The sequence below is a fragment of the Lissotriton vulgaris genome, chromosome 6 (assembly GCF_964263255.1).
Source record: "Lissotriton vulgaris chromosome 6, aLisVul1.2, whole genome shotgun sequence".
NCBI classification, from domain to species: Eukaryota; Metazoa; Chordata; class Amphibia; order Caudata; family Salamandridae; genus Lissotriton; species Lissotriton vulgaris.
This window is the reverse complement of record NC_141694.1, coordinates 1209310185-1209454363: the sequence shown is the minus strand read 5'-3', so window position 1 is coordinate 1209454363 and position 144179 is coordinate 1209310185.

Below are 144179 nucleotides of genomic sequence, written 5' to 3'. Positions count from 1 at the left end.
ATAGATGTTTAAAAAGCCCTCCAGTGGGCGGTGGGCGGGACAACAGGGAGAGCGGACCGGAAGCTGCCACTCGGTCACGCAGGGACTCCTGGGCAATGGAGTCCCCGCTACGCTCGCAGCCCCGCTGTTTGCCTCGACTCTCTCCCGCCGTCAATCTTCTCCCTCCAGGTCCGAAGTGCAGCCCCTCACGAAAGCTGGCGATGCGGCACCCGCGAAGCTGGTGCGGCGAGGTCCGGTGACAAGAAAACAGGCAAGTTCTCCTGTAGGCGATTGCTCCTGGTAGTCACAGTCTTGAAATAATATCAAAAGTAACTTCAAAAAGAATACACTGCTAGTGAAACTGCCTAGGTGAATTTGTAATTGTTTGTTAGAGGCAGATTCGCAACACCATTGTTCCTCTTTTACACCGCCGTTGCATCACTTCTCTGATGAAGCAGTGGTGCAAAAGATGCACCATGGTATGTGGTATTTAGAATGTGACGTATCTGGAAGGTGCGTCACATTGTAAATCCCGGTACCAGAAAGAGACATTCCTACATAGGGGGGGGGGGGGTGTTCCGGCACAGGAAGACCTCCTAAAAGTGGCTGACTGAATTCTACAAGATTTCACTTTGTCACTTTTGGGCTCTTGCTGTGTCAAAGCCCTACACTACCTTGAAGCAGGTGTAAGGAATAACAAAGCAGATTGAGAACAGGGCCCCACAGCATTGCTGGAGATGCTTTGCACTTGCAACATAACTCAAACAATGCACCACCTTTACAGCACAGATACATCACATATATGTGCCATTTTTGTCCCATGGTACACCACATTGTATATACGGTGCATCCATGGTGGTGGTGTCACGTAGCACAATAACTGACATATTCCTGGGGATATGCCAGTTATTGTATATCTACCCATTAGTGTTTTACTGTAGTGATAGGATTACTACATACGGATGAATGAGTCACTACAAAACTAAAACAACAGTGACAGAGTGTTTGCTGGAAGTGTAACGATACAAACTAGTAAATTGAACGTATAAAATACAAATTTGCAAGTACATAGAAGACTGCATACATCGTCTATAAGGGTTTTGAAGCAGTCTATGCCCTAAGACCTATTTTAATGCATGAGTACTTAGATAGTGAGTTGATGATTACAAGACTGCAAGGAAAGAACCTGATTGAATTTATAACAGCCTCAGTTGAACCACAGTATATAGATAAACAAATACTGCTAAAAAGCTCACTACAATATTGAAACAGTAGTGTGAGAATGTTTGCTAGAAGTATTAGGATATACATTGAGGAATTGAATGTATAAAACATAAGTTTGCTGGTGCATAGAACAGTGTATGCACAGTCTATAAAGATTTGAAACAGTCTATGCACTAAGACCTCTTTTAATCCACGAGTATCTAAATACTGACTAGATCATTACACTTCTGCAAAAAAAGTTTCTCACTAAATTCATTACAGCTTCAGTTTTACCACGGTACAATGAAAAAGAACATACTGCTGACTGGCTCACTACAATACTAAAACAGCAGTGTCACAGTATTTGCAGGAAGTCTAAGGTTACAGACTGGGCAATTGAAAGCATAGAACACAAGTTTGCAGCTGCATACAAGACTGCATGTATACTCCATACGGATTTTAAGCAATCGATACCCTCAAACCCACTTTGCATATTTTAAATCAATACAAACATTTTAAGAATATATAACTGAATCTATAACTGATTCACTTTTAGTACAATAAATACATTAGTAGAAAGTGCTCCAACTTTTATTATTTTTCAACAATAAATTCTTTCTTGTAACATCTCATAATTTAACAAACATTCCAATGCAAGTTCATCAGATATGTCATTTAGATCATTTTCCTCATCAGCAGGTTCTGATTTAATTTGTACTAAAATGTCAACATAATTTAAAACTTCCAGAAATTCTCCATCAAAGCTTTCATCTTCAAAATCACAATTCATGTCTGCAGCACTAATTTCTCCTTCTTCACTCTTATTGTCTGTGACAGATACAATTAGTTCTTCAATTATACTCAAAGTATGAGGCTGTTCACTTTCCATAATTTTTCCTTTATGTTCTTGCTCCTTGTATAAAAATATAAACAGTTAATTTTAACACTTTTTGTAATATATGATACAAAACTACTGTTTTCACTTATTTTGGCCTTAAAAAAAATACTGTATAAATACTATTATCTAATAACATTCTAATAGCAGAGTTTTAGCCCTTTGCAACATTATACAACTATAATTACGTAACATTCATTAACCTAAGCCTCTCAGTTTATTGTCTCATTTTTATGTTATTAATTTGCTTGTGTTCTTCTACTAACTTTTCTTTATGCAGTTGCTCATTATCTATTCTCTCAATCCTTCAATATCTTATGTTTTTCATTAATGTTCCTTCTTAATTCAAAAGTCTTCCTACTATTCCTAACACAATGTGTTCTTTTCCCTTAAGACCTTCCTTACACAAATTTTATTGTTGCTTGTTTTAAGTTAGAGAAAATACATCGACTGAGTACATTCAATATTGTCTATAATGTCAGGTAAGTTTACTTACTCATAACTTGTCAAACAACATTCTTTAACTCTCATAGAAATATTTCCAATTTCTCTTCAGGAATGTCTAAGGACCAATTGAAAACGGGTCTGAACTCTGGAACGTCTTAGGTGAAATGCGCACTGGTTAGTGAGCGCGCGCCTCACCAACGATTCCCCACAACTCTGTGGTAAATGACTAGATCACATCTGCGTCTTACAGCCGCAGCCTGTGCAGGGACTTGCGATGGGGCAGGCAGGACGGGGGTGCGAGGGGCAGGGTGAGGCGTGATAAACAACGGAATCTGCATGATTGCAGGCAACTAAACAATTACATTAATAAAACTAATTTTGGGCCATATTGTCAACAAAGCGCAATATCAACAAAAGGGGACACATTATCCCCGCTGTTATCAGCAGGAAAGTGCCGATAAAGGTGCGATAATCCATCTTGTTTTGTTGATAATATGACCCGAAATGCATGCTAATGGCTTTGTAGTGACGATCACTAGTGGTTAGGTGGTCGTACATGCATGTTTAGGCTCATTTTTTTTTTTTTTTTAAAAGAAAAATCGCAGCGTACGCGTAGAGAAATATGTACAATCACGAGCAGGAGCTGCATGCTGATTGGCTGTCAATACTCCAAAGCAGGAAGTGTTGCAAGCCATCTTATTTGTCACGGAAGCAGAGTCACAAGGAAACAGTAAAACAAAGTTGACAAATAAGGAAAGGGGGCACGATAAAAACATTCTGAACCTATAGTGTTGCTCAGGGGGTGGTAGATTTATTGTACGCGAACAGACAACGTACAGCTGTAATTTTGAAAGTCGTCACGTAAGCGTACGAAAGCAAGAAAACTAAATATAATTTTAGATATTTAAGAAGTGCATTTGTTTATGTGTTGTGTGGCTCTAAAAAGAGCTGTTGTGTTTATTGCGAGATTTTAGTACCTAAAAGTAAGTACTGATGCAGAGTCTTAAGTTTATGAGGAACACTCTGTTCCCCTCATCTGTAAAATGTGCACCATCTCTCATATAGATGCCATGCATATTGAAACGCAGATTATTGTTGTAAATGGACCCCATTCGGAAGTCTCGGAGAAAGGCAGAAACAGATTTATTCACATGTTTCCTAGCTTTTTCAAACTGTGGACAATAGTGGTTAGACCACTTCCATCTCTGCCTTTGGCCTTATTTTTATTGGTTAAGAAAAAGTGATAAAAAAGAACGTTACATAAGATACACTGGTGTGTTCTCCAGTCAAGCACACTTGCTGTTTTAATTTGCAACAATGTATGATGAACTTTTCACCTGTGTGCTGAGTTAGGTGTTCCCTGAAGTGTTTCTATGGTAACTGGCAGATTCTGGAACGGGGGAAGTGTTGAAAGTTCTATTAGTCTGAAAGCTTTGGAATGTTAAACGAATAGAAATCTTTGTTTTCTTTTGAATTAATGTGAACAGGATTTTAATTGGTTATTTATTTGCATGTATGCATAAAATGAGAGGGAAAATTTTCAATTTGACGGTTGTGCTGCAAACACTGTACTCTAGAGATTTTGTAGAAGAATATCCACTGTGTGAGTGGTATTCTTGTTCATCTAGAATTCAATTTGAAAGGTAAGTTGAAAAGTTGCATGAGAGTGCGTCTGTGCGGTGTATCTTTGTACATTAATGAATTATGGAGTATATTATCAAGACTCGGCGATGCAATTATCGCCACTTTATCGGCAGGAAACTGCTGATAAAGTGTTGAAAATGTTATCGCCTGTATTGATAATATGCTCCTATATTCATCCGTTGTTAAACGTTTTATAGTAGTAAATGTGTTTTGCTATAATGCATGCTGTTATGTTTTTTTCTTTAATATAATTTTGTGCCTCTCTACATTAAGGGATTATGGGCCATATTATCAATAAAGGACGATACATTAGCGCCGCTTTTATCAACAGGAAACTGCTGGTAAACGAGTGATAATGCTCTTGATGATATATCCTTATGAATTCCCATAGAAACTCAGGTTATGGTGTTAACCTGGGCTTCTATGAAAATGCACAAGGATATATTATCGAGACCATTATCGCCACTTTAGTGGCAGTTTCCTGCCGGTAAAAGCGGCGATAATGTATCGCTCTTTACTGATAATATGGCACTGACGGGCATTTTATTAAGGACTAGTGTTAAAATTATCAACGTTTTATTGACAGGAAACTGCCGATAAAATGACGAAAATGGGCTTAATAATAGCTTCTTGTGAATTGCTATAGAAGCCCAAGTTCTAGTGTTAACCTGGGCTGGTATGGGAATTCTCAAGAGCATATTATCAAGCTCATTATCGTCACTTTATCTGCATTTTCCTGCCGATAAAAACGACAATAATCTTTCGACTTTTGTTCATAATATGTCCCGAAATTCATTTTATTAATTTAATTGTTTACTTACCTGCAATGATCCAAGGGGCATATTACCAAGGGGGGCGATAGCCAATTATCACTGATTTAGCATCCGTTTTCAGCCTCTAAGCGGTGATAATTCTATCGCCCTATTATCAACCTGATGCTAACTGATGTTAGCGACAGCTTTTAGACGATAGCGAGCAGTTTGGGACCCACTTTGCATGTCAGCGATGTTTATCGCTAATGACGTGCAAAGTGGGCGTACCCAACCAGTTAGCGACTGAAAGCAGCCGCTAATGTTGTAATCGCCTATTAGCAAGGCAGGCGTGGCGTTGGAAATATTCACGCTAAGTGCAAATATCTCCAAATACTAACAACTGCCCAGGCCAGTTCTTAGACATTTTATCCAATGGGAGGTGGATAACATGGCGAAGACCATTTTGTCTCTAATGCATGAATATTGCTGCATTCTCAACAATATTCACGCATTTCACCACTATCTCTAGATATTTTAGCATGTTTTCTCCGCTAACATATCCAGCGATAGGCAGCAATAAAAAAATCGTCGCTATCCCTATTTAGCGATAAATATCGCTACTTGTTAGTAATATGCCCCCAGATTCCGTTCTTTATCACTCCTCACCCTGCCCCTCCTCCGCCCCACCTGCCTGCCCCTTCGCAACTCCCTCCATGGGCCACGGCTGTTTCTATATTCCGTTATATTGTACTGTCTATTCATACTCTAATTTTTTATTAAATTTTCCTTGCTTCATACTCCTTGTTCTTTTGCTGTAAGTCCTCTTATTGTTATACTCCGAGGTTTGTCCTCATACTCCTCCCTCTGTTCTTGTAAGTAATATAATAGAATATTTGATATATTTTTTTTGTAATGTTATATAAAAATTTTTATTATAGGTTGTGTTTATCTATACTAAAATACTGCATCATGCCAACAAAGGACCAAAAGAGAAAGCAACAAAAGAAAAGTATTTATTTGAACAGAACTCACCAAGAAGATTTACATGAAGAGAGGTGTCTTAACAAACAGAAAGAAAGTCCTGGTAAGAGCAGGAGCACTTTTTTGAGGAAAATACTAAAGACTAAAAGTAGTGTTCAGAAACAGAAAAATGTCTTTAGTGTATCAGCAACAAAAAAAAACTACTAATAAAGAAAAGAATAATGCAAAATCAAGTGCAGACAAAACCGTGTATAGTACAAGGAGAAAAAAACAATTCATGGAAATTAGGAAAACAATGTTTTATAATAGATTGGTATCAAATTTAATTAAAGAAATTAAGGTATATAAGAAAAAAACTGTAGTTTATAAGAAGAAGAAAGCTATAAAAAATGTAGTTGAGAAAGCTTTGGAATTAAAAAGAAAACTCTTTATTTTAGTAATCAATGGAGTTAGATCACTAGATAAGCGAATCCATTTAATGAAGTCCAAAAGTAAGTGGGAAAGACTAATTAACAAAAGTAATTTTTGTGAGGTTTTTTTGGGTGAATGGAAACATAGTTCAAGTTCTGAGCCTTTTTTTAATGAAGAGAGTTATCTTCAGAGTAATGATTTGTTGCATGCAGTTGACACCAGTGGTCGTGCTTATGAGGTTAGAAATGGTTGTCCTATTGAGAAAGAATTTTTTTTCCTAGAAATGCAGAAGAGGTGTTAGCTCATAAAGTTTTAGGAAGACGTCCTAAAGCTCCAGTGTACACTTGGAATTGTAGGTGTATTTGAAGTGTGCGGCAAGAATCTATTGATTTTTACGCAATTTCTTACGTAATTATACCAAGAAAAGTGTTAAACAAAAGATTAAGATGTTACAAGAACTAGACCCTTGCAGAGTGAGAGAAAATACTGGTTTGCAAGGTCATTCTCTGCCTTGTGTTTCTAAAAAAGTATGTCGAAGTGTTTTCCACCATTTCAGGATGTTAGCAGGTCATCATACTCAGATGAGGAAATTAGTCAGAGCATTGAGACTTTGATTATAGCCCAAACATTGAAGCAGAAGTATTGGGGACTATGGCCTGGAGGTGAACCACGCACCCCCACAGAGCAAAACTCACCACTTCTCGTGTTTCCCGCTTTGCGGGAAACACTTTCCTTTCATTTCAAAGTTCTTTATTTCGGCATAGTTGCCATAAAAGAGTCACAACACATACATTACATTAAGAACATTATTACATAAAAACCATAGGCTAAAATACATTTCATGGTAAGCTTAAATCAAAGCACAAACGTCAATGTGGTACTAAAAAAGGAAAAAGAAGCCCCCACTAATTACTAGATTATTCGTGTTTTCATGGATGAGCTTTGTTTACAACTGTTGTCCCTTTTTTTCCTAAGGAAAAATATTGAATGTAAGAATCTACTGACACTGAATATTATTGTTTGGCTTGTGTTGGTTGTAAGAATTCTCAAAGCCTGTGTACATGATCTCACACCCAACAATAGACATAGTGGTTTTATCCATCTTTTCCTGGCCAATACATAAGCAGGACAAAAGAAGAAAATATGAGACAGATTTTCAATCTGGTGGCATTCGCACATAGAGCAGATTTCATCGGTCACTAAGGATGGGTCATTAGGCCTCGTAGCCCAACGTGCCAAAGTTGTTTTTAGTAAAAGGTTCCCATACCTTAATTTTAGGAATAGAGTTTTGGCAAGAGGGGGCTTTATCTCATCCATAAAGGTCTCAAAGAATGGCTCATCCTTAAAGCTAAGAAAATGTGTTACTAGGGTCCCGGCAGTTGAGGAACTTGATGTCATATTAACAATAAAGCTCCAGAAAGCCCTTTTTAGAATTAGTTTCGAGTTGGGCGGCAATTGCTCTGGACTCTCCCAAAAGTGTTTTAGGCCTATTTTACTAAGCCAGTTTTTAACGTGCTTTAGCCATGGGATAGTTTTTGAATTATCTAACTCCATGATTTCTTTTAGCCCGTCCCTCTAGTCGTGTAATTCGGGCACCCGCCATAGTCTTACACATAACATCAGTGGCCGAATTATAGTGTGGTGGTCGGTTCTTTTGATGTTTAGGTCTAATTGAAGGGGCACTAGAGGAGTGCCTCTTGGGACCCTTACGAGGCTTCTCATAAAATTATTGTCCAGGACACTAAAGGTATCCTTAGACCCTGGTCCCCATATTTCTGCGACATATAGCACTGCTGGTTGTACCTTAAATTTGAAGAGTTAAATCGCCGGAGACACAGCTTTGCTGGTGCTCAGACTTTGCTCCCTAAGGATTGGCTTTGCATTCTGAGCGAATGCCACTTTGCTTTTTTCCATTTGTGCTCTCCATGAAAATTTGGAATCTAATGTAACCCCTAAATATGAGAATTGGGGGACCAAATCTAGTTTTACTCCTTCCAATAATAAACAGCCTTTGTCGGTTTTTGTTGGATTTAGGGCCATACATTTAGTCTTTTTCCCATTTATCTCCAGTCCTTTCTTACTACAGTATTCGCTAAAAGAATTCAGTAGTGCCTGGAGACCTTTCTTAGTTTGGGAAATCAAAATAGTGTCATCAGCGAATAGTAAAGATGTTACCCTTTCTCCGTTCAGTTTTGGAGAGTCATTTTTGCATCCCTCTAGGTGTGATGGGATGTCATTCACGAAAAGGGAAAAGAGCGTGGGGGCCAGTACACAGCCTTGGCGAACGCCACCCTCGATAGGGATTTTTTGAGTTAGTTCCCCACTTGGACCCCATCGAATTTTCGCAAAATTCCCTTCGTGTAGCTCTTTTATCTGAACTAGTAAACTGATTGGTAACCCTACTGAACTCAACGTTTTCCATAAAAGATTATGTGGCACTAAATCAAATGCTGCCCTCAAATCAACAAAAGCAACATATAAATGACCCTTTTTAATTAATACGTATTTCCAATAAAGGCAACAAAATCTAAATATCTGATCAATTGTGCTTACTTTACTTCGGAAACCAGCTTGGAATTTGGTTAAAATTGCATTTCCATCCATCCATTTACTGACGCGAAGCAAAATGTGACGTGAATACATTTTCTGGAGGATGTCCATCAGGCTGATTGGCCGATAATTAGAGGGATCCATCCTATCCCCTTTTTTAAAGATTAAAACAATTTCAGCTCCCCTCCAGCTTTCGGGGAAATCTAAAGTGAGGGATAACTTATTACACAAAAGGTTTATGTATGGTACCCATACTTTTAGGTCGTGCTTATATAAATCCCCTGGGATCTTGTCTAAACCTGGTGCTTTGCCAGACTTTATTTGGCTAATTGCCAGCTCAGTTTCGCCTAATGTAAAATCCAGACAATCTGTGGGGTGTTCGTAGCGTGGGACTTCTAAATCCATGTAAGCATCGTCACATTTTTTATAAAGACTAGTAAAATGATTAGTCCATGTTAGCTCATCCAGGTAGATGTCCTTAGCCACTCTCCCTACATGGTTTCCGTTGGCAACTAGCCTCCAGAAACCTGCGTTATCACCTGTTTTAGCAGCCAGCAACATATCAGCCCATTTTTCTTTCTCCCAGGCTATTTTAGAAGCCTTTTGTGCTAACTTACAGTTATTCCTTGCTGTTTGTATGTCCGAAGGAGACTTAGATTTAATTGCTGATAAAAGAGCCCTTTTGGATTCTCTACAGGTTCTGCCATACCAAGGTTTACTATGGGACAGATTCTGTATCTTTTGTTGATTCTTCTTGGGCATTTTAGTAACTAAAATTTTTAATTCATTAAAAATAAATTTTGTGTAGTGACAGAAAGTGGATTGGGTTAACCTCCTCTACCGTAGGACCTATGTATGGGCCAAAAGTCTCTGCAAGGAGAGTGTATATTTCTGCGAGAATCTCACCATGGTCTAATATAAATGGCCATTTGAGTGCTCGTCTGTTGTTACTAATGTTGATCTCAATATTATCACCATTACTACCATCTACTGGGTGAAGGGAAGTTGCTCCTTTAAGCAAGGAGGCTTCCATCAAAAGACTTACTGGAAAGTGGTCGCTTTCTAGCCTGTCCTTTACCTCAAAGTCTAGAATGTTCGGCCAGATGGATATAGAAGCGATCACAAAATCCAAATTACTTCTGCAATTATTCCTACTAAAAGTTGGTCTTTTCAAGCTGTCGGACGGAAACCGTCCGTTGCAAGCCCTGAGGCAATACTCTGTGCATAATTTTGTTATTTGGAGTGCCAAAACTGAACATTTTACAGGTTTCGCATTCTCCAGGGCAGGAATTTTGTTGGCTTGATCTTCCTCTTCAAAAATATCACAAAGACTCAATCAAAAATATCACAAAGACCCAAACGCTTGCATCTTTGGAAATTGGGTGACTGCGAGTGCAGAAGCAAAGGGCGGATCACATAGCCCAGAAGGCAACGGGGCACAGCTACACCCTCCCGCAACGCCCAGCCCAGCACAGGTGCATATAATCAGCACCAGAACCGCGCATCGCGGGACGAGCCGGGCAAAGCCCGGGCCAAGGGCGGGCCCGTTTTAGCCCGTTCGAGACCGTTGGAGACCGGACCGGGCCACCCCTCTTTCACACGGCGCCCCGTACATTTACGACATTAAGTTAAACGTAAGTATCAGCTTGGTTGTTCACCTGTACAGCAAGATGTCAGCACGCGAAAGCAGAAGTAATGGGGTGCATCCAAATGTGAACTTAACAGGGACATTGGACAATTTTATAGCTCGGGCAAATTCAGGTATTGATCAGGGGATTATTTTAATGGAGCAACGGGTTTCCCAAGATCTTGCTCTAGCGAAAAGATCCTCCATGGGACACCTTGCTAATGCCCGTACCCCTGAGCCACTACCCCGAGTAAACACCATAGACGCCCCTGTGACTCTACATAACCCCCCTCCTCCGCAAGTTCATGAATTTACCTCACTACCTGATCAGCTTCAAATATCCTTGGCTGCAGAAACGTCTATAGTGTCTAACTATAGTTCACCTGAAAGACCAAACACCAGGCAGTTGCGAGGGAGGTGTGAGGGTGCGATACCGAAGAGGAAGCAGGGGCAAATGATGCTGCTGGAGGTAGTAAACCCAAACTTGCCAAACAAGCTTGTAACAGCAATTCTTCTTCGTCAGGTCCGGGCACCGTGACTGTGAATCATTCAGAGACAACTGGGCCTTTAATGCCACCGGTATCCACTCCTTGTGTGTTTATTCCTGACGGAACAGTGTTGCCATTGGAGGATTTTGATCTCGACAAACTTGGTTCTTTATTAAAGTCCTCTTTTAAATCATTTGAAGACAGTCTTCAACAAATTGAGCTTCGGTTAGCCAAGATCGAGGACACAACACTCAATATTGCAGACAATATAAAGCTACCTGGGTTGTCTTTGGGTATTGACCAACAGAATTTTGGACAGGGGGGGTGTCGCATGTTACTGTCCCAACTTCAGTACCACCTACATCAAATGTATCTATAGCTAACTCGCATGCTCCTGCGATATTATCTGTCTCTTCAACTTAATTGGTGGAGGCTGAAAAGCCTATTGAAACCCCCCCGGGTCGTATCTGATCCAGTACCCTCTAGGAAGCTAAGACTTGATTTACCACCAGAATCAAGCCCTTACACAGTAGTTTTAACTGGGGTACCCGAGTTAAGCAATCCGAACAATGAGTCTTTCATGTCACTGAAAAAAAAGGCAGCGGATTGGCTCAATAGAAACAGACCACTTCCCCTTAATGTTTCCTGTGAAATCCTGATGGTGCGTAGGGTGCTCTGGGTTGGGCAAAGGCCAAAAGATATACAAGGCGATTGTGTGCTCGTGAACTTCACTGTGGGACAGATTTGTAACTGGATATACCACAGTAAAGGGTCAAAGATTCAACCTCTCCCTCTGACATATTTTTATCCCGTGCCCCACTATTCAGATATGGAGGGGGACTGGACTCTAGTAAGCCACCGAGGCAAAGGGAGGGGGGTCAGGGGCTGGCAAATGCAACCATACACATCCAGTCAAATACCCACACAAAACAGGTATAGCGGACTAGAGATGGTCGACTGACTCTATAATCCTGGTGAAAACTCTCCCGGAGTATCTGACACTGGGAGAACTGTACATTATGATGGAGCGACCAAGGCATGAAGTAGCCAAATACCCTGTGCCCATCTATCACCTGTGAGGGTCAGTATTGCAGTTAATAATGTTGACACCTTAGAGAGTATGTCGGGAGTCCAAACTCCGCTTCCAGACGAAAATAAGGTCTCGGCATACAATGTTGTTTTCTGGAATATTGCTGGATTGGCACGAAAGGTGGAAGATCCAACTTGGTTATCCTTTATAAAATCCTTTTCGGCGATCTGTTTGCAAGAGACCTGGCTAGTAGAGAGTGACATATTTATAGAAGGTTACAAAAGTTTTTTTGTACCGGCAGAGCCGTCATGAAGTGGTAGAGCTAAAGGGGGATTGGCTGTGTAGCCTTGTTCTGTACCGTCAAAACAATACCTACCCACAATACTGACATTCAAGTAGTGATGGTTAAAAGAGGGAAGGAAAAGGTATCCCTGATTAACTTTTATAATGCCGTAAACCCAAGAGGGGAGAGTAAACGTGATGATCTGGGCAACTTTGTTAGGCACCACTGCGAGAGCTTCTCCCATTGGATGCTTATCTTGGGGGATTTTAATGTACATCTTTGTGGGAATCCTAAGAACACTGTAACCGGATCGTTGGGCTGTCACAGGATGGGAGGCTTCCACTTCGAACATTCTAGCCGGGGGGATGGGTTGAATGAACACATGAACGAATTTGACCTAATCTCTGCCATGTCATTGGTGGATGATTGTAGCTATCAATTAGTTCCTACATTCAAGGGCTGCTCAGGGGGTCTTATATTGAACATATCTTACTCTCCAGTGGCCTTTATACAACTATATTAGGTTTTAAAATTCAGGAGAACGCACACAGTGACCATAATCCAGTCTGTATCTTACTGGGTTGCAACCTTCTAAAACTACGGGAAAAGACGCCAAATTGTGGTGTTCTTAAGTGTACTGATGGAAGGCGCCGCCTTAAATGGGCCAAGGTGAACTCGGACCAACTTTACAATAAGTTTCACAAATCTTGTGCTACTGAGTTATCACTGTGCGTGTCCTCTGTATCTATCCCCCCAGACATCCTCCTTGCATTTGATGGTATTGTATTAAAAGTAGGCGAAATGCTAACTGTACCATCATCGGGCCCAAATGGTTTGATCACTCCTGCTTAAAAACAAGTCGTGACTTAAAGGCGGCTCTGAAACTAAAACCTAGGGACCCCATACTGATCAGGGCAATCCAACTGTCTTATAAAAAGGCCTTTGCCTAGCGCAAGGGAGAAGTGAGAGACAACATCTGGCAAGATTTGTTAGACCCCATTACCCTTGGTAACAGTGAAAAATGATGGGGTATTATTAACAAACCTCTATTTGATACGGTAGGTGATACCTCAGTTGGCACGAATATCACTGAAGAAGAGTGGGTATCCCATTTCAGCCTTATTTTTGACAGTAATAATTCACAGTCAGAATATGATAGAGGTGAACAAAGAGTAAGTTCACCACTCTTTACTAATAGTGAAGTCGAAAAAGGCATTATGGGGTTATCAAGAAATAAAGCGCCAGGCCCGATGGCATGCCCCCTGACTTATTTAAATAAAGGGTATCTCTTTGGGCGCCAGTCCTTACTGCTGTGCTTAACTCAGCTGCAGAACATGGTTGTCCCAGATCTTGGGGGACATCGACGATAGTACCAGTATTCAAGAAAGGGGATCGAAACAGCACTTCCTGTTATAGACCAATATCTTTAATTGACTCTGTGGTCAAAGTAGTGGGTGGAGTGATTTTGAAAAGATTAACAGCCTGGGCGGAACAACATGGGGTAATCTCTAAAATTCAATATGGCTTTCGGCCCGGTCACTCCACAATAGCGCAGTGTCTCAACCTATACATGGTCCTAGGTAAATACACCCTAGCGCGGCAGGGCACCATCCATATGGCGTTCATGGACCTCTCTTCTGCTTTCGATTGCATCAACCGGGGAAAGCTCTGGGAGGCCATGGGCGCCATGGGGGTGGAGCCTAATCTGGTTAACCTCCTGGTGGATTTGCATCAGGATACTGGGGACAACGTGAGGTATTGACAGCACCTTAGGGTGCCCAGGGATTTTAAAGTCCACAGGGGTGTTAGACAGGGCTGTATTTTGGCCCCCTTTCTTTTTAATTTATATATTAATGACCTGGAGGAGTTTTTATTAAATACTGGTGCTGATTACCCCTACGTCGGTCATAAGGGTCTGCCTGTCCTATTATATGTGGACGATGGCGTTTTGTTGGCTAGGACCGCAAGAGGACTTCAAACCCTATTAGATGCTTTTCACAGCTTTATGAAAGCCCGCGACATATCCATTAAAAACACCAAATCCTTTGTAATGCAGGTAGGGCAGCGTAACAAGAAGCCGTTTTCATTTCGGGTTAACGATGAGAAGGTCCCCACAACAAGAACCTTCTCATATCTGGATATCCTGTTCGACGACCAGTTAAAATGGGACCAATCACTTCAGAGGAAAAGGGGGGAGATACCCTGGGCTAACGCTGCTATTTTTAATTTTGCCAGGAAAATGCCCCATTGCTGCACTGTTAAAGATCTATCAGGCAAAGAGTGTAGCAATAGGCTACCATAGTTTCCTAGAAGTTTCAAGAAGTTATTCTCTGCCACCACAATGTCGTTATCTGCCACATACCCCTAGAGTCTGCTATGGTAGCAAACTCTGGGGGTATGTGGCAGATAACGACATTGTGGTGGCAGAGAATAACTTCTTGAAACAATTGCTGGGGGTCCCGAGGGGGACTTCCAACTTGATAGTGCATGAAGAAACTGGCACTCCATTTATAAGTGATACTTTAGCACTACGGCCACTAATTTGCTGGTTAAAATGCTGGCTAAATAAAGACTTGATTTTAAACCACCTACTCCTGAGAGAGGCTTTATCCCTCGATAATATGCTCAAAATACCATGGCTAAAATATTTGAAAGATTGTTTCTTTGGTATGGGGCGTTCAGAAATCTTTTTAAATCCTGATTCTATTAGGATCGCTGATGTAGAGTTTGTGAGGAAAACTTTTTCCCTTTCGAAACGCATTCATCGCGAAGAAGTAGAACTAAACAAACCTAGTGTCCGGAAACATGCTATCTTGAAGACTACACCTTCCATGGAGCCTTATCTATCTTGGCCGATGTCGGGTTTCGATCGACACCTGATAACTAGGTTCCGACTGGACTATTTTCACCTCATGTTAACCGTTCCAAAGGGTTCTCACCGAGGCCAAGTGCTACCCCCCTGCGGGTGCGACAATGAGTCTCCGCAGGACCTGGTGCACTTTTAATTTATCTGCCCCTTTTACGATTTACCTCGAAGGTTTTACCTAAAGCCCCTTCTAAAAATATTGAACTTCACTCAGGTTAGACCAGCACTGTGTTATCTGCAATTGGTAAACCCCGAAAGTACCTTATTTGTAATCGACTTTCTAAAATCTGCCCTAAAATTCAGAAATAGTATGGAGGGTTAATCACTTAGTACTGTCATTATTACATTAGCCTAACTGTGATTGCTGATTTTACCATGTGTTTTTGTACGTGGTTTGATCTTTTATTATCTCTACAACAAGTTTTATTGTGTTATTTATTAACTATCTTGTGCTTTTATTCTTGTTTCTGCTTGAATAACCGAATAAATATTTTGATACTAGTCAGAACATTGTATTACGCGAAAAGTCCAGCACTAATGTTAAAAAAGTTGAACAGTGCTCTTTTGCGTGGATCTGTATCCGATGTAACAAATGTTTGTGATGAAATTGAGATTAGTTACTTTGGTCCTCAGGTAGACAGTGCAGAAAGTGAGAAATTAATAGAAGAAAATGTGAAAGAGAATGTAGGACAGTGCAGTGTAGAAAATGTTGAGCGAGAAATTATACAGTTTAAGGTGATTTCAGGTGAAAGGCCAAATTATTCTTGTATCTGTTGTCGACAAATTCATTATATATATCAAACCAGGACTATTGATCCGTACTTAAAAAGTGAAAAGGAAAATATTAATTAGTGGAAGGATTTTGCAACTTATTTGTTGGTAGAGAATTGTTTTGATTTGGGTTCTGATCAGCATATTTGTAAATATTGTTATAACAAATTATAAGAGAACAAAATGCCTGCTAGAGCTCTGCATAATATTCTTGAGTTGGTAAATATTCCTTCTGAACTTATGGATTTAAATACCTATGAGTCTTATTCAATGTGTGCATCCATTTCAGGCTATTGTTTGTATGGAGCCTAAGACAGGGAAATTGCCTCCTTCTGATTTACAAAGAGGATTAAAGGGAAGAGTTGCATATTTTCCTCTAGATTTAAAGAAAAATATTGAAACTATTGGTGTAGAAAATGCAGAGGATGAACCTTTAGTTATTCTTGTTAATGGCGTTCCTACTAAGAGTAAGAAAATCTGGCAAGAATTAGTGGATGTTAGGAAAGTGAAAAAGGCAACATTGTATCTGGTAAAAAATAATCAATATTACAAAAATGTGTATATGGGAGAAGAAGAAATAACTGTACAAGAAGATACTGACTTGCCATCTGGACAAATTGAAAAAGTGGATGTGTCCAGAACTGAAGTAATTTACTAACATTACAGTGTTCATCCATTGCATTCCAAAGAAATGATGGGGAATGCTATAGAGTTATTTCAAATGAAATAAGCAAAAGGAAGTCCCATTAGTGTATGGGAAAAAGTCTTGGAAGCTCGTTGTTTCCCTCAGTTGTTTCCAACAGGAAAAGGAGGACAATATGATGAACGACCTGTGCAGATTCCTGCATCTGAATACCGGACATCAAGATTATATGCAGAAGATGCAATATTTCAACAATGTATTACAAATTTGTTTCATCTTTTGTTGGAGAGTGATTTATATGGACTTTCTTATGCAGTAAACCACATATTGAAAACAGGTGTACATCTGCAAAATGTTTCAGCAAAGGAATTTATGGAGAAAGTACAGCAGAAAGATAATGTTTTGGAAACTCAGCTGATTAATCTGATGGCATGTCAGCGTGGTACTAATGAGTACTGGTACCATCGTCATGGAGAATTTAAATGTATGCTAAGGAACGTAGGAACTCCTACATGGTTCCTTACTCTAAGCTGTGCTGAAAATGCTTGGGATGTTTTACTTCGAGAGGCAAATCCAAATATACCAAATATCGAATACAAGACACCTGGAGAATTGTGCTCTTTGGATTCTGTTAATGTATGCTGGTATTTCAATCATAGATTCGAAGCTATGATGTCTTTTATCACCAATAAAAAAATCCTCTTCTTGTGAGGTTCTGGATTTCTTTTGGAGAAAGGAGTATCAAGCGAGAGGTACTCCTCACATACATATGCTAAGATGGATCAAAGATGCTCCTAAATTTGGAACAGACTCAGATGATTCTGTGTTGTCTTTTATTGAAGAAAATGCTACATGTTAAGTACCCAAAAGTACACAAGATAAGGACTTAAGACAACAAGTCTTACGATTCCAAAGCCATTGTTGTGGCAAATACTGTCGCCGAAAGTACAAATCTAAGGACAAATTCTACAGCAAATGCCGTTTTGCATTTCCTCGACCTGTAATATCGAAAGGAAGAGTGAACAGTTTTATGTCATCTTTGCGACATAATATCACAAGAAAGTTTCCAAAAAATACCTACAACTTAAGATGAAATGAAGAGTCAAAATACATAAATGACTACAACCCAGTCATTTTGTCCATGTGGAATGCTAATATGGATATTCAATATGTTGCAGACAATTCCATTGCTGTTGCTCGATATGTGACATCGTACATAAAAAAGTCAGAAAAGACAGAATTGAAGGAAATGTGGGAAGAGATTTCCCATGAGAATAGTCTAAGTGAGAAATTATAAAGTTACAGTTTGAAGATGTTATCTCATCGAGAAATTGGAGCGTATGAATGCTCGGATCGCTTATCATCTGCAAGTCTATACTCCAAATCTAGAAGAATCATTTGGGTGAGTCTAGGTCTTGCTGCAACACGAAACCGAGTTCTTAAATCTGAACAAGAAATTGAATATTTAGCTGAAAAAGAGCCAGAAAGTACTGATATTGTGAAAACAAATATGTTTGATACATATTATCCAAATAGAAGTCATCATCTTGAGAACATTTGTCTCTATGAAGTGTTGCAAAACTATTTTTTACCAGAATATTACCGAAAACATTAATAATGGTATATATGCTGTTATTGGTTCTGAAGGATGTCTGGTGAAACAAAGAAAAAGATATTTGATTAATCACCTTTAACTGAGTTGCGAAACACCTGACAAAAGGGAATTTTACTATTTAGCTCTTTTTCAACTGTTCAAGCCATGGCATTCAGAATTGGAATTACTTGGAGATTTTGACAGCTGTGAAGATTCCTTCAATGCAACTAAAGGTACTATATAATGTCCTGTTTTTGCTAATTATGTCAAAATGTTGAATGACGAAATTGAGCAAGAAGCTACAATTGCAGCTGAGATTGCTAGAGACAGTTCTCAAGACAGTCAAACTTCTGCTCCGTTGAGTCAGGACCCACTGGGAGAACCAATTGTTCTAAATGTAGCAGCAACTGCTATGGAAGAGGTGGAAACAGTAATGCATCAAGGTCAAGAACATCTAACAAACTTAGGAAACTTGGAACAACAACTAAATCTTGAGCAGAAAGAAATATATGAGCAAGTGAGAGAACAGATTAACCATGGATTTCTTCATGAGAAGAAAGAGTGCTCTTGCTCATCATTTGACCCTATCCGTATATATGTGAAAGGACAAGCTGGAACAGGAAAAAGTTTTTTAATTAAAGTAATCACAAGTTTTCTACAGAAAAGAACTCACTCGCATTTGTCTTGTGTTGTCACTGCTCCAACTGGGTTGGCGGCACACAATAATAAAGGAATTACTTTACATTGTTTATTAATGCTACTAGTAGAGCATGACAACAAATTACAATACCACAAGCAATCTGGAGAAGCTTCTTATGAAGTTTCAAGAGAGTTGAAGAAAATGAAGCTTCTCATAATTGATGAGGTAAGCATGGTCTCAAACTTAATGCTTACCTTTGTGCATTTAAGAATGCAGCAAATTCTTAAAACAGAGTATGACGTATTATTCGGAGGAAAACACGTCATAATTTTTGGAGATCTTCTACAACTTACTCCTGTAAAAGGACAGCCAGTCTTTAAAACACTGGTACATGAAGATACTAGAAAGACTTTGGGGAGTATTGGCAATGTAAACATTTGGTCATATTTTCAGTATAAGGAACTTACTACAAATATGCGACAAGCAAATGATGTTGATTACGGAACTATTCTTCAAAATAAAAGAATTGGAAAATTGACCGAACATGGCAAACAAGCTTTACAGACACGATTACTTTCCAATTTGTTTCCAATACAAATATTGTCCCAGAGAAAATATACATGAGAATTGCAGAAAACAAATCTGTAATCTGCTTAATGCCAACACTGCGTGAATGTTCTATCTTCAATGAAGAAATGTTAAAGTTGGAAAATAAAGAAATTATAAAATTAGAAGCAATTGATAAAATAGAACATGAAGGAATCAGTATTATTTTGAATGAAAAATTGAAGGGGAAATTGGATTCTTTAGGGAAATCGATAAGTAAAACTGCTGGTTTAGAAAAGAATTTGTATGCATGTGTAAATTGTAGGGTAATTTTGCGACGTAATTTGAATTTGCAAAAAGGTTTAGTAAATGGAGCAATGGGTAAAATTGTTGATTTTGTTAATTATGTAAACAGAGCTGGCATTGAATTTTTGAAAATCAAATTTGATGAAATTGCTGAAGTACAACAAGTTAGTCATTGTGCAGCTCGTTTTTTGCTTGTAAAAGATGTTTATGTCTGCAGAAAACAGTTTCCTGTTAGTTTGGCATATGCGCTTGACCATTCATAAATCTCAAGGTTTAAGTGTAGATTGTGCTTTAGTAAATATTGGAAGTACTGTGTTTAAAGAAGTTATGTCATATGTTGCTTTGTCTTGAGTCAAAACTTTATCTGGATTGTACTTGATTGATTTTGATGAGACAAAAGTTTCTGCAGATACAAACTCTGTGAAAGAGTGTAATAGGTTAAGAAGAGAATATGCACCCAATTTTGGTCAATATCCAGTGATTGAAAAGCGTGTGGTAGGTAGAAAAAGAAGACTTGACAATATCTGTTCTGAAACTGTAGAGAAAGAAAAAAACAAGATGAAGTTTCGCCTCCAAGCAAAAAGACAAAGGACAGTGTTGAAGAGAATGTTGGTTATCGGTTTGAAAATACTTCTGGTGTCAACTGCTATGCTAATGTAGTTGTTAATGTTTTTTTTCTTCAAAGTTTCCAACAGCAAATTGTAGAAAATCGGGACAAAAGATTCTGTTCATTGTTGAATTCTATTTATGAGAAATGTACTAGTTATAAAAGTAAAATACAAAGTGTTTCCAAAGTTCGAAATGTTTTGGACATCTGTTCTGGTTCTAGTCAATTTACACAGAATATTCAGCAAGATTTCCAGGAATTTTTAATGTTTATGCTTGGTGTACTGGAAGATGAAGGTATAGATGTTGAAAACCTTTTTGGCCTTTCTTATAAATCGCATCATGACTGTCGAAATTGTTTGTTTACATGTAGCACTGACAAAGACTCTGAGAGATTCATATATTTGACTTTACCTGACTGTGAATCAGTGTCTTTCAACAATCTAGTTAGAGGGGGAAACTGTGGGAAATTCTGAAAAACTTGGGAATCGACCCTTGCTTAGTGAATTTTTTAGATACTCTCCATCAAGGATTGAAGGCCAATATTCGTGTAAACAGGGAAGGAGGATGCACTCGCTATTTTGACTCTAAGCGGGGTGTAAGGCAAGGGTGTATCTTGGCCCCTCTGCTTTTCACACTTTATATAAACTCCATTGACAAACATTTGGTAAAAGCCACTCAGGACATTCCGTTTGTGGGAAACTCTGCAGTCCCGGTCCTGCTTTATGCCGATGATGCGGTATTGTTGGCACGCACAGGACTGGGGCTGCAGAGACTCTTAGATTCCTTTGGTGGCTTTATGGAATCGCTATATCTGAGTGTGAACAGTAAAAAGTCCCACGTCATGGTGGTAAGGAAGCGCCCAAAAACATACAGAATACAGCCTTTCTCCTGTAATGGTGTTGTCTTGTCAATTGTTCCTGTATTTACGTACCTTGGCGTAATCTTTGATCTAAAGGGAAGCTGGGCCCCCCAAATTAATGCAAAATGCCTTGCGGTTGCCAGATCGTCATCTGCTTTAATGGACTTTGTTAAGCGGTTAGGATCCAGGCCTATGGAGGCACTTTTAACCATTTATAAATCGAAATGTATATCTATTGCACTGTATGGGGCCTCATTATGGAGATATTTGCAACAGGAAAAACTGCAAAAAATAGAGAATACGTTTTTAAGGAATCTCTTAGCGGTTCCCCAATCAACGCCTGTGTATACTATTCACACCGAGTTGGGACTGAGCTTTATCTCCGACCTTATTCACTTAGCCCCTATAACGTGCTGGGTTAAAACTTGGACCAACAAGGAGATTTCATTGAACCATGCCATCCTAAAAGACGTAATGGCACTTGATAAATTAAATAAAATACCCTGGCTATGCTACATAAGAGATGTCTTTGCCAAACTGGGACGACCAGAGCTCTTTCATTCCCCGCACTTGCTGCATAAAAATGATCTGAAGTGGGTTAAGACGAACTTTATGAGGATGGTAGAGCAAGAACGAGAACAGGTGGAAATGTATAAACCCCTTGTGAGAGCTAATTATGTTCTGAAAACTACTCCACAAATAGAACCATACCTCAGAATTGTATCTATCCCACAGCATAGACATCTCCTGATCAGATTTAGATTGAGCATTGTTCAATATACTTTGGGTATCTCATGTGTGTGGGGGAAACCAGATCTTACACCTCTTTGTAGCTGTGATAGTGTCTCCCCCCAAAGCCTTTTGCACTTTATCATGTTCTGCCAGCACTTTTCGGATATCAGGAAGCGACATCTATTGCCTATACTTAGAGAAGCGGGATTCACCCAGGTTAAACCAGCACTGGTGTTTTTACAAATGTTAAGTACACCGAGGGTGATGTTTGGGGTTGCCAGTTTCCTGGTGGCTGCTGTTCGTAATAAGAATAGAAGGGTTGCCCTTATGCAATTGGAGATCTGATTATATCCCTTTTTCAATGTACAGATTATAGCCCTCTGTTAATGAATTGTGAGATTTTTTTACCTGTGGATGACCGCATCACCAATACTTGATTTTATGTTTTTTATCATGTATAATATTGTACACTATGTATGATTACATTTTTTATTGTATTTTTTAACATTGCTGTGTGTAATATAATTGTGTGATCGCTTTTATGATTTTTATTAATCGAAATAAAGTGCTATTGACTTGACTTAGTTAGAGGAGCAAGTCAAAACATGGAGTGTAGCCAATGTAAATCAGATATGTCATCAACATTATTTATACTTAGATATAGACAGTATGTTATTTTAATACTGCAATGTTGTAGAACTGATGGAACAAAATTGAAAACTTTAATTAAAATTTTTGTAGCTGGTCAATGTTCAATATCAGGAAGAATTTTTAAAGCTGTTGCTATAATTTTTCATGATGGACCTTCTCCCACATCTGTACATTACATTGTTTATCTGACATGTCTGAAAGGTTCAATACAGTGTAATGATACTCAATTCGTTTTTAAGCAACGTTTGCCCAAAGAGTTACCAAATTCTTACCTAATATTTTTAAAGACAAAATTTTAAGATCAAAATTTGCCCTTTAGGATTACTGCTGTTAAGGTACATTAGTCTGGTGTTGTAGAGTATTTTGTAAGTGACGGTGAGGAGCTTGAAGGTGATCCTTTTGTTGATATTGAGGCAGTGTAGGTGTATCTGGTGGTGGGTGATGTGAGTTCAGCCAGGGACATTGATTATCAGTCACATAGTGGTCTTTTGGATTTGTTGTAGTTGTTGTAGGTGTTTGGATAGAATTCATGTGTAAAGTGTTTTACCACAATGTAGTCTGCTGCTGATGAAGGCCTGTGTCACTGTTCTTCTTCTTTTGGTTACAATCCACTTGTAAATGTGGCGGAGCATGTGGAGGGTGTTATAGCAGTACAAGGACACTGTGTAGACTTGCTTACACACAGAGAAAGAGCAGTTGAGGTTGAATCTTATGATGTGCACATGGTTGGTAGGTGTTGGTACTCTTCACACTGTAGTCAGGTAGCAGGAGTTATCTGATGCTGATGGAGTGGGTCTGAGGATGAGTACCTTCATCTTCTGCCAGTTTGTGTTCACAGTGCTGCTCCTTTATGTACTTAGTGACGTCCTTCATTGTGTCTAGGAGGTTGCTTTTGGTGGTATGTGGCTTCTTGGTGAGGAAGAGAATAAGCTGGGTATTCTTTGTGTAGGAGATGTTGTTGAAGTTGTGATGGTGGCTACATGTGTTAGGGTTGCCATGTAGATGTTGAACAGCGTCGGACTGATGGATGAATCCTGGGGGACCCCGTAGATGATGTCGGAGGTTTTGGATCAGAAGGCTGGGAGGCGGACGTTCAGGATTACTATGGAACAACTTCCAAACAAAGGACTTGATGCATACTATTTGGCCATAAGGAAAAGTGTGCAAACCATTAAGGACTTTTTGCTGTGTATTTTGTCAGCATCTATTTGTAAGTAACATTATTTACAGTGTAAGAACATTAATCAGAATGTATTGTTATTTCATGATTGTAGTGAAAAACTACTAAAATTGCGGTAGACGGATTACCTCATCAACGTTTGGCACCTCGACACTACGTTCCAAATAAATGTAGATAAAATACAATTATTAATATATTGCAAAAGTACAACAGAGGATGACACACACGACCCGGGAAAACAAAGCGCCAAATTTAATACCTGAAATAAAGAAAGCTTTGTTTGTTGAACTTGAAGAAAAACAAAAAAAACGTCAGCTTTGAAACGAGGCTGCGCATGCGTAGAGAGTACAACTGCTACACAAAAAAAAGAAAAGTTTTACATACTATCATAGAAATGAAGGGGCATATTATCAACAAAAGGCGATCCATTACCGCCACTTTTATCGCCAGTAACTTCCAATAAAGGGATGATAATGGGCTTCATAATAGGCCCTTGTAAATTCCCATAGCAGCCCAGGTTCTACTATTACCATGGGCTGCTATGGTAATTCACAACGGCATATTATAAAGACCATTATCACCGCTTTATCGGCAGTCTACTGCCGATAAAAGCGGCAATAATGTTTCGCCTTATGTTGTTGATAATATAGCCAGAAATTTGTTTTATTAATTTAATTGTTTACTTGCCTACAATCATCCAGATTCTGTTCTTTATCACCCCCACCCTGTCCCTCCCCCACCCCACCTGTCCCACCGCAACTCCCTCCAGGGACTGCGTCTGGGCTTGATAATACGCCCTTGTTAATTCCCATAGAAGCCCATGTTAACACCAGAACATGGGCTTCTATGGGAATTAACAAGGGTGTATTATCAAGACCATTTTCACCGTTTTATTGGCACTTTGCTGCCCATAAAACAACAATAATTTTAACACTGGTCCTTGATAATATGCCCGTCAATGCCATATCATCGGTAAAGGGTGATACATTATCGCCGCTTTTATCGGCAGAAAACTGCAGCTAAAGCGCCGATAATGGGCTTGATAATAGGCCCTTGTAAATTCCCATAGCAGCCCAAGTTCTAGTGTCAACATGAGCTTCTATGGCAATTCACAAGGATATATTATCAAGGCCATTATCGCCGCTTTATCGACAGCTTCCTACCGATAAAAACAGCAATAATGTATCGCCTTTTCTTGATAATATGACCATTGCTCTCTTTTTTTGACCAGTAAACTTAGGTGCATATTATCAAGGGCCGGTGTTAAAATGATCACTGTTTTATTGACAGGAAACTGCTGATAAAACAGTGATAATGAGCTTGATAATACGACCTTGCTATTTCCCATAGAAACCCATGTTAACACCAGAACATAGGCTTCTATAGCACTTTAAAAGGACGTATTATGAAGCCACCCTCCCAACAGTAATAAAAAACCTCCAGACAATGCAGGTACCCGGAGCTGGAAGTTAATTTTACATATCACTGCCCCAGAAATTTATCGTTCAAAACATATTTTCCTTTTTTAAAAAGACCTGAGGGGTTGTTGAGAATGCACCCTTATCTTCTGGCTCCCTGTGAGCCCTTGTTACATTCATAATAAATATATCTTTAATCTATTCTGGTGTCATCGATTAATTCCCACAATAGGGATGCAGCTCACAGAGACTGATGGGAGTAGGACCATAACCCCCCACCGCATACTTCAAAATAAAACCAGAGGAGTACCGTTCCCCAGTGCTCAGGGCACCTTACAAGCCCCCATTATGCAGAAAAATTTACCCCGTAATTTGCCCCCCCGGACCTAATGAATAAAATGAACTTCTACTCTTTGTTTCACCTTTTCCACGGCGTACAAGTACTGCATGAGTACCCCGCCATTTTTTATTTTAAAAAAAAAGAAATTGAGCCTAAAGATCCATGTACCACCCCTTCACCAAGACTATAGGGTCAAAATGTTTCTGCTCTGCACCCCTTTCCTTATTTCTCAACTTTCTTTTACTGTTTTCTTGTGACTCTGCTCTCCCAACAAACAAGATGGCTGCCAACATTTCCTGGTTTGGAGTATTGACAGCCAATCAGCATCCAGCTCCTAATTCTACGTACTATACGCCGCGATTTTTCTTTAAAAAATAAAAAATAGAGCCTAAGCATCGTTATACGACCCCCTGAGCAAGCCTAGAGGATCAGAATGTCTCTAGCCTACCCCCTTCCCTTATTTCTCAACTTTGTTTTACTGTTTTCTTGTGACTTGATTCTAGCGAACCACAATATGGCCACCAACTCTTCCTGGTTTCGAGTGTTGACAGACAGTTCACAACCAATCAGCATGCAGCTCGGGCTCGTAATTGAACGGATTTCCGCAGGCGTGCTGAACTCCGTCTCTAGATATCGCCATGATTTTACTTGAAATTTTCTCAGACACTACTGAACGGATTTGCACCATTCAACAAAAAAGCACAATCTGCGAACAGCACTCTACCTCTCTGCCAAATTTCGTGTACTTCCCTTCAGCCGTTCAGGCTGTAGCCCTGGCTGAAGGTCCGTATGGAAAATTGCATGGGGAAAATACGTTTTGGGATCCCCTTTTTTCTTGGCCCCCGTTTGACGAATCCCCCCCAAACTTTCAGGGAAAGAACGGAACCAAGCAGGCTATTTTCTTGGACAAATTCACGGAGATTCGTCCACCGGCGCCAAAGTTATTCCAAATAGAATGGTGTGGATTTCCTATGGAAACTAGCTCCTAACTATAACTACATACTGGTGACCGCCAGTAGGTAATATATATATATATATATATATATATATATATATATATATATATATATATATATATATATATATATATATATATATATATATATATATATATATATATATATATATAGCGCTTGAACGTTCAACAAATTCGTATATATATATATATATAAAACGGCAACTCCTTTCCGAGACACCAAAAGGACACAACAGGGATTTGGACAGGAAGCTCGTTTATTGCTGGATGATGTGGCATAATGCATTTCGACATGGGCCTCCTCAGATGCCTTCGCAAACAGGAAAAAGGAAACACCTCGATTTAAACCTGCTTGGCTCCTCCTATGTCAATGGAGTGCAGCTGGCCCCTATTAGTACAACAAAGTCTCTGTTGCGTGATCTGGTATAGGAGTCTACCACTCCCAGAAGCCATCAGGTTGGAAACTGTCTTCTGTGGGGCTCTTAGACATATTTTGCTGTTAGTGCCATTTTCGAGGTAAGTTGTGCCGCCTCATTATTGTCCTTGTGAAAAACGATCTTCCTTGGGTCCCCTGACACTTGCCTTGAATACTTTTCCAAGCAGGGTCACGGAACAAACAGTTCAGTGTCTGTGTTCCCCCGTCAGATCCGGGCCGCTTCCTGGCAAAAACCACATGCTGGGGCCGTCTGTAAGGTGGTCTGAGGTAACAACCAACTTCGTTGGGAAACACAAAAAACACCAGAGTTTCCTCGGACTCTTCAAAGCGGGTCCTTCTGCATGCGACTGGTTTACGTGCTAAAATCAAACCACAACGGCAACTCCTTTCCGAGACACAAAAAGGACAAAACGGGGATTTGGACAGGAAGCTCGTTTATTGCTGGATGATGTGGCATAATGCCTTTTGACTTGAGTCTTCCTCAGATACCTTCGCAAACAGGAAAAAGGAAACACCTCGATTTAAACCTGCTTGGCTCCTCCTATGTCAATGGAGTGCAGCTGGCCCCCATTAGTACTATAAAGTCTCTGTTACGTGATCTGGTATAGGAGACTACCACTCCCAGAAGCCATCAGGTTGGAAATTGTCTTCTGTGGGGCTCTTAGACATATTTTGCTGTTCGTGCCATTTTCGAGGTAAGTTGTGTTGCCTCTGTATTGTCCTTGTAAAAAACGATCTTCCTTGGTCCCCTGACGCTTGCCTTAAATACTTTTACCAGCAGGGTCACGGAACAAACAGTTCAGTGTCTATGTTCCTCCATCAGATCCGGGCTGCTTCCTTCCAAAAACCACATGCTGGGGTTGTCTGTAAGGCGGTCCGAGGTAACAACCAACTTCGTTGGGAAACACAAAAAATACCAGACTTTCCTCGGACTCTTCAAAGCGGGCCCTTCTGCATGCAACTGGTTTAAGTGCTAAAATCAAACCTCAACGGCAACTCCTTTCCGAGACACAAAAAGGACAAAACGGGGATTTGGACAGTAAGCTCATTTATTGCTGGATGAGGTGGCATAACGCATTTCGACATGAGTCTTACTCAGATGCCGCGCAAACAGGAAAAAGGAAACACCTCGATTTAAACCTGCTTGGCTCCTCCTATGTCAATGGAGTGCAGCTGGCCCCTATTAGTAAATTAAAGTCTCTGTTATGTGATCTGGTATAGGAGACTACCACTCCCAGAAGCCATCAGCTTTGAAATTGTCTTCTGTGGGGCTCTTAGACATATTTTGCTGTTCGTGCCATTTTTGAGGTAAGTTGTGTCGCCTCGGTATTGTCCTTGTAAAAAACGATCTTCCTTGGGTCCCTCTACGCTTGCCTTAAATACTTTTACCAGCAGGGTCAGGGAACAAACAGTTCAGTGTCAGTGTTCCCCGTCAGATCCGGGCTGCTTCCTGGCAAAAACCACATGCTGAGGTCGTCTGTATATATATTTACCTAATTTTGCATTGCAGTAAAGCAGCTCACTGGAGTGATAATGACGGCACTACAAAGACCATCAGGCTCGGGGGGAGCCAAATCCCACTGAGGCAGGTGGTGGGAGTTACAAGTAATGCTGGTGCTTTGTGCCTTGCTGGACTAAAAGCCTCTGAGGAAATGCTAAAGGGAGCATGAAACGCGCCAGGCTGGTTGATTTATGGACAGTTTTCCATCCACTGCGCTGTCACTTGCACTGAATAAACGGATATTTACCTTCCTGATTTGTGGCTCTTCTAAATGGGGTAACTTGAGATGGAATATATATATATATATATATATATATATATATATATATATATATATATATATATATATATATATATATATATATATATATATATATAGATATAGATATAGATATAGATAGATATAGATATATATATATATATATATATATATATTACCTACTGGCGGTCGCCAGTAGGTATATATAGTTAGGATTTTTTCCCTATGGGATTTCTGAAAATTCTATGTCTAATAACTTTGGCGTTTGTGGACGGAATCGGCTGAAATTCTCAGGAAAATGGCACATTTTGTTTCTGAGCAGCCCCTGAAAATTTGGTGGGGTTTCGTCAAGGGGGGGCCGAGAAAAAAGGGGGGTCCCAAAACGCGTTTTCCCATTCATTTTTCCATAGGGCCTTTGGCCTCACTTTTAGCTCGAACGGCTGAATGGATTTGCACGAAACTTGGCAAAATTGTAGGGACTGGTAGCCCGATGTGCCTTTGCTAGGTCTCAATATATGTGCTTCAGTGGATTTTGAGAAATTAACGTTTAAATCAAGATATATATCTGTAACAGCGCTCCGGGCAGCGATCCGGTCCGCTTACTTTTCGCTTATCGGAACTTTGCGCGCAGAAAGCTGATTGGCTCTCCGGTGTCTGTCAACATTCTAAACAGTCCGGAGCGGCCGCCATCTTGTCTCTCGGTAGGATCGAGAGAGAAGAAGAGGTGAAAAACGAAGGGGGAATTTAATGAAAGGGGGCAAGGTATCCCTCTCTTGACCCCCTAGGAATGTTGTTGGGGTTATTAAAGGGTCCCGTGGGGAAAAGGAAAAAAAAATGATTTTTCACGGTAGAAGCGCTTCACGGGCCGCGAACTGGGCCGCAAACTGGTAGCGAAACGGGAATTCGCCATTTTGTGCTTCGTTAATTAAATTACTAGGTATAAGGGGGTGCGGGAGACGTATCCTAATCCCCTATGTTTCCTGAGGGTGGCTGAGGAGGCTGATATATGTTGATACATCTCTTCCAGCGGCTGTGCGTGAGCTTTTTTTTTTTTTGCTGCGTGACAGTCCGGAGCGGCCGCCATCTTGTCTCTCGGTAGGATCGAGAGAGAAGAAGAGGTGAAAAACGAAAGGGGACTTTAATGAAAGGGGGCAAGGTATCCCCCTTTTGACCCCCTAGGAATGTTGTTGGGGTTATTAAAGGGTCCCGTGGGGAAAAGGAAAAAAAAATGATTTTTCACGGTAGAAGCGCTTCACGGGCCGCAAACTGGGCCGCAAACTGGTAGCGAAACGGGAATTCGCCATTTTGTGCTTCGTTAATTAAATTACTAGGTATAAGGGGGTGCGGGAGACGTATCCTAATCCCCTATGTTTCCTGAGGGTGGCTGAGGAGGCTGATATATGTTGATACATCTCTTCCAGCGGCTGTGCGTGAGCTTTTTTTTATTTTGCTGCGTGACAGTCCGGAGCGGCCGCCATCTTGTCTCTCGGTAGGATCGAGAGAGAAGAAGAGGTGAAAAACTAAGGGGGAATTTAATGAAAGGGGGCAAGGTATCCCCCTCTTGACCCCCTAGGAATGTTGTTGGGGTTATTAAAGGGTCCCGTGGTGAAAAGAAAAAAAAAATGATTTTTCACGGTAGAAGCGCTTCACGGGCCGCAAACTGGTAGCGAAACGGGAATTCGCCATTTTGTGCTTCGTTAATTAAATTACTAGGTATAAGGGGGTGCGGGAGACGTATCCTAATCCCCTATGTTTCCTGAGGGTGGCTGAGGAGGCTCATATATGTTGATACATGTCTTCCAGCGGCTGCGCCATCTTGCCTTTTTTCCAATGCCACAATTTTGTCGTGCACGGCATCCATTTTAGATGCCAGGCTGGTCCCAGGCTATCACCTACCCCTGCGGATGTAGTTTATGGCCCCAGCTGTAGAGAATTCAGACATGCCAACCCTCCCGATTCAGGCGTGTGACTACTGATTTCAGTGCTAGTCTCCCGCCTCCCGATTTCTGCAAGCAAAAACCCGGGGGCATATTACGAACAACTAGCGATAATTTTTGTCTCTAACTTGTTTAGAGACAAAAATTATCGCCGCACATCGGCGATTTTTATCGCAGATAAACCTTGCTATTATCGCAACAAAGTCAGCGATATTCATGTATTATCGAGCAAATGCTCTTAGCCATGTTATCCACCTCCCATTGGATAACATGGCTAAGAACTGCTCAGGGCAGGTGTTAGATTTTGGAGATATTCGCGCTTAGCGCGAATATCTCCAAAAGTTGGTAATAGAAGATAGCGATGTTAGGGACTGTTTCCAGTCGCTAACATCTTGGTACGCCACTTTGCATGTCATTAGTGATAAGTATCACTGACATGCAAAGCGGGGCCCAAGATGGTCGCTATCTCCTTTTAGCTGTTACTAACTGGTGTTAGCGACAGCTTGGAAATAGGGAGATAATTTTATCTCCGCTTTCATGGCTTTTAAAGCCAAAAAAGCGGAGATAAACCCCTTTGATAATATGCCTCACGATTCCTTGGGGGTTTCAGCTGACAGGGCTTGGTATTGTGTTACATGGTAATTTTTCCAGGAAACGTCAGAGGGTCGATGCAGGGGTTCTAGAAGAGGTGATAAACCATTTAAGCCTCATGAACAAGCGCATGGTCTTTTAAAGATTTGTGAAGTACTCGGGGCGGCGGTGTGTGTGTGCCCTCTTTTAGGAGCGGGCGGGGAGGCACTGCCAGCAACTTGCCAGGTCAGGTAGTGTTCAACACGTGCATCACCCTTTCTCTGCCTGCTATTGCGCTCCATGCTTCGGAAAGGTAAGAAAAAGAACGTGCATTTGAGTTTGAAATGTCCGATCCTGCAACAGCACACTTCCAAAGCCCACACATGACAATACCCGATTCAAGGCCCCATTCACCCGTTTTTAAAAAAATAGATAACACTCCAACAAAGTAAGATTATAAAACTTTATTAACTATTAACTATAACGAACGGAACAAAAACTAAAAACATTTAAACATTTTTCAACACAAAAAGCAACAATGGTTAGAAGCTGTCTTTTGTGCGAATAGTCCCAAGGCAGCACAACGTGCAGAGTTCTGGACGGCACCCAGGTGATGTCGCCTGGGTGCCGCACTGGTTTTGGGATCCTACAATGCAGCACAGAAAAACAGCGTGGGGCGTCCCGGGTGGTGCGGGGGGAGGCCTCGTCAGTAGCGGTCTGTTGTGCGAATAGTCCCAAGGCAGCAGAACGCGTTGAGATATTGATGGGACTGTGTCCAGTGTCACATGGCTGACACAACATGTACGACAGGCACCCAGGTGATGTCCAGTAAACTGCCGCACTGGTTTTGGTATCCTACAATGCTGCTCCGAAAATTGGCGTGCGGCGGCCCGGGGGTGGGGGAGGCGGCGTGAACGGGCCTCCCCAGGTGGCGGCCATCTAGCTGAGTTGCGCCCGCTCTTGCGGCTACAGCGTCTCGCTCACCATGTTGTTGAGTTGCTCCCACTCTTGCAGTGCAGCGATAGGCGGCTGCTACATTGTTCTTAAAATGGCGGACGGCTCCTCGGTTTTGGGCCTGGTCCACTGAAATGGCCCTGGGACACCTTGGAACTCGGACGCTTGCCTGCTAGGGCTTGGGCTCCATTCTCGAAAAGCGTCCCCTCAGCCGTGAAGATTCTACAAAAGTATTGGGGGCCCCCAACTCCCGCAGGCTTCCGGTGGGGAGCGGCTGCCATGATTGCTCGCGGAATGACCATGACGGAGCCACGAGATGGTGGTGCTCTCATGGTGACGCCAGCTTCAGTCTGAAACATCCAGAAACAAGGTGGGGCTTTCATCGTTTGGGAAAAAAAAATGTTCTAAACCAATGAAAAGTGTTATTTTTAGGTCATATGACCAAGCCTTCCATCTTTAGGAAACCAAAAGTAAAATGAACCAATGAAAAGTTTTATAAACAAGTCACATGACCTGTTATGCGGCATAGGGCTACAAAAAGCGTAGAAAATCCGTTGGCACGTGAGGCGGCGTCAGTAGCGGACCGATGTGCGAATAGGCCGAAGGCAGCACAACGCGCTGAGATCCGGATGGCACCGAGGTGGTGTTCAGCAAATTGCCGCACTGGTGTGGCCATCCTACAATGCTGCGCCGAAAGACGGCGTGTCCAGATGAGTTGCGGTCACTGTTGCGGTACAGTGACTCGAACGCGCAGAGATTCGGATGGCACCGAGGTGGTGTCCAGCAAATTGCCGCACTGGTGTGGCCATCCTACAATGCTGCGCCGAAAGACGGCGTGTCCAGCTGAGTTGCGGTCACTGTTGCGGTACAGTGACTCGAACGCGCCGAGATCCGGATGGCACCGAGGTGGTGTCCAGCAAATTGCCGCACTGGTGTGGCCATCCTTAAATGCTGCGCCAAAAGATGGCGTGTCCAGCTGAGTTGCGGTCACTCTTGCGGTACAGTGACTCGAACGCGCTGAGATCCGGATGGCACCGAGGTGGTGTCCAGCAAATTGCCGTACTGGTGTGGCCATCCTACAATGCTGCGCCGAAAGACGGCGTGTTCAGCTGAGTTCCGGTCACTCTTCCGGCACAGTGACTCGAACGCGCCGAGATCCGGATGGCACCGAGGTGGTGTCCAGCAAGTGGCCGCACTGGTGTGGCCATCCTACAATGCTGCGCCGAAAGTCGGCGTGGGGAGCCCCGTTGGCTTATGAGGTGATGTCAGTAGTGGACTGATGTGTGAATAGGTCGGAACCAGCACAAGGCGCCAAGATCCGAATGGCAAGTCCTGGATGTTGAGTGCCTCAGTTGAGAGTTCTGAGCAGTGCTTGTAAGACTGTCTGAAGCTTATTTGCACCTGCTGCAGCTTCACTATTGCCCTGGTGTGTCCAAAGGTGGCACATGACATAGGCGGCCGGCTCCCGAGGTGCGGCGGAACTTTTTTCCTTTTCCTTTCTGCTTCTTTTCCTACAATCCGTTTCATCTGAAGACACGACCAGGTCCCTGAATGTGTGCAGCGGGACGCTATTGATTGAATGAAAATGGCGGCTTGACACAAAGCTGACTCAAGCGTTACTGTTGATGCTATACAGACAAAAATTGGTTTTCAGTTTGTACATTCTTCAGGTTTTTTTTTTCCATCCAAGTCTGATTGAGAGTTTGTAGAAAAATGGCTTCAGATTTTCCACATACTACTCTTCAACATTCTTCCTAAATGTAACAATGTGAAACTCACTAGGAGAACGGCTGTTTCTGTTTCCTTTCAAAATGCTGCCAACAATATTTTCTGAATGGAAGACACCATCTTGTAGCATAAAGGGCCGAAAGGGGTTCTGGTCTGGCCGATGGTTGGTGGAGACATTTTGACTATATCTTGGACCTGCCCGGCCTCGCCCAAAATGGCGCCGGTATAAATGGGACTCGTAACTCCTTGCCCGCAAATGTATATCTAGAAAATGTTATTGTAAGTGGCTGTGTCGTATTTTAATTACAAAATGTACGTCCACCGATTCCGCAACTGTTAGACACCTTTGTTCTTGCAACCTAATGGCCCGCTCGTTACGTTCTTCTACAGTGTAAATGTCTCCTCATCATATACGATTTCAGTTTGCTCCGTGGCCGGCCCACGTGGTTATAGGCCCGTATTTGTATACTGACATTTTCACAATAAAGGTTTTTAAAACAAAACACGGTAGTAGTATTTACATTGGTAAAGTTTTTACTTTTAGTCACTGTTTTCGAATCAGTAAAGGCAAGTGAAATAAAGCAATCCAATTACATGACGGATAAAAGGTATAATATGTAGGAACGCAGTAAAGATAAATGCTTAATAGCAGTTGTGTTTTTCATGTCTGCAATATAAAGTGATCGATAAGAATCTGATAATCAGGCGTATCGGCGACTAAGATAGCAGGCCGAATCTCTTTTACTCAACGGCTCCGTTATGGAAGGAAGAAACGCCCTTTTTCTCGAAAAAGGAATATATTTTACTTACAAGACAGTTGTAAATTTTCCGGGAAAGTACATTAGCCTGGAATATTATAACATATGTTTGAAAAAAAAATATTGTTCGAAAACAATAAAAAGCGTAATTTTTAGGTCATATGACCAAGCTTTTCATCATTAAATTAACAAAAGTAAAATGAACCAATGAAAAGTTTTATTAACAAGTCACATGTCCTGTTATGCTTACGTTGCGCGCTGCGCGCCGCGCCGCGGATCACTTCCGGGTGCGGTAACGCGGCGTGTCATATAACGCATTACGCGACAACGTAGGTCAAGAATATAGTCAAAATGTCTCCACCAACCAGCGTTCGGAACACAACTCCTTTCAGCAGTCCAAAAAGTTCTGTTAAATGACAACAGAGGGGACAGGCAACAAGAACCATCAGTCAAAGAGGGGAGGGCAAGTTCTTCTCTTCCGGGTCATGTTGGGGCGCTACCGGAACTGATCGAATTGGTAGTCTACAGTGTTTCTGGATGTTTCAGACTAAAGCTGGCGTCAGCATGAGACCACTACCATCTCGTAGCTCCGTCGTGGCCATTCCACGAGCAATCATGGCAGCCGCTCCCCACCAGAAGCCTGCGGGAGTCGGAGGCCTCCAAGACTTTTGTAGAATCTTCACGGCTGAGGAGAGGCTTTTCGAGAATGGGACCCAAGCCCTATCAGGGAAGCGTCCGAGTTCAAAGGTGTCCCAGGGCCATTTTAGTGGACCAGGCCCAAAACCGAAGAGCCGGCCGCCATTTTGAGAGTCCTGTGGCAGTCGCCTATCGCTGCACCGCAAGAGTGGGCGCAATTCAGCTGGATGGTGGGCAAGACGCTGTAGCCGCAAGAGTGGGCGCAACTCAGCTGGATGGGACAAGGTTCAGAATTGAAGAGTCATCAAAAGGCAAAAAGTTCCGCCGGATCCCGGGAGCCGGCCGCCTATGTCGGGGCGATCTCAGGCTACACCAGTGCTATAAGACTTGGGGAGGGTGTCGGAGCCAAGCGTCTTCTCCGAGTCCATGGCCATCACACCGCCCCTCAGGGGCCTTCGTCAAGCTGTTTAGGAAGGTAACATATCACATTGTTTTCTAATGCAGTCAGGTCCACAAACGACACTCACTTACTTTGAGAATAGTGAAGCTGCAGTAGGTGGAAATAAGCTTCAGACAGTGTTACAAGCGCTGCTCAGAACTCTTAACTATGGCACCCAACATCCAGAACTTATGCTATTTGAGAATGGCAGTGACATCGAAGCATCTCAGGGACCAAAACCATTAACGTACTTTCACGTATGAAAATCTTACTTGGGGAGGGGGCAGGAGCGAAGCGCCCCCTCCCAGTCAGCGCCACCACACCGTATGTTGAAAATTTGAAGCCATCGTTCTACAAAGTCAACCAAACTTGGATTAAAAATCTAGAAAAATGTACAAACTGAAAACCAGTTTTGGTCTGCATAGCATCAGTAGCAACGCTTGAGTTAGCTTTGTGTCAAGCCGCAAATTTGATTCAACAAAGCACAGACATTGAAAAAGGCTCAAATTCAGAACTCTAAACTATGGCACCCAACATCCAGGAGCTTGCCATCCGGATCTTGGAGCCTTGTGCTGCTTTCGATCTATTCACACATCGGTCCACTACTGACATCATCTTATAAACCAACGTTATGTAAATAGTTTTTTAATAAAATGTTTTACCCTGTTTCTTTGCTGGTGTGTTGTCTATATTTTTAATATTTGCATAGGGTTTGTCGTTATTTTGTGCGGGGTGGGTGATGGAGCCGAGCTGTCTTGCAGCCCTCATGGTGTGGAGCTCAGTTCATCTCACTATTTTCGTATTTCTCATGAAGGGTTGTTCCTAATATTTCTATTTTAGCGAGGTCAAAAAGAGATCCAATTAGTGGCCTACTGATTTTGCTCGATTACTTTTATTTTTTTACACGATTTTTCACTATCTGCAAAGACTAAACAGAGTATTGCGACTTTGTGCTTGTTTGTAAATAGAGAATGATTCAAAGAGAACCAATTCTAAAACAGTAAATGCTTGGACAACAATCAATCAAATGGAGAGACAAGGAGGCACGACGGATTACAACGGGGGTAAAGGCCTGCGTTAACTACCCTTCAGTATCTGCAAAGAGAGAGTACTACTAAGACAAAAGAGGGGAGGGGGGGGTGCAGCGTTCAAAGCACATCAGCGTGCATAAATACGAAAATGTTTTTATCTATCACGTACTTGACATTTTAAAGCTTTTCATATTTGCTATTAAAAAACCAATGAAATTCATAGAAAAAACCATAGGTTATAGTGGATATATAGTTAGGAATTTGCATTTACAAAACCTTGAAAATTCAATGAAAAAACCATTGGTTTTAGGCCATATATAGTTAGGAATTAGCATTTACAAAACCTTATTTTACTCGCATAAAACCATTGAAATTCCATATATAGTTAGAAGCGCTAACTATATATCGCGCACCCGCAATCCACTGCTGATGATGTCACATATTACATCATTCATGACATGGTCAGTGACATCACTGATGACATCACTGATGACATCTCAAATGACATCACTGATGACATCACTGATGACAACTCAAATGACATCACTGATGACATCTCAAATGACATCACTGATGACATCACTGATGACAACTCAAATGACATCACTGATGACATCTCATTTGTCATCACTGATCACATCACTCATGTGATAATACAATGAACCTCTTCAGACTCTAATATAACCTTACATACACTCAGTATAAACAGGCACTCACAGACTGTCACTCATCCATGGAGTTACTCACACACCTAGTCAGTCATGCAAAGAATCAATCACACCTCCATTTCCTCAACTATACAGTTATACACATCTTACTTATTCAAACATATAATAACACATATTTACTCTCTTATATAATCCCTGATACAAGCTCACAGTGATCGATACAGCCACTCACACATTCACTGGCTCTTATGTTCAGTTATTTATATATCTCAACTCTCACATGTATTGTGTTTTACATACGTACTTACTTGCACATGTAGCAATGAGAAATCCATTCACTCACCAACAGACCCATGCACAGTCAACCGCCCATATAGCTGTTTCCACATGCACTCTTGAACTCATACTCCTAGTGAATCAACTGCTTACACATCTATGCACAGAGTCACGCACCTCCCAGCCACCCACACACACACACTCAGCCTCCCATTCAAATACTTGGGCAACCAATCAATAACCCATATGGCCACTCTTATAGCTACTGATCAACACATGCAGCAGCTTACACAACAACAAACATAATGATGCACAAATTAAGACAGTTTAGTCACTAACCTATGCACTCAGTGAGACACATTTAATCACTCACTCATACACTCAGTCATGCACCTACTAAATTCTTCATCCAGACACTTATACATCCACTCATTCTTCAATATGTAAAACATATTTAAACTTTACAGACACATACAATCACTGGATGTTGTCATCAGTGATGTCATCAGTGATGTCACTGACCATGTCATGAATGATGTAATATGTGACATCATCAGCAGTGGATTGCGGGTGCGCGATATATAGTTAGCGCTTCTAACTATATATGGAATTTCAATGGTTTTATGCGAGTAAAATAAGGTTTTGTAAATGCTAATTCCTAACTATATATGGCCTAAAACCAATGGTTTTTTCATTGAATATATATATAGATAGATATATATATATATATATATCCAACAAAAGAAACGTGCATCATTCATCACGCTATACAGGCCACACCAGCAGTGCTTGAAATGAAAAAAGTTATTTAAATTCAGAAAAATTACAGGCATGACGCGTTTCAAGTTAGGACAACTCTTCCTCATATGCCATTAGCTTCCATCTCCGTGGGTTCGTTAGGGTTTTAAATAACGTAACTTGTAAGGACAGTGAAAAGGGACTGCAGTCCATTTTATCCAGTTAAAGGCACAGTTTTTAAATTATTTTTCTTCGCGCTACTTTCAGCGATACAGCAGAGGTGAGTACTTTCTAATGTGCAAGGTTAACAAGTAACAGCCTAGTTGTACCAATAGAGCAGTTCCCTCTGTTGTTGGTTCTTCAAAACATCCTGTTAGTTTTTCGAGGACTGCATTACCCACAATGCTCCATAACTGCCCTTCAATTCTACACTGGTTTCCACTGCCGATTTTGGTAAAATCCAGATTAGTACAATGTGCCCCGAGTGCAATACATGCATTTAAAAGGAAAAAGTTCCGTACCTCAGTCACATTGCACCAAATCAATTTTACTACCACGAGAGTTTCATGCAGCTTTTCTTCTTTTCCCCAATTTGTAGCCTCAAGTCTGTTGTGCTGAGGGAAAATCCTCGGCAAACCCTAGCTGCGCCAAATGTCCATTTACCAAGTTCGGGCAGGCCCCTCCTTGGAGGGCCTTCCAATTCAAACTCCGTTCATGTAGTTCTTAGCAGCTGGAGGGCACCTTTTCAAGGAAGCATCCCCCTTCAGGTTCCATTGCTCTGACAGGTTAGAGTGCCTCTTCCTCGCGGGTCGGAGTCCGTTTTGAGATGTGTCAGACATCTCTTTTAATCCTAACAAAAGAAACGTGCATCATTCATCACGCTATACAGGCCACACCAGCAGTGCTTGAAAAAAGTTCTTTTAATTCAGAAAAATTACAGGCATATATAATATAATAATATCACGCAGCGCCACAGAGTGAAATTAAAAGATTTCTGACGGATTCCCCTCTGTGTCCTTGGTCTACTTTCATCAAAGTGGTCTTTCCTTTCATGTTTACGTGCCTGCTAGGAGCACGTTTCAAGGACCCGTCCAGCAAAGAGTCTCGGGTTTTAGCTGGCAATGAACTCTGCTTCAATCAAGGAATTGATTACCCAGAGACCGCCACGAAAACAGGCCATGCAAGCGAATGCTGTCAGGAGGCAGCCTGTGACTTCACGGGGGGGAGTGCGCACTGTAGTTGCTCTCCACGGCCCGGCCTGAACTGTGATTGTGGCTTGGGCGTTGGGGGCCTGAGGAAATCTTTCACACGCAAAATACGGACGGCACCCACCACTACATGGCCCCCCTCACAAGGCATCTCAAGCGCGCATTTGAAGCGCATCACTTACCCTGTTATGAAGGTACTATCCTGCTGCATGCTGGTAACTGTGGTCCCATACTGGAGCACAGCTGCTATAAGTTAACAAGGTCAGCTGCTCCCCTACTTATGGGAGGGCCTACAAACTGTTTGAGGAGGGAGACGGTACAATCCGGTGCCGTAAGGCATCTGAGGAAGGCTAATGTAGCTGAAATGCATCACGCAGCGCCACAGAGTGAAATTAAAAGTTTTCTGATGGATTCCCCGCTGTGTCCTTGGTCCTCCTTTATCAAAGTGGTCTTAGCACGTTTCAAGGACCCGTCCAGCAAAGAGTCTCCCGGGTTTTAGCTGGCAACGAACTCTGCTTCAATCAAGGAATTGATTACCCCGAGAACGCCACGAAAACAGGCCATGCAAGTGGCTGCTGTCAGGAGGCATCCTGTGACTTCACGGGGGGGAGTGCTCACTGTAGTTGCTCTCCACGGCCCGGCCTGAACTGTGATTGTGGCTTGGGCGTTGGGGGCCTGAGGAAATCTTTCACACACAAAATACAGACGGCACCCGCCACTACATGGCCCCCTCACAAGGCACCTCAAGCGCACATTTGAAGCGCATCAGTTACCCTGTTACGAAGGTACTATCCTGCTGCATGCTGGTAACTGTGGTCCCATACTGAAGCACAGCTGCTATAAGTTAACAGGGTCAGCTGCTCCCCTACTTATGGAGGGCCTACGAACTGTTTGAGGAGGGAGACGGTACAATCCGGTGGCGTAAGGCGTCTGAGGAAGGCTAATGTAGCTGAAATGCATCACACAGCGCCACAGAGTGAAATTAAAAGATTTCTGACGGATTTCCCGCTGTGTCCTTGGTCTACTTTCATCAAAGTGGTCTTTCCTTATATATATATATATATATATATATATATATATATATATATATATATATATATATATATATATATATATATACATATATATATAAGTTATAGTTAGGACCTAGTTTCCATAGGAAAAGCGTTTTTTCTTTTTCCATTAACTTTGGCGCCGGCTGATGAATCTTTGTGAAATTTTTTTTTAAAATGTGGCCAGCTCCGGTCAACTTCTGCCTTGAAAGTTTTGGGGTGATTCGTCAAGAGGGGGCTGAGAAAAAAGGAGGGTGCCAAAACGTGTTTTTCCCATGGTAATTTCCATCGGAAACTTTAGACAAAGCTACAGCCTGAACTGCTGAATGGAATTACACCAAATTTGGCAAAAAGGTAAGTCTTGGTTCAGAAAGAGACATTTTTTAAATGGTGTAAATCTGTTCAGTAGTTCCAGAGAAATTAGAAAAAGAAAAGGTTTTATATTTGTCCTCCATAGGAAACTTTAGACAAAGCTACAGCCCGAACTGCTGAACAGAATTACACCAAATTTAGCAAAAAAAGGTAGCCCTTGATTCAGAAAGAGGCTTTTTTTAAATGGTGTAAATCCTTTCAGTTGTTCCTGAGAAATAAGCAAAATAAATTTTCTATATTTGCGCTACACTCTGATTGGCTACCAAACTCCAAACCAGGAAGTGTTGAAAGCCATTTTGTGACTCTGTTACTGAGTCAGAACATAATGGTGGAAAAAATGATGAAGAACATGAACAGAGGGCAGGGTAGGAACACCCTGACCCCCTAGGCCTGCTCAGGGGGTCCAACAAGGACCCCCAGGGCTTCCCATCAATTTTTTTTATTAAAAAAAATTTAAGTCGCGCTGGGTGCGTGACTCCTGCCGTGAAAATAAAAAAAAAACAAATGCTGGTTCCCGCACTTTATTTTCAAAGCCCCCTGGTGGGCCAGGGGCACTCAGCAAATAATTTACGGGGGCCCGCTTGGGCTGCCCACAGGCCCGGGGACCGCCACCTCCCCGGGGCTGAAACAAAAAAATGCGTGGGGTGTCCCAAATGCCACATGCTGACCTGCGGACCACCACCCCGTGGCTTTGATAATAAACTGGAGGGGCATGAGGTCCTCCCCTGCAGCCCTGGGGACCACCATCTCCCCGGGGCTCTGTTTTAAAATAAAAATTATGCATGAGGGGGAAAGAGCCCCCCACAAGCCCCAGGGACAACCACCTCCCCGGAGCTTTAGGAATGTTGGAAGGGGGGCTGTGCGGCCCCCCTCCTGGAGCCCCTAGTTACCCTGAGGACCACCACCCACCAGGGCTGGCTCCTGCAATGTCCCAGGGTGCCCACCCCGGGACACCGCTGTTTGGTATGGCAGGGTGGAGGTGTGCCGCTCACGCCTTACAATAGCAAACTCTGCTTTGCTTCATTGAAGCAAGAGCAAGGAAAACTGCTCTTCCCTGCCCTCGCTTCAATGAAGCTAAGCAGGATTGCTTTCGGGCAAGGGGAGCTGCATGTGAGCAGCTCTTCTTCCTCAAAAGCAATGCTGGCTACTGCAGGAGGCGGGAATCCGGCAGGACTGTGGGAGCATAGAGGCTCCCCCCATGGTCCCCAACCGGTGGCCATGCCCCGGGGGATGGGGTCACCAGGGCCAAAATGTCCCCGGAGGGAGTCACTCGGCCATTCTCCTTTTAAAAAACAAAATAAACATTTGGGCATGCCCTGGAGGATGGGGTCCCCAGGTTGAATATAAATTAATGGAAGTAGACACATTTTTTTCACCAAAGTTTAGAGTTGCGGCACTCAGCACGACACCCTAGTGTGAACGCGCTGGGTGCGCGGCTCCCAGCATGGCCCTGTAGTGTGAATATGATGGGTGCGCTCCAAGCAAAAATATTTGTAAAAAATCTTTTTAAAGCTTGTTTATATGTTGAGTTATTGGGTGGCTCTAAAAAGAGCCCTTGTTTTCATTGAGAGATTGTTGTAGATACATGGACGTGCAGATGCAGAGCTTCAAGTTGTTGAGAAACACTCTGTTGCCTTGATCAGTGAAGTGTACTCCATCACTTCTGTAGATGCCTTCCATATATGAAAAGTAGATTGTTGTTATAGATGGAGCCCATCCTGGGGTCTCTGAGGTAAGCAGAAACGGCTTTATTGAAATTATTTCTGTTTCTCAATCTGAGGATAAAGTTGATTGGACCAGTTCCATTTCTGTCTTTGGCATATGTTAGAGTATACAAAGATAGTTTGGGGGAAAAGCAACATCAATTCTGCAAAGGTGTCCTTCATTAGTATTTCCAGACCTACCCCAGTCAATGTGCCTAGGTCATTGCCACCACAGTGCACAATCATGAGGTCAGGGGGTTGCAAAAAGGTTTTAACCAAAGGCATCAATTGATGCCACTTTAATCCTCTCTCTCCAATCCATTTAATGTCTATATTTTGCAAAGCTAGGTCTTTGTCAGTACCTCTGCGTTCAGCATACCCTTTGCACCAGAAAACATAGCTGTGCCAAACAATCCACAATGAAAGCATCTTGAAGGGATGACTGTAGGTAGTGAAAAGATGTCTGTAGCTGAGGTAGTCAGTTGGTAGAATGAGAGGTATGTAAAATTGTGGAAAAAATGCTGTTTTTAAGAAAGTAGAGAATTGATTGGCTGTTTAAGAAGTTTGCACTTTCAAAAATAGGGTGCATTTTACTTTCTTTAAAAAGCTTGTTTCTTATTGGTTAGTATTTTTTTTGAAAGGTGCAGTAGAAAGGATAAGGTCATGTTTTTCAAAGCCAACCACACCTGCTGTTTGCATTTGCAACATTGTGTGGTGGAACTTTAAAATATGGTGAACTTGTGACCTGGCCGTTAGGTTGAATGGCATTAAGAAGAAAGGGTGAAGAAGTCAGTTGCTAAGGTTCATAATGTGGAACCAATAGAAATGTGTTTTACAATTTGAAAAACTCTGGGAAGCAATGTTATTTGTTGCTTATGTGCATTTGTATGGAGAAAGAGAAAGAAACCTTGCCATTACTGGTTCTACCTTGCTGAGTCTGGTGCATTATATTGATTGTGTGTAAAAGAAAGTCTGAGTTTGTAAGATTTTTAATTCAACACGTTTATGAGCAAGGTGAGTTATACATTTGTTAGGTTTATTTAAAACAATTTAACAGTATTCTAAAACTGTTATGTTTGAAATAAAATATTACATATTAAATATAGAGATGTATATGGAGTTTATTTCATTGTACTTAAATGTTGTTTAAAAAATAGTCTGTATGTGTATTTATTAAGATGGTTATTGATATTATTATTTAGGCTTCTTTTTTAAGTCTATACAAAGGTATAGTTAAATGATGCCGCATATTTTTAGATAGTTGGTTGAAGATATAGCACAAATGTGTTGTTTGAAAGATGTTCATTTAAGGTGTAATTTATTACGCTTCATTTTTTGTTGTCTCCACAAAGGTATAGTTGAATGATACTGCATAGTTATAGATAGTTTTGTAAAGATGCAGCACAACTGTGCTGTTTCAAAGATGATCATATAATGTGTTAATAATTAGGTTTCTTTTATTAGTTTGTACAAAATTAAAGTTAAAATATACCACATATGTTAAGATTGAATGGTGAATTAAGGTGCTGTTAATTAGGTTTCTTTTTGTAGTCTGAACAAAGGTATAGTTGAATGATGCCATATAATTTTAGATAGAAAGATGAAGATGTAGAATAAAAGCTTGGCTTTAAAAAATGCTCATAAAAGGTGTTGTTAATTAGCATTCTTTCTTAAGTCTGTTGAGAGGTATAGTTTAATGTTGTAGCATATTTGTAGATAGAATGGTCAAGATGTAGCTCAAAAGTAAATCACCACATATTACCAATGCAGGCATGTTGTACTTATCTACTTAACTAGATAATATGTAATAACTCATCTATGTGTTCAGGTTGTATTTATACAGTTATATGTAAGCCTAGTGAACTATTGAGAGATGCCTGACTGGTTAGAGGAGTGCAAAGGTAGTGAGTAGGTGATTTTGAAACTACCTGAGTAATGACTGACTGATTCCATATTGTGTAATCACCCAGTTAGTATCAAAGCACTCATGAATTCACTCTGCCAATACCTAAACAGTTATGAAATCACCCAGGCACTACCCATACACTCTCCCAATCAGCCAAGCACTACCCATGTAGTCATGCAATAAACCAAGCACTTATAAATGCAAGATGCACTGTCCTTACAGTAGTCTAATCATTCAGTCAGTACCTATGGACTCATTTAATGATGCAGGCATTATTATATGCACTGCTGCAATCCCCTGTGCACTACCTATGCAGTCCTCTAACCACCTAAGCACTTCTCATTCGGTCCTTCAATTCCCCAGGTTGTACGCATACAGTCCAGAAATCACCCAGCTAGTACCATGTACTTATCCAATCACTCCAACAACTCCCTGGCATTTATAAATTCACCATGCACTGTCCTTGCAGTATTCTAATTATCCAGTCAGTACTCATGTACTCATGCAATGACCCTGGCACTAACACATACACTGCTACAATCCCCTGTGCAATACCATGCAGTCTTCTAAGCACCTACACACTAATCGTTCGCTCCTTCAATTCCAAGAAGAATTCTTTTGCTATTCGAGGTCGGAGGTGCAGATGTGCTCCCGTCTGATAGTTCAAACAAAGGAGAATTTATTCCTAATGTTAGTTTGTCATCTGTTTGCATCCAGGAAATGTAATGTGGCTTGTTGGGGGGTGGGGTTTGGGATGTGTGCGACTTTGGGATTCATGTTTGACATGTCTTGCATGTGTCAAATGTTCGGCATCACTGTGTGTTACGTTGCCTCACAGTTGCTCCTCCCTCCCTCCGAGCCTATTTACTTGTGTGCGCTGCACGGTTGCATCACTTGCACTCCTACGGCACACCATTGTCATGCTTTTCTGCGCATGTCCACAAGCCTGGCAACGACACACTGAAATTGGCTGTTGAAGGTGGGCGACCACATGAGTGTAGGCCTATGATAAGGATAGAGCGGACACAGATGTAGAGTTCAAGTCTGGCTGAAGTCGCACTGTGAATAGGGCTAGGCATGTGGCTCATGATGCGGCAATACAGATACACACAACACTTGGCATGTATGAGCCAAGACCCCAAGCGCTCTTGCGCTCCTTCATTTCTCCGTTCATGCGAGCTCGCCCTCCAGGTACATGCTACATTGCAACATTGTTGATTGTGTGCCAGGTGGCACCATCACTAAAACACAGACACATGCATTAGTTACTTCCCTGTCTAGTCCAGAACTGAACCACGGGCAGAGCCCTTGGCAAATTCTGCACACTCCTATGCTGTCCTGGCATACACCAGCTCTTTCCACTCCGCTTACGCTTACAGGGGGTTCAGCAAAGCACATTAACTAAGGTCTTCCCCACTGCCAGAGGTAACATGGTTACCGCTGTCCACTGCACAATGTAATGTGGTAGACCCCGGGCCATCATGCTTACATAATGAAAACACAGACACAGTTAGATAGATAGTGGAACTGTCTTTGGGCACCTGCGCCTGGCCCCTTTTTATTACCATGGTCACATTTCCAGTGACGCCTGTACTGGATGCGTGTGGGGAGAGTGTAAGTCAGCCCTCTGGGAATGGTCGGTGCTGGCAACAACTACATCAGTGATCATCAGATCATGCACAGAGATTCAATCATAATAGGTCCGTGACTTGTGGTGCACTAATGGTAGGGGTACCAGATCTGAAACCACACACAAAAGATTCTAACATAAAGGGTCCATGACTTGTGGTGCACTGAGGTAGGGGCACCAGATCTGAAATCATACACAAAAAATTCTATCATAAAGGGTCCATGACTTTTGGTGTACTGAGGTAGGGGTACCAGAGATGAGTGGGTTCTTTGTAAAGAAATTGTTAATGTCCCTTCGGGATATTCCTACTGCCTGAGGTAACATTGTTGCGTCTGCTGTCTACAGCACTAAAGTCAATCATAAAGGGTCCATGTGTTGTGAAGCAAAGTGTTAGTGGCACCTGAAGAGCTTAGCGTCTGCACAGCCAGCCATGATGGCGTGCCCTTGCAGGACAGGTTTGTATTGGATATGTGTGAGACCTGCTCACCGCAGTACAGCCACATGGCGTTGACTTGAGCTGCACAGTTAGTGGCACCTGAAACACTCAGCATCTGTGCAGCCAGCGATGATGCGTGGTCCGGGCGGGCCACACTCGATGCAATGTTTGTTGCCTACTGCACTCTGAAATTAATGAATCAAGACTGAATTTGAATTGTGAGCCCTGCTGACCGCAGTGCAGGCCGGATGAAGCAGTCTGCAAGGGCCAACAGCCATGTGACATTGACTTGAGCTGCACAGAATTAGTGGCACCTGAAGCACTCAGCATGTGTGCAGCCAACGATGATGAGTGGTTCGGGTGGGCTGCACTGGTAGCAATTTATGTTGCCTACAAGACTGCGTCATCTGCAATCGTGACTCGATCTGAAGTGTGAGACCTGCTGTCCGCAGTGTAGATCGAAGGCAGTAGTCAGCACACACATAACTCTCTGGTGCTGTGCTGCTGGCTTTGCAGAGGGCCTGTGTCGAGGAGGCCGGCAGTCACGGCGGCAGCCTTGTGGCAGGGTGAGAGCCTCTGCCCTGGTAGATGCGTTGGCCTTCCTGGAATTGAACGAAACCCAGAGCCCCAGCCTATTTATTCACACTCCTATGCTGGACTGGCATACGTCAGACCAGCCCACTCCGCTTATGCTTACAGGGGAGACAACACAGCTACATGACCAAGATCTTCCCCACTGTCTGAGGTAACTTGGTTGCGTCCATTGTCCACAACACTACAAGCACCAGCAGTATATGTCCACATGGACAGGTCTGTACTCTGCATAGTGAGGTCTGTCCAGAACATCACCACCACACTTGGCATTTTGTGCATTCTTATTAATGGATGACTTGCCTCCTTCACACATACTTGGTTCCCATCTCTGCCAACATTCAGATATTGTGTGGCTGAGGGGTCATGCCATTTTCAGAACGTCCGCTGTCCTGTTCTGGGCTGCCTCTGAGGTAGTCGGGGATGGTCCGGGGGGCCTGGGGGTGGTGGCGGTGGTTGTTGTGGACCTCTTGGGTCTCTGAGCTGAATGATCAGCAGCTCCATGATATGTGTTGGTCTTCAGATGTGGCTCTGGGCTGGGCTCCCTTTCTTACTGCAGGTAGCCGTCCCGCTTTACACCAGTAAAAGACAGCTGTTAAATTCCAATGGAAAAAATATTTATTCCCTTGGAATCAACTGTTGATCTATGAACCACATTCAACCATACACTATACAAAATCCTTTCATAGGAGAATATCTTCAATAAAGAATATCTTTAAAGAAAACATGTGTAATAATAAAAGCCACACATTTATTCAATGTACAGCAACAAAAATCAATAATACAAATAATTAAAAAGACAGTAAGCACTGTCCACAGTTCATAAAAACAATACATAAAATAAATCAATAAACAGATAAAGAGACAACAAGTGACATATTAAAAATCATCAGCAAACCATTAATTTGATTGAATCTAAAACACAGTGATATCGTATAGAAAGATTATTGACTTGATAGTTCCTCAAATTTAATATCACAGGCGCGTCAACGCGTTTCGGTGTGCACATAGCTATAGCACCACCTTCATCCGGACTTTTTGTAATAATTGTCTCTTTGTGAGGAATAGCACAAAATCATGAGTGCTTTCGAGAATGAATGCTAAAATGCAGAAAGCCTAGACTCTTCTAAATGGGCGTTTGCGTAATATGATTAAATTTGCATGTCTGTTAACGATAACTTCACAGTTCACAAAGGGAGGAGTCCGTGCTAAATAACATCGGAAACTCTCTTCAAATTGATAAGGAGTGTTGACTCCTTGGCTCCTTTCTTGGTGAAAGCAACCTCATTAGGTTGTGTGTAGCAAAGTAAAAAAACAATATTGTAGCTTGTGGGTTCATAGAGATATCTATGGGCCCTTTTCATGCTGTTATATACCAGGAAGATGACTGAGGGAATACAGAGGAGGAGTATAGACGGCAGAAAGAGAACTTCGTATACACACAACCGACCGCGTACTGGATCTCTTTTCTGGGGGTTAGGGAAAAGATATATGCTGGTGTTGATGCTGCTGAGATTCATGCCATTCGCAAACATGCAACTGTAGCCATGTTTGCCATGGAGAAATCTCATACTGCTTCAAACATTTTGGATGAGTTTAACAGCAAGGTCTTTGAGTGGCTGTGCCTAAGAGAGCTTAACATTGGTTTTGTTGCCACGGACAATGGCAGTAATGTAGTTAGGGCCATGAAAGATGGTGGTTATTTCAGGGTCCCGTGTTTGGCACACTGCATTAACATTGTTGTTCAAGACTTTCTGAAAAATGAATACAAAGTCAGCAACTTACTGGCCACCTGCAGAAGAATATGCACACATTTCAGCCATTCTTTTAAAGCCCGGAAGCAGCTGAGGGTCATTCAACGTGAGCATAAAATGCCAATCTAAGCACTGATCCAGGAGGAATGAATACATTGGAACTCCACTTATTACTTGCTTGATCGTCTGTTTGAGCAGTACATACCACTCAACGCTTATCTCATGCAAAGATTAGGGGATCCTACTGTGAAAGGCTTGACCGTTGAGATGGGCCAATGGGAAAGTGTTAAATGCTTGACAGAGCTGCTACTTCCTTTTCAGGTCTTCACACGTAAAGTCAGCAGGGAGGACTGCACTATGGGCCAAGCTATCCCTTTGTTGCACATGCTAGAGCAACAGCTGAAGAAGGTGTGTGAAACGTACGCAGGTGTGGATGACATCCAAGACGCATATTATTTGGCAGACTCATTAGCCATTCGCTTATCTGAAAATACAAAGATTCAACATAACATTGTGTCACATGCACATTACATTACTGCCACAATTTTGGATCCATGGTACAAAGTATTTCTGCACAGTAAGGCCGTAATGCCTTTTTCAGAAATGGATGTTGCCAGGTACAAAACTTTGATAGCTGAGCAAGCCACTGACTTTGAAAATGAACGGCTGGTAAGTAGAGGCCCGCTGCCCCAGGCCAGAACAAGTACTACAGGGCATCCAGAGTCAAGTTCTACTTCAGAGCCTGAGGGCAGTGAGCATGCCTCCCAGCAGTCACTAACACTACCAATAATATCAACAACAGCAAGAACAGGATCATCATCCACAGAACAATTGACAACTGATTGGTTTCTACGGCAGGGGTATGGTAAGTCCAGTGCTGATGCAAAGGCAAAAGAGGCCGAGCACATCGGAGCACCCCTGAGCATTGAGCAGATGGTCCACGCCTATCTGGATGACCCAACAGAGGTCTTCGTGGATCAAAACCCATTGGTGTATTGGTATGGGAAAAGAAGCCAATTGACAGTGCTCAGCAGGCTGGCGATAAAGTATCTGGCTTCCTCTGTTGCAAGTGTCTGTTCTAAGCGTGTTTTCAGTGCTGCTGGTGCCATTGTAACTTTGAAAAGGACTAGTCTCTCGCCCAAAAGCATGGAGAGTTAACCATGATCAAAATGAATCAGCACTTTATACCACCGGAATACAAAATACCTGAATCACAGAAGGAAGAGGAGTGCCACTTAGATGATGCAAATAGTGTGTTAGATTACTTACTTCTGATCGAACTACCAGAGTTTGAGGACGAGCTCCTCTTCCCTGACACCTAGGCTTTCAAATTGTTACTTTCTTTTTTCCTTTATTTGTGTGTATCGCGGTCCTTCTGGTTCGAATCACAACAAATCCATCACCACTGTCTTCTCTTTTTATTTCAATATTGGAGTTGCACCTCTCTGCATTTAACTAGTGTCCACTCCTCAGAGTCCTGCTCCATCTTCCTGACTACCCTAAAAACATTTCCCTCAAGCTAGACATAGGATGGAGATCAGAATAGTACAAGAAATGTTGCCTCTAAATGTCCCTCCAGAAGAAGTGGAACATGACTATAGCTATCCTCCTTTTGTAGTTTTGTTTCTGAGCCAAAAATCATCACTGTCAGAAGGCTACCGCCGATGTAGGCATCCAAAACTTTTCACTATCAGAAGGCTTTCGCCAGTCGGCAGGCATCCAAAAGTAAACTCATCACTGTCAGAAGGCTACAGCCTCGGTAGTCATTAAAAGCTCCCAGGTCAAAGGGAAATCCCTGGGAATACACTATAGCACTCTAAATTGCTATGTAGTTTCTAAACAGTCATATGATCATACATTCCAGAATATTCATACGGGCAGAATTCTCCCACAGCTAGAAACAATGGATAAAAAGTTCCACACTAAAAAGTGAACGTTCACAGTCTATTTATTTATTGTATAAAGTAAAAAAACCTCTGGTTACACAAAAAGTTACACAGTAATTGATTACAAATTCAAAGAAGGAACTCTTTGAACACGTACAGTAAAATTTAAACAATTAAATGACAATTCATTGCATAAGAAAAACAATATTACAATCAAGAAAAAAATTTTTTTTGCAGCAGAGTAGAAGAATAATCATCACAACTACAATACAAAGACAAATAAATCCTATTCACAAACCCCCTAACACTGTGGCCTAAGGATACTTTCGCCACTTTTAGAAATCCCCTGGCCCTTTCTCAGATATTGGAGGGATAGTAGACAGTATTAATGAAAATCGTGTTTATACTTTAACATCTGTTACTCCCTTGGCCTTGTTTGGATTTAATAACAAATGCGTCGACGCGTTTCGGTGTTATACTACTCGATGTTGTAACACCTTCATCAGAACCAGCCGTTTCTTTGGGGTCACCGGCTTGTGGATATATATTTAAAAGTCTCTGTGGGGATACACGGAGAAAGAAACAATATCAATCCTCTGGGGGCATATTACGACATACCTGTTTTTCAACATCTCAGTTGTTTTACCCCATTATAGCACACACCCCTTTTGCTAACTCTCATGCAAAATCGGATCTTTTTTAAACAGATTCAATATCCTAGGTAAATCTCTTTATAACCTTATACAGATATTTTTCCTCAGGCACATAGTTGATCAGACAGTTGCATTGTCGTTCCATATAAAGTTCATATTACAATATTATCATTGGCCCTGCGTAGTTCACATGACTCTTGTGGTGCTCACTTGTGCCCTCCGCCTCTTTTTAGTGTGGAAACACACAGGGGCTAGAGGATATATAATTACCCTTATAATCATTATAACATTCACACTACTCCCATCATGTTGGGCTATTCATTTATAGTGGTGTCGCTCTTACCCCATTCCTTTTGTGGACAAACCCCTGAGGAAAACACAGCCGTCCGTGTACCTTCTCTGGACTATAGCTGTAGATTGTTTTGGTGTACCTATAGGGTGAGAATTAAGTTTCATTCATTTTTCCTAACTAATTTATTATGATTTCATGGATCTTTCCTTCTTGCCTCTATTTACCTAAGGGGTAATGCCACTTCCCACAATAAATGAGTCTTTCTTACTCTGTATGATGATAAAGTTGATTTGGATCCTCTTCATAAGTCGGATTCCTCTTTAAAATTTTAAACAAAATCTGTGTGGGCAAACGAATCTTTGATTAGCTCATGTCCCTGTATAGTTCATTGCCTTTTTTTTAATAAACCAGTCTTCATTCTTCTTACCTTGATATGAATTAAAAAGTTCTCATGAACGGGCATATGAGAATTGTTCTCTCTCGTGTAGGAGCTGGATATGTCCTGTAATCAAAGCAGGGTACTGTAAGTATATAGTCCCCCAGAGTTCCCATTCTACTCTCTTACTATTTGATGTATTTTTAGATAGTACTGGTTTCTCTAGTATCTATTTGCCTAGTATGCACCTCCCAGTCCTATTTGCTCTTTATGCAGCCCTTCTTCCAATATCAGACCCTATAATTCAACTGGTCTGCACTGATTTCACTCAAATCCCTTCATCCTATTTTAGCAGGCTATTTAAGTAAGTCTCTTACAGTTTTTAATTTTTACTGCTACCTGGCCTGTCTTGTGGAAAAGGTATTTATCTGCCCAATAGTATACTGCAGTATCTTGTATTCCCATTGTGTCATCGTTTTCCAGTTTTAAAATTTACCATCTAAGTTTATAGTCTCTCGTTGCATTAGTATTACTCCCTCTGTTTCGAGTCATCTGACAGGGTTTTTCCGACCTCCGACATCCCTAAAAGCTCATCAATGTCAGAACAGAAGGTACTTGGCAGAGAAAGACAAGACTCTTAGAAGAAACATGTTGACATGTCACATTTCTGCAAACTCAATTGACTAATAACAGCTAACCAAGCCATGGCCCATCTCACATCGATGACCATGTGAACCAACTTCAACTGCGACAAAGTGCCACAGATGAATAAGAAAACCGAAACAGTGACTAACTCTAAAAACTTAATTATGGGGTAATAATGAGGCCACTGCCTCGGTAAAAAAACACACACACCTGTCAGAACGAGGCATCTGACAGCCAAAGAGAAGAGCAAGACAGGAAATGAAAATGATGATGGCATGCGTTGGATGCTGACTGAGTGATTGCTGTTGATGACGTTGTGCATGGAGTCGAACTGTACTAGCAAATAATGTACCATCTAAAAGTGACTCAAGTGACAGTCAATGTTTCCCTTCTTGTTGTTTAATAACCAAATTGTACTCCTACTACTTTTCTTGAAGCTAGCATACATTTTCACAATTATACCATATTTAGAGAATTTAACTTACACCTAGAAAACAAAGATGACAAAGTACCAAAGATTTTATCGATATTATGTCAAGCTTCTCTCTCAACCAGCTAATTAGTCAAGAAACGAATAAAGCAGGCAACACATTGGACGGAATATTTACCTCCAGTCCAAGGATAGCCATCTTAGAGGTACTGACCGTTCTGTGGTCAGATCACAAAGCTATACTATTTAGCCTTCAGGATTATGAACACGCGATAATACAAAACAACATCAAGACTACTAACATCTATCAGGCCTGGTCAAAAATAGAAACAGATGACATCCAGACAATACTTTTAGGTACTAAACCAGATTTTCAATCAGACACCCATGTTATGGTTTCAAAATTAGACATCTGGATTAGGGACGCAGCCGATACAGCTGTACCAAATAAAAGAGACTCCCTACCTAAAAGGAGAAGACTCATGAAACCTTGGTACTCAGAATTACTTAGAGAACAAAAGAAAGCATGCAGAAGGGCAGAAAGGAAATGGAGAATAAGCTACGACGAATCCATGAAATCTGAATATGCACTCACTCTAGCTATTTATAAAGGGCTGATTCTTCAGGAAAAAAAGTAAATATTTTACTAATAAGATTCTCGAGGCAGGAAACTTAAGAAGAGAGCTACTTAGAACAGTAAGACATTTAGCCACCCTCCCCGGAAACCCAAACAAATCGCTAGATCCAGATATTTGTAATATACTTGGAAAATTCTTCATCGACAAAGTCGATTCAGTCTTCCAAACTTTCTTAAATATTCCCAATAACCCCTCGGATCAACACAAGACACCATTTACATCACCCGGTGTGAATTTCAGCTTCTCCCCACCGACAGTGGAAGAAATTAAGCAGGAATTTAAAAATACCAAATCAGGAGCCCCTGCCGATCCATGCCCCCCAAAAATATTCCATCTTATTATAGATGTAATATTGGAACAACTTAGTTCATTGTACTCCGAGATAATAGAACTGGGACTCTTCCCTAAATCTTGGAAGACTGCATCAGTACGGCCGTTGATTAAAAAAACAAATCTGGACCCAAAAGAACCTGGCAACTATCGGCCGATTTCCAGATTGCCCTTCCTCTCTAAAGTACTGGACAGAATACTTAACAAACAAATCTCTAAGTATATCCTACAGAACAATTTCCTTGACCATTCGCAGTATGGCTTTAGAGAGGGACATGGAACAGAAACGGCACTAATTACAGTCACAGAGGAACTTAGAAAATCCCTAGATGCTGGAAAGAAGGCCGCCTTGATATTATTAGATCTATCGGCAGCCTTCGATACCATAAGCCATGAAATCTTAGCAGATCGACTAAAGAATCTAGGATTCCATGGTACCTCTATCCGCCTTATGCAGTCATACATGAGCAATAGGACATTTGTAGTTGAACTGGAAGGATCCACCTCCAAATCTTTTGACCTGCCATGTGGGGTACCTCAAGGCTCCTCCCTGAGTCCCACACTTTTTAACATCTATGTCACCCAACTGGCAGAGATCATCAGACAAGGAGGTTTCTCGGCCATATCATACGCAGATGACACACAAATAGTGGTCTCAGATAACATTGATGAAACTGCTGACCGCTTTAATGCCTGCATGACGAACATCAATAGGTGGATGCAAAATAACTGCTTAAAACTGAACGGGCAAAAAACAGAAGTCCTCCTCCTGGGTGAAAAGACCTCTTTCTGGTCCCCTCAATGGTAGACCAGTGAAATGGGAGATTTTCCCGAACCAGTAAAAAAGTTAAGAATTTAGGGGTAATTTTTGATGACAGATTAACCTTTGAGCACCAAATTAATAAACTTGCATCGACCTTTTGGGGCATCCTTAAAATGATTTTAAAAATTCAGCTTTTTATTCCACCTGATTCCGTGAAAACAGTTGTCACAGCTTTGGCCCCTTAACGACTCGATTACGGCAATGCCTTATATGTCGGCATACAATCCCAGCTGTTGACCAAGCTCCAAAGGATGCAGAACGCAGCCGTAAGACTGATCCTCTATATACCAAAACATCAATCAGTAGCACATCGGCTGAAGGAACTCCACTGGCTCTCTGTGGATAAGAGGATAGCGTTCAAATCCCAGTGTCTAGCATTCAAAGCAGGACAGGCACTAGGTCCCCTCTATTTGAGAACCGAACTAAAAAAATACACCCCTGCCAGAAACTTGAGATTTTCCCAGGCACTTTTACTGAGCACTCCCAGGCACAGGCAGGTCCGCTGGGGAGGCAGGAGTTTCATATTAGGGGCAACGAGAATCTGGAACTCTCTACCGCTACAACTAAAAAACTGCAAATCACTACTCGAAGTTAGGAAACAGCTAGAAACATGGCTATTCAATAAATAGAAGACATCATACATTACCAAAGCAATCGTGGTGTTCTTTTCATCAGCTGGACATTAGCGCCAGGACACCTTCGGGTAATCGAGCGATTAACAAGTCTCAAATCCAAACCAATCCAATCCAATATCCGTTGCATTTTTTAATATGGAATATGGACTTACTCGGAGTTGGTGGGTGCACTACAGACTGAGTTGGAGTTTGAAAAAAAGTACATCACCATGATGATGACCATACTATCTTCGCAGTCAGTCAGTTGGATCAGAGATGATTGATGGAATATCTCGGGGTGTTTCAAATTAAGTGGCATAAAAGGTAAATAGGTCAACAACCACAGCAGACCTACATGTCTGTGTAGTGGTGTAGTCGAGTAGTCTCGAGTGTAGTAGTTGAGGTATGACTGACAGCTGTGTGTTGATTTAGTTACTTACTTTGGAAAATGCTATGTTGCTGTATATGTGTCCTGTTTCAGGTTAATGCTGGAAACAGACTTGTTGTTTAATAACAAAATTGTACTTCTACTGCAGGGATATCCATTGGATATTTGAATATGGACTCTGGACTCACTCAGTACACTACAGACTGAGTTGGACACCATGATCATGATGACCACATACTATACTCTTCGCAGTCAGTCAGTACTTAGGAAGGGAGATCATTGATAGAATAACTGCGTTTCATGAATTGGCATAAAAGGCAAACACAAGTCAACAAGAACCACAGCAGACCTACATGTCCGTGTAGTGGTGGGGTCGAGTGCATTGGTATGACTGACGGGGGTGCATTGATTAAGTCACTTAATTTTGGAAATGCTAGGTAAGGTTGCTGTATATGTGCTTTGTCAAAATGTAAGCTAAATAGAGGTTTGGTCACGGCCTGTGCCGTGAGCCTGCTCTGTCCTATTGTTGTTGTAGCTTAAAATGCTGTAAACAGAGTTGGCCTGATGTAGCAATGCCGCCTCAGGCTGAAAGTGTACTCTTCTCTTGTTGCACTCCCCCGTATTTGATGCATTTTTTTATTCATTGATTTTTCAATATCCCATTTGGTTTTCCATTTACACTTACAAGCCGGCTTATACCCTGTGCTATCCTCGGAAAAACAATGCACACTTACCTTACCAATGAATCTACAACTGCCAGGCAGGCAGTGGCATCACCCAAGATTGATAGACGGAGCATCCTTGGAAGGGACTGAGAACCAAGATGAATGCCAAGATGCAACTCCCCATTTTGACCAGGATAACACAGTTGCAGTATTAACTTTTAAATAATTTAATAATTTTTTTGTCTTCATTTATTACTACCATGTGTTGTTGTTGTTGTTATTATTAATTATGTTTGCTCTCTGCTTATAATTCATCCCTACAGCTATTTTTAAAATTTCTTTGCTATCTTTAAAAGTAAGCCCGGTACAACAGAACAGAACACAAACTGTATGAAATCTGTTTCCCTATGAGGGCAGACAGGCAAGACAAATTTCATAATATTAATATACTGATGCCCTGTACTGTCTAGTTTTCTAGTAGTTAGTAAGTTTTACTTATCATTAACCATCAAGTTATCATCATCATGCATGCATTTCCTTTTTCACCCTTAACGGATTTATGAATATGGTAGTCTACAAAGATTGTGTTTTCTTTTGTTGTTTGTCCATGCGTACTGTTTTTCTTTGTCAAACCTTTCCCAAAATCCCCCTTCCCAACCATTCATCAAACCCTAACCCTCTTACCCCGGGGTGTGTGATTTATTGTGGTGTGACTAAATTAAATGTACACCAATAATTGATCACACGCTTGCTGGGGTGGATGTGGCAAAAGCAACACTAATTCAATTTCAAGGCAGGGGGAGGATCTTCTTCTGCTTGCCCACCCATGATCAGTATATTTGTGAGGCAACTTTTTTAACAAAGGAACCTAATCCATCATCATTAATTGCCGGCCTTGAATGTTATCCTATTACACACAGCACTAAAGGTTACGATTGTGTTGAGTGTAGGCCTAGTTGAGTAACTCAACACAACTACAGTTTGTAACTTGTTGTATTAGGCTGTCCCCTCCACCATTATGTTTTATTTACTTCACTCTACTACTCCTCCCAGTGTCTCTCTCAGGCGACTGACTGACTCATTTTCTTTTTTTGTAAGTGCTACTGCCAGTGTCTACTACTACCACCACAACCATGGCATCTTCATTCTCTTCAGAAACCCAACTTGCATTGTCATGCAGCCTTCGCTGTGCCTAACTTAAACATCAATCACAGGTAAGAAAAGATGTTTGGGGGAGGTAATGGACTAGGCGAGACTCACAGTACTAGTAGGACAAGTCACTCAGTGAGGGATACCGCATCTATCTGTTTGTCTCTTACAAAGTCAGCCAATTATTTAAATCATACACTGGCTGTGGCTCTGCAGCAGCAAGGAAGCAGAGTGACGTAAAACAGTAACCCCACTCACAAAACATTAACCACATTGTATGTAAAGTATAAATATATATAATTTAATCCCCTAACAAAAATAAACTATGTAAAAAATCCCCAAACAACACCTGACCCACACCTCTCCCTAGCCCCAACCAATGTCCAAAACGAAAAAGTCCAAAAAATCAAAAGTCCAATTGTCCATGTTGTCCATAAAAACCCCAATGCCCGATTCCCACCCACCAAAAGAACCTGTAAAACGGGAACATTAAACAGGGTCTTTAGCGGTGAGCTCTTCGGATGTCGATCTCCAGGACCTTGACCCTCTTTTTGAGCTCCTCTACCTCCTCCTCCAGTCGTGCATTCCAGAGGATCATGCAGCGCGCATATTCCCTGCAGTTGCAACCACGGGGGCAGCAGTAGTGCTGGATGTTATTGGTGAGCTGACTGCAGGGCCGTACCAGTGGAGGGGTCTGGCTGGGGCCCGGGGCATTGGAGAAGGCTGAAGCTGCTGCCGCCTCCTCCTCCACCTCTGCCAGAGCCACCAGCCGCCGGTACTCTGTGCAGATGGCCTACAGCTTCCGGCTCTGGGCCATGGCTGCCAACTCCTTCCTAGTTGGTTTTGGAGGATCTATATCAAGAAAGAAAAAAAACTGTTACCAATACTCTTAGCAAAACAGTAACACAAAATTAATTCCACACATAGTGGCATAGTAGCAGTAGCACTATCAAGCACAGTATATAACATTTGTGGTATGTATCTGTCCTCCCACTTCTTCGGCCTCTAACATTTGTGGCAGTTTCAGGTATTATACTAGCATTATGGACTCCAGTGCACAGTACACCAGTCTTCTTATTCTCTCTAGTTTAATGAAATTACATAACCTTGTTGTAGCCGGCATGCCAGCTCAGTCAGCTTGCACCCAAGACAAACATACTCAAGTCATGACGCAGCCTCACGTTAGTTTTATTTACTACTGTCTGCAGGTAGGGAAGCTCGTATTTTTCTATTATGGGTGGAACTGGCCATACTCTCTCTGTTACATCAAGGGTAATTGCTCAATTTCATTTTCACCCTGCCCTGACTACTACAAAAAGGCAGATTATATATCTGATCCAATGATCATTACATTTATGGGACAACATGAGGTACTTTGTTTTGATTGATCGTGTAACTAAGAGATAGTCCACCCCCATGGCAGGCTGGCTGACACACTCAAAAATAAATGAACATAGGTAGGGAGTGGTCCTCGGAGTCGGAGGAAGGTGCTTGATAACTACATACATACCCAATATATATATATATATATATACATATATATTCACTGAAAAAACCATAGGTTTCACACCAGTCATAGTTAGGAATTAGCATTTAAAAAACCTATTAAATTCACTGAAAAAACCATAGGAACCTGGAAATTTTACTGACATAAAACCATTGAAATTCCCATGTTATAGTTAGTTGGACGACTGCCAGTAGGTAATATATATATATATATATATATATATTACCTACTGGCGGTCGCCAGTAGGTAGTTATAGTTAGGATTTTTTTCAATGTTGAATCTCAAAATTCTATTTGGAATAACTTTGGCGCCGGTTGACGAATCTGCCTGAAAATTTCCTCAAAATGGCCTCGTCGAGCTCCGGTCCTTCCCTGAAAGTTTGGGGGGGGATGCGTCAAGCGGGGGCCGAGATAAAAGGGGGGTCCCAAAACGCGTTTTCCCCATGTTAATTTCCATAGGGCGGTCGATCTCACTTTTAGCCCAAACGGCTAAATGGATTTACACCAAACTTGGAAAAATTGTAGGGACTGGTAGCCCGATGTGCCTTTGCTATGTCTCAAGATATGTGCTCCAGTGGATTTTGAGTAATTTAGGTTCAAAGAAATATATATATCTATAAGCGCGCCTCGGTACGCGCTCCGGGGAGCGCTCCAGGCGCGACACGCGACTTGCGTGCAGAAAGCTGATTGGTTCTTGGGTGTCTGTAAACATTCGAAACAGTCTGGAGCGGCCGCCATCTTGTGTCTCGGTAGGATCGAGACACAAGAGGTGGTCAAAACAAAGGGGGAATTGACCATAAGGGGGCAGGGTAGACCCCCCTGACCCCCTAGGTTTGATATGGGGGCTATAAAAGGGTCCCGCTGGGCAAAAATTTTTTTTTTTTTTGATTTGCGCGGGGGGGAGCGCCCGGTACGCGCACCGGGGAGCGCACCGGGGAGAAAAGAGAATGGCAGAGTTGAAAATTTTTGGGCAATATTTTATAAATAGAAGGTAGGTCTGAAAAGAATTTTTTTTATTCTTTTTGTTGTTTTACATTTTTTTAATTATTTTTCTGAACATTTTTTTTATTTTTTTGTGTTTTTGAACAATTTTATATATATTTTTTTTTTTTAAGGGAACAAACAAAAAACAGGGAAATGGAAATAGCTCAACAGGAGCAAAAAAAAAAGAGAACAATTACTGTTTTCTTTCCTTGCTGCATTTGTGGTTGTCTATAGCATTATTTATTAAGGTGACGCTAAGTTCACCATAGCATAAAGTTTTGCCACAGAAAATGCAAAGAAATTTGACCTTGCCAAATTTTGGCTGAATATTTGGCACCATTTGCCGTTCTTCAGGACCAGAAAGTAAGGGTACTGAAGAGGTAGTGCTGGCCACAGGGGGTGGGTTGGTACGAAGTTATTGGACTTCAGCCTGAGCTAAATTATTGGGATGCCACCTCTCCATGTGGCGGATCATGGTATAATTCCCAAAAGAATATTTCTTTGAGGGATTGCCCCTGGAGAGAACTTTGTCACATATAGGACAGGTGACTTTGGGGGCGTTCACCTTTTTTTGGTCATCTGGAAAAGAAAAAAATTGCCAAATGAAGTGCACTTTAACGTGCCTTTGTCTGGGTTCTTCTGGGAGGAAGCGCCTTCGTTGTTGATCCTCCTCCTCCTCTTCTTCCTCCTCTTCTTCTTGTCCTCCAAGAAACTGTGGTGGTGGACCTTCTTTTCTTGGTGGTGGGGGTGGACCAGCTGCAGCAACAAGTGAAGCCATTGTCTCCTCCAAAATAGCTCTTGCTCTCTCAATGAAGAAAGTAAGAATGAGGAAAAAAGGAGGGGGCTTTCATTATTTGGAGAAAAAAATTGATGAGAACCAATGAAAAGTGTTATTTTCAAGTCACATGACCCGATGCGCTTACGTTACGCGCTCCAGCGCGCTTACGTTACACGCTCCGCGCCGCGCCGCGGAGCGCTTCCGGGTGCGTTTACGCAGCGCGTCATAAGACGCATCACGCGGCTACGTGATACGTCACGCTTATGCGACGCGTCACGATGTAGTTTTCGATCGCGACATTGGCGCTAACGGGACGCTTCCCGGTTCACGCACCGGGGCGCTTCAAAGTTATAGTTAGGAATTAGCATTTAAAAAACCTATTAAATTCACTGAAAAAACCATAGGTTTCACACCAGTTATAGTTAGCTGGAAATTTTACTGACATAAAACCATTGAAATTCCCACGTTATAGTTAGTTGGACTCACTATAACTTGCGCGTGTAATGCACTGCTGATGACATCACATATTACATCACTCATGACATGGTCAGTGACATCACTCATGACATCACTGATGACACCATCCTTGTGACAGTGTGACTGACCTCCTTTCACTGTAAAGTAACCCTTGAAACACATATTCAAAAATAGAAACTAACATTTACAAAAAAAGTGGAGATACCTATACCAGTTACAACAACCAATTCAGTAATTCCACCATCTATGTACACATCCACTCATTCACCAACAGTTCTATATAGTCATTCATACATATACTCACTTATCATATGTAGTGAGACACCTTTACATCCGTTAACACACCGACAGTCTTCCAGAACGTGCTCACACACATACTCACACATGCAAAAACACTATTAACCATCCATTTTTTTGCATATACAGCTATACACACATTACCACCTTACTTCTAAGGAGACTTACTTAGTCTCTTAAACAATCACTTATAGAAACACATACTTATTAAAACAAGAACTCTTTCAATCTCTCACTCTCACATATACTCACTTATATACATCAATACTCACATATACTAGATTAAAACATATGTAGTTACTGATAAAGACACTAGTGAGACAGTCATTCACTTAATAACACATACATATACACACTCATTCACCCATACAGTCCGACACATATGCTGTCTTCAAAACACATACAAACAGTGAGTCAGTCATTGATGCATCTATGTGCTAAGTAACACACCCACCAAATCAAACAGACAATTATAAAGATACTAAAAAAAACATCTAATAACCCATATAAACACACATGTAGCTACTCACCAACCCATGCAGCCACTTATACACAAAGTGAAACACTGATACATATATTTAAATATTTAAACATTACTCGCTAATATATGTATTCACTAAGATAGACTTAATAAGCTAGTTAACCAATCATTTTTTTTTTCAAAACATCCATTTAGACACTTATTTAAACATTTATTCTTCCATTGACCTTTACATATACATATATAAAAGATATTTATTTTTCAGAAATGCACACATTCACTGGATGGTGTCATCAGTGATGTCATGAGTGATGTCACTGACCAATTCATGAGTGATGTAATATGTGATGTCATCAGCAGTGCATTACACGCGCAAGTTATAGTGAGTCCAACTAACTATAACATGGGAATTTCAATGGTTTTATGTCAGTAAAATTTCCAGCTAACTATAACTGGTGTGAAACCTATGGTTTTTTCAGTGATTTTAATAGGTTTTTTAAATGCTAATTCCTAACTATAAATAGTGTGAAACCTATGGTTTTTTCAGTGAATATATATATAGCCGCCACAGTCCGCTGTATTGCACGAAAGAAAGACGGCACTCAAAGTCTCTTTTCCAGATGAAAATTTATTGGCAGACCCCCCTGCCCCCTCGACAAACGTGTTTCACCACTTGGGCTTCGTCAGTGTCAACCAGATTACAGTGAAAGACACCATTATATCCCCACCTCCTCATCACCATAGAAAGAGGACTGAATTCTGCCAAATCGGCCGCCATCTTACAAAATGAATCATTGCATTAAAACAATGTTATTAACACATCTACACTGTAGGGAAAATAGTGTATACAAAGTGCTCGTGCAATTTAAAAACAACAAGGGAATACCCAAAACGATATTTTTGCATTTCATTTCATCACATATGTACAATTTGATCTGAAAGGGACAGTGGAAAGAAAAAATGCATTCATAAATATAATCATGTCCTTCCACCTTGCTATTTACATGTACTAGTAATCAGAGACCGTCCTCTCTGTCCAAAGTACAGTACAATTGACAGAAATAAGTATATTTCATGCACATTTGTTCATGTTTTGTGTTATAGCAATGTTCTCTGGTAAAAGAACGTTGACCATTGTATACATAAATGTTCAATCTAATCTTATTTCCAATGCCCCCAATTATTCATGTATGGATATGCGATTATGTGGTCTTGCCCTGTATGGGCATGATTATTTGTTACACAAATCCCTGCTTTGCAATTACGCCCTGTATGGGCATGTCTGTCAGTACAGCTAGACAGTTCATGATCTACATTATTGTCGGAGAGTGGTATGGAACAAAACAAATATATATATATATATATATATATATATATATATATATATATATATATATATATATATATATATATATATATATATATATATATATGTATATATATATATATATATATATATATTTATATATATTTATATATATATATATCCAACACACGGCTCCCTTTCTCTCCGTAAGGCGCTGCTTAGTCCTGGTCGCGTAAATTCAACAAGATTTCCCCACTGCAGGGGAGGGTTGGAGTCGCAGAAAGAAACAGACTTCAATCGCTGATTTAGTGCATATTTTCTGAATTTAATTCATAAATCCATCGGGGTTCGAAAACAATATAGCAACCAACGCGTTTCGACAGCGTCCGCTGTCTTGTTCACGGTCAGTGTACTGCGTGCAGCTCAACATTTTTAAAGAACCAACAAACAAACAACATTGTCAGATACGCCCCCCTGTGTCAAATGGTCTGTTACCACTGTGCTTAGGATTCTGGGACTCGTAGTTTGGCATTGTGTTGGGATATAATGCTTGCTTAAGGTAAATATTTAATTACAAGGGCATACAGATTATGTGTATACCTCTATGCTAAGCACTATAGGGCTGGGGAGTCTTTTGGGGCGATCTCTTCTTTCATAGTCCCCCATTGGCCATTGTCGGTTCTCATTCAAAATTTATCTATGGGAGTACCGCCCTCCAGTGGGCATAACATTGGCAATTCAACATATTTGTGCAGTTGTTCAACAAAAATGTAGCCCTCTAGTGGGCGTTTCCACATGTCATCATATATTACAGCCAATTCTGTACTCTCATTGGTGAGCTTGAAACAAAGGTGAAAAAAGTGTGAGGGAACCTAAATTAAAACGGGACAAAATCATTAAAATATTGTACATGGCAGGCGGGAGTTTACAGAAGTCAATTTAGTTCATTTATAGATGTATATAAAGCTCCTCCGATTGATTTAGCCCTAGTGGGGTCATAGTTCTGAAACCAAGGATATGTTTCGATTCCTTGCGTCGTAGCTGCTTCTCACTGTGTCCACCTCTGGCTGATAGGCTCATGGTCTCAATGCCCCAGAAACGCAATTGCTTCCAGTCCCCGTTATGGTCTGATTCCATATGCTTGGTAACTGCGTTGCCCCTATCTTTATGTACAGTTGCACGGACATGCTCAAGGATGCGTTTTTTTAGTTCGCAGATGGTACTTCCGATATACCTCAGTTTACACGGACATTCAATCATATAAACTGTGTATCTGCTGTTGCAAGTTATGCATTCATTGATTTTCCAGATTTTTTTGTCCGGCATGGTTATTTCTTGGGTAGGTTTGGCAATTTCGCAGGCCTTACAATGATAGCACTTCACGAATCCTTTGGTTTGTAACCAGTTTTTCTTTTTCGTAGTTGATTGGAAATGGATATGAACCAATTGGTCCTGGAGGTTTTTGGCCCTTCTGTAAGTTACTGTCGGGTGTTTACCCATCCTTTTTCCTATGATGGGGTCCAGCTGCAGAATCTTCCAATTTCTTTTCAGAATTTGGTTCAGTTGTTTTGTTTCCTTGCTATAAGTTGTGATCAGTCTGATTGGCTCATCCTCCGTTGGAGTGGAGATTTCCTTCGATTTTAGGCTGTCTGATCTCGTGGTCTTATTAGCTCTTTCCCAACAATGCCTTATTGTTTGTTGGTTATATTGCCTATTTCGAAACGAGTTGCAGAGTTTTTACTCTGTTTTTGCCATTCCCCTTCTTCCCTGCAAATTCTTCTGAGTCGAAGAAATTCCCCGTAGGGGATGCTTGATATTAGGGATTGCTGATGGAAACTAGTGGCTTCAAGTGCAGCATTTGTTGCTGTGCTTTTTCGGTGAAGGGTGGTTTCCACTTTGTTATCTTTGATATACACTTCGGTGTCCAGGAAGACTGCTCTATCCCGACTGATGTTGTAAGTGAATGTTATGCCAGGTGTGCTGGTATTTAGAATGTGGAAATACTCAAGAAACTTATCCTCCCCACCGTTCCACACTACAAACAAGTCATCGATAAATCTCTTCCAGATTATGATGTGTTGTGTAAATGTTTGTAATTTTTCGTTCCATGCCACAGTCTCTTCCCACCATCCCATGGCAGTGCAGGCATAGTTTGGACTAAATGAGAAGCCCATGGCTGCCCCATTTTTTTGTTTATATACAGAGTCACCAAACAAAAATATGTTGTTGCAGAGTAAGTAATGGATCATTTCCGTTAGCATGTTATTATGGTTCAGATAGTGTATATTGCGTTCCTTAAAGACATGTTTGCAGGCATTTAGACCCATCTCATTGTCAATATTTGTATATAATGAAATCACATCCATTGTGATCATTATAAATTCTGGCTGCCAGGTTATGAGCTTCAGATTGCACAGAAAGTCGGTGGTGTCCTTAATGTAGGATTTCAACTGTTTTACTTGTGGACTTAAATAAAAATCAATGAAATTTGATAGTGGTTCCAACAAGGAACCGTTTGCCGACACGATAGGTCTCCGTGGTGGCTTCGTGGCATTTTTGTGGATCTTGGGTAGAAAATACACTGTTGCAGTTTTCGGAAAATCCACAGTTAAGTATTTTTTCTCGTCAGAGTCTAGCAATGATGCATTTTCCCACTGTCTTATTTTTCCATCCAATTCTCTTTTTACATTGTCAGTTGGATTTCTTTCCAATTTCTCATAGTAGTTTGGATTGCTCAATTGGATCATGGCTTCCTCTGTGTATAATTTGCGGTCCCATAAAACTATGTTTCCGCCCTTGTCGGCCATCTTGATTTCAAAGTTAGAATTAGTTTTTAATGATGTCAAAGCCTGCCTTTCCCTTTTAGAGAGATTGTCATTTTTGTTGGTTTTGATGTTAATTGTATATAGGTCGTGGATGACTGCCTCCTGGAATAAGTCTATTTTATTGCCCGGTGTGAGTTGGGGGTAGAATTTGGATTTAGCTTTTAGGCCACTGGTTCCTGCTCCCAGTTGTGTTATTGCTGACTCGAGATTGATATCCATACCCTCTTCCGCATTCAAGTTTAGCACTGTTAGGTATGCTTCAGATTCCTTTGCCAATAGAGTGGATATTGGCCTGGGCTGACTTTTAGGTATTTCAGGTCTATTTTCCCTTTCCGCAAAGAATTTTGCTAGTTTCATCTTTCGGATGTATAAGTACAGATCAATCCGCGTTTGCGCTATATCTATATGTGCAGTCGGGCAAAAGTTAATTCCTTTCTTCAATAGGGAAGTTACAGCTTCCGAAATTTCTATTCCAGACAAGTTGATTATTTGCAACTCCTCGTTCATTTCCCCCTATTCTGTTTCATCAGTCTGGTTTCTGTGCCAACTTTTTCGCTTGTAGCCGTTTCATCTGTGGCCCCTCCTGGTGTGGGTTTTGAGAATCTCGGTTGCCATGTTCTCCCTCTTCCCCTTGCTCGACCACGAGTATTTCTTTGCGCCCCGTGGCTGTATTCCCATTGTCGCTGCGACAGGACTAGGCGCATGTCCCCTAAAAAAACCTTTTGTTGGGTGTCCAGATTGGCCTCCTCCTCACTGAGGTCAGCTGATGTTAGTGATGCCATGCTGGATGATGAACTGGCCAAATTGGTTCTTGGTGGTCTAAAGGGGTCGTATTTCCTAGCAAAGGTGAATATGCGACCCTGCGCATAGTCGTTGGCATCCCTTTCGAATTTGGTTTGTTTTCTCATTCTTACTTCCTCTTCATGTTTTTCTATTTGTTTGCTTAGGTCCTCTTTGAATTTGGTCATTTCCGCATTAAGTTTTAAACTTTCAAGTTCCTTTTCCAGTGCTCTTAGCTCCTCTTTTATTTTTTCAAGTGCTACTTCAATGTGCTTTACCAATATTTTTATCAGACCCAATGAAGAGTTTATTGTATGTTCCCCCCACTCCTGGAGTAGGTCATTCGTTACGTCTTGTTGGCTGGGCATTATCAATATACGCAAGCCTCGAGGCACCCTTTCCACTTCCAAATACTTTTGCAAGGAAATCAGTTCCCAATATTTGTTTATCTCCTTTTTGTTTAATTTTTCCCAAAGGCGGAGTTTTTCCTTCGTGTCGTTTTTTCCTTGGTCTTTGTTACTTTCAATGGGCTTGTTTGTATCACTTTTGTCAAACATGGTGGTAATGAGCTCCTTCCTTTTGGCATCCCGCCTGTCCATGATTCCTCTCTCCTTTGTTTTGATCCCCCTGTAGTGGATGCACAGTAATTCTACTATGTTTAGAAAAATGCGAGTGTGTTTCTGCTCAAGCGTTTTCTGCTTGTTACTGTCGCCCAAAGTTCAATATTGTTGCTTCATCCCTTAATCGGAATATAATAGCAATTTCAAGAATGGCGGGCAATTAGGTTAACAAGACTAAAAGTTCGAGCACCAAGTAGCCGGTTAGCACTCTAGTGTGTCTCACAAGTTCATTAGCGTTTCAAAGAACATACCACAGGCAAGGTTCAGTCAGCGTACTCCAGCAACCGGACACTTCTTACCTTGGAGTCTTCCCTCCGTGGCAGAAGCTCAGATGCCTTCTTCCGCCGACCGTTCGATACTGGGTGAGTCACTGCGTTGTTGAAGTACAATGCCGGCGAGCACCTCGGGGAGCAAACAATATCCAACACACGGCTCCCTTTCTCTCCGTAAGGCGCTGCTTAGTCCTGGTCGCGTTACTCCTGCGGTCGAGCCAGACCGCTGTAAATTCAACAAGATTTCCCCACTGCAGGGGAGGGTTGGAGTCGCAGAAAGAAACAGACTTCAATCGCTGATTTAGTGCATATTTTCTGAATTTAATTCAAAAATCCATCGGGGTTCGAAAACAATATAGCAACCAACGCGTTTCGACAGCGTCCGCTGTCTTGTTCACGGTCAGTGTACTGCGTGCAGCTCAACATTTTTAAAGAACCAACAAACAAACAACATTGTCAGATACGCCCCCCTGTGTCACATGGTCTGTTACCACTGTGCTTAGGATTCTGGGACTCGTAGTTTGGCATTGTGTTGGGATATAATGCTTGCTTAAGGTAATTATTTAATTACAAGGGCATACAGATTATGTGTATACCTCTATGCTAAGCACTATAGGGCTGGGGAGTCTTTTGGGGCGATCTATTCTTTCATAGTCCCCCATTGGCCATTGTCGTTTCTCATTCAAAATGTATCTATGGGAGTACCGCCCTCCAGTGGGCATAGCATTGGCAATTCAACATATTTGTGCAGTTGTTCAACAAAAATGTAGCCCTCTAGTGGGCGTTTCCACATGTCATCATATATTACAGCCAATTCTGTACTCTCATTGGTGAGCTTGAAACTAAGGTGAAAAAAGTGTGAGGGAACTTAAATTAAAACGGGACAAAATCAATAAAATATTGTACATGGCAGGCGGGAGTTTACAGAAGTCAATTTAGTTCATTTATAGATGTATATAAAGCTCCTCCGATTGATTTAGCCCTAGTGGGGTCATAGTTCTGAAACCAAGGATATGTTTCGATTCCTTGTGTCGTAGCTGCTTCTTACTGTGTCCACCTCTGGCTGAGAGGCTCATGGTCTCAATGCCCCAGAAACGCAATTGCTTCCAGTCCCCGTTATGGTCTGATTCCATACGCTTGGCAACTGCGTTGCCCCTATCTTTATGTACAGTTGCGCGGACATGCTCAAGGATGCTTTTTTTTAGTTCGCAGATGGTACTTCCGATATACCTCAGTTTACACGGACATTCAATCATATAAACTGTGTATCTGCTGTTGCAAGTTATGCATTCATTGATTTTCCAGATTTTTTTGTCCGGCATGGTTATTTCTTGGGTAGGTTTGGCAATTTCGCAGGCCTTACAATGATAGCACTTCATGAATCCTTTGGTTTGTAACCAGTTTTTCTTTTTCGTAGTTGATTGGAAATGGCTATGAACCAATTGGTCCTGGAGGTTTTTGGCCCTTCTGTAAGTTACTGTCGGGTGTTTACCCATCCTTTTTCCTATGATGGGGTCCAGCTGCAGTATCTTCCAATTTCTTTTCAGAATTTGGTTCAGTTGTTTTGTTTCCTTGCTATAAGTTGTGATCAGTCTGATTGGCTCATCCTCCGTTGGAGTGGAGATTTCCTTCGATTTTAGGCTGTCTGATCCCGTGGTCTTATTAGCTCTTTCCCAACAATGCCTTATTGTGTGTTGGTTATATTGCCTATTTCGGAAACGAGTTGCAGAGTTTTTACTCTGTTTTTGCCATTCACCTTCTTCACTGCAAATTCTTCTGAGTCGAAGAAATTCCCCGTAGGGGATGCTTGATATTAGGGATTGCTGATGGAAACTAGTGGCTTCAAGTGTAGCATTTGTTGCTGTGCTTTTTCGGTGGAGGGTGGTTTCCACTTTGTTATCTTTGATATACACTTCGGTGTCCAGGAAGACTGCTCTATCCCGACTGATGTTGTAAGTGAATGTTATGCCAGGTGTGCTGGTATTTAGAATGTGGAAATACTCAAGAAACTTATCCTCCCCACCGTTCCACACTACAAACAAGTCATCGATAAATCTCTTCCAGATTATGATGTGTTGTGTAAATGTTTGTAATTTTTCGTTCCATGCCACAGTCTCTTCCCACCATCCCATGGCAGTGCAGGCATAGTTTGGACTAAATGAGAAGCCCATGGCTGCCCCATTTTTTTGTTTATATACAGAGTCACCAAACAAAAATATGTTGTTGCAGAGTAAGTAATGGATCATTTCCGTTAGCATGTTATTATGGTTCAGATAGTGTATATTGCGTTCCTTAAAGACATGTTTGCAGGCATTTAGACCCATCTCATTGTCAATATTTGTATATAATGAAATCACATCCATTGTGATCATTATAAATTCTGGCTGCCAGGTTATGAGCTTCAGATTGCACAGAAAGTCGGTGGTGTCCTTAATGTAGGATTTCAACTGTTTTACTTGTGGACTTAAATAAAAATCAATGAAATTTGATAGTGGTTCCAACAAGGAACCGTTTGCCGACACGATAGGTCTCCCTGGTGGCTTCGTGACATTTTTGTGGATCTTGGGTAGAAAATACATATATATATATATATCCACAGTCTTGGCTCGATTCTGCGGTCCAATGGCGCTCTTATCACCGGTGCTTTGACTACCAAGTAGAGCCCCGCTTCGATATATTTCACAACTCCCTTCTTGCATGAAGGGAAAAAGTCAGCATTCACAAAAGTTCTTTTCCCAGTCCTTTTTATTTCGTTATCATTACTCCAGCAGTGCAAAGTAAGAACCAACGCGTTTCGCAACCAACTATCGCTTGTTCACGGTCAGTGTAGTAATGTTCATGCTTCTCCTATATTTCGAAGGACCCGCCAGAACTCCATTTTTACTGATCTCACTTCCTGTTTGCTACCAGGAAGTTAGATGGGAAATGTAGTTTCATTTACAAAGTCTCAACAATTTCTATGTTTATAACCACAAATTCATTATGGCAGGCGGCAAATACATTTCAGCAATATTTTATCATGTGTCCTTAGCCCTCATTATTAATACATTGGACAGGCGTCCTCACGTGATTTATCATTCATTTATGATATATCGCTATTTGGCATAAAAACGATCTAGCCCTCTAGTGGGCAATTTATTTATCAGCCGCATTTCTTTCAAGACTTGACTTATCTCGTTAAAGCAGCATTCACACAATAAAGCCCTCCAGTGGGCATAAAGTGATACTATAAAATTCCACAGAGTTGTAGCAAAACCAACCTTGCTCTCTATACCCTCTGTTATCCGATATATATATCACGGGAATCCTGTCAACTCAGCCACCGTGTAGTCAATCACGCACTGCCGCCAGCAAAACAGGACACGAACCCAGTCTTGGAGCCTCAATTATTTATTGCCCAAAAGGCCAGAGAAGCGTTTCGCCGCTTGTTCACTATATATATATATATATATATATATATATATATATATATATATATATATATATATATATATATATATATATATATATATATATATATATATATATATATATATATATATATATATATATATTCACAGAAAAAACCATAGGTTATAGTGGATATATAGTTAGGAATTTGCATTTACAAAACCTTGAAAATTCAATGAAAAAACCATAGGTTATAGGCCATATATAGTTAGGAATTAGCATTTACAAAACCTTATTTTACTCGCATAAAACCATTGAAATTCCATATATAGTTAGCTAACTATAAGCGCTAACTATATATCGCGCACCCGCAATCCACTGCTGATGATGTCACATATTACATCATTCATGACATGGTCAGTGACATCACTGATGACATCACTGATGACATCTCAAATGACATCACTGATGACATCACTGATGACAACATCCAGTGATTGTATGTGTCTGTAAAGTTTAAATATGTTTCACATATTGAAGAATGAGTGGATGTATAAGTGTCTGGATGAAGAATTTAGTAGGTGCATGACTGACTGTATGAGTGAGTGATTAAATGTGTCTCACTGAGTACATGGGTTAGTGACTAAACTGTCTTAATTCGTGCATCAGTATGTTTGATGTTGTGTAAGCTGCTGCATGTGTTGATCAGTAGCTATAAGAGTGGCCATATGGGTTATTGATTGGTTGCCCAAATATTTGAATGGGAGGCTGAGTGTGTGTGTGGGTGGCTGGGAGGTGCGTGACTCTGTGCATAGATGTGTAAGCAGTTGATTCACTAGGAGTATGAGTTCAAGAGTGCATGTGGAAACAGCTATATGGGCGGTTGACTGTGCATGGGTGTGTTGGTGAGTGAATGGATTTCTCATTGCTACATGTGCAAGTAAGTACGTATGTAAAACACAATACATATGAGAGTTGAGATATATAAATAACTGAACATAAGAGCCAGTGAATGTGTGAGTGGCTGTATCGATCACTGTGAGCTTGTATCAGGGATTATATAAGAGAGTAAATATGTGTTATTATATGTTTGAATAAGTAAGATGTGTATAACTGTATAGTTGAGGAAATGGAGGTGTGATTGATTCTTTGCATGACTGACTAGGTGTGTGAGTAACTCCATGGATGAGTGACAGTCTGTGAGTGTCTGTTTATACTGAGTGTATGTAAGGTTATATTAGAGTCTGAAGAGGTTCATTGTATTATCACATGAGTGATGTGATCAGTGATGACAAATGAGATGTCATCAGTGATGTCATTTGAGTTGTCATCAGTGATGTCATTTGAGATGTCATCATTGATATCATTTGAGTTGTCATCAGTGATGTCATTTGAGATGTCATCAGTGATGTCATCAGTGATGTCACTGACCATGTCATGAATGATGTAATATGTGACATCATCAGCAGTGGATTGCGGGTGCGCGATATATAGTTAGCGCTTATAGTTAGCTAACTATATATGGAATTTCAATGGTTTTATGCGAGTAAAATAAGGTTTTGTAAATGCTAATTCCTAACTATATATGGCCTATAACCTATGGTTTTTTCATTGAATTTTCAAGGTTTTGTAAATGCAAATTCCTAACTATATATCCACTATAACCTATGGTTTTTTCTGTGAATTTCATTGGTTTTTTAATAGCAAATATGAAAAGCTTTAAAATGTCAAGTACGTGATAGATAAAAATTTTCGTATTTATGCACGCTGATGTGCTTTGAACGCTGCCCCCCCCTCCCCTCCGTTGTAATCCGTCGTACCTCCTTGTCTCTCCATTTGATTGATTGTTGTCCAAGCATTTACTGTTTTAGAATTGGTTCTCTTTGGATCATTCTCTATTTACAAACAAGCACAAAGTCGCAATACTCTGTTTAGTCTTTGCAGATAGTGAAAAATCGTGTAAAAAAAATAAAAGTAATCGAGCAAAATCAGTAGGCCACTAATTGGATCTCTTTTTGACCTCGCTAAAATAGAAATATTAGGAACAACCCTTCTTGAGAAATACGAAAATAGTGACATGAACTGAGCTCCACACCATGAGGGCTGCAAGACAGCTCGGCTCCATCACCCATCCCGCACAAAATAATGACAAACCCTATGCAAATATTAAAAATATAGACAACACACCAGCAAAGAAACAGGGTAAAACATTTTATTAAAAAACTATTTACATAACGTTGGTTTATAAGATGATGTCAGTAGTGGACCGATGTGTGAATAGATCGAAAACAGCACAAGGCTCCAAGATCCGGATAGCAAGCTCCTGGATGTTGGGTGCCATAGTTTAGAGTTCTGAATTTCAGCCTTTTTCAATGCCTGTGCTTTGTTGAATCAAAATGGCGGCTTGACACAAAGCTGACTCAAGCGTTGCTACTGATGCTATGCAGACCAAAACTGGTTTTCAGTTTGTACATTTTTCTAGATTTTTCAATCCAAGTTTGGTTGACTTTGTAGAACGATGGCTTCAGATTTTCAACATACGGTGTGGTGGCGCTGACTGGGAGGGGGCGCTTCGCTCCTGCCCCCTCCCCAAGTAAGATTTTCATACGTGAAAGTACGTTAATGGTTTTGGTCCCTGAGATGCTTCGATGTCACTACCATTCTCAAATAGCATAAGTTCTAGATGTTGGGTGCCATAGTTAAGAGTTCTGAGCAGCGCTTGTAACACTGTCTGAAGCTTATTTCCACCTACTGCAGCTTCACTATTCTCAAAGTAAGTGAGTGTCGTTTGTGGACCTGACTGCATTAGAAAACAATGTAATATGTTACCTTCCTAAACAGCTTGACGGAGGCCCCTGAGGGACGCTGTGATGGCCATGGACTCGGAGAAGACGCTTGGCTCCGACACCCTCCCCAAGTCTTATAGCACTGGTGTAGCCTGAGATCGCCCCCGACATAGGCGGCCGGCTCCCGGGGTCCGGCGGTACTTTTTGCCTTTTGATGACTCTTCAATTCTGGACCTTGTCCCACAATCCGTTTGACCTGAAGACAAGCTGTAGTGGGGCGCCCCTTTATCGTTTTAGTTGCCATTCCGCCCGCTTTTGCTACACTGTGCCTCTTCCGCCATTCAGCTGTTTTCCGCCCGCTCTTGCGACTACAGCGTCTCGCTCACCATGTAGTTGAGATGCGCCCGCTCTTGCGGTGCAGCGATAGGCGGCTGCCACAGGACTCTCAAAATGGCGGCCGGCTCTTCGGTTTTGGGCCTGGTCCACTAAAATGGCCCTGGGACACCTTGGAACTCGGACGCTTGTCTGCTAGGGCTTGGGTCCCATTCTCGAAAAGCGTCCCCTCAGCCGTGAAGATTCTACAAAAGTCTTGGGGGCCTCCGACTCCCGCAGGCTTCTGGTGGGGAGCGGCTGCCATGATTGCTCGTGGAATGGCCACGACGGAGCTACGAGATGGTAGTGGTCTCATGCTGACGCCAGCTTTAGTGTGAAACATCCAGAAACACTGTAGACTACCAATTCGATCAGTTCCGGTAGCGCCCCAACATGACCCGGAAGAGAAGAACTTGCCCTCCCCTCTTTGACTGATGGTTCTTGTTGCCTGTCCCCTCTGTTGTCATTTAACAGAACTTTTTGGACTGCTGAAAGGGGTTGTGTTCTGAACGCTGGTTGGTGGAGACATTTAGACTATATTCTTGACCTACGTTGTCGCGTAATGCGTTTTATGACACGCCGCGTTAGCGCACCCGGAAGTGATCCGAGGCGCGGCGCGCAGCGCGTAACGTAAGCATAACAGGTCATGTGACTTGTTAATAAAACTTTTCATTGGTTCATTTTACTTTTGTTAATTTAATGATGAAAAGCTTGGTCTTATGACCTAAAAATTACGCTTTTTATTATTTTCGAACAATATTTTTTTTTCAAACATATGTTATAATATTCCAGGCTAATGTACTTTCCCGGAAAATTTACAACTGTCTTGCAAGTAAAATATATTCCTTTTTCGAGAAAAAGGGCGTTTCTTCCTTCCATGACGGAGCCGTTGAGTAAAAGAGATTCGGCCTGCTGTCTTAGTCGCCGATACGCCTGATTATCAGATTCTTATCGATCACTTTATGTTGCAGACATGAAAAACACAACTGCCCTTGACCATTTATCTTTACTGCGTTCCTACATATTATACCTTTTATCCGTCATGTAATTGGACTGCTTTATTTCACTTGCCTTTTACTGATTCCAAAACAATCACTAAAAGTAAAAACTTTACAAATGAAAATACTACTACCGTGTTTTGTTTTAAAAACCTTTATTGTGAAAATGTCAGTATACAAATACGGGCCTATAACCACGTGGGCCGGCCACGGAGCAAACTCAAATCGTATATGATGAGGAGACATTTACACTGTAGAAGAACGTAACGAGCGGGCCATTAGGTGACAAGAACAAAGGTGTCTAACAGTTGCGGAATCGGTGGACGTACATTTTGTAATTAAAATACGACAGGGCCACTTACAATAACATTTTCTAGATATACATTTGCGGGCAAAGAGTTACGAGTCCCATTTATACCGGCGCCATTTTGGGCGAGGCCGGGCAGGTCCAAGATATAGTCAAAATGTCTCCACCAACCATCGGCCAGACCAGAACCCCTTTCGGCCCTTTATGTTACAAGATGGTGTCTTCTATTCAGAAAATATTGGTGGCAGCATTTTGAAAGGAAACAGAAACAGCCGTTCTCCTAGTGAGTTTCACATTGTTACATTTAGGAAGAATGTTGAAGAGTAGTATGTGGAAAATCTGAAGCCATTTTTCTACAAACTCTCAATCAGACTTAGATGGAAAAAAAACCTGAAGAATGTACAAACTGAAAACCAATTTTTGTCTGTATAGCACCAACAGTAACGCTTGAGTCAGCTTTGTGTCAAGCCGCCATTTTCATTCAATCAATAGCGTCCCCCTGCACACATTCAGGGACCTGGTCGTGTCTTTAGATGAAACGCATTGTAGGAAAAGAAGCAGAAAGGAAAAGGAAAAAATTTCCGCCGGACCTAGTGAAGCTGCAGCAGGTGCAAATAAGCTTCAGACAGTCTTACAAGCACTGCTCAGAACTCTCAACTGAGGCACTCAACATCCAGGACTTGCCATTCGGATCTTAGCGCCTTGTATTTTTGTTTTGTTCTTGATGGAGGGGAAACAACAAAAAACAGGCATTGAAAACGGCTCAACTGGAGCAAAAAAAAAATTACTTCTTGGGTGCATTAGGGCATTTATGATTTTCGAATGCCGTATTCATCAGGTTGATGCTCATGTTGCCATAGGACAGCATAGCACCACAGTGTATACAAGTTAACTTCATATGTTCAGATGAGGCAGGTGGCATATTTAGCATTCACCTTCTTTGATCCAGGAGGGATGGAGAAAAACTGCCAGATGAAACTTGAAACTTGGCCATCCAGATCTCGGCGCGTTCGACTCACTGTACCGCAACAGTGACCGCAATTCAGCTGGACACGCCGTCTTTCGGCGCAGCATTGTAGGATGGCCACACCAGTGCGGCAATTTGCTGGACACCACCTCGGTGCCATCCAGATCTCGGCGCGTTCATTCATTCAATAGCGTCCCCCTGCACACATTCAGGGACCTGGTCGTGTCTTCAGAAGAAACGCATTGTAGGAAAAGAAGCACAAAGGAAAAGGCAACAAGTTCCGCCGGACCTAGTGAAGCTGCAGCAGGTGCAAATAAGCTTCAGACAGTTCTACAAGCACTTCTCAGAAATCTCAACTGAGGCACTCAACATCCAGGACTTGCCATTCGGATCTTGGCGCCTTGTGCTGGTTCCGACCTATTCACACATCGGTCCGCTACTGACATCACCTCATAAGCCAACGGGGCACCCCACGCCGACTTCCGGCGCAGCATTGTAGGATGGCCACACCAGTGCAGCCACTTGCTGGACACCACCTCGGTGCCATCCGGATCTCAGCGCGTTCGAGTCACTGTGCCGGAAGAGTAACCGGAACTCAGCTGAACACGCCGTCTTTCGGCGCAGCATTGTAGGATGGCCACACCAGTACGGCAATTTGCTGGACACCACCTCGGCGCCATCCGGATCTCGGCGCGTTCGAGTCACTGTACCGCAACAGTGACCGCAATTCAGCTGGACACGCCGTCTTTCGGCGCAGCATTGTAGGATGGCCACACCAGTGCGGCAATTTGCTGGACACCACCTCGGTGCCATCCGGATCTCGGCGCGTTGTGCTGCCTTCGGCCTATTCGCACATCGGTCCGCTACTGACGCCGCCTCACGTGCCAACGGATTTTCTACGCTTTTTGTAGCCCTATGTCGCATAACAGGTCATGTGACTTGTTTATAAAACTTTTCATTGGTTCATTTTACTTTTGGTTTCCTAAAGATGGAAGGCTTGGTCATATGACCTAAAAATAACACTTTTCATTGGTTTAGAACATTTTTTTTTCCCAAACCATGAAAGCCCCACCTTGTTTCTGGATCATTCAGACTGAAGCTGGCGTCAGCATGAGAGCACCACCATCTCGTGGCTCCGTCGTGGTCATTCCGCGAGCAATCATGGCAGCCGCTCCCCACCGGAAGCCTGCGGGAGTCGGGGGCCCCCAAGACTTTTATACAATCTTCACGGCTGAGGGGACGCTTTTCGAGAATGGAGCCCAAGCCCTAGCAGGCAAGCGTCCGACTTCCAAGGTGTCCCAGGGCCATTTCAGTGGACCAGGCCCAAAACCGAAGAGCCGTCCGCCATTTTGACAGCCATGTGGCAGCCGCCTATCGCTGCACTGCAAGAGTGGGAGCAACTCCACAACATGGTGAGCGAGACGCTGTGGCCGCAAGAGCGAGCGCAACTCAGCTAGATGGCCGCCACCTGGGGAGACCCGTTCACGCCGCCTCCCCCCCCCCCCCCCCGGGCCGCCGCACGCCAATTTTCGGAGCAGCATTGTAGGATACCAAAACCAGTGCGGCAGTTTACTGGACATCACCTGGGTGCCTGTCGTACATGTTGTGTCAGCCATGTGACACTGGACACAGACCGCTACTGACGAGGCCTCCCCCCGCACCACCCGGGACGCCCCACGCTGTTTTTCTGTGCTGCATTGTAGGATCCCTAAACCAGTGCGGCACCCAGGCGACATCACCTGGGTGCCGTCCAGAACTCTGCACGTTGTGCTGCCTTGGGACTATTCGCACAACAGACCGCTACTGACGAGGCCTCCCCCCGCCCCACCCGGGACGCCCCACGCCAATTTTCGGAGCAGCATTGTAGGATCCCTAAACCAGTGCGGCACCCAGGCGACATCACCTGGGTGCCGTCCAGAACTCTGCACGTTGTGCTGCCTTGGGACTATTCGCACAAAAGACAGCTTCTAACCATTGTTGCTTTTTGTGTTAATAAATGTTTAAATGTTTTTAGTTTTTGTTCTGTTCATTATCGTTAAAAGTTAATAAAGTTTTATAACCTTAATTTGTTGGAGTGTTATCTATTTTTTGTAAAACGGGTGAATGGGGCCTTGAATCGGGTTATTGTCATGTGTGGGCTTTGGAAGTGTGCTGCTGCAGGATCGGACATTTCAAACTCAAATGCACGTTCTTTTTCTTACCTTTCCGAAGCATGGAGCGCAATAGCAAGCAGAGAAAGGGTGATGCACGTGTTGAACACTACCTGACCTGGCAAGTTGCTGGCAGTGCCCCCCCGCCCGCTCCTGAAAGAGGGCACACACACACCGCCGCCCCGAGTACTTCAGAAATCTTTAAAAGACCATGCGCTTGTTCATGAGGCTTAAATGGTTTATCACCTCTTCTAGAACCCCTACATCGACCCTCTGACGTTTCATGGAAAAATTACCATGTAACACAATACCAAGCCCTATCAGCTGAAACCCCCAAGGAATCGTGGGGCATATTAGCAAGGGGGTTTATCTCCCCTTTTTTGGCTTTAAAAACCATGAAAGCGGAGATAAAATTATTTCCCTATTATCAAGCTGTCGCTAACACCAGTTAGTGACACCTAAAAGGAGATAGCGACCATCTTGGGCCCGGCTTTGCATGTCAGTGATACTTATCACTAATGACATGCAAAGTGGCGTGCCAAGATGTTAGCGACTGGAAACAGTCCCTAACATCGCTACCTTCTATTACCAACTTTTGGAGATATTCGCACTAAGCGCGAATATCTCCAAAAGCTAACACCTGCCCTGAGCAGGTTTTAGCCATGTTATCCAATGGGAGGTGGATAACATGGCTAAGAGCATTAGGTCGATAATACATGAATATCGCTGACTTTTCTGCGATAATAGCAAGGTTTATCTGCGATAAAAATCGCCGATGTGCGGCGATAATTTTTGTCTCTAAACAAGTTATAGACAAAAATTATCGCTAGTTGTTAGTAATATGCCCCCGGGTTTTTGCTTGCAGAAATCGGGAGGCGGGAGACTAGCACTGAAATCAGTACTCACACGCCTGAATCAGGAGGATTGGCATGTCTGAATTCTCTACAGCTGGGGCCATAAACTACATCCGCAGGGGTAGGTGATAGCCTGGGACCAGCCTGGCATCTAAAATGGCTGCCGTGCACGACAAAATTGTGGCATTCGAAAAAAGGCAAGATGGCGCAGCCGCTGGAAGAGATGTATCAACATATATCAGCCTCCTCAGCCACCCTCAGGAAACATAGGGGATTAGGATACGTCTCCCGCACCCCCTTATACCTAGTAATTTAATTTACGAAGCACAAAATGGCGAATTCCCGTTTCGCTACCAGTTCGCGGCCCGTGAAGCGCTTCTACCGTGAAAAATCATTTTTTTTTTATTTTCCCCACGGGACCCTTTAATAACCCCAACAACATTCCTAGGGGGTCAAGAGGGGGATACCTTGCCCCCTTTCATTAAATTCCCCCTTAGTTTTTCACCTTTTCTTCTCTCTCGATCCTACCGAGAGACAAGATGGCGGCCGCTCCGGACTGTCACGCAGCAAAAAAAAAAAAAAAGCTCACGCACAGCCGCTGGAAGAGATGTATCAACATATATCAGCCTCCTCACCCACCCTCAGGAAACATAGGGGATTAGGATACGTCTCCCGTACCCACTTATAACTAGTAATTTAATTTACGAAGCACAAAATGGCGAATTCCCGTTTCGCTACCAGTTTGCGGCCCAGTTCGCGGCCCGTGAAGCGCTTCTACCGTGAAAAATCATTTTTTTTTTCTTTTCCCCACGGGTCCCTTTAATAACCCCAACAGCATTCCTAGGGGGTCAAAAGGGGGATACCTTGCCCCCTTTCATTAAATTCACCCTTCGTTTTTCACCTCTTCTTCTCTCTCGATCCTACCGAGAGACAAGATGGCGGCCGCTCCGGACTGTTTAGAATGTTGACAGACACCGGAGAGCCAATCAGCTTTCTGCGCGCAAAGTTCCGATAAGCGAAAAGTAAGCGGACCGGATCGCTGCCCAGAGCGCTGTTACAGATATATATCTTGATTTAAACGTTAATTTCTCAAAAACTACTGGAGCACATATATTGAGACCTAGCAAAGGCACATCGGGCTAACAGTCCCTACAATTTTGCCAAGTTTCGTGCAAATCCATTCAGCCGTTCGAGCTAAAAGTGAGTCCAACCGCCCTATGGAAAACTCAATGCAAAAAACGCGTTTTGGGACCCCCCTTTTTTCTCAGCCCCCCCTTGACGAAACCCCACCAAATTTTCAGGAGCTGCTCAGAAACAAAATGTGCCATTTTCCTGAAAATTTCAGCCGATTCCATCCACAAACGCCAAAGTTATTAGACATAGAATTTTCAAAAGTCCCATAGGGAATTAATCCTAACTATATATACCTACTGGCGATAGCCAGTAGGTAATATATATATATATGATGTGCTTGCAAACTACTGTGAGTCAAGGGAGTATTCTGAAAATACAACTTATATTCCCCTCGGCTTTGCTACTATGCCGCGGTTTCTTTTACATTCTCTTCAAACTAAAAGTCTGGTCTGCTTTGCATCCAGTGACAGTCTCCACCTATGCTATCTATAATGAATACATCCAGGCATCCATCCATTCAAAGTAAACATCTATCATTCTTCTTAATCTCTCAAAAAACCTTAGTTTGTTTCACCAACAACCACCCATGAGTCCTTCCTTGCTTTCCTTGGCTTTGTTTGACCCAAACACCACTGACAATTCTTGCTATCCTCCTACTATCCACCCATACGGTGTCGCCCACCCAGGCGGGCATTTTTTCTTTCACCTTCCACCCATCCTTCAACATCCCATGCATCTGATTCCTATCAGCTACCTATGCATGCTTCCAGCGTATCCTTCTCTGCCAGTCATATTACATCTTGCCCGTACTTCCTCCTTCCACCCTTTCCCTTTTTGCTCAACACATCCATCAGGGTCATCTGATCTGACGTTTAGTGACTCTTCTCCATAAAACTTTCACAGCTGAGTTGGAGTCAGATAGAAGAGGCCATTGGTTACTCAACTCACGCTGGTAATGCTATTTTGCTAATGCCATTGCTAAGTAAAGGGTGTCTTCTTCAACCGTTGTCTAATGTTCACTAGCACTTCATACTTACTAAGTCTCAACAGTACAGTGAGTGTACATCCTTCCCACCAGTGCAATGTCAATAAGTAAGGAATATAACTTACCACCGCCCGCCACTGCTGCTGGCTCACCCCCTGTAGCTCATGCAGGTGCCGCATCTCCTGCTCCCTCCAGAATTGCCGCATCGCCATCTGCGCTAGCCCTGGCACTGGCGGTCAGTAGTACGCCTGGAAAAAACATACACATTTTTAGATGTCATATATACACCTCCCCCTATTTATTATTTTTCAAAAGCAATATTGGAAAAAATATATAATACATACATACATATACAACATACATCACTAGTCTAAATCGGGTACTGGAATAGGGTAGACACTAGTAGTGTTATGCTCCCTAGGGTCATTCTAGTCTACTTTACTCCTTGCAAAGTTAGCCTGAGCCATGCAACCATTTTAGCTTCATGTCTTTTGCTCACATGACGTTACCTCGCAGCTTGCAGTGTAAGACGCCCTTGAGCCCACATGAGCTCATACATCTACTGTCTGAGCGTTGCGTACAAGAGGTCGAAAAACAAGCCACTTTGTTATGGAATTGTGGTCAGTCCGTATTGCTTAGCCATAACATGCTACACTTTTCTGGCATGACTGAGAAACGCTTGCATTATACTATCTAACGCGCACCATTTTTCTCATAACAGGCGGAAGATTCCCTTTTATGAACCAAGGCTTTGCAGAGCTGATGATGTAACCATTACTTCTACGTTCTAAGGTGAGGGGTCCCCCAGAATTCGCACAGAGATCTTGTTTTGTTTTCGATGGACTTGTAACAATGTTTATTGTTTTAATCCTATGCATTTTGCTGTTGGAGCTGGCTCGTATGGTATATTGAATTGAATTGTAGAACAACATACAGAGCTTGTTAGTTGAAAATAAACCTTTTGAACTTACACATCGACTCTGTGGTATTTGGTGTGGTGGACTTACATGAGTGAGTGAGCGAAAGGGTGTTATTATGTTCTGGGTTGTCTAATCATTGGGTATCCTTGGGGGGGATTTGGGGACCTAATGAGAGACTATAGCTAGTCAGTCAGAGGATTGTGGGTTTTGACTGAGGTATGAGGAAGCTCCAACCTCCCATCACCAACATCCTCCTATTTTCTTGTGCATAGTTCTTTATGTGGCTTTGCAGAATCCCCACAACAGTAGTAGTATGTACTATATCCTATCAAAAATAAACTAATATCTGGTTGGACATTTTGTTGGTTTGAATTGTTGAAAAGCCTCAAGATTAAGAAGACCAGCAGAGGACAACCCAAATGACTGGACTCAGTGGCTAGAGCTATTGGTGAATCTGAGTTTTATTTAAACCCTTTTAAATAAAGAGTGGCCAACTGGGTAAGCGTAGCTAGAGACACGCTAATAGTAGTAGTACAGCGAGTCATAGCAGAGGCAGTTAGAGGCAGGGAGGACAAGAATTTAGAAACAGTCTAGATCGAAGAAGATTTGGAAAAAAATTGAATTAGGAAACAAAAATAATAGTTCAGAAAAAATAAGGTGCAGTAAAAGGGAAATATAAATATTAATATTACCCACTGGAGGACTTACTGGGGCTAGCAGCAGAGCCCTCGGTAGAGGAGCGGCCTGGCCCTGGGAGGCATCTTGATCTTGTCCAGCCGACTTTGAACCCATCTTCTTGCCCCTGGTTGCTGATCATGTAAGATATAATAAAGAAAGAGACACACATCAATGATTGGTGTACTGTGAAACAAATAAAATATTTTTAAAAACACTCCAAAAACATTTTAGGAAACAACAATTGCTATAAAATTGACCTATCTAATCAGATCGACTAGTAGTATTATTGCGGTATTCACCGGCCGTCTACTTATTATTTATGAACACTAATCCAGTGTTCTATTCTGATTCCAGAATACTAAGCCCATATACCACCCGAACTAGCCCACATATTCCAGATGTGCCAATTGTTCACTAAGTCTGCATTCCAATTTTAGCCCTCATAAATGCATAGATGGAGGACACACGCATAAATTTGTGCAAACACCAAATTGTTGGTTGGTTGCATCTGATGTTCTGCTAGTGACACTGCTAAGCCTTACCACTCACTAAACAAACTACAAAAGGTTCTACTAAGGACTGGGGTTGGCAGTACTCAGTGACAGAGGATGCGTCATACAGACCTCTAAAAAATTACCAACTAATACTAACTAAACCTATTAAACCATCCACCACTATCTCTTCTTAGTGACAGGAGCGCAAAGGAAGGACTAGAGTCTCTCTAGCAATAGCATTACCTAACTTAATTACTGTAAGTAAACTCTTACATAATCAGCCCAAGCAAGCGCAAATAAAAAAAAAACAAGTAAGATTAACGCCGAGCACCTGTGTCCCACAATCACAGAAGATTTTGAAACGTAATTTACCTGCAATGTAAGCAGCAGTATTCTTGCTATTAGGAAAAACATTATACACAATACTTATACTACTAGGATATAATATTAGCTACTTACCAAGCCCCACGACCTCGACACCTAGCAGGTCCAGCAGGTCCTGTTCCTAATGGTCCAAGATGTCCGACCACCGGTGGGCCAGCTGGTTATGGGTGCACTGGACCACTGAGTGACGAAACACTGCCCGACGCACATTCGCCCACCGGTGGTGACGCTCCTGGGTAGGGTAGACGGAGCCAGGCCTGCAGCCTGCTGCTAAGGTCAAGTGGAGGTGGCGCCAAGGGGACCTTGTCAAGGACCTTCTTGACATTCAAGGCCATAGAAAACTTGGGGGATAATAACAATTTTGCTCTTCCAATAATATGGCCGAATAATCCTAAATTGTCTGATTCTAGTCTGCCACTAAGAAAACCTGATTGAGTATAAAGTATGAGAGAAGGCAGAACCTTTTTTAGTTGCGTTGCTAGAATTATTCCAGATATTTTGCAACCTACATTTATCAAAGATATGGGCCCGACATTTTTTACCTCTAGAGGGTCTTTTCCTTTCTCATAAATTATGGTGATTGTGGCTTCTGAAGCCATGCCTAGTATTCTTCCAGTGGTTTTGAAATGTTTGAAAAAGGATTCTATGTGGGGTAGTAAGTCATCCTGGAAGGATTTATAGAGTTTGGCTGGGATGGGAACCCATCAGGCCCAGGCACTTTCCCTGGCTTTAGGGAATTGTTTGCTTTTTTTATTTCAAAAGAGGAAATTTTCTGATTGAGTGTTGTTTTATCAGCATCATCTAACGTCGACAGGTAAATTCTGTTTAAGTGGTTTAGACATTTTTCTGGCGAGAATGCTTTCTCTGGATTGTACAAGCCTTGATAGTATTCTTGAAATGGTTTAGATATTTTTTGTGGATCAACAGTAGTTGCTCCCGAATTGTCCTATTTGCTGAAATAAGGTTGTTGGTGTTTCTGAATTTAAATTAGTCTGCAAGGGTTTTACCTGCCTTATTGGACTCTTTGAAGTTTTTCATTTTGTTGCTCTGAACCCAGGTATAAGCATGGGTGCTTATTAGTTTATTATACTCATACGTCAATGTTCTAAGTTGGGAGAGGATGTTCTGGGTTTTACACTTATAAAACAAAATCATGTTTTTAGTTGATATTTCTAGATCATTTTACCTCTTATTTGTAAATGTATTCATATTTGACATAATGCTAATAAGTTCTCCTCCAATCGTGGCTTTCATAGCATCCCATAGTGTTTCATGGGGGATGCCTTCTGTTTTACTTACGCTAAAAAAGTAAAAAAATAGCCAAACCTATTTTGCCTTTGAGAGATTTAGCCTGTAATATTTCTTGATTCATTCTTGAATGTTTCACTTTAATATATGTTATCGGATAATTGCAGTTCCAGAGTGGCACATGCGTGGTATGATACTAATTTAGGTTTGATTGTTGGCGAATATGCGAGTGGTGTAAGGGTGTTATTAGCAAGTATTTTGTCTATTTTTGAGAGCGTGTTATGGGGGAGAGAGTAGAAGGTGCAATCATTTCCAGATATCATCCAGGCAGTGCTTATTGCAAAGGGCTCTCATTTGTTTATGAGATTTGTTGGGTCTATAGTTATATGAAGAACTTCTGTCCAGCAAAATGTCCCATGGGAGGTTAAAGTCCCTGGCAAGAACTATGCTCAAGGTATTTCGGAAGTTTGCATATTTTTATTGTAGTAATGTGCTTAGTAATATGCTTAATAATGTGCTTTATTATATGGGCTTTGCTTAGGTCCCAATCACATTGTATTCTTTCGAGCAATACCATGGTGATAGAACCTGGTGTTGCTGACCTGCTCTGGTCTGAGTCTGTTGCAACTGGCACAGCCCGCTTGATGGACGGGTCCTTTTCCGTTTTCCTTCTAAGAATAAACTTACTTGTTCTTTATCTAGGACGATCCTGCTGAATGATTATTTTAATTTTACCTTGGCGACGAGCGAAGGAAACCAACCCTGGTGCACCTACTTGGAATTCCACAGCGCTCAGGAATTAACATCTCACTCTCCAGCTATAAACACTGTAAAGATCAAACTAAACCTCAGTGGGAAAAAAGAAGAGGTGCTGCTGACTAATATTTACATTAATCCAAAAAAGAAAAACACAGGAGTCGAAATTCTTAATGGATTATCTGCATCAATTAATGAGTACGTATAGCCCCTGCAATTTAATTTTGTCTGGGGATTTTAACCAATACATCCTAGGCTCTTCCTCAAACAAAGATATTCAAGCCCAGTCTTTCTATTGGAATATCCCCACCCAATCTCTTAGAGGCCAGGGAAAAAACCCCAAATGGGTGACAGAACTGTTAGAAAATCTGGAGCACACTGGGCTAAGAGTTCTAAATGGAAGATTTGCTGACAACTCACCACCGGCCGCTTCATTCCACTCAGGCAACGCGACCTCCATAATAGACTATACGCTAGTGTCTCTCCCACTCTTCCATCATATACTAGGCTTCAGCCTAGGAGACAAAGGGGACAGTGACCATCGGCCCCAGGAGGTCTCCATTCTTGCCTCTCCAGACTTAACTCCCCTCAATCCAGCAGGATTACAGGGATGCCACACTATACATCTCAAAAGAATTAAGTCTTCTGTCGCAAACACAAAGGAGGTTCTTCTGGCAGGCAAGCTACAATTAAACAGCCTGAATTATCCCATGGGTAACCCAACTATCTTATGGGAAACTTTTACGGCTGCATTTACAAAGTCATATTCAGCTACAGTACGGCACCTCCCGTCTAACGGCCTGACGGCCACAGGGAAGATCTCAAGTGTCTAGAAATTGGCCTGAAACACCACGAAAAGGCCTTAAACAAATTAATAAGGCTGCTGAGAACATGCTCAGGGGGAAATGGCCCCCTCCAACAGCTGGGTAAGCACAAGGCCGATCTCAAAAAACTCAAGGGAGAGATCAAAAAATACAATGAAGAAGACTTTTGGGCTAAACTTCACTACGATACCAAAGGAAATAATAGTGCCCAATTCAGGTCCATACTTAACATATTTTTAAACCCTAAACATGGTGGACTAACGTCACATGTAACAGACAATTCCTGGGAATCCTTCCTGGGCATTCATTTCAACAAACAGGCTGTTGGAACAAATACGCTTCAGGATGTCCAGGTGGCCCATCCGTTGCAAATAGCAAAATCATATGAAGACGCGGCAACTGAAATCAATGCTGTTACGATCAGGGAACTAATTCTTAAGGGGAGGAAAGACGGAGCACCCAGGCCAAATGGAATTCCACCAGCTCTCTCTAAATTTGATTCGGAATATTGGTCAGAGTCCTTGACCCCCCTCTTCACCTCGGTCAGTCAGTCCAGGTGCCTTCCAGCCTCATGGAAGGGTTCTATCATTTCACTTATATATAAAGCAGGGAATAGAACGCTACCCAAAAATTACCGCCTGATTGCCTTACTGGACATTGAGGCGAAATACTTTGCGGGGCTTCTACTGATAAAGCTACACGAATGGGCTACTAAGCACAATATAATTCCGCCCAGCCAAACAGGATTTTGCAGAGACGCCGGAACCACAACAAACCTTCTTGCAATATCATTACTTATTGACAAAGCAAAAATGTCTAAACAAACCCTTCACTTTTGCTTCGTGGACTTCAAAGCAGCGTTTGACAACGTCAATCGAGCAAATCTTTGGAGGAAATTAGCTCTTTGGGGGATCCCTTCACCTCTTTTGAATCTTCTGATTGAATTGCATTTCAAAACGTGGGCTCAGGTGAAGCTTGGAAATGGTACTCACCTCTCGAGGCGTATATCAACAACAAAAGGCCTCAAGCAGGGGTGCATACTGGCACCAACCCTTTTCAATATATATACAGCCGACTTGCCACCAGCCCTAGAAGCCTGCAAAATACTGTCTATAACCGGGAATAAAAAATCCCACCCTTGGTTCTTTGGAACAAGGCTAATCGCGAATTGCTCCTAATATAAATACCTAGGCATCTTAGTTGATAGGGGAGGCCGTTTTTCAAACCATCGTAAGGCCACCAAGAGGAAAGGCATGATGATTGCGACAACATTTAGACAATTAAAAAACAAACTGACCGGGCCCTCCTTTTGCCATTGCTTCGTGTTGCCCGAGTTAAAATTCAGTCATCAATAACCTATGGCAGCGAAGCACTAAGCGGCACTGATGTGAAACTGCTGGACATCATTATTTCAAAAGCGTATACAGTCCTTTTGAACTTACCATCCTATACTTCACAAGCTCAGATCCGGTTAGAACTAGGACTAACTAAACAACTGCTTGCAAGGCGAGGATCATATATTAAGTGTTGGTATGAAAATAAAGAATTCACCTGCGAACACACTGAACTACCTGCCTAGGCAAGATTTGCGTAGCAGTTCCACCGCACTGGCAAAAAACTACTTAGAGGAGTCACTGGCCACCACAGGACTAAAAGAACTATGGGAAATCTCCCTAACGCACGCACAATTTAAGCGTGCAGCAAATAAGGGCATAAAGAGACTTTCTTTTATAGAGGATAAAGACAACTTTGCCCATAGACGCCACGTCTGGATGATTCTGAGCACCTATAAATCACCCGGGTTACAGGCTTACTTCGCGCAGGAAATCAAAAGAAGCCTTCCTAAAACACAGGCTAGGTATCCAACCCGCCATACCCCATTTACAACCATGGCTGAGAAGGAACTGCGGGACACTGTGCAGGTTATGTTTTGCAGGGAAAGAAGATATCGAACATTTGCTATGCTCCTGCACGAAGTTAAAAGAGGAAAGAGTAGCTCTCTTAAAAACCACTTTTAACGAATACAGTATACACACAAGGAGACAAGCAGTCCTTGCATGCTTCGACCCAAGACTCTCGCAACTAAATGGGGTGTTTGTAACATTTTTGAAATTAGTTGTGCTCATACAATCCAAAATAGACACTGGCGGTTTTTGAAAAATAAGGAATCTGGACATTTCTTAAACTCTGATTTTATAACCTTTGTATTTTTTTAACAAAGTAAGCTCTTTTCTTTTTCTTTTAAATATTTTTATTGATGAAATATGTATCCAAATGTACCTTTGTAATGGTTTTAATTAATCCGAAACAATAAACATTTTACTTACTTACTCACCTACTTGGAATTCAACTTTATCATTACTTTTTGGAGAAGGGTGTACGGTCCCAACATCTTTAAAAACTGGCACTTGTGTATGCAGTCATGCAAAATGTCACTACTCCATCATTCTTTCTGTCATCCCCTGGTGATCCTACAATTAGGTGTTAAAAATGGAAAAAAGTTTTCGAACGCTATGCCAAAGTGTGTGGGACCAATCTTAGTGCAGAGAGAAGAACTGCTCTTCTTTTGCATAAGGGCAGGAGGTATTCGATCACTTACCGGAAGTAGATGATTCACGTTTGAATGAGTATGAAATATGCATACAGAAACTAGACAAACATTACTTACCCAACGTAAGTACAGTTTTAGAACACTGTCATTTTGGTCGCAGGACGCAAAATGATGGTGAGTCAGTGATGAACTATATAACTGCCCTAAGGAAGTTAGGATCTTCATGCAAATTTGGGGCATTGTTGGAGGAAAGAATAAGAGACTAATTCATGTTGGGTTGTAATGTTCAGAAGGTCAGAGATGATATATGGCAAAAAGACAAACCTTCTTTAGATAAGTGATAACTGTTGCAAAACAAATAGAACATTCTCAAAGGTGTGTGGAGACCATAACGAAGAACAAAACCAAGGGTGAAATTGTCCATGTAGTGAAAGCTACCTCCAAATAAAACCATGTGCAGAAGGTACAATAGTAAATATTAAATGAGAGGTGCTCGCAATTTCCAGCCCAAGTGTTACAGGTGTGGCAATATGGGACACCTTGCTTATGACATAAAGTGTCTAGTGCTCAAAGCCACTTGTTTGAACTTTAAAAAGGCTGGGCACTTTACTGCAGTGTGCAAGGCCAAGAAAAATAGAGGGAAAATCAATGCCATTTTACATGATGAAAATAGTGATAGCGATGACTGTTCCGACTTTGACTGTGGCCAAGTTGTATCTCAAGTGACAGACAATGGAAAGAAATGCGCTATTGATGAGTTGTTTTTTGAGTATACAAGTACTAAAGTGTTGTTTGATTCAGGAGCCAAAATTTCCATTGTCTCCAAGCAGTTTTACATGTACAATTTGAAAGGTAGGGTTAAGATTTTGAAAGCTGATACTAAACCCACTGCCTACGGTGGAGAACTTATAAAGCTTATGGGATATTTCTATGGTTTAATTCAATACAAGGTAGATTTCTTACTGCTAAGATTTATGTTTCACATAAAGGCAACAGCATCCTAAGCTGGTTCCACCAAAGAGGCTTAGGGGTGATTTTGGACCCAAATAATGATCCACCCATCATTTAAAAAAAAAAAAATGCATCAGTGAAGTTACCTCACAAGACTGTGGTGATGAGTATACATTAAACTTGAAAAGAGCTTTTCCTACTGTAATTAGGAATGAGTTGGTATGGATGTATGACGTTACAACGCATGCTTTTACCACGCATGCCTTTACAACGTGGTTTTTACAACACATGCCTTTACAAAGCATAGTGCTTTGGGGCGCTGGATAGTGAATAGTTTAATTGACTTTTCCAACTCCAGTCCCTGTGGATAGTTGGGAAGGTGTTGGATAGTAAATTAAACCTATTCCCTATCCTAGAGCGCCCCCCAGCGCAATGCGTTGTAATGGTTTGCGTTGTAAAAGTTGCATCGTAAAGGCACTGTGTGGTAAAAGTTGCGTTGTAAAGGTTGTTTACCAGTTGGGATGTTTGCGTGACTATGTGCACAGGATACGTCTGGTGGCTCGAGCTGTGCCTGTAGCTGGGAAGGTTCGGGTGTACCTCTTTCTGGTGAGGGTCGAGATGAAATCACAATTAGAAATGCTTAAGGCTGAAAGAATAATTGAGGAGGTAGAAGGAACACAATGGTTGGCGCCAGTAGTTGCCGACAGAAAAGCTCATGGAAGTCTCCGCCTATGCCTTGACTTGAGGGAGCTTAACAAGCAAGTTGCGGTGGACAAATATCCACTTCCCAAAATCTCAGATATGCTCATGCTCTTGCAAGGGGCTAACAGCCCGATTCATGAAACGAAATTGCGCTCGCAAAGGGACAGATTCTGAGAATCTGGCCCTTTGCGAGTGCGATTTTTGCATTTGGGATTCATCATCCCAAATGCAAAAATCGCTATTTGCGAAATCGCATTTTTGCGAGAAATTGGATTTAAGGAATCTCTAATAGAGATTCCTTAAATGCAATTCATCACCCAATTTGAAATTGCGAATTCGCAATATTTGGTCGCAATTTACCACGAAATCTGACTTTGTGGTAAATTGCGAAAAAAGAGTAAAAAGCACTTTAGTGCATTTTTTTCTTTTGCATGTTACACACACACATGTCCTTTGGACATGTGTGTGCGCAACACCTGTTTGAATTTGCATTTAAGGGGTGCTACAGGGTGTCCTTTGGACACCCCTGGCACCCTTTAAATCGTTATCTTATTTGCGATTAGCAAATTGCTAATCGCAAATAAGGAATACTCCCCATTCATTCCTATGGGCCTTTTGGCCCATAGGAATGAATGGTGAGTCATTCCTTATTTGCGATTAGCAATTTGCTAATCGCAAATAAGGAATGTGTAGGATTCGCATTTAATTTTGCGATTCCTACATGAATCCCGTTTTGCGAGTCTGTAATAGCGATTCCTTATGAATCGCTATTACAGACTCGCAAAATGGGTCTTTGATGAATCTACCTGATAGTTTTTTTTCACCATGGATCTTAAGTCTGCATATCATCAAATAAAATTGGATGAGAGGTCTAAAGACCACACTGCCTTCATATCGCCATTTGGAACTTTTAGGTTCATAAGATTGCCCTTTGGGTTTGTGTCTGCAGCGTCAGTATTCCAAAGGGCTTTGGAAAGGGTGTTGTGTGGACACCTAGGAGTAAAGACCTAACAGGACGATGTTCTGATTTATTGCAGAGACAAACAAGAGCATTACTTGAGCCTTCAACGAGTTTTGGAGAGGTTTAAACAACACAGTTTAGGTTAGATAAGTGCAAGTTCAGGAAATCTTCAATAGACTACTTTGGTCACACCATATCTGGTCAAGGAGTGGAACCTAAAGGTGAATTGGTTAAGAACATATACAAATGTGCCTCTCCCACAAACAAAGAGGAACGCATGACATTTTTTGGCATGGCGGACTACTACAGCAAATTTGTGAAAGGTTTTGCTGAGAGGTGTGTTAACATGTGAGGACTCCTGTGTAAAGGTGTGGACTCTAACTGGTCTGACGAGTGTGAGGCCGAGTTTAGGGAGGTCAAAGAATTGCTTAAAAAGTCTTCCAAGTTAAGAAGTTTTAATCCATCCAAAAAATCGGTCCTTGCCACCAATGCGATCATGAAGGGTTTTTGAGCCGTTCTGCAGCAAAAGAATGGTGACTCGGAGAACATCATTCTGTTTCTTTCACAAAGTCTTTGTGGGGCAGAATTGCGGTATGCGGTCATAGAAAGGGAGGCACTTCCAGTACGTTGGGCCGTAAAGAAACTTAAAAACCTCCTGTGGGGTACAAAGGTTGCTGTACGTACGGATCACAAACTCCTATGTGAGGTCATCAAGAAAATGGGTATTGATGCAATTTCGGGTAGGATATCCCAGTGGGTGGTTGCGCTCAGGGTTATGACTTTGATGTCGAGTACCTACCTGGAGCCCGTAACAGGATAGCTGACACTCTTTCAAGGCTAGTGCCACATAATGAGGATGAATTGAATTGCAAGGAACAAGGACTGAACGAGTGGGTGTGCAGCATTAAGAATGATGGCGTAAAAGAAAGTAAGTGGTGTGAAGAATGCGCTGCTGACAAAGGGTTCTTGGAGCTATCCTCCTTACTCAAGGAAGGGTGTAACAAAAAAGACCAAGGGTGTCTGTGAAAAGTATTGAAATGTGGGGCATGAACAATCAGAGGGTGAGGGATTGATATTTAAAGGGACAAGCTAGTTCCTCCAGTTGTGCTTCACCATGGTTTGTTAGAACTGGCTCATCAAGGGCATTAGGGTATGTCAAAAATGAAAGAGAGGCTTAGACTCAAATACTGGTGGCCTGGTATGGATTTACAAGTTGAACGCTTTGTTAGAGATTGTGTACCTCGTACCCTAGGTGAAAAGTGCCTTAAGCCCAGGGTGCAGCCCATGGTCATCAGAGAACCCCCCAAGGCACCTTGGGAAGAGTTGGCACTAGACATTTTGGGCCCTATTCAAGGAAATGGCTGTGATAGTTATGTGTTTGTTATCATTGATATGTATTCCAGGTGGCCAGAAATTAAGTTCATTTCTCAAAGAGGTTTTTGCACAAGAAGGTTTACCTGGGGTATTACTAACTGACAATGGTGTTCAGTCCGTCTCCAATGACATGGAAGAGTTTTTACTAAATTGTTCCATTAAACACAAACGCTGTTCCCTATATCATCCCGAGACGAATGGTATGGTGGAACGCTTTAACCAAGTTCTGAAGGAAGCTGTTGCCATGGCCAAACAGAACTGTTTACATTGGAAAGAAGAAATCAACAAAAAGGCGGAGATTTATAGGATTTCTCCCCATGCCAACACTGTTCGCACTGCTTTTGAGTTGCTCAAGGTAAGGAACCCCAACACGTTGGTTGCGCCTCATTGGGTCAATGAAGCCGAATCAAAGAAGGGAAAAGTGCCATCTGATGACAAATGGAAGATCGAGGAGACATAAAAGATTGGTGCTCAGAAATTAACCTTTCACATTAGAAAAGCTGTCATAGTTACACCTGTGAAAGTTGGTGATTGGGTTTTAATCAGGGCACCTTTTGGTAGAAAGGCATCCGGGCTGTTCCAGAGACCACACAGGATGGTAAACCTAATGACTAATACTATAAGAACTGGAAATTCAGGTGTATGGAATCTCAACAGAGTGGTGGTTATTAAAAGTTATATTTTTGTGCGTGATCAGTCCTTGGTTGCATCTCCAGCACGTCCCTTAACATCAGCATCGTGCAATGGACGCCAGGATCTTACACCCCCAGGAGCAAGAAGAGTGATCAACCAACCCACAAAATTCAAAGACTATGTCATGGAACAAGTGTGGTGATGAAGTATTTTCTATTTTAACATGTATTAACCTTTATTATTATTTCTCTTTTGTATTCTTTTTTTTGTTTGTTTTTCAGTGTTTGTACTTGTTGTATAAAGAGGGAAGGTTTGTAGTAATGTGCTTAGTCATATGCTTTATAATGTACTTTATTATATGGGCGTTGCTTAGGTCTCAATCACATTGTATTATTTTGAGCAATACCATGGGGATACAACCTGGTGTTGCTGACCTGCTCTGGTCTGAGTCATTTTCACCAGGCACAGCCTGCTTGATGGACGGGACCTTTTCCTTCTAAGAATAAACTTATGTCTTCTTTAACCTGGACTTTCCTGGTGAAAGATTATTTTAATTTTACATTTATATTTAAAGTTATCCAGAATTGTGGGTCATCATACATCAGTGCGTAAGGTTTTGGTTGGAGACTGGGTTTGTGTTAGGAAGTAGGAAGTAGTGGCGCTCTGAGCAGTATGATATTGTGGCTGAGATCGGTGTGCAGTAGGCACGCGGTGCAAAACAGGACAGGGGAACACAAACCCTTTGGGTAAAACACCCCTGAAATGGTCTAGGCAAGCCTGGACCAACTGGAAGGAGAACAGATCCTGTGCACACGCACGTATGGTGGATAGTCCGAGTATGAGGACTAAGGTTTCTACTCATAAAGAGTGATTGCTTGAAAAAAGAAAAAAATGAAATTACAAAATCAGACAGCTGCTTGGCGCTGCATACAATATTTTTTTAATCATACTTAACTTCTCCTATGGAGACTAACCTTCTCTGACAATAAGCAACATGATATCCTCATCAGAGTTAAAGTGGACAGCATGTTCTAATAGCCTAGAAGTAGACTTAAATATATTCTGTAAACTTTACAGTGGAACCCCCTCACTATCTCAGCTAAAGGACAAACGTTTCTTTATCACATGGCGAGTTTGATCACTGCATTATAGGTACCATTTGATTTAATGGAGAACTGGTCGTTAACTCATTATATATCAAACCTGGTTGGCTACCTACAACATAGTCTCCGGGTGTGGCCCCTTTTTGGTTTGGGGCATCTTCATCTTGCCATAAAGGCCAACTTTCCCTTCCCCCCTTAGAAGTATGGTGCTAAAAGCTAGGCCTAAATTTACAAAGTTGTGTGCGGTGCCTGTGCAGAGCATATTAATTTAAATCTGCTTTCGTGGACTACCATGCTCATTTATGCATCTGCATCCCGTGAGCATCTGTGTAAAACATTACTGCATCTACTGCCTCAAAGGTCACCTTTGTAACTGTAAACAAATGCTGGCTTGCTGTGGCAAACATTTGCGCACCTGCTTCTTGGCGTGGCTGGTGTCTCTGGGTGAGTGCTTTACCAAATGAACTTCTATTGTTAGGCTGAGATTGTCAGACGCAAAAAGAGAACCACGATTGACAATAAGATGGTCTCCCAAAAAATTCCTAACATGTTTCGGTGGCTTTCTTTTATACATCTACAGTTCTGACTGCAGCCCCCCCGTTTTAAATCCTCCGGCATGTTTTAGTCCCAATTGTACTTTTTCAGTTTATTTTGCTGTTTTATTATTTTTTAAACTGTTTCAATCTTTTGTATGCAAAGAATGTAATTCCCAAACCTAATTCAAAGTAATAAAGTAAAAGAAAACAATAGCGTGAAAAGTCACATTCATAAGCTTTTTAGGTGCTAGCTATGCAAAAGCTCGTTCATGAGTATAGAGCAAACTAATAATCAAGTAATTTCACACTACTTCAGAAATAAAGTAGACCAGTGTTCAGATCAAAAAAAAAAAAACAATAAGAGCACACATGTGTAGAATGATAAAAAACAATAACATAATTGGTGCGCGTATTAAAACAAAATGTAGATTTTTCAAGTAATTAATGAAGGAAAGTCTTAATTTTGTTAAAGACACCGAGGCGAGTATTATGCTTCTCTAATTTTTCTTTATTAGATGGCAGAAGTCAAGAAGTTAAAACACTACAAATCCCGTGAGGTTTAGAAATGCTAGCCAATGTTAAAATGAAACACAGAAAGCATCACAGCCAATATAATCCCTATAGCATGTATAACCTTCTAACTTCACTGCAATCAGTCCTCTTTTTTGTGTGAGAAGTTAATGATAATGAGAAAATAAAGGAAACATAAGTAAAACAATGGAAAATTCTAAAGTAAATCCAAACAGCGCTTTGAAAAAGTCCAAGAGTCTGATTCCCGAGAATGCAGCCGGTGAAGAAAGGAGAGGAACTCCAGGGATATTGGTATCTAAATACCTTGTCAGAGAAGAGCCAGGAGGTGTTGGAAGGTCTTTAGGAGGAAGATGTTATCACAGGAGTTGCTCTAAGGTGGCGAACAAAAACACTAGGGTAACAGTGTTTTGAGGTGGGATAATGCTTGCCTCCATGTCTTTAATAAAATTAAGACTTTCCTTCATAAACTACTAGGAAAATCTAAATTTTATTGCAAGACCGGAAGCTCCTATTATACATTTTCAAAGTATTTTAATTATAGTAGAGGATGCAGTATGAACAGGTTTACAATTAACATGCAAAAGACATTATTGTTAGATTAATAAACTGATCTCAGAATGTCCTCAAGACGGAATCTTCCCAGAAAGCTTTAAAAGCCATAGCACCTCTAGACGAATGTGCTACAAAAATGGAAGTATCAATGATTGAAAAAGACATCACCCACTTAATAGTAGAGGAAACAGGCCTGTGGACCATTCAAAAGGAAATGAGGAGTTGGGAAAGTGAGGATGCTCTGAGATTAGGTGTTTTGCACTTGTACACTTTAAGGCGTTCTCCAACACAAAGTTTGGGTTGCTCAGAAAAATAGTGGTAAAACATGATTGTTGGATTAGTCTTTGAATGTTTTATGAACAGAGAAAAGGACACTTGTGGGAGTAAACTGACGAGAGGTAATATCCAACACTTTAACATCTGACAGATGTTTAATTGAGAGTAAACAGCCCTTACTATGAATCTGTCACCTTGCATGTTGTTACAACGCCTTGTAACAGCGCATACCAATACCACGCAAGGCGTAACAACGATTTGCAGAGGGGGGCGATGGTGTTGGAATTAAAATCCAACACCTTTCCTACGGTCCGCAAAGACTGGAGTTTGAATAGTAAATTATGCTATTCCAACATCCAGCACCCCCATCTGCAAGTCGTTGTTACAACGCGCGGGGTAATAGTATGCATTGTTACAACACAGTCAGTGTAACAACTGCGTTGTAACAACATTCGGGGTGACGGCAAGCGTAATAAAGAGGTATATTCTTAATTTAGATAAGACACAATATGGTAAGTTTTGAAGATAACATTTTCATTATAAAGTCATTGTTATCAGGTCAAGAAATAAACAATTTCAAGAAAAAATTCACATCCCATATTTTGCAGTATTTCGGTATTGTCGGATTACAAAATTGTACTCCCTTTAACAGTCGACAGATAAGTGGACGTTCTTCCACTGGTTTCACCATTTATGCAGGGATGATTCATATAAATAGCTTATCTGTACAGATGTATGGTATGATAGGTCTTACCTCCACCAGCCTCAGCTGCAAGAAAGATAACAATGTAGACTATATCCGTTGAAAAGGGATTGATATAATTTACTAAACACAAGCTTGCCCATAAAGACCAAGCTGATTTGTAAGCGTGGGGTATATCCTGAGCTCAAATTCCAAGTAAAAAGTTCATAGAGACTGTTACATCTCACAATGCAGTCGCATATGTTGTCTTAAACAGTAATTAGATTTTTTAATAAATTCTAGCCCTGAGGAAGTCCGTGATTGATTGAACACAGGACGAAACACGTGTTGGCTAGTGGCAGCTAATTCTGTTTCTCTGACGAAGTACACAAATCGTTGGAATAAAGAAGAAATTTGTGAAGAATCATCTTGTCACTATGAACTTTTTACTTGGAATTTGAGCTCAGGATATACCCTATGTTGTACTTAACGGTTTGGATTCTCCACACCTTCTGGTGAATGTTGAATGGCCATCACTTTATCCTTTGAGCTCTTACTAATTGGACTAAAATTATAAATCTTACAACAATGCGCAATTGTTAACCCAGCCATTTGTCTTTTTGTATTTTCCTGATTTGTAAGCGTTAGTAGTACCTGGGGACCAGGATTTGTTGATATACCCCAAAGCTTCTGATGAAATGAAAGAGCATAACTGGGAGATCCTACAATTTTTCAAGCAGAAAGGCAGAGGACGTTGTTTATCACAAGGTTGTAAGGAAGGCTTAACTGGTCTAGGAGGAGGTTGGAAAAGGATGGAAGCAGTACTGCAAATTCGATGGCCAGTTCCAAAAGTGGAGGGATCCATACCTGTGACTGCCAGAATGGAACCACTAGCATTGAGGTTGCCTGTTGGCATCTGGCTTGAGCTATAACTCTGTTGATCATCACAAAAGGGGGAGAAGCATAGTTGGTCAAAAGGGCCCAATCTGGTAAGAAAGCATCTGTAGCCTAAGCTAAAGGATCTGGATAGCAACTGAAGAATAGAGGAAGTTGGGAATTGAGTCTGGTAGCAAAGTCCCCATTTGTGCAATAGCGACCTGAATGCCGAGGGATGGAGTTTCAAATCGTTTGAGTCATGAAGATAATGGGAGTACCACTACCCAATGGTATTGAGGTTTCTCTGCACATACTGAAATCTTGCTGACGAGACAGAATTCCAAGAAACTCTTTTCTAGCTCTGCTAGAGGTCTGGATCTGGTGCCTCTCAGATGATTGATGTAACGGACCGCAGTGCCATTGTCCATACGCAGGAGACTTAAACATTGTACCCAGTGTTTTGTTAGGCGTTTGATTGCAAAGGAGCATTTCTAAACGGTTTATATGCACTCTGAACTCTTCGGGTCACCTTGAATCACCTGTCGAGATTAGTCTACATTAGGCACCCCAACCTGTCTGGCTTACATATGATTCTAAAACAAGATTGGGGCTGAGAAAAGACAACTCTGACGTTCCAGGCATATAAATGGTCTATCTACCACTAAAACTCAAGTTGAGATTCTGGATATAAATGGATGGAGTTGGAGTAAACCAGACCTCTGCGTGATGGATCTGTAATCTTTGACGGCCCGATAATGAGACGGCTCTTGGAAAATGGCCTGAATGGAGGAAGACAGGAGACCCGCATTTCTCGCCGGCGATCTGAGGGAGATGATAGAGCTGCAAAGGGTATGGAGAATCTCGGATTTGATCACATTGACTTTTGTCGAAGGAAGTTGCAGGGTAGAACTGATCGAGTTTATCAGAAATCCTAGAAACTCTATCTGAGTTGGGGGGATGAGCACTAACTTTTCTGTGTTGCTAAGCCAACCCAGCTCTGAATGAAAGGAACATGTGAGATGTGGATGATCTTGAAGAGTCTGAAGGTTTTGGCCCATTAAAAGAATATCATCTAGGTAAATAATCAGCCTGATACCTTGAGATCTGAGATGTGGGACCACGGGCTTCATCTGTTTTGTAACGCACCATGGTGCTGAAGAAATCCAAATAGGTGAGAGGAAAACCAATATCTTTGACCCTGCCATTGGAACTGAAGAAATTTCCTCTGACGTTGATGAATGAGGATTGTAAAATATGCATCTTGTATATCTAATCTACCCATCCAATCATGTTGGAGAAGAGAGTTCCTGAGATGTAATATTGTTTCCACCTTGCAATGACAGTAACCAACAAACTGGTTAAAGAGTTTGAGGTTTATCACTGGTCTCATTTTTTTTTTTTTTTTGGTCTTTGAAAATAAAGCGTAAGAAGCCTTAATGGCCTGGATAAGATAACTGACACACTTGTTTTTGAAACAGAGATTGTATTTCTTGCAAAATTAGGTTTGACATTTCAGCGGAAAACTTTGGAGGAGGAGAAAGCACAGTTCGACAGGTTTTACGTAAAGGTATATAACATAACCTTGTACTGAACTTAGAACCCAAGGGTCTTAAGTTATCAAATGCCTTTTTGGGAGAAAGTATTGAAGAACAAGGAGTCACCTGGTTGCGAATTGGCTCTGTAGCTTTTTTTCTCCACGACCTCAATACACTCTACCTCTCTGGGGGTAGAACTGAGGTTTGTAGTCCTAATAGCCAAAGTAGTAGCTTGATTTGAATGAGCCTCTGGATCCCCGATTCCAATAGTTACAGCCAGTAAAGCAGCTCCTGCCTCTGACAACCCTTGCAAAAACCTGCATGTTAGAAACAATTTTTTAAATGATTGCTGGGCCCTTTCGATAGAAGTAAAGGTGGTCACATATTTACTAAGTTATATAATAATATAATCTCCAAATAAAGGTCTTTTTGTCTTGATACCAGGATCCAAGGAAGTGAGATTTTACAACTTAGGTTCCACTTTCAGAAGTAGGCCTTTCCTACTCTTGTGGGTGATGGCGAAATTTGCATTCCCCAACCAGCAAAAGGCTCTCTGAATCCATAAGGACAGGTATTTTGGGTCAGCAGCATTGCTATCCAGTCTAGCTGCTTCTGCCATATCAAAAATACTGGCCAGGGGACCAATAATGTCAAGTAACTTGTCCTGGCAGGTACACCAGTCATAGTGGACATCTTTACAAGGATCTTTACCAAGCTTAGAAAAGAAGGTAAGTAAGGTTTGGTCAATGTTTAGAGTGGAAGTGATGTTAGAAGCTAATAATGATCTAGGGCATTCGGATTTCAATGTGGCCCTAGTTTGTTTGTCCAAGGGAAAGCAACGCTGGAGGAAATGTAATTACCCATGTGTTCAGTGAGAAACAATTCGGTTGAATTGGTAAGGAGAATGAGACTTGGGTCGAACATAGGCATCCCTTCTGTGTCAAAAACTGTTTTGGGTACAGAAATGTAGTGAGTAGGGGAAAGTGCTTTGGAATTTTTGGGAGGAGGGGAAGAAAAAGATCAGAAGCCCCAAAGTTATCATTGTCATCATTCGCATCAGGATCTGCCATGTCATCATCATTATCAAGAATGTGAAAAATAACTGTTTTTGATGACCTCTCCTGAGTATTTTTGAACTTTGGTTAGTACTTACTAGGTGTCTTAGCATTTCTCTAATTTTAGAAGGCCTGGGAGGTACCACATCTTTAGCCTTATGTGAGGTAACCTAAGTAACCAAAAGTGCAGTATCAGAAATGGGGGTAGTTATTGGCACCTTCTTAGTCAAAATAGTTAAAATGCTGGGTTTATGGTTTTTGCTTTACCCCGCAAAATGGGCCAATAATGTCTTTGACATAATATTCACTACTGAATTATCAATATCTGAAGACATCTTATCTATAGAGACTGCAACATTCTGTTCAACAAAAGAATCAATAAAGTCATTCAGTTCATTTTTTTTTATTTCACCATTTTCTTCATTAGTTGGAGACAAACAGACGCTGTTTAACTCCATATTATTAAAATATGGCACCAAAAGTAGCTGGTCTGAACAGGGTTAAAACGATGGTAGGAAGGAGAGAGCAGAGATGAAGCAAAGAAGGCATGCGGAAAGTGAGAGGCGACAAAAGGAAAACCGGCTAGAACAGAAATGGAAACGGTTTTGGCTCAAACAATTCCGGCACAGCCAAGCAGGCAGAAACACTGCAGCAGGAGACAGTTGAGGGTACAGGAAGAACACACGTGCATGGAGGAAGTGCACACTGAAAAACTAATGTGGGCCACATGTGAGGGAAAATGCGGCTGTGAGTGCGAGAGAGCAGAAAGAGCTGTAACAGTAGAACGCTTACTAGAATAACACTGTACTGTATTGATATGAAGGCAGCAGTATTAGAAATTAGCAAAATACCATATATTCAAACTTAATGTATGACTGAAAGATACTTATCTTGACTGTGATGACCAAGTAAAGAGGGCTGTTCACAGTCAAGTTAGAGGCTCATACACGTAATGGTTTTCCTATAGGCTGAGATGCTTAATGTGTTAAGTTTTCCCATTGGCTAGCGTTTCTAAACCTCATGGGATTTGTAGTTTGTTAACTTCTTGATTGCTGCTAAATACTAAAGCAAGGTTAGAGATGCATAATAGGAGTCTCCAGTCTTGCAATAAAATTAGGATTAGGATGCAACACACAATCTTGGTAGAAAGATGCTGAATCCCATTTTTTAGGTTGAGCCTAAGCGTACGACCTCTTGTATACATTAGTATACAAACAAAACAGGTGATGGACAGAATGTGGATCAATGTCACACATTCACCCCAGTCCAGGAAAACAAGCTATTCATGCATTGAAAATCAAAAAATAAATATAATATATTTTTGATACAAATTTCGACTGTTCCTTCTGAAGCCCTCTGGTCGCTATGTCTAATTGATTGATCATAGATGTGACACAGATAATTGTGAAGTATATACCGTTAATGATTCCTGCATGGACATTTAGCTTATATTGTTGATAAATACCCACTCCCGGTGGGATTATTGGGTGGCTCTGTTCTAAAAAAGCATTGTAAATGTGGCACACCATGGGTGGCGGAGCTGCGGCGCACAATAACTAGTGCATCCCTGGGGATGCGCCAGTTATTGTAAATCTGCCCCCAAAGGTATTAACAAATGTCAATCTCTGTAAACTCTCTTTAGGTAGTGCAGGTTCCAATTGTGCCTGGCGGTTGTTATGCTTTGCTCGTTTAAGTGAACGATTAACCAGTTTTCGAGGATATTGCTTGAGGCACAATTGTTTTTGTAGTGCAATGGAATGTTTTTTTAATCCTGTCTCTGTGGACCAATTCCTCTGTACTCTCTGGAATTGCCCGTACGGCAAGTTATCCCTAAGAGATCTAGGATGGTGACTATCGTAACGGAGTAGGGAGTTTCTAGCCATAGGCTTCCTGTACAACTCTGATTGAAGACCAGTGGGAGTTGCAACAATAAGCAGATCCAAAAATGCTAATTGTGTCTTTTTAAATTCAACTTTGAAACAGAGTAATTCATTCCTACTGTTAAGCTTGAATCAGAAAATCTTGTAAGCCATCAACACCACCACGCCATATCATCAGAATATCTTCAATATATCTCTTCCACAACCGTACTGATTGAAGAAAAGGGTTGGTGGTGGTAAGTATATACTCCTGTTCAAAATGATGTACGTAAAGGTTTGCTAAATTTGGGGCAAAAATACTACCCATACTGGTACCAGATGTCTGTAGGTACACAGTATCTTTGAACCTGAAAAAGTTTTGTTTCATTGCAAGTGTTGCACAAACCATAATAAAGTTTACAGGATTTATACTTTCAAGGTCCCGAGATGTCAACAAGGATGAAATCACTTCCAGGGTTTTGTCTTGCGGAATCGACGTATACAGAGACTCAATATCAAAGGATACGAGAAAATCCATGTTGGAATCAAATTCTATCTCTGGGAGAAGTCGTAAGACATCGGTGGTGTCCTGGAGAAAAGTTGTCATTTCTTGTACCATTGGACGCCAGAAGTGGTCCACGAAGGTGGAAAGGGGCTCTAAAATTGGTCCAATGCCAGAAATAATAGGGCGTCCTGGTGGAGGTCTTTGTTTTTTGTGCACCTTCGGGAGAATGTAGAAGTATGGCATCACTGGGTATTCCGTGCACAGATAAACTGCTTCTTGAGCGGTTATCCAGCCTTCTGCTAGAGCCTCTTCAGTCATGTTGTTGATGGTAGCTTTTAGGCCTGCAGTGGGGTTGTTATCAAGAGGGCAGTATGCTTTCCTGTCATTGAGTTGGCGAAGACATTCCGTCCGGTACATGTTGGTATCTAGTAAAAGTGTGGCCCGCCCTTATCAACAGGTTTGATGATAAGGTTGTCATTCACTTATAGAGACTGTTATGCCTGTTGTTCGTTTTTAGGAAAGTTACAAAAGCTATCTTGATTTTGTGCAAAAAGAGAGGTGAGTGCTTTCTCAATAGCTTGCTCAAAGGCTAGCTAATAATTATTGTGGTTTTAAGTCTAAGTCTGCGTCCTTTAATTTCATCCAGAAACAGGCCCAAAACACTGCAACAGCATGCCATCTAGCTACTGCATGTCTAAATCATGTAAAAAGGGTAAACCTCTACTTAAAAACAGCCATTGTTTCAGTTCCATTAAATCAATGCTTCAAATGATACTTTAATATGCATTTTGCTTGTATTCTATCCTCCCCTCTAGTACTTGTACTTGGCTGCTGGCTGAGGGGTTGGAAGTCTCTGCTCTTGGTGTAGCACTGAGGCCTTAATGCTTTTTTCCTGTAAGAATGTCCTCTGTAAATGTGCATCTGGAAAAATGTCCCCTGTAAATGTGCATTTGAATGTAGTACATTAAATAAATGCAGGGCCGGCACCTTGTGCCATCCCACTGGACACTGACTTCAGAGTAGAGGAGCCCTGTTTCTGAGTTTATTTTTCTTTCAAAGGCACTTGCTGACACTTTCCTGGCCTCAAGCAATTCCAGACAATAAAAATGTCAAGATAACTCCAGTAATTAATGTTCTTGCTGTAGAGATGGAGTTGTCTAGTAGAAGACGTTTTGACTCATTACAAGGTAGCAGAGTGTCAATATGCGGGCTACAAAGAAAGTGTACCATGGAGAACACAACGTGCATAAAATGTAAATAGGTCAGTAGGTAACTGCGTTTTTGTTACTTGCAGATTATAAGTTAAAATCCTACCATAGAATAGTGAATTTATAACTGTCATCAAAGAACTGCATGCACTACAAAGTATAGGTTTGGGCAGATAGTAATGTTGCAAAAGGGTTAATCTGGGTAGAAATCGGTTCTTTTAATTTAAGAGAACACCCAACTATGGTGTTCTGTTGTCAATTCTGAGTTTGGGCTTCTGTGGCCCAAGCACTCTTTAGCATGCTGCCTACCATTATGCATGACTGGCGCCTATTACACCCTGTATTCCTATATCTTATGTAACATTTCCTTTACACTAATTTATTCACATAGGATTGATTGTCACTGTGTAATTTGTGTGTGATGCAAAGTGCTTTGACACCGTACACTGGTACGAGTGATGCTTTATAAGTAATTAAATGCATCTGGATGTTAGTGGTTAAGGGGGCTTAAGGGACACTGTTAAAGGGTGGAGGTGATGAAGGAATCCGCAACACTCAGCCTTACCTTAACATTCCTTCAGCATCCGTGCGGCACCACCTCCTCATCAGTGCACCACCACCAGTGCAGAACCAACTCAGCATCAGCGCAGTACCAGCTCAGCACCAGCATAGCACCACCTTAACATCAGCACTGTCCCATCTTAGCTTTAGCTCAGCAGTATCTCAGCATCAGTGCACCACCACCAACGCAGCCCCACCTGAGCAGCAACTCAGCGCCAACGCAGCACTACTTTAGCATCAGTTCACCACCACCTCAGCACAACACCAACTCATTATCACTCAGCACCAGATCAGTACCAGCTCAGCACCACCTCTGAATCAGTGCACCACCACCACTTCAGAATCACAAAGTATCACCACAGCATCACTCAGCACCAATTCACCACAGCACCGCCTCCTCATCAGTGAGCCACCACCAGTGCAGCAGCACCAGCGCAGCACCATCTTCACATTAGCACCGCACCACCTAAGCACCACCACCTCAGCACAACCCCATATCAGCATGGCACACTACCTCATCAGTGCTACACCACCTGAGCACCAGTGCAGCAGCACCACCTCAGCATGACTCAGCACCAACTCCGCACCACCTCAGCATTAGCACAGCACTAATACTGCACCACTTCAACATTAGGGGAGCATCATCAACTCAACATCACTCAGCAACACCTGAGCACCAGTGCAGCACCACCACCTTAGCATGAACCTGCACTTTAGCATCACTCAGCACCGCCTCATATTCACCTCAGCATCACGTCCAAATCAGTTCACCACCAACTCAGCATCAGCGCAGCACCAATACAGCATAACAAACATCAGCACAGCACCATTTCCACATCAGTGCACCACCAACACAGCACCACCACAGCATCAGCAGAGCATCACCTCAACACAGCACAAACTTAGCATCACTTCAGCACCAGCGCAGCACCACCACCTCAGCATAACTTAGCGACATAGCGTCACTCAGCGCCACCTCTGCATCACTCAGCGCCACCTCTGCATCACTCAGCACCCCCTCAGCATCACTCAGCACCACCTTAGTTCCATGACACACAATTCAGCTCCACACATTTCCAGTCCACGCCACATAATTTAACACTAAATTGCATAATACAACTCAACAACACAATTACACAACACACCACATACATCGAATCCACACCACACAATTCCACATCATGCCAACACATTCAACAGCACAACACATAAATAAACTGAGCTACTTACCACTCCACAACACACAATCCTAATCGACATAATGCCACTACACTGAATGCCACATATTTGCTAACCATATGTTTCCACAGCCCACCATGCTACATAATGCCACTACGCAACTCCACTCCGGGCCACACAATTTCACACCACACAATTCCACAACGTCCTAATCCAATCCATATAGTTCCACTACACACTACATACATACACTCCATAAAACATAAGAAGAATGCATTGCCATGTACAATGCCAATATCTCCAACTCAAACAAATGTGAGACCGGTTTCATTTCCAATGGTTGTCTAAACTGATGCAACCCAAACTCATTTAAGGCACTTCCATTAATCCTCTACCCAAATTATTGCAGCATGGGACACCCTTCCAGGCTGAACTGGTTACTCAGAGTAACACTATGGGGAGTTAAGCGTGTGCAGCTGTCAGTAGGGTGCTCACGTCATACATGAGTTATTAAAACGTGCTTCCATTTTTTTTTTCATGTTGCATACGCATGACTGTAGTTTTATTTGAAAATATATATTTTTTTAAATACTAAACTGCCATGCATGAAGCAGTGAAGTACCTCAATAGGTCTCTACTAATTCTTTCTTGTCCTCAATGTGAATATATCACAAATGCAATGAACACTTCTTGGCAGAGTTCTGCATTCAATAAATGGGAGGACAATTATGCCCCATTTTGGTTTGAAATATCCCGGTGGCATATGATTAATTTGACAGTCAATGGCCGAATGTAACATTGATTTCTAGAACGCATATGTAAAGTAAATTATTGTATTTGTGTTCTTGAACAAAAACAAAAGTTCTCAGAAAATCAAAGACAATTAAATTGCAGAATAAAACACCAGCTGGCTTGTCAGAGAGACGGAATTCCAAGTACTGAAAAGGTTACCCCACAGCATGTTTGGGCTGACTTTATCTCAGTTGACTGCATTCCACCATGCACTACTAATCCCAGAGCAGAGCAATTTGCCAGAAAGACACTGTATTTGCACAAATTAGCTTCAAACATCCCTGCAGGGAAATCGCCGCTGTTTGTATTTACCAATCTAGGCTTCCCGCACAAAGGGACACAGGCATGTCCATAGGACAGGTTGCTTTGTGTGCAGTCCAAGCACCGACAAAAAAACTCCCATCTCTCCGCTGACATAAGGACATCTCTTTTGAGGGAGAACATTTAATTCAGGACATTTAGTAAACCGATGCTGTCATTAGTGCAAAATGTCAAGTTCATTACAGCAGATGTTTCGGCTGAAGATCGCTGCGCATTAAAAGCTCGCGACAAATGTGCAGTCACCGTTTGATTCAGCGTGTCCGGTCCAGTGCTCAGACAAGTCAATCCGAACTGTCTCTTCACGCAATTATCGCCGGAATGTTATGTTACAAGGCGAGTTATTTGATTTGGAGCTCTCATGGCAAGGCACTCTTCCAGGGTAATGGCGGCCATTTATTCGCGCCCTTTAAAACGCAGGATGCTTCCGAACGACAAAACAAAATGGTGTCATTACTGCACTGAGGAAATTAGATTTGCCACAGAAGAGGAAAAGGTCCTAACCCTTGACGTGTGTAGACGCAGGATGCATTTAGATTCTGAAAACCGTACGGTAAATGAACACAGTATGGGCGTTGAACGTTTTTTTGTCAGAAGATGGAATTTCAACTCTTCAGTGACTGAGGGCATAATTTTAAAATCGACTGTAATTTGTAACAGAAAGTCCTCTTAGATTGCGGGGAAAGTACTAAATCGTCTGTTAGGGGGCTTGCCTCCATTGGAGAATGACCTTCACCATTGCACTGTGACATTGACAGAAGTAAACCCGCCTACATATTTTTCACTGAAGGGCAAATTCCAATTACAGCAGAGGGTATTGAAACAAACTCAAAGCAGCAGCTATTAATAAACGCTTTTTCATATTGTGACCTTAAGGGTAGTTGTCATGCTATGTTACAAGTGATTCATTTAGCACTTTACTCGGTTCCGCAAGCTAAACTGTTGTTTTTGGGTTGGCAGAGGCACTATTAAACATATTCAGGGCTCAAGTTCTGAAAGAAAGACGTGGGGGACTCACAAAGTTAGGAAGTATGGCTGTGTCATCACAGCGCGTGACATCACTGGAAGTGACATCCCTGCATGTGACATCACAGGAAGTGAGGTCAGATTGTAAGACCTCACATATGTTTAGCAGATCTTTCATGAGCACATATGAGCGCATTACAATATTTAACAAAATAGATTTGCATTGGGATTGCGCCAAAATATTGACTCAACCCGACGCAAAACCCAGGCCTCAATTTATATACAAATATATATATTTTAAACCCTGCCACAAAGAAATTAGCAACAAGGAGAAATGTGGCAGTAAATCTGTTCTGCTTAATTGGTTGCAATATCTGTATTTTAAAATATCTTATGCAGTTAAGGCACCTGCTGCAAAGATTTTTGTGTGCCAGCTAAATCTCAGAGAATAATGATAATAATGGTAAGATAATTTAGGAGGATAACCTATTTGCTGGAGAGATCTGTGTTTTTGCTTAATCCCAGTTTTGAATCAAAGTAGCATTAATGGGTAAAATGTCTCTTGCAAAGCACATACCTCCCAACTCACACGGTGTCACTGTGACACACAATATCCACTCCCATCACACGGTCTCCCTGGTGAGAAGCTGATATCACATGGTGACAGGGAAAATTATCTGAAAAACCAAAGCAAATACTGGTTTTCCAGCTCGTTTTACAAGGCTTTAAACTGCTGGCATTCATTACGGGGTTCGAAAACACCTCAGAGCATCAGAACCTGTCTCCAAAAGCTCTTATTTTTTTGGGGGTAGGAGGGAGTTTGGATACGGGATGGGGTTCAAAAGTGTCTCGGAGCTACTTTTCGGCACGAGGCCCTGGCCCCTTCAAGGCCCGCTCTCTCCATACACAGTGGCATTGTTCTTCAAGTTGGCAGGTATTCACATTATGTAACATGCAGATGACATATTTTTATTTTATTTAAAAGGGTGTGTTTCTGCTTTTAAGACAGAGATCCATTTGTTGGTTGCAGTTCATAAATTGTAATCCTTCAAATATATCACAGTGAAGTATTAAGGACAAGTGGCTCCTCCACCTTTTATCCATCACTTTTTTATGCAACACATCTTATATAATGTGTAATCTGTGCATTTGATGAAACCCAGCCCATATTTTACACCCCCTGCTACACCCCTCCCAACTCTGCTCTACTACCAAATCTAAACCTAAACTGCCCCAGGCCCAGGCCCTCAGGCTAGGACACCTAAATGTTAGATCTATGCAAAAACATCATCTAGAAATCCATGACCTCTTAACAGATCACTCTCTTGATGCCCTGTTCATGACCGAGACGTGGCTCCATGACGACATGGACTCGGTCTGCAATCTAGCTACTCCTACGGGATATACCATACACACTGCGAACAGGAGCTCAAGAGGGGGTGGGCTAGCGCTCATAGTTAAATCTCATCTTGCTTGCCAACTAACTAAAGTGGACATTAGGGCAGCGAAAGCGCTCGCTTTTCTATCAAAGCCAACCCACATTTCTGCGCAACTGGCCTCTTGATTTATAGACCCCCTGGTGCAGACGCCCCCTTTATTAACTCACTCCTACAGTATCTGGGCACTAACATCACTAAAACGGCTAACTTCACGATCATAGGTGATCTCAACTTACATCTAGATAGAGACACCGAGCCCAAAGTTGCCACCTTTCTCGCGGATCTTGCTGCCTTCCAGCTTAATCAACTCGTAAGTGGTCCCACCCATAGAGCGGGACACCTCCTTGATCCCATCTTTTTTAATATTACGAGTGGATCTGCATGCCCGCCTATTCCCATGACCTGGACAGACCATCATCTAGTAATACTGTCAATTTCCTGCAATTCGAGCCCTGCTGTGGTGCCCACTCCGCTAGCTCAAAAACGTCCATGGAGAAAACTTCGCCTTGAAGACTTGCATAACCTACTGGTGTTAAATCCCCCTCCCTCAAGTGAGGACCTGGACGTAGGGTATGACCAATTTTGCCTCTGGATCACCCAGGCACTAGACACCCTGATCCCCGTCAGATGGATCAAGGCCCGTACCCATACGGCTAGTCCCTGGTACAATTCTGAACTAGCCATTCTGAAAAAGGAATGCAAAAAGGCGGAGAGGGGCTGGAGAAAAAAATTACGATGTCAATCTCAAACAGAACTATGTCCTACTCCAGAAAACTTATCACCGAAAGGTCTGCAGAACAAGAGCGGCATACTATGCCAATGAAATCAGCAGTAGCTCCAACACCTCGAAATCTGTTTTTAAAATCTTGAAAGACCTCACGGCGAAAAAAACTGTTATCACTACCACTACCTCCCCCGACCTTTGCAACAACATGGCTAATTTTTTCACCAAAAAGATTAGGAAAATTTATGACACCTTTCCAAATCGTCCGCAGTTTTCGGCTACTTTGGACCCCACCAGACCTTCTCTCTCCTCCCTTCCTACACTTGAGCGAGAGAGTTTTCAAAAAATTTGTAGAAAAATCAAATCTGGCTCCCCGGCGGATCCCTTAAAACCGGAGACTTTCTGTGAAGCTCACGAACTTATCACAGAACATATACGAGACATTATTAACCTGTCTCTCTCTACCGCCAGAATTCCTTCCAAATGGAAACAGGCTTGGGTTTCTCCCATCTTAAAAAAAACCACCCTAGACCCCACGCTTCCTGAAAATTTTAGGCCCATCTCCCTGCTTCCCTGGCCAGCCAAAATCATAGAGGCACATGTCAACAACATTCTGACCAACTTCCTTCTTACCAACAACATTCTGGATGACTCCCAACACGGGTTTAGAGCTGGTCACAGCACCGAGACAGCCTTGCTCAGTGTCACAGAGGACCTCCGTACCATTCTTGACACCAGCGGAACGGCAGCACTGGTCCTGTTGGACCTCAGTGCTGCCTTCGATACAGTGTCACACGAGGTCCTTCTGACGAGACTGGAGGAAATTGGAATTACAGGGACAGCCCTGGGATGGTTTAGAGACTTCCTTTCCAACAGGTCTTTCAGAGTCTCCACCCCCCCTTACATCTCTAAGGAGCATAACATCGGACAGGGAGTGCCGCAGGGTTCTTCCCTGAGCCCTACCCTGTTCAATGTCTATGTCCGCCCTCTTGCAGAGGTGGCTAGAAGGAGCGGACTAGCACTGGTGTCCTACGCTGACGACACCCAGTTGGTGGTGGCTCTTAATGACAACGGTGGTCTGGAGGCTCATCACTTCAAACAGACACTTACTGACATCACCAACTGGATGACGGCAAATTTCCTCCAACTGAACGCGGGGAAAACAGAGATACTGCTCCTGGGGAAAAAAAACGCGGCCTGGGGAGATAGCTGGTGGCCTGATGTCCTGGGCCAACCTCCCAAGCCAAAGGAATGCGTTAAAAATTTGGGAGTCTGGGTGGACTCGGCACTAAAGTTCACTCACCATACTAAAAAGGTGGCTGCCACTTGCTTCGGCATTTTACGTAACCTCAGACCTATTTTGAGGTTCTTCAACTGCCGCACCCGCCAGTTAATTGTTCAGGCGACCATCCTTTCAAGACTGGACTATGCCAGCTCTCTTTTACTGGGGGCGAACCTTGCCGAAACCACCAGATTGCAGAGAGTCCAGAATGCGGCAGCCAGGGCGCTGGTAGGTCTCCCTCACCACTCCTCGGTGTCCGGAGCCTTGAAAAAACTGCACTGGCTCCCGGTGGGTAAAAGGATCCAGTTTAAGGCGCTGTGTTTAGCCTTTAAAATCCTTAAAACCACTTCTCCCCCAATGCTGTGCCCACTCCTGTCGGAGTATATTCCTAGGAGGTCGCTTCGCTCAGAGGGACAACATCTCGCGACCATCCCCCGCACCAGACTGGCCAGAGTAGGCGGCCGATCCTTTAGCTTCCTAGCTGCTAAGCTATGGAACAGTCTTCCGGAATCTATCCGTGGTATGCAGGACCTTCTGGCCTTCAGAAAGGCCATCAAAACTCATCTCTTCCAATAATTTCTTCCATTCCTCTGCGCCTCTAACTCTCTGCAAGTAGTCTGCTCGCAGCGCCGGGACGCCCCTTGGCTGGGACAGCCGCGCGCTATACAAATCACTATAACATAACATAACATAACATAACATGTAAAGTGCTCTGACACCCTGCATTGGAATGAGTAGTGGTACTACTCATCCCATTGCTGCGTGTTGTCAGAGCCCTTTACATACCACATACAGAAATAACTATTTAAATAGCACTATTTTGTTTTATTGTATTTATAGTACTTTAGCGCTACTATAGTGCTAAAGCGCTATAAAGGAACTAAAAGAAAATAGTGGTATTTAAATTGTTATTTGTGTAAATACTGAGGTGACCAACACATCTGAGATTCTTACAGGGTATTCATATCTCTTATATACAGGACCTGAACAAAGTCAAAAGCATGTATCTCTTAACTACCTGTGAAGTGATAAGATGTGAGCCTTTGTTTCCCCTCCATTGAGTCTAAGTGTGAGGCTCCCAATAGCTCCCTGCCAGGATACTCCAACAAAACGAGACCTAATGGCCCCTTTGTTATGGGCGAAGCTTGAATCTGATAACCCCCTTACCCGCCTGCACATTTCTGTCCGGAACAAAAGCAGACAATGTGCAGGTACTGCTGAAAGTGTCCCGGTATTAGAAAAAGAACGGATGAGATCAGCATATTTTGTCAATTCCAGGAGAATTGGGAAGGAACGAGATGAGATCAGCATATTTTGTCAATTCCAGGAGAATTGGGAAGGAACGTGGCACTTCGCTGAAAGAGGCCAGCTTTGGAGCAGAGTAGACACCATCTACCCTCTGAAAATAGTGGGTAGACAGCAACTACCCTCGTCTACCCTTGACTCGAGTCCTGAACAGAATGACATTATGGAGTTCAGCTAGGTAAATTATTTGCGAAACAGTTTGGGCTATCACTTTGACCATCTCTAAACTGGCCATTATTATTTCTTCCATAGGAAAAAGAAAGAAAGAAACGTGCACATTAAGGGGAAAAAAAGGGAACGCACAAAAGCAAGGTCGAGATGCCTTGCCTTTTAGAACAATTGGCTTTAGCAATGATTTTTGTGATGCTAGACAACAACTTCAGGAAAAGAAAATGATGAATAAAGAACCTAGACATGTGCGCTCATATGCTTCATGGCACTATGATGGCTCAGCTTGATGACATAATCATGCATGTGTCATCATGCATGCACATGCATACAGCATCACACCACTGCCACTTTATTTATTTCTTTATTTACTGTTCCAAGATGGTGGATGCCACTTAGGGCCTGATTATATGTTGCACGGTATATTCCGACCCGTGCGTAAACCTCTGTTTATGCGCAGGTCGGAGCTATGAGTAAGTAGGTATGTAACACATACTTTAATGGGGAAATCATACAGTAAATACACATGCATGTGGATTTTATTGCGTTAAACACCAACATCCTCTCCTACCAACTCATAATAAGGTATCATTATTTATCAGAAGCAAAATAATACCTACATTTTTAACATCTGCCTAAGAAGAGTAAATACAAATAATGATTTTAAACATGTAGCAAAGAGCTTTAAAAAAAGGAGCACTCTAGCAGCAGATGACAGCTGCCAGCCCCACGCCAAAAGAATTAAATAAAACATGTCTTAAAGGACCATGGGCCTCATTTATGAGAAATGACGCATTGCTGCGTGAAAGCAGCGATGCGTCACTTCTCAGTGCGCACTCCTTGCGACATGATTGATGCGTCATATTTATAATATGACACACCATGTCGCAAGGAGTTACAGATACGTCAGTATTTCTGACGTATCTGTAGGCGCAAAAGTGACGCATTGCTGGAGTGTGTCACAAAAGTGAAGCAAATCCAGCAATGTGTACTTTCACATGGGGCGAGCCCCATGTGAAAGGGCCTGCGTCAGTCTTACGCCTACTGTGAGGCAGGCGCAAGATTTTGACGCAACGGCGTCCTAAAAGTGACGCAGTGAAATCTCATAGATTTCACTGCGTCACTTCTATGACCCTTCCTTGCGTCAATACGCCCCCTTGCATACATTATACCTGGCGCAGGAATAATGTGGCGCAGGGGTTTACAAAGTGACGCATCTACCTAGATGCAGCACTTTGTAAATATGGCGCAACAAGGCGCATTTTTTACGCCACTGGTGCATCACAAAAAGTGACGCACCGGCGGCGTAAAAGTGACGTACAGCCTCATAAATGAGACCCCATGAGTGAAGAAGGGGTAAGCAATAAAGGAGCGGGTGGGGGCAGCAGATGCTGGAGAAGTCAATGTAATTGGGAGAAAGAGGGGAGGTTGAGGGAGTGAGAAAATGGAAAACAATAGTTAAAAAACCCTGGGAGTAGGAAGCAATGGATGAGCTGGTGGTTGCAGAAAGAGGGAACAACACAGAGCGAGTTGAGGGGTGGGTACTTGAGTGGGAAATAACACACGATGGAGGGAGCAAAACACATGCACTTTCACAGGGTGCTGAAAGAAAATGAATAAGATAATTCTCAGAATTTAAGCAGTGGTAGGATACAAGTCATCCAGTTGAAATCATGGTAAAGAAACTTTCTTTCATTGGAGGGATATGCACAAGAAAAGAAAAAATAGCCTTTGAAGAAAAAGGACAAGAAGGGCAAGAAAGACAACTAGTGGTAAGCAATGGGCCGTAAAAGGTTTTTTACAACAGACAGTCAAAACCAGTTTGTGGGCAAGACCTAACAGGGAAAGGAGCTTTGTATGCATTGTAAGTACACATTTTATTGAGTATGAAAACACGTAATCCAGATTTGCAATTAATGTGTGTGATTGCAGTGCCTACTGGGTCCCCATTACCTGGGTGTGGAAGCAGGTGCATTTTATGGTTGGGATTTGTCTGTTTATTGCTTGCTCTACTATGGTTCCACCAGTGACTTTCCTCTATGCTGTTGTGACCTGTAGGCTCAATAGTAAAATCTCGACCTTATGGTGGGGCATTTCGCAGTAACCGATCACTTGATTTTAAGTCTGTCAAGAAATCTGATCTGTATAGCATTATTCCCAAAGCCATTTGTGTTTAAAGCACAAATACGTTTTTTGGCCTGCATCATCACCATGTTGCCACTTTTATATCATCTCACAATTACATTGTGTTCATTACATCAAGGTGGCAGATAAATTAATACCCACTATTTCGTCACAGGAAGATATAAAAAACACAGTAAATTATATCTAATAAAAAGTAGAAATATTACAAACACTTATCTAGATTTTTAAAATATATTTAATGAAAATGAGGCTTGTGGTGCTCAATTCCAAAAATATGTTTCTGATAAATTTAAATAAATAACACTTTCCAATATTATTTTTAATGGTAACATTTTTAATTAAAAAAATTAAACACAAGAAGTGGACTCGAGAGGGGATCACCTTCAAATATAAGCTGACAAGAAAAATTAACAATTTTGTGCCATCTTTAATAATATTATCAGCAAGTAAACAGATCTGTATTAAAAATCGTTAACATGAAATCGTACATAAAAATGAATATGTTTTGACTACGGAACACAATAATTATGCTTTGATAATTTAATTTTCAAAACAGTAAAATTAAATAAGGACCAGACCTGGTACAAGACAGACATTTATATTGATTTACAATCAAATAAATGTTACTTATTCAAATAACACATCAAAATATATATTAATTGCACAGGAATAATAGCTATGATGTTGGGACTAGGGCACAAGATTCACATAAAAAAATAAAAAGTAAAACAAAAAAGATAAGGATTGCAGTTAGGAAAACAATCATTAATTACAAAAAAGAAACATCAAGGCAGTGGTAGAGTTGATGTATGGTGGCAATGTAGTAGCAAAAAGGTTAAAACTATGCTGAACAATGGAGTGAACAAAGGGATGAAGTTGTCATGATGTAGTAGTAGGACAGTGTTTCACCTGGCGATATAGTAACATATATCTTGATTCGCGAGTAGATTCTCAAAATCTAGATTGTACACTCCTAAAAAAGATTTATGTACAAAAATATGAATTTGTGAGTAGATGGTCTTCCAGAGCAAAACATTTATTTTGAAGTTCATTGACAGTTATAAAGTTGAGTGTTTGTAGGTGGGCACAACCTTTTCATTAGCCCTTCTCACACTCACACATGTTCTTACACGTGTCAATCCTAAAGCATGGACCGACCTCCTACTGCACATCCAAGCCTCCCCTCTTCTTGAATTCCTCAAGAAGCTGAAGACCTAGCTTTTCAATTCACCAACCTACCAGAGGCAGGGGTAGACACACACCTGCTCAGGGACAGGATACCTTTGTCGGTGACAGTGCGCTTTAGAAATACATATAACATAACAGAACAGAACAGAACATGCAATAACATAACACTGGATGCAGTGGGATACATACTGCTATCAATGTCAGATGCAAATGTGTGTCAAGGTTGGTAAAGAGGGGAATGAATATCAACTAACATTGTTGCTGCTCTATTGGAACGGGGCTTCTCGGGGAAAAATATTTTTAATCTTGAAAATAAATAAAAGTGGTGAAATGAAATTACACTAACATGTTAAATTTACACATCAGTATATATATAAAATTTGCACTAATGCCCACACCAAAAGTTTTCATATATGTGCATTTAAATTCACAAAATATGTCTACGAGTATTTTGTGAAACGTGCGTCTGTTGAAGATTCTCCGGATAACTCATAAAATCCATTGCGAATTCTGAAAAAACTAGAAGTGGATTACAAGGGAAGGATGTAATTTATGGGAGCACATTTCAAATTTACATGTGAATCGGGCCCCAAGTTTTTCACAACCCCATAAGTTAACGTACATTCTCACTCTTACACTTGATAAATGGATTTAGGGCTTGTTTATTAATTAATTTGTTTATTAATTGAGTTCCTGAACTTGTAGTGTCATTGGTAAATTACATATTCTTTGCACATACTTTACCTAGGAAACACATTTTTTCATCTCCGGACCACTCTAAGCTCCGAGAGAATAGGTTGACTTTTTACTTTTAACTATTAGAGAAAAGGGCAAACATAATCCCATAAAAAAAGACAATGGTCACAAAATATTTTGAGTAATTGTTTTGGAAAAGAAATATGAACTTGTGCTTAAATTACAATGATAAAAAGGTAAAAGTACAAAGTTGTGGAAAAATATAAATCAATGGCAACTTAAAGAAATATATCATGTCCTGGTACCTGGGAAAAGAAAGGCCCAGTGTGCGAATACTCTGCAAGTTATAAGCGGTTTCTAATGAGAAGAGAAAAACGCAATTAAAAAATACAAATACTCTAGACACTCTTAAGTGTCTCCATTTAATTATCAATGAGCAAGTTAAGTATTCTCCTGTAAGTTAATTAAATAACAATAGAGTATGGAAGAATTCTGCCAAATATTTCAATATACACTGTAAAAGTTCAAATTAAATACCATCAATACGCATTTAATTGCCACCCGAGATTTAGTTACAAACTACAGTTTTTTAGGAGTAGTCTATAATTTAATAGAGCTAATGAGCACACCAGTTAATGAAAGTGCAGTTACTCGCGAGTTGTCCATTAACTTGGGACACCGTAAGACTATTGCGTATTGTTTGTGTGCAAACACTCACCCAACTATGCCAAACCAAGAATACAGGTCTTTTGCAAGATCCTTAAAGCGAAATAGCACAATAGGAGAAACAAATTGGCTGGCACATTACCATTAATATTAAAAGGCAACCTATAAAAAAAGCTACATAACCGGTACAGGAGAGATGTGAACAGTAAATACATTTTTTTTTAAACTTAACGTATAGATATGGAAGGTTCAAAACACTGTTTTAACATTATGATTGTATTAACTGTGAAACTCCTTTATATCCCCTGATTCACATCTATTCAGATTCAAATGCCAATGGTGCTTTTCCATACAGATATCAGTTAGTACTTTGCCAACTTTTGCATCAGGAGCATTACATTGTGTTGACATTATAATCCTGGCATGTGTGCTGTGTGTATATGTGTGGTGTATGCGTGCATGTGTGTGTCTGGATGTGTGTCACTGTAAGAACGAATTTGGGTTATTGGTTGAAGTGGGTAGGAAACCTATACAAAGCACCAACATTAATTCTTGTCAGAGTGAACAAGAAAAACACTCAATTAACCTGTCCTTTGACCCAAAAGCAGTCAGGCTTAACTTAGAAGCAATGAGCAAAGTATTCACGCAGCACACAAACAGTAATAAAGTGAAAACACAATACAAGAAAAATCACAAACCAATTTAGAAAAATAGATACATTTTTAATGGATGAAATAATACCAAAATAACAAAAATCCAATGAGTAGAAATGGAGATATACAAGTTTAAAGTTTTAGGAAGATATAGTGCTGAAAGCTAGAAAGTGCCAGCGAGGATGTCTTGTGATGGACAAATAGAAAGCTTAACAAAAAATGAATGTGTCCACATGTAACGCAACTGGTACTATGTAAAGCACTCTGATATGCGATTTGGGTCAAGTTTACGCTATATAAAAATCTGTAAAATAAAATAAAAGATTTTTTTTTTATAAACAACGAGTTCAGGCCTCCTGCAATAAAGGACAGATTGGGAACAGGATCAAGTTTGTCCACTGGGAGCTGTACCTTATGTCCTTGGTGCTGGGTCTGCGTGGAGTTGGTTCTGATGAGGCTTGCAGCTATGCAACAAGGCTTTGTTGGGATTTGCATTTCTTGGCATTGGTTCAAATGAAGCTTTCAGTTGTGCAGCAAAGCTTGCTGGGGATTTGTGTCATTTCATGCTGGATTTGATGAAACCTTAATTGGCCTAACGGCTAGGGCGCTCGACCTCGGACCTGGGGATCTAGGTTTGAGTCTCGGTAACAACGCCAAACATCCTGTGATTCTGGGCAAAATCACTTAATCTCCCCGAGCCTAACAAAAATGAATGTATGTCCTCATGTAACATAACTGGTGCTGTGCAAAGTGCTCTGATACCAATTTTGGGTCAAGTTTGCGCAATATAAAACTCTGCAAAAAAATAAAAAGCAAGAACAAGTGCTTGCTGATGCCAACCGAGGGTCCAGGACCTGGAGAGGCACCCCTTGGCAATCAGGGACTCACTCCAGCAGGGCTCAGGCAGGTCCAACTGCAGGTCTAGCAAATCCAGTGCAGCCGGTCATTTGGGCAGTTGTAGGGAGGCCTCCGATGCTTGTTGAGTCCCTATAGCGCTGACCAGGAGGTCAGCCAAATGACCCTTGGAGTCACTCAGGCTAATCTAGGATGAAGGGAGGTGTCCCATTCTTCCTTCTCATAGGGCAGGCCTCAAGCAGCAGGACAGTTATCTGGTAGCAGCAAGGCAGGCCTCTGAAGGCATTCCTCTGGCAAATAAGGCAGGCCTCAAGCAGCAGGTCAGTCATCTGGGGAACATGGCAGTCTTTATTCTCTAATGTTATCAGGTTCAGGAGTGTATTGAAAGAGTATTCTGAGGGTCCAGTATTTATGCCATGTGTCAGCCTTTGAAGTAGGTGAATCTGATGGGCCACTCCCACACCTGGTTCTGGAAGGTTCTTCCCTTATCAAGGCTTCAAGAAGTCTGGAATGACAAAAAACTAGTGTCAGGTTACACGAACACCAGCAGCAGAGCCATTCACAGTCATGTGACCCAGGATACTGCAGCAACACACACAATAGTTAGGGCAGGAAGATACCAACTTTCTTTAAGAAAAGTATACAAAAAAGTGATAGATTAAATTCGTGAATTAATCTTGAATTAATCTCGGCCACTGCTAATTACTCAGAGCAGCATCCCAATCAATCTTTATTTTGCACACCATGTCACCTCAGTTCGGCTCCAGCTATATGCAAATCAGTCTTGACCCTGATCCAATTGGAACAGTTCAGCCCACATTTCCAAGCCAGGAGTGGTTTCCCCCTAGTTATGGGTTCATGAGGCAGCAACAGCTTGGTTCCAGTAAGACAGTTTGTACGGGACCCACGTCTGGGCATACCCATCCAACCTGGGACGGCAAACTAAAGTTTACAAAAAAGTGATGGATTGGATGCTTGAATACATCGCAGACACTGATAATTATTCAGGGCTCTATTCAAAAGACTTTGCTGTAGAAATGGCAGAAGACTGTCCCTTTCTAGTTCGGCATGGATGGCACTGTGCTAATCCTATCCTTAAAAAGTTACCTTGTAAAACTAACATTTAAGGAGAGCAGATTCAGCGTGTCACTGGTGTTGTAGGGTGCTCTTTACAATGGCTGCACTCCACCAAAACTTGGGAACTAACCAGAGTTCTCTGCTTCTTATTTTGCATATTTTATGTGGTACTCTAAGCCTGAAAGGGTTTCCCTAGGAAATGCATTTTTTGTTTTCCCAATAACTTTGGTGCCAGGTGATGAATCCTTGCGAAATTTCAAAAATCTTGGGGTTCGCTCCGTTCAGCTCCTATCATAAAAGTTTCAGGGTCATTTGGCAAGCATGGGCCTAGAAAGAAGGGGGGTCCCAAAACGTGTTTTCTCCATGTTTTTTTCTATAAAAATATTTAGTCACGCTACAGCCCGAACTGATGAACAGAATTACAGCAAATTTGGCAAAAAGGTAGCCCTTGTTTCAGAGAGAACTCTTTTTGTTAAATGGTGTAAATCCGTTCAGTAGCTCTTGAGAATTTTTTTTAAAAAGAGGTCGGAAAATGAATTTCCCATAGGAAACTTTAGACGCCGCTACAGCTCAAACTGCTGAACGGATTTACACCAAATTTGGCAGAAGGTAGTGCTTGGTTCAGAAAGCGGCCTTTTTTTAAAATGGTGTAAATCTTGTGAACCGAGTCACAAGAAAACAGTAAAACAAACGCAAAAAACAAGAAAAGGGGGCAGAGTAGAAACAGAAAACAAAAAATGACCCAGCACCAGAGTACATACGTATATGATATATATCAATATCCTAGTATAATAAATCTCAAAGGACAGCAAAGTGCAACAGTGAATGGCTTCCCAAAGATAAGCAATTTCAGAAACTTGATTGGAGGTTATTTCATTCTTTATTATTCAAAATTCTTTAAAACATCACAGGATTGCTTGGCGCCAACGCGTTTCATCCCTCTTGGAACTTCTTCAGGGCTTGATTGTAATATTATGACAAATGTTCACGTCAGCCTTCATATAGTACCTGTACTGATGGAATATTAAAAGAATATGCTCACCCCCGGGACAGTGCTGTTTGCAATGACAGGGCGGCAGCCACGCAGCTCCCGCCCTGTCATTGCAAACCGCTTTGCTTCATTAAATCAAGAGCAGGGAAACCTGCTCTAGCTTCAATGAAGCAAAGCATAATTGCTTTCCACAAGGGGAGCTGCATGTCAGCAGCTCCCCTTGTGGAACAGCAATGCGGGCTCCGGCGGGAGGCGGGGAGCTGGTGGGACCGTAGGGGCATTGGGGCTCCCCACGGTCCCCAACAGATAGGGCCTGCCCTAGGGATGGGTGTCTCCGGACTAAAAGACACCCGGGAGGGGGCCCCCATCCCCAGAAAGAAAAAAAAAATGGGCCCGGGGGATTGGGTCCCCGGGGTCAAAAGAGGCCTCAGAAGGTAGGGTCACACAGCCCACTCAATAAAAAAAGATGTGGCAATGCCCCGGGGGATGGAGTCCCCGGGGCCGGAATTGGCCATGGGAGAGGGGCCCACGCGACCCCTCCTGTTCATATATTTTATTCAAAAAAACAAATGGGGCTCAGGCCCTGGGGATGGGGTCCCCAGGGCCCAAAAAAAGTAAAAAGAAGGGGGCCACACAGCCCTCTTCCAAAAAACCTCACTGCGATCATGCCAGAGACCCCGCCCCCTCCCAGCAATACTCTGCAAACACGCCCTGTGGCTCGTTTTAAATTGGGGAATTAATTCCCCTTCAATACTGGGGTCCCTGGGGCCAACTAGCCCACCAGGTAACCTCCAGTAAGTGCCAAAGGGCTGCGTTGAAGAGAGGTGGTCTGGGACATGCCCCTTTTTACACCTCTCTGCAATGCAGCTCTGTGGCGCTTACTGGAGGTACCTGGTGGGCTAGTTGGACCCCAGGGACCCTCAAGATTCAAGGGGACTTAATCCCCCAACTTAAAACGTATCACGAGCACGTTTGCACAGTGGTAAAGGGAGGGGGCGGGCCTGAGGTGACATGTTATGTAAACACGCCCTGTGGCACGTTTTAGGTTGGGGAATTAATTTTCCTTTATTCCTGAGGGCCCTTGCCCACCAGGTACCTCCAGTAAGCGCCACAGACCTATGTTGCAGAGAGGTGATCCAGGCCATGCCCTTTTTACACCTCTCTGAAACCTACCTGGTGGGCTAGTGGGACCCCAGGGACCCTCAGTATTCAAGGGGACTTAATCCCCCAACTTAAAACATGCCACAGGGCGTGTTTGCAGTGTGGCGGAGAAAGGCGGCATGGCCTTTGTCTACCACTCACCAATCCCACTGCGTGGGGCTTACTGGATGTAAAAGGTAGGCTAGTTGGCCCGTAAAGGACCCCCAGCAGTGAAGGGGACTTCAATCCCCATCCAAGAGCGTGACAGAGAGAGCCTTTGTAGAGTGGTGATTTACAAAAGGGGGTGGTGATGAACAGAGTGTCTGAATTGAGCAGACCACTCTTACCCAGTCCAAAGATCAGGGCTTGATCCATCACCGTTATTTATCTCACTGCCCCATCCCAGCTCAGAACCTGGCTATATGCAAATCAGTCTGTCCCTGGCCCAGTGCATCATGGGAACAGGGCAGACTAAACTACCAAGCCAATTCTTTACCAGAAAGGAGACAAGCTACCGGGGACCGGTTTCTGGCATTTCAGCCTCTTCGGCCCGGCTTGCTTGAATCCTGATGGAGCAGTGAGAAAGGGACTCATGTCTGAGTATACCCTGCCACACCTATAGTGGCCAAAATCGATTTACAAAAGGGGGTGGTGATGAACAGAGTGTCTGAATTGAGCAGACCACTCTTACCCAGTCCAAAGATCAGGGCTTGATCCATCACCGTTATTTATCTCACTGCCCCATCCCAGCTCAGAACCTGGCTATATGCAAATCAGTCTGTCCCTGGCCCAGTGCATCATGGGAACAGGGCAGACTAAACTACCAAGCCAATTCTTTACCAGAAAGGAGACAAGCTACCGGGGACCGGTTTCTGGCATTTCAGCCTCTTCGGCCCGGCTTGCTTGAATCCTGATGGAGCAGTGAGAAAGGGACTCATGTCTGAGTATACCCTGCCACACCTATAGTGGCCAAAATCGATTTACAAAAGGGGGTGGTGGGCAAAGTGGGCGTGGCCTGGTATGAGTACTTACCAATGCTGCTGTGTGGGACTGACTGGAGGTAATAATTTGGGAAGTTGGCCCCTAAGGATGTCTTTGGGGGCCGCCTACCCCTCTTGTTACCTCCAGTAAGTCCCACACAGTGGCACTGCTAAGACGTCTTCGGAGGCCATGGCCCCCTTTCTCTACCACACTGCAAACGTGCCTTGTGGCAGACTTCGGAATGGGATGAAGTCCAATTTAGTCCTTTGGGAGTTTGGGGGCCAAGAATCCCTCCTGGTACCTCCTATAAGTCCTACACAGCGGAATTCAATTGGTTGGACGCCCAGCACCCTTTCTCCACCACTCTGCAAACGCAACTACTAGTTAAAGTAACATATTTCTGCACCTCTGACTTAGAGGTAGTTTTAATTCCCCTGCCCTTTTATGTACTAGGGCCTAACAGAGGAGGTCAGGCTAATCACAGGGGTACCCCAACACATAGTGTTCCCTAGTGTATGTAGGTGTTTTCACTGTATTTAAGTGTCTTTTAGCCTAGCACTGGCTCTAGGCCTGGTTAGTCAGAGTCAGTTACCACCTGTACCGTCTGAAAAAGTTGTGGGCACAGGATGATTTTGCAACAAGGCCTCTTTCTGCTCCTCTGTTGGTTCTTTCTACACATGTCTTGCTTCTTCCTGCACTTTTCTTCGTCTTTGTGGACTTCTGTTGTTTCTTTCTGCATTTCTATTGCTTCTTTCTGTGCGTTTTTACTTCTTTCTTCACATGTCCTACCTCTGTAGGCATAGTTATAAACTTCCATTTAAAAAACCTTAGAAATTGACTTAAAAAACCATAGGTGTCAAGCATGTTATAGTTAGAAATTAGCATATAAAAAACGTTTGAAATTCACTGAAAAAAACATAGGTTTCAGGCATGTTATAGTTGGAAATTAGCATTTAAAAAACCCTTGAAATTCACTGAAAAAACCATAGGTTCCAGGCACGTTATAATTAGAAATTAGCATTTCAAAATTTTAGAAATTCACTGCAAAAACCATAGGTTTCAGGGGCGTTATAGTTAGTTGGACATTTCACTCATACAAAACCAGTTAAATTCCCCAGTCATAGTTAGTTCAATTAACTATAACTTGCGCCCTCGCAATGCACTGCTGATGAAGTCACATAATACATCACTCATGACATGGTCAGTGACATCACTGATGACATCTCAAATGAAATCACTGATGACATCACTGATGACATCATGCATGTGATAATTTCATGCATCTTCTCACACTCTAATATAACTTTTGATACACCCACTCTAAATTACAGACTGCCATTCTCAATACCATAGACACTACAACATCAATAAATACATACCCACTCACTGATTTGTGGTCTACACACACATCTACTCGCTCACCTATACAATCACTCATAGTTACGATCACTCAGTACAGGACTATCATATGACCTCATATACCTATATAGACACTCACTCACCACCACTCATCCAAAGAGTTACTCACACACCTAGGTAGTCATGAACATAATTCATCACACTCCCATTTACTCACCTATACAGTTATGAACACACCAGCTCACTTACTCATACAAATACTAGCACATTCTTACACTCATATACAATCACTGATACAAGCAGACACTCATCCATACTGCCACTCTCACAATTACACACTCTCATTTATATCTATTTAAATACTTTAACACACATATATACTGCCTTTCACATATGTAGTTACTCACACATGTACCACAGATACAGACATTCACACAGTTTAGTCACTAACCCATGCATTCAGTAAGATACGTTTAATCACTCACTTATAGACTCAGTCACGCACCTACTAAATCATCCATTCAGACACTTATAAACCCACTCATTCTTCAATACTCCTTTCCCTATGTATATTAAACATTTTTAAACTTTACAGAAACACACAGTCACTGGATGATAACATCAGTGATATCATCAGTGATGTAATTTGAGATGTCATCAGTGATGTCATCAGTGATGTCACTGACCATGTCATGAGTGATGTAATATGTGACATCATCAGCTGTGCATTGCGGGGGCGTGAGTTATAGTTAGCTGGACTAACTATAACGGGGGAATTTCACTGGTTTTGTACGAGTGACATGTCCAACTAACTATAACGCCTCTAAAACCTATGGTTTTCAAAGGGAAATATATATATATATATATATATATATATATATATATATATTCACACACATATGTATGTATGTATATATATTAACTACTGGCAGTCACCAGTAAGTAGTTATAGTTAGGACTTAGTTTAAATAGGAAAAACGTTTTTGGTTTTTCCAAGAACTTTAGCGCCGGTTGATGAATCTTTGCGAAATTTTGAACACTTGTGAACAGCTCAGGTCAGCTCCTGTCTTGAAAGTTCCGGGGTGATTCGCCAAGCGGGGTTTGAGAAAAAAGGAGGTCCCAAAACATGTTTTCCCCATGTTATTTTCAATAGGAAACTTTAGACAAGGCTACAGCCCAAACTGCTGAACGGCATTACTCCAAATTTGACAAAACGAGAGCACTTGGTTCAGAAAGAGTCCTTTTTATTAAATGTTGTAAATCCACTCAGTAGTTCCTGAGAAATTCAAAAAATAATACTTGGAAAATCTAATTCCCATAGGAAAATGTAGCCAAGGCTACAGCCGGAAAATCTGAATGGAATTACTCCAAATTTGGCAAAAAGGTAATTCTTGGTTCAGAAAGTAGCCTTTTAAAAAAAAATATATATTTTTATTTTTTTTTAATTTTTTTATTCCGCGTCAAGAGCTTGCAAATACAATATATTCATCAGAAATAAAACAAGTAAATCACAAGTTGATCAATCAATAAGAAAATTATTACATCTTCACATGTTCGTGGATAGCCCCCCAAATTAACATGCCTAATTTCCAGTTTCTAGCCCCCTTTAAAGCCTACAAACTCCATTCAAGTTTATACAAGTTGTACATTTTGGCCCGTCAAAATTCAAATGCTGGAGCTTCTGGTTGCAGCCAATCCGAAGCAATATGTAAATGCACAGCTGTCATAGCAACAAACAAAAAATACCTATAGTTGAACAAAGGAATCCCCTTTTCAATAGCTTGTCCCGCTCCTAATAACATAAGTGCCGGAGAAATCTTAAGTGTGACCCGCATTATTGTTGATAAAAATCTTTCAATATTAGACATAAATTGATGTAACTTAACACAGCTATAAAATATGTGCAAACTATCTGCATTTTCAGATCCACACCAAAAACATTTTCCATCATATCGGGTCCCCCATTTAAGCATACAGTCTGGAGTATAATATAATCTAAATAGAGTTTTGAATAATCGGGCTTTCATATTAGCTGACATCAAAGATTCCTTTGCCATCAATATTACATCGTCTATTAGCACATCCGATTCCCCCAGCTGGGACTGCCAATATGTTTTATGTTTCTCCAGATCGTCTGATTTAAATATTGATAATCCATTATATAAACCCAAAATTTTTTCCTGACGTCGGATAGTTCATTTGGTACAGAGATAATACATTTGCGAGTCTAAAAATCACAAACCTGGAGATATTTAAAAAACTGACCGTTAGTTACCTTATATTTCCTCATTAAACTTTCATGAGTAGAAATTAAATCCCCTGTGTCATACAGATCCCCAATTTGAACTATTCCCTTAAGTGTCCAATCTCTGGCCACACTGTCCCAAAATATAGAAGGGAGTATCTTGCTGGCATTCAGGGGGGTGTAGTATATTGCCTTCCCAAGGGTCATCATTTTACACACTCTCCTTCATACTTTAAATGCTGATTCTAATACTTTAAATCGAGTTCTTTTGTAATAATTACCTTCTAGTTCTCTAAATAAACATCTATTAGCATGAATCCCTAAGAGTAGCTGAAAAAATTGATGGGATTTCCGCCATATCAACTATCTGCTCTCCAGTCAACAATATTCGCATTCTTTGCAGAAAACAGACTTTGAAATAAAGAGTAAGATCTGAGATGGCAAGCCCCCCTCTTTCCACAGGTAGTATCATCAATCGCATTGCCCGCCATGGTTTCCCCCGGGGCCCATAAAATTTTTGAACATAAGGATTGTAGTTGTTGTAGATACGCCAGAGGTATCTCAGGAGGAATAGCTCTGAATAAATATAATACTTTTGAAAGAATATTCATCTTTATAACATTTCCTCTTCCAATTATCGTTAATTGAAGGTGACCCCATCTGTCGAGAGATTGTTTTATTTGTTGCATTGTAGCCGACCAATTAACATCTACTATTTCTTTCATTACTGTTTTCATTTTTATACCCAAATATGTGACTTCAGAGACTACTCTGGGGTCCGACATCAAGATGCTATCCGTACATATAACTTGGGTTTCCGAAACATTTAATTTGTACCACGACACCTGCCCAAACTCAGACGCCAGCCGCTCAATCTCTACTAGGGCCTTCCCCGGATCAACCGTTATTACCGCAATGTCATCTGCGTACGCAAAGACAGAATGTATAGTGTTATGTACAATAAATGGTTTAATTAACAGACTTTTTGATAATTTTTCAATAAAGGGATTTATAAATAAAGCAAAAAGCAAAGGAGAGCAGGGGCATCCCTGCCTCGTTCCTCTTGTTATTTTGATCACCTCTGATTTCCTCCCCATAACAACAATTCTGGCATTTGGTGACGTATATAACACCTTGATAGCGGTCATGAAGCTTTTCCAAAACCCTACCCTACATAACATCCCACAGAAAAAGACATTATACTCGATCAAACGCTTTTTCAGCGTCCAGCATAATTAGTCCCAATTGCCGTTTTTCCACTTGAGCTATATCAAAAAGAGTTATACTTTATTTATGTGTGTGATCGTTCCTCTATTAGGAATATAACCATGTTGATTTATTGAAACTAATGGTGTGATAACTTTTGAAATACGGTTGTCTAAGATTTTGGAGTAGATTTTAATATCGCAGTTAAGTAGAGAAATCGGACAATATGATCCTGGTAGCTCAGGGGGTTTGCCCTTCTTATTAAATACAATAATAGTGGCCTCATCCCATGATTTGGGTGCTCCACAAAGCTGCACTACTCTCGTAAAGTTTCTATCATAGCATGCTTAAATTGAGCAAAAAAAGTTTATACACTTCCCCAGCCTTCCCATTTGCTAAGCTTTTTACAGCATTTGCCTATTCTTCCATAGTGAAAGAATTATCTAACCACTCCTTATCACTAGAGTCTAATTGATTAAAACTATCCTCCTGTAATATTATGTCTGCTGCCACAGTATTTTGTGTGGTGTATAACTCTGAATAGAATTTCTGAAAAATAGCCATTATTTGCTCTGAATCCTGACATAATTTCCCATTAGAGTCTACTAATCCTGATATCCTTCTTGACGCCTCCTTCATACGTAATCTTAGCGCAAGGGATCTCCCTGTTTCTTCCCAAACTCATGACACTCTTTCTTATATATCAAGTATTTCCTTGCTATCTCAGTATTCCAGACCCCAGAGATTTTAGATCGACAGCGCGCCACTATATCCTCAAGGTCTGAAATATTCATTTGATTTGCTGTTTTTTAAATTTCTTTCACTAGGTTCTCCTCTGCAATTCTTAGAGCAGTATACATATCTTGCATTTCTGCCTTTAATTTCTTTTGATGATAAATTCCGTAGCTCAGGACTTCACCTCTAAAAAAACTTTAAATGACTCCCACACGTTATCAATAGTAGTAGAGTATAGATTAACATTAAAAAAATTCAGTTATCCAATTTTACATGTGGTTTTTAAATTGATCATCAAAACATAGTGTACGATCAAAGGTGAAGCCTCTCCTTATACCCTCAATTTTTAAATAAGATATTTCAATTAAAATTGGAGCATGATCAGAGGATATCCTAGGAAATATTTGCATGCTCGTTCCACTCAGTAGGGAAGAAAGAATGAAAAAATAGTCTAATCGGGCCTTTTTTATGGGGAAAAGAATAGAAAGTATAGCCTGGGTTTAAAGGATGCAGATTACCCCATACATAATAAAATCCATTATCTGCTAGGAGATTACAAAGAGCTCTGTAAACCCGGGGTTTACGCATATTATAGTTTGCCAGTCCTCTTGAATTGTTAGGTTTATATGGATGTCGCCACATATAATGAGAGGTGTTGCCCATGATGCCAATTCTAGATTCAACCCCTCCAAAGTTTCTGCCTCATCCAAATTGGATTGGGTATGCTCAGACATGAGTCCCTTGCTCACTTTGCCACTGGATCCAAGCAAGCCGGGCTGAAGACGGCTGAAATGCCAGAAACCAGTCCTCGGTAGCTTGTTTCCGGTCCAGGGACGGCATGGCTTGGCAGTTCGGGCTGGACTGTTCCCATGAGGCACAGGGTCAGACTGATTTGCATATGGCCATGTCTGAACTGGGGTGGCAGAGTGGGCTAAAGAACGGTGATGGATTAAACCCAGATCAGTTGACTAGGGGTGAGTGCTTGTATTGTCAATGCTCCGTCCATCATTTCCTTTGGTTTTTGTTCATACAAATTGGAGCCATAGATTGAGCACAACGTGATAAGAGAGCCACCTATATTTAATTCCGTTATTGCCCATCGGCCCCATTTATCCGTCAAACTTCGACCAGCTAAACAAAATTGTGATTTAATCAAAATCATAACTCCTCGGGTCATCAAAGTCTGTTGTGAAGCAGACACTAAAGTATACCCCAAGTCAGCACTAAATGTCTGTTACTCCATAACAGATGTGTCTCCTGAAGACATAAAACATCTGGATGGATATATCGAAGTTACGCTGCCACCCTCTTCCTTTTACTAACATTATTAAGGCCAGATACGATTAGAGAACACATTTTAATGGCTCGTAACACCATAATAAATCATATTTAATAGACATTTTTGTAAATCAAAAGAACATTTACCATAACCCTCAGGAAGGTTAAAGAAACTTTTGCAAGATTTATCCATTTCAATCCTCTGCTCTGTAGCTCTGCCTGCGTTTTTTCCCCTTTTTTTACCCCACCACTTTGCCCTGACCCACACCCCCCATTGACTCCCTCCACCCCTTACTCTTCATGCACCCCCCTCCACCCTTCCCCACCCATTACCAAGGCTTTAGGACTGATTGTCCTGTAGATGTAAAGCTTTCCCCTAGCCCCCTGCCAGCCCTCACAGAGATATCAATATAATCATGCAGAATGAATAACAACGGTTGCAATGGGAAGCCAAAAATATAAGTAGTCGCTAAATCGCTAAAGAGCTCCTGCTAATCACAAAAAAAAGAAATCACACACTCTCTTAGAGCAGAAAAGAGAAAAGATACTTTCCCGTCGATTAAACCAATATAGATTACCTAGCCTATATAGAATTAAAAAACTCTTTTGCAGATAATTGGTTAGTGAAAAAGCGGGTATGCTCTTTGAAATTAATTTTCAATTTGGCTGGGTTTATTAAGTATGCCTGAGCTCCCTTATTCTGGAATTGAGAAATCAACTAGCGAAGTTGCCACTGACTTTCCATTGTGTATTTTCAGAAGTCTGGTGTGGGGAAAAACTCAAAACCACCCCCAGCTCTCTTCTTATTAGGTCGTGCATTTAAAAAAGCATCCTCCCTGGCCAAAAAGCTATTAAAAGAAATCAAAAAAGGTCTAGGTTTCGGCTCCGCTTGGCCTGGGTGCAACCGAATATTAAAAGGAAACCTGTGTGCCCTTTCAATTTCCCTGTCCCAATCCCACTTTGAAAGTTCAGGAAAAACAGACTTAAACAGTTCTACAATAAATTTATGAGAGTCCTGTCCCTCCTTCCCTTCCGGTATCTGCATAAGTCTCAAATTGTTATGACGGGCGCGATTTTCAAAGTCCGCCATTTTCCGATGTATATCCTCCTTCTTTCTACTCAGTGTCTCAGTAACAGCCTTCTGTCGAACAAGTTCGTCTTCTATATTAGAAATCCTTGCTTAAGCTTCAGTAAATCCTGCCAAAAAGTCTGCTTGAGATTTTGCCATTCTGCGTATTGAATTTTTTAATTTCTGCAAGAATTCTGCAGTCTTTGACTCTCTTGTCGCGTTTTATCCATATGAGACAGGATAGTTTGATAAATAATACTAAGAGTGATATCTTGTTCACCTATGTCTTTTACCCCTTTTTTGAAGGATGCAGTTGATCTACTCCTGCCTTCCCTTGCTCCTTTGCTGAATCTCCTCTTTTCCGCACCGTTACAGGGCTCTTGTCATGAAAATCACATGAATCCTCCAAGTCCAAGTCCTCAACACCACTATGAATACTGTCAGCGCTATCATCTGCCATATTCATTTGTTTGGAATACTGCAAAGCTAAGTCCTCACAAGATGAGGCGGAATTTTCAGAAAGGGAATCAAAATCCCCTGACTCCCCATCCATTACCTGTGCCTGTGCCTGTACTTGTGCTTGAGCTTGTGTTTGTTTTTGTGCTGTTACCTGTATCTGTGCTTTTGCTTGTACAAGCCCACCCATCGTAGTATGCAAGTTCAAACAATTAATATCTTGTGTGGCTTCACTCACGCTACTGCCTCCAGCATCGTTAGTCATACCAACATCCTTACTCGTACAAGCACCATTTTCCGAGCACGGGATGGAGACTGTTACTGTATCAAGTGTTTTAGTAGATACAATTGTATCTTGCCCCGGCTCGCTGATTTCCATGACCGTTACACCAACTTCCACAGCTAGCGTTGAAGTTTCAATATTACTGGCATTACAGGCCTTAGTAACAAGTGGCGTTTTTTTCCCTTTCCGTTTTTCCTCTGCGGCCGTAAAATTTGCGGGTATAGTTCTAGAGTCAACCACAATGTTTTTACCTTTTGCAGGTTCGTTCATTTTCCTTTCCGCCACAGCAGGACATCTCGCCGTTTTTTCTGCCCCCTCAAAGTCAGCCTTGCCATTTGTAACCTCTTGTCCTCGCGGTCTCCCGCGGACTCCTTTAGGCGGCATGGCTGATCCAACGTTAGTTCTCCCCCACAGCCGCGTGGTGAAGCCACCTGATTTCTGCGAGCAGCCTGCAACTGTGAAGGATCCCGCCCACCAAGTGCGCCGGCACATGATGGCTCCGTACGCGAACGCCAAAAACGTTTCTAGCATCAGCCGCAGTGTTCCATCACTTCACCGTCCGGAAAATCACTGATAATTAGGATTTTCTTAGCAGCATGAGTATTTGGCCCTGTACACCCGATATGCCATCTACCGGGTTAAGCGCAATTAAAGATATGACAGCAGTAAACTTTCCAGGCTCCTCAAAAGTGAATCCTTGAGAGAGCGGCAGGAGAGGTGAGCTTAAGCGTCAAGCTGCATGGACGCCATCTAGCCTTTTTTCCCCAGTTTATCTCACATGTCAAGCGGCCTTTTTTTAAATGGTGTTAATCCGTTCAGTAGATGCTGAGAAATATAAAAATAAAAGTTTCTATATCTAGAAACGCAGTGGGTTCGCAAACCCTCCCAACCAAAAGCTTACCTGTAAAGAGCTGTCAACACTTCAAACCAAGAAGTGTTGGCAGCCATCTTGTGACTCGGAAGAACTGAGTCACAAGAAAACAGTAAAACAAAGTTAAAAGTGAAGAAAAGGGGGCAGGGTGGAAACTCCCTGACCCCCTAGGCCTGCTCGACCCAACCAAATAGTTTTTTTTTGTTAAACGTCCAAATGCACACTGGGTGCGTGAATCCAGATGAAAAAATTAAGAGGGGGCTCCCTCACTTAATTTAAATGAGCCCCCAGGAGGACCAGGTCCTGAGGGAAATCATATAATTGTACCACCACCTCCTCAGGGGTTTGTAAATTAGGTGTGGGAGGGCACATGGCCCCGGAGACCACCACCACCTTGGGGCTTTGAAAATAGAGGGGGGGCAGTGCAACCCCCCTCCTGGAGTGCTTTATGGCCCTGGGGACAGCCACCCCCCAGGGCCAGCTTCTGCAATGTCCCGGGGTGTCAACCCCCGGGACATTGCTGTTTTCTATGACAGGGCAGGAGCAAGGCTTCCACCCTGTGATAGCAAACCCTGGTTTTCTTTGTTGAAGCGAGATGAGAAAAAAACTCCTCCCACTTCAATAATGGCAAGGAGAATTGCTTTGGTCAAGGGAAGCTGCATGTTAGCAGCTCCTGTTGCTCAAAAGCAATGCTGGCTCCAGCAAGAGGCGGGGAGCTGGTGGGTTTGTGGGGGCATTAGGGCTCCCCCCACGGTCCCCTACAGAGAGGCCAGGCCCTGGGGGATGGGATCACTGGGGCCAGAAGTGGACAGGGAGGGGGGCCACACGGCCCCCCTCCCCTCTAAAAAAAACCAAATATGTAGATGTGGGCATGCCTCGGGGATGGGGTTCACAAGGCGAATGTAAATTAATGAAAGTGAACTTTTCTTTTTCAAAAAAGTTTGGAGTTGTTGCCCTAGTGCTGCTTTCAGCGCGGCGCCCTAGTGTGAACATTAAGGGTGCGCGGCACTCCAGTACTTCTTAGGTGTTTAAAACACTGAGGGGCATATTCTCAAGGACACATCGCCAAATTAACTGCACTTTATCGCAGCCAAAAAGGTGATAAATTTAACGCACAATTCACAAGCTGGTGCAAACAGCCCATATCACCAATTTAGCAGTGATAGCAGCCTAAAAAAACATCATCACGGATAACCCCGGCAAATATCACTTTTGAGATGCAGAGCAGGCTTTCTCGTGCAAAAAGCAGTGAACACACCACTTCGCAACATTCTCAATGACCAGCAAGATCGATGAAGAGAACACTAAACAGGCAATAAGGTGCGTTAGCACCAGGAAGATTACACCTGCTCTGACCTGGTGTAAAGTCGGAATACAACCTGGAACATGAAAGGGCGCCCAGCCCACAGCCACACCTGAACGACAACAGATGCCATGAAGCCAACGATCATGCAGCTCGGACACCCAAGAGTGTCCTGAAACTCCCCGCCACCATCCCCCTTGTCCGCCATCCCCCTGCCCCCTCTGAGACACAAATGTTACAGCAAGCCTGAAATCTGGACCGTAACAAATCGGCTGATGTCGCACAATTATAACAATGAAGATGCATGTAAGGTTGGACAAATGAGAATCACAGTCATCTATGGATTTACATATAAAACAATTTATTTACACAAAACAACACAATAAAAGTAGGTACAGCCATGGCGTGTCATCGCTTGCCGACACTGCAGACAAAATCCTCACAGCTCACCTTTCCACCACCAGTGTGTCTCCAACTCACTCATCTGAAATATAGTATAGAATCAATAATGGCAGATTACATACAACTGCAGATACCTTCATTGATGTGCTGCCCCTGCGCACTCAGGCTGCTGCACCCCATCCACTCCCGCCGCCCAAAGATGTCTGCCTGCCCCTGTGCACCCAGACTGCTGCACAACATCAACTCCCACTGCCCAGAGGTGTCTGCCCGTCCCTACACACCCAGGCTGCTGCACACCATTCACTCCCACTGCCCAGAGGTGACTGCCTGCCCCTGAGCACCCAGGCTGCTGAACGCCATCCACTCCCACCGCAAAGAGGTGACTGTCCACCCCTGTACACACAGGCCTCACTGCTCACTTTTCCACCACTGGTCTGTCTCCAACCATGTGCCGGGAAATACTACAGCCTTCAAGGTTACTCATCTGAAACAGGAGTCTGTAAGAGGTGTCTGCCCACCCCTGCGCACCCAGGCTGATGCACCCCATCCATTCCCACACCTCTAGGTGTCTGCCCACCCCTGCGCATCAAGGCTGCTGCACACCCTCCACTCCCACTGCCCAGAGGTGTATGCCTGCCCTTACGCACCCCGGCCTCACTGCTCACCTTCCACCATCTGCGCTTTAGAAAAGAGGGACCACCACGTGCCACTGCAAGCCCCAAGCTTGGGGCTCATGGACAGGGCACCCTGCACAGCCCCACTCCGCAGGCCACCAGGTCTCACATTTGGTGCTGCGTCTTGATTTTGCCATGACAGAGGACATACCAGTGCACCGGGCATCGTCGCAGGCTGCACACCCGCTCAACCTTGCAGTGCCACTAACTCTGTGACCAGCGAGGCCATGCCATGTGGCGGTAGGCTCCTGCTGTCCAATGGTTCAGGCCTAAACTGCGGTCCAGCAGGGCACACAAAATCTGAGCTGTACGGACCGCCGGGATGGGGCATCATCACAGGCTGCACACCCCCACATCACTGTGCCCCGACCTCAGTGTACCAAAAGTCACCCTCCTGTGGTGGTGTGTGGTTGTGCCGGCTGCAGTGCATCCAGTGCCACCAAGTCTGTGCCCCAAAAGTCATGGACCCTCTATGATTGGATAACGTGGTGCAGAAGCCATCATGTCACCCCCGGGCCGGCGGAATCTGATATTGCAGGCCCCTATGCCTACATTCACACCACAGGTTGACACTCCGAGAGAGGTTGTATATGGTATTGAGCACGTGCGCCCGGCCATTTTTATTGGCAGGGTCACGTGTCCTGTGATGCCTGTGCTTGATGGGTGTGGTGTAGGTGTAAACCAGCTGTGAGGGAGTGGCTGTGGCATACTGACAACTAGACCTGTGACCAGCAGATCACTACATTGAAAACCTGGGACATGTAGCGTTGTCATCCCTCCCTGTAAGCGTAAGTGGAGTGGGCTGGCCTGGAGTATGCAAGTTTTGCGTGAGGCTGTGAACAATGACTCCGGAGCTCTGTGCATGGTTCCATCCTGATACGGGTGACCCTGTTGTAGTGCAGCCACCACCCGGGCCGCAATCACCAATGTGTCACCCTGTGACCCAAGTCCCACAACATGGCCAACATGAAAGGTAATGAGATTCACTTACCGTGCATTCATCCATACTTCCACACAGATCATGGACATGACACATCTGTGTGGATGTGAATGTTTATTGCACATTCAGTGGAGTGTTGAAGCTTTGACAATACAGGACTATGCAAAGCCCAAATTTCAGTTTTTGATACATGGAGGGTAGCCTATTATACCCAAGCTCGTGCTCTTGGGTTAGGCTCCGTCAACATATGCACTTATCCAATCACTCCGCCACTCCCAAAGCACTTATAAATTCACTATACACTCTCCTTGCAGTACTGGAATGATCCAGTCCGTACCCATGTACATATATGTACTTATATAATGACCCAGACAAGGTTACATAACTGAAGTCTTCGCCACTGCCAGAGGTAACATGGTTGCGTGCGCTGTGCACAGCACAATGTAATGTGGTAGGGCCCAGGGGTATCATGCATACATAATGAACACACAGACACAGTTAGATAGATAGTGGAACTGGGTACGGGCACATGCGCTCAGCCCCTTTTCATTACCAGGTTCACATGTCCAGTGATGTCTGTGCTGGATGCATGTGGATTGAGTGTAAGCCAGCCCTCAGGGAATGGTTGGTGCTGGCAACAAGTACAACAGTAATCATCCAATCACACACAGGGATTCAATCATAAAGGGTCCATGACTTGTGCTGCACTAAGGTAGGGGCACCAGATGTGAAATAACACACAAAATATTCTATCATAAAGGGTCCATGACTTGTGGTGCACTGAGTTAGGGGCAGCAGATCTGAAATCATACACAAACAATTCTATCATAAAGGGTCCATGAGTTGTGCTGCAGTGAGGTAGGGTCATCAGAAGCATTCAGCTTGTGCGCAGCCAGCAATGATGCGTGGTGCAGGCGGGCCGCACTGGGAGCAATTTGTCTTGCCTACTGGACTGCGTCATCTGCAAAAGGGAATCAATCTCAACACCGGCTTGGCACGCAAACACGCCGTCGAGCTCTGGGATCTGATCGACACCTCCGCCCCAGACGTGGCCTTCCTGACTGAGAACTGGTGGAACGACTCCTCGGCGCCCGACATCGCCATAGCCACCCCAGAGGGCTACAAGATCAGGCGCAGGAATTGCGCCAACGGAATCGGAGGAGGAATAGCCATCATCCACAAGTCCACCCTCAAGATCGCCACCCAAGCAGACGACAACCTCAACACCGCTGAACACTTGCACTTCCAGATCCACACAGGCCCCAACACGACCCTCAGAGGAACACTCATCTACAGACTCCCTGGACCCCAGGCTCAGTTCAGTGACCTCGGGGAGCTAAATGTCCACCTCCTCCAACTACGCCACCCTGATCGACAACCTCGCTAAACTTTGCCTCAAACAACTCATCACCACATACACCCACGCCACCGGCCACACTCTGGACCCCGTCTCCTCCACAGGCTCCCACGTCACATTCAACCACACCAACGAACTCCACTAGAACCAACCACAGCTGCATCTATTTCACCTTCAAGAAACCAACCACGCACCACCACACCCAACAGCTACTACGCAGCTGCTGGAGCAAAGTCACCGACGACCAGCTGATCACCACCCTAGCCCAGAACCCACCAACCCAGACGCCGCAGCCAGCAACCTCAGACAGTGGATCGACAACTGCACCAACACCCTCGCCCCACTCAAGAAACCCTCCAACAGCCACGCCAGCAGGAGAGCCACCAGGTTCACCGATGAGCTCTAGACCTCCAAACGTGCATGCCGGAAACTGGAGAAGATATGGCTCCACGAACGCACACCGGACAACCACGTAGCCCACAAGGACGCCACCTGCAGAAATCACCACCTCATCAGATTAGCCAAGAGATCCTCCTTCAAAAACCGCTTGGGCAACAACGCACACAACAGCAAAGAGCTCTTCAGCATTGTAAAGGAACTCTCCAAACCCAGCACCAACGCCAATGACATCCAACCCTAACAAGAACTGTGCAACTCACTAGCCATCTTCTTCCACTGCAAGATCGCCGACATCCACGACAGCTTTAACACCACGACCACCCCGACTACGCCAGACTCCACCTCCCCTGTGAACACCAACAGCGACAACTGCCTGACCTCCTGGTCCAACATCAACGACAACGAGACACGCAAGGTCATGAACTCCATCCACTCAGGTTCTCCATCAGACCCATGCCCACACCACGTATTCAACAAAGCAGATGCAACCATCGCAGCCCAAGTACGGAAGGTCATCAACATCTCCTTCGAAACAGCGACTTTCCCGGAAAGCTGGAAGCACGCCGAAATCAACACCATCCTCAAAAAGCCCAAAGCGGACCCCAAGGACCTCAAGAACCTCCATCTCATCTCCCTGTTCCCGTTCCCGGCAAAGGTCATCGAGAGAATCGTCAACATGCAATTGGCCCGCCAGCTGGAAGACAACAACATCTTGGACCAGTCCCAGTCCGGATTCAGATGCAACCACAGCACTGAGACAGCCATTCATCGCCGCCACAGACGACATCAGGCACCAACTAGACAACAGCGAAACATCAGCCCGCATCCTCCTGGACATGTCAGCCGCCTTCGACATGGTTTGCAATCGCACTCCAAAGACATGCCTCCTAGAAGCCGGAATACAAGTGAAGGCCCTTGACTGGACCACGTCCTTCCTCTCAGGCAGAACCCAGAGAGTCCGCCTCCCACCCTTCCTATCCGTAGCCACAGACATCATCTGCGGCATCCCCCAGAGCTCATCCATCAGCCCGACGCTGTTCAACGTCTACATGGCCCTCCTCGCACAAGTGGCCCTCCATCACGACCTCAACATCATCTCCTACGCCAACGACACCCAGCTCATTCTCTCCCTAACCAAGGGCCCACATACTGCCAAAACCAACCTCCACGAGGGCATGAAGGCCGTCGCCGACTGGATGAGGAGCAGCCGTCTGAAGCTGAACTCGGACAAGACGGAGGTTCTCATCCTCGGACCCACCCCCTCAGCGTGGGATGACTCCTGGTGGGCGACCAAAATGGGAACAGCCCAACACCCAATGACCATGCACGCAATCTAGGATTCATCCTCGACTCCTCCCTCTACATGTCTAAACAGGCCGTCTCCTCATCCTGCTACAACACCCTCCACATGCTCCGCAGGATCTACAAGTGGATCCCGACCGAAACAAGAAGAACGGTCACACAGGCCTTCGCCAGCAGCAGGCTGGACTACGGCAAAGCACTCTACGCAGGAATCCCAGCCAAACACCTACGACGACTACAACGCATCCAAAACGCCTCCGCCCGACTGATCGTCAATGTCCCCCACTACAGCCACATCACCCCCCCACCTGAGAGACCTACACTGGCTGCCCGTCGACAAGAGGATCACCTTCAAGCTCCTCACCCACGCACACATAGCACTCCACAAAGCCGGACCAGCCTACCTGAACAGCAGACTCAACTTCTACACCCCCACCCGCCAGCTCCAATCCGCCTGCCTTGCTCTCGCCGCTTTCCGCCACATCCAACGTATGACCACCTGGGGAAGATCCTTCTCCTACCTCACCGCCAAGACCTGGAACACCCTCCCTACCCACATATGGCAGATCCAAGACCTACTCGCCTTCAGAAAACTCCTGAAGACCTGGCTCTTCTAACAGTAGCAGCATACCCCCCCCCCCCCCAGCGCCTTGAGACCCTCCCGGGTACTCTGATTGATTGACTGATTGATTGGGCCCTGCTGTCCGCAGTGTAGATTGAAGGCAGTAGTCAGCACAGAAATTGAGGAATGCTTTTTGTCACTTCCTTTTGACAACATCCGAGGACATACAGTTCACTCTGCTATTAATAAATCAAAACTGAATTTGAATTGTGAGCTCTGCTGTCCGCAGTTTAGACTGCCATTCAGTGTGCCTTTGGACTTGCAAGATTAATTTGGTCATTGTACTAAAGCTATAACTGATATAAAACCAGTTCTTGAAGCAAGGATACTAAAAGGATATTGTTTGGATACACTTGGAGGACATTGACATTGATTTTGGTGCCCCTTTCCTTTTGAACATGGATTACGTTATAGTTAGTTGTGTACTGGACTGTGAAATTATTGAATCAAGATTGAATTTGAATTGTGAGCCCTGCTGACTGCACTGTAGGCCGGAGGCAGCAGTCAGGAAGCACCCACAGCGAAACAGCGTTGACTTGAACTGCACAGTTAGTAGTACCTTAAGCACTCAGTGTGTGCACAGCCAGCAATGATAGCAATGTCTGTTGTCTACTGGACTGTGTCATCTGCAATTCTGACTCGATCTGAATTGTGAGCCATGCTGTCCGCAGTGTAGGCTGGAGGCAGCCAGGGCCCACAGCCGCATGGCGTTGAGTTGAGCTGCACAGTTAGTGGCAATTCAGTGTGTGCGCAGGCAGCGATGATAAGTGGTGCACTGAGTTAGTGGCACCTGAAGCACTCATCATGTGCACAGCCAGCGATGATGTGTGGTCTGGGCAGGTCACACTGATAGCAAAGTCTGTTGCCTACTGGACTGCGTCATCTGCAATCACGGCTCAATCTGAATTGTGAGCTCTGCTGTCTGCAGTGAAGATCAACTACAATGGTCAGCACAGATATCGAGGAATGCTTTTTGTCACTTCCTCTTGACAAAATCCGAGGAAATAGAATACAGTTCACTCTGCGATTAATAAAGCAAAACTGAATTTAAATTGTGAGCCCTGCTGAGTGCAGTGCAGGCGTATAGAAAAGAAGATTAAATATCTATGGAATACATTGTCGAAATATGTAGGTTTAAGGGATGTTATGGTTAGTTGCCTACTGGACTCTGAAATGATTTAATCAAGACTAAATTTGAATTGTGAGCCCTGCTAACTGAAGTGTAGACCAGAGGCAGCGGTTAGCAAAGGCCCACAGCCATGTGGCGTTGACTTGAGCTGCACAGATTGGGAGCATTTGGTCTCCTTAACCGATTATAGTCTCTTACACAAATTGCATCGGTACTAATCTTGATTTGCGAGCCCTGCTGCCCACAGTGTAGGTCAGAGGCAGAAAGGGTCCAAGGCCACGTGGCGTTGACTTGAGCTGCACAGAGTTAGTGGCACCTAAAGCACTCAGCATGTGCGCAGCCTGCGATGATGTGCGGTCCGGGTCGGCCGCAATGGTAGCAATGTCTTTTGTTTAATGAATTCTGCCTAAATAAGGCTACATGGCGATGACTTGTGGTGCACTGAGTCAGTGGCACCTGAAGCAATCAGCGTGTGTGCAGCTTGCAATGATGTATGGTCCGGGGGGGGCGCACTGGGAGCAATATCTGTTGCCTACTTGACTACGTCATCTGCAATCGCAGCTCGATCTGAATTGTGAACCCTGCTGTCCACAGTGTAGGCTGGGGGCAGCGGTCAGCAAGGGCCCAAAGCCACGTGGCATTGAGTTGAGCTGCACAGTTAGTGGCACCAGAAGCATTCAGCATGTGCACAGCCTGCAGTGATGCGTGGTCCGGGCAGGCCGCACTGGTAGCAATGTTTTTTGTCTAATGAATTCTGCCTCAATAAGGCTACGTGGCTATGATTTGTGGTGCACTGAGTTAGTGGCACCTGAAGCACTCAGCGTGTGTTCAGCTTGCGATGATGAATGGTCCAGGGGGACCCCACTGGGAGCAATGTCTGTTGCCTGCTGGACTGCGTCATCTGCAATCGCGACTCGTTCTGAATTGTGAGCCCTGCTGTCCGCAGTGTAGGCCGGAGGCAGCGGTCAGCAAGGGCCCACAGCCACATGGCGTTGAGTTGACCTGCACAGTTAGTGGCACCAGAAGCAATCAGCGTGTGCGCAGCCTGCGATGATGCGTGCACCAGGAGGGCCACACTGGAAGCAATGTCTGTTGCCTACTGGACTGTGTCATCTGCAATTGCAACTCAATCTGAATTGTGAGCCCTGCTGTCCGCAGTGTGCATCAAAGGCAGTGATCTGTACAGACATAACTCTGCGGTTCTGTGCTGCTGGGTTCACACGGGGCCTGTGTCGAGGAGGCCGGCGGTCATGGCAGCGGCCTCGTGGGAGGGTGAGGGCCGCCGCTCTGGCAGACGCCTTGGCCTTCCCAGAAGTAAACTACACTCAGAGCCCTATTTATTCACACTCTGTTGAACTTGGCCCTTTTTCCCAAAATGTTTCGCTTTTCACCCCCCTGTTTTAGGATGTCTCCCCCATGATAAAGAAATGTATAGGCCATGTGTGCAGTGAGATGTCATGTGAAATGTAATGCAATGGTGTGCAAACTTGTTAACCCCCCATTGTAAAAATGCACCCTGGTGAAATGTCGTTTTTTAAATGGATGCCATGGCTGTGTGTTGTGCCATCTGAATGTGGTGGGTTAGCGGTCTAGATGTTTGGTTCCCAGCCATCCCAGGTTTTGGAGGGAAAGCCTGGCACCCAGGGTGCTCTACTCTTCCCCCTGAGCCAGTTAGAACCAGTTGCCCAGGGGCTTCTAGAAGCTTCTGGCACTGTCTGGGAGGTGGGGTGAGGGGCGCATAAATAAGGGGGCTGTGCCACAATGTGCTCAGTCAAGGCAGGGACATAAACATGAGGGAACCTGCTGCCAAGGGGGTACCGCCACTTGGGCCTGTGTGATGGACCCTGCAACCAGCTGAAACCTCTCTGCCGTCCACAGGGCTAGTGGAAGCCCCACTGCAGGAGTACAGGCTGCTGTACAAGAGGAGTGCCACGCTACAGTGGAGGATGGTGAAAGCCTACCACCCTGTCCTGATGAGTACCCACTGACTGCTGACCTTGCCCAGTAGTGCCTGCTGCTCTGCTACCTGGGCCCTGAAGAAAGAAGGAGCACTACCCCAGGCCCTGA